Here is a 111,564-nt window from a genome sequence, read left to right as displayed (position 1 = left end):
CAAGTAAAAGGGAAATTACAACTTAAACAAGAACCTTTAGAGAGTGGCTAACTACTCGGACAACTCGGATCAAAGAGAGAGTATTCCCAGTTGCTCAGCCAGGAGTGAGAACGAGGGAGAGTTTTGTGAAGACAGTGATATTAACTGGACGTGGAAGCTGTTGGAGGGCTAACAGAATTTCCTTTTCTTTTTTCTTTTTCAATTTTTTTATGAGATATTTTCTTTATATACATTTCAAATGCTATCCCGAAAGTCCCCTATACCCTCCCCTGCCCTGCTCCCCTACCCACCCACTCCCACTTCTTGGCCCTGGCATTCCCCTGTACTGGGGCATATAAAGTTTGCAAGACCAAGGGTCCTCTCTTCCCAATGATGGCCGACTAGGCCATCTTCTGCTACATATGCAGCTATGCTGGTAATGTGGTGTAGTAGATTGGGTGTTGGTGACTACAGACACATTCTAAGGGCTGGGAAGATGGTTCCAGATAAAACCCCTTTTTGCAACTATGAGGGTGGGATCCTGAGCAAACATACAAAAGACACCCAAGGGTAACTTCTGGCCTTCACATGTTCGTGGTACTTGCACATACATCTGTATACATGTGTCAACAAGATAGGTGAGCATGCATACTCACATGTATAACACACACACACACAGAGTCACACTCAAATTCTGGATGACAGCAAATGTTAGATTATTTGAAAAATCTGCCCTAATTGTGTGCTTAACTTCAAGGAGAAGAGATGATTTGATTTTGAAATAATCAGTTGTATTCGTAAGTCCACTGATAAATGTTCATACAGGAGAAGACACAGAGGAGACAGCAAATGTGGGCACAGGGACATCCAGGACTGATATCACTCGAGCATATTGGCAACTGCGGGGACTGGAAAAGACAAGACATGGGCTCTTCCCAGACACTGTAGGAAGCGCGGCCCTGCATCTGCAAACACCTTGATTTTTTTTTTTTTTCTCTTCTTTTTGTTTTCTCTGTGTAGCTCTGGCTGCCCTGGAACTCACTCTGTAGACCAGGCTGGCCTCGAACTCAGAAATCTGCCTGCCTCTGACTCCTGATTAATACCCTGCTGGGATTAAAGGTGTGTGCCACCACTGCTAGGTTTAGCAAGATCTTATCTAAAAGAAAATGTGGGGTTAGTTCATTATTTATTTGTCTTTAGTTAATTAGCAGAACATTTTGACTCAGTATATTTAAAATACGGGAGATTTGGCTTTTGTTTTGTTTTGTTTTGTTTTGTTTTGCTTTGCTTTGCTTTGCTTTGCTTTGCTTTGCTTTGCTTTGCTTTGCTTTGCTTTGCTTTGCTTTGTTTTGTTTTGTTTTGTTTTGTTTTGTTTTGTAGTATTGGGGATTGGACCCAAGGTCTTTCACACACTAGTAAAGCACTCTGCCTCTGAGCTACAACCCCAGCTTGTGTGTGTTCACGTAAGCCTGTGTAAATATAGTCTCTCTGTATACATTAGATTAGTTGAAACTTTCTTAGATGGTGGTGTAGATTGCACCCAGGGTCTGGGGCATACTGGATTGGTATGCAACAACTGAGCTGCATCCCCCAAACTCTAAAGAATTCTTTTGCTGAAGGTCACCAATTAGGAGGTAAAAGCTGATCTACATTTCCCACTGCTAGCCTCTGTCAGCTTGCCGGCTTTCTTCTTCTTCTTTGGTTGCTCCAGTTCATTAGGAACTCCTGGCTCACGTCCATATGGCGAATTCTGTTCTAAATGGGCTGGCTGGTAGACAGGGCTCTTAGCACAGACAAACTGAAAATAATTGAGAATAATTGAGATGGTAGATAATTTACATAAATATAAAAGGATACTTGTCATAAACATGTCCTGTTTCCTTTTGGGGCAAGGAACAATTTCAGGGCATTAATGTCTTTTTCTTCTGAGCCAGACGTGTAGGTGTTTGTGCAAGTGGGAAACAGTCTAGCACAGATCTTCTCTTTGTCCAGTTTCTTTTGTTTGTTTGGTTTGGTTTTTCGAGACAGGGTTTCTCTGTATAGCCCTGGCTGTCCTGGAACTCACCTTGTAGACCAGGCTGGCCTCGAACTCAGAAATCTGCCTGCTTCTGCCTCCCGAGTGCTGGGATTAAAGGCGTGCACCACCACGCCCGACCTAGTTTCTTTTGTTGATGTTATCATTGGTTGTTCTGGTTTTTGGCTTGTTTGTTCTCAGGCAAGGTCTCACGTAGCACAGGCTGGCCTCCAACTTAATAGTTAAAGATTACTTCAAACTCCATATTCTCTGATTTCTACCTCCCATATGCTAGGATCATAGGCAAGGGCCATACTCAGGGTTATGCTAGAGGTCAAACCCAGGACGTGTTAGATTAGGACTGACCAACTGTGCTAAATTCTCAGCTCCAATTTTGTTTTTGTTTTTGACACAGGACATTGTTGGGAAATGGTTCTAACGCTTTTGTCTTAATTCGGCTCCCAAAATTCCTGCTTCCAGACAATGAGGGCTCCTGCCCCCCAGCTAGCTTTGATTGGTAATAAGGAATTGCCGTACAGCCAATGGTTGGGCAGGGAGACTATGGAGGCGGGACTTTTGGATTGCAGAGGCAAGGGACTTTGGGGAAGAGAGAAAAAGAATCCCTGACTCCTAGGCAGAGGGGTCAGATTTAAGAACTGCAGGAGAGAAATCATCCAGCAATGTAGGTGGAAAGGGGGAGCTGCCCAGAAAATAACAGGGCAGCAAAGATAAAATATAGATTTAGAAGGTGTTGAGTCAGGAATACCTGAGGGTAGTGTGTGCTAGCTGAGGGGAGGTTTAGAAGGGCCCAGTCATTCAGCCAGTCACTGCATATCAAAATTAGCGCGCGCGCGCGTGGTGTGTGTGTGTGTGTGTGTGTGTGTGTGTGTGTGTGTGTGTGTGTGTGTGTGTCTGTCTGTCTGTCTGTCTTTCATTCGTGAATCTTGGGCGGGTGCAGGGGGGGGCGACTTGCTGGGAGCCAAAGCAGACTAACTATTCACCAGTACAGGACATCACCTAGTTTCCTACCATGAAGTTGAGATGCCCATGTTTCAGCCTCCTGGGTGTAGGGTTGACAGGTGTACAGAACCAAGTACTTCCATTTACTTTTTAAAATATCCCTCTTCTGAGCTCTGCTCATAGTTCCCCTTTTCACAAAGGTCTTTCCTGATCATCCCATTTTAAATGAGCCTCCTACTGTTTTCCCTTCCTTTACTTAGCCTTCTGATAATGTATTCATTTATTTGATTATTGTCTGTTTCCTCTGCTTTATCGTCCTCAGCACTTTTAATATCTGGCACTAGGAACACAAATAATAAATGTCTTTCCAGTCAACACACGAACAGATGGAAGAATCATGGCTTTGGAGTTAGGAAATTCTATATTCAAACTAAAATTTTTTGCTTGCTTGTTTGACAGGGATGTGGAAGCCAGCTCTCTGTGGGTGGTAGGGAAAAGGCCCAGGGTGAAACCTGCAAGTTCCTCATGTGTTATAGTGAGAACAGAGGCTGGAGTTAAAGGAGGAATAAGGGTTAAACTGGCAAAGTCTAGACACTGAAGAGGATCTATAAGAGGGCTACTTAGTATGAGGTAAGTTAAACAAAGTGGCAGGACAGGGCTTTGGGCCAGTGACAGCAGGCACCTTTTTTTTTTTTTTAAGATTTATTCATTTATTGTATTTGTTTTTGTTTTGTTTTTTGTTTTTGGGTTTTTGAGGTTTTTTTCGAGACAAGGTTTCTCTGTGTAGCCCTGGCTGTCCTGGAACTCACTTTGTAGACCAGGTTGGCCTCGAACTCAGAAATCCTCCTGCCTCTGCCTCCCGAGTGCTGGGATTAAAGGCATGCGCCACCACGCCCGGCAGATTTATTTATTCATGGTATATGAGTACACATTGTAGCTGTACAGATGGTTGTGAGCCTTCATCTGGGATGTTGGGAATTGAATTTAAGACCTCCGCTTGCTCCGGTCAACCCTGCTGGCTCCAGTGATTTATTATAAATAAGTACACTGTAGCTGTCTTCAGATGTGCTAGAAGAGAGCATCTGATCTCATTACGGATGGTTGTGAGCCACCATGTGGTTGTGGGATTTGAACTCAGGACCTTCGGAAGAGCAGTCAGTGCTCTTATCTGCTGAGCCATCTCTCCAGCCTAACGACAGACACCTTTAAAGAGCACATTCGAGACACTATTACCCTTTCATATAGTTTCTTCTTCTAAGGCAGCTAATAACAATGAAGTAAGGCTAACTTCTAAAATAGTCCCACCTATTTCAGGAAAGGGACCCCACAGCATCCTGTAAATAAGGTGTTCGTTAACAACAGCCACCTTCTGCAGCCATGGGAAACAAAGAGAGTCTAATAACTAACAGCAAACCAGATACCTATTGAGTCAAAGTAGTAACACTGGCCAAGTGAGCAAACCAATCTTGTAGCCATGATCTCAGCCTTTACTCAGGTTCTGCTATAGCCCATGGAAACCCTAGACAAAGGAAGATCATGGCTTTTTCTTCTCTGGTACCCCTCTTCACACAATAATAATTTTAAAATGTTTAAAAGTTTTAAAAACCGTGCACTTATAGTTACTACAAAGGGGTTTGCAGATATTTTTACCTGTTAGCCTTTCATCATGAGAAAATATATGGTGAGAAAGACCCCTGAGTGTGAACACTGTTCTGGGACAGGAGGCTGTGCTGAGCTGGTCTAACCTCAGAAGGACGTTCTTAAAAGACATGGGGAGTGGGGCCGGGATGGGGTGGGGCTGAGAGGTCAAAGCAGGCACTCAGTACCTCAGGGCAGAAGCCTTATCTTATAGGGGGGTGGGAGGGGTGGGGTGAGAAAGTTGAGCATATAAACCCCCAGCAACAATCTGCCTTTAGGGTATCCTCATTTTAGTGTAAAAAATTCCGTAAGTTGATAAGTAGGTCCAGACAACCTGGAGTCTGACCCCTAGTGAGCTACACCGTTGTATACAGAAGTAGTTCACACGACAAAGTTTATTACTCAGCAAAAGATATCTGCCTAACCATCCAGACAAGTTCCATACAGATGTTTCCTGTGACCAAACTGAGCAATTTTCCTTTTAACTAGACCCCTTTCCCCAGGAGTAGGCCAGGTATATCTTTGTAGTATATTTTAGTAGATCTTCTCTTTGATTATTTCGTTCCTGATAAGTTCTTGATTCACCCTTGTCTTAGACCTTATCTAACGTCTTAGATAGCATTTTGGTGGCCCACCCAGGGAAGCCTCTCTTAGTCACTTTTTACTTTTGTGCCTGCTGTGGCTGGCTGAGCAGTTTGGAGGTAGCTGATGGCCTCTGCCTGGGTCTACATTGACTGAGTGTCCCAAAGACTCTTTGTGACCACAATCTACCAGTGCTCTATGGGTTATGGACTAAGGACTAAGAATTCCTGGTCAAAGTCTCTTTGGTGGAACCTTAAGGGGATAAGGAAGAAAGACAGCCCACTACTGTTAGTTCATAAGGGTGAGACACTGCCACATTGCTTTCTCCTGGGACCCTTTCCACTTTTGTCTTGTGGCATGCTTGTCACTGACACCTTGCTCAGGGCAAATCCATAACTGCTAGTGGTCAGATCTGGTTTGTGAGTCTTCATTTCAAGATCACCACGGTCGCACCAGCTACGCTGTTTTGAGTCTGGAGTGGAACAAGGTTTTTCATTCGTAAGTTTCTCTGTCCTTGGGGGATGCCTTGATTTTAGAGCATGCCTCAGCTGAGTCAGGACAGTGAGAACAGGTCTCACTCCTGATTGGGGAGGAAGGTCTGCTACCCACTGGGGAAGTCTTCTGAGCCAATGCTGCATCTCTGGTCGAGACAATAGAGAGGTTGAAGCTCTCTATTACTTCTGACTCATTTCTGGGATGTAGTCTCAAAAAAAAATATGTACTAAATTTGACGTTAAAATCCCCCAATATACGGGGCTGGTGAGATGGCTCAGTGGGTAAAAGCACCCAACTGCTCTTCCAAAGGTCCGGAGTTCAAATCCCAGCAACCACATGGTGGCTCACAACCATCCGTAATGAAATCCAACTCCCTTTTCTGGAGTGTCTGAAGACAGCTACAGTGTACTTACATATAATAAATAATAAATAAATCTTTTTTTAAAATCCCCCAATATGGGGGCTGGAGAGATGGTTCAAGTGGTTAAGAGCACTGACTGCTCTTCCTAGAGGTCCTGAGTTCAAATCCCAGCAACCACATGTTGGCTCACAACCATCTGGAATGGGATCTGATACCCTCTTCTGGTGTGCCTGAAGACAGTGATATTGTACTCACATAAAAACAAACAAACAAACAAACAAATCTCAAGCCTTCTGCCCCAGGAAGGAGTAAAGGAGTGGGTTCGGAGCGAGCAGTTCTGGAGCCAGATTGTACAGGACTCTTCACTTCAAAGAATTTACCACATATCCGTTCGTCCAGGGAACTGTACACACATGAAGAGCAGGGCTCACAGTGTGTGTCATCCTTGGTTATGATTCTGTTTATTTTAAGGCAAGATTACTTACTGAGTATGGAACTTACTGTTTTGTCTAGGCTAGCTGGACAGCCAGTTCCAGAGATCTACCATCTCTGCCTTAGCCTTGCTGTGGTTAGCCTGGCTGGCCAGTGAGCTCCCGTGAGGTATGAAGGCTCCCCCTCTCCCGCCCCCACACCTGGAAGTCCTGAGGTTACCGGCATGTACCACTCTGCCTGCCTGGCTTTTTACATGCTGGGGAGCTAAACTCAGTTCCTTATGTTTTTTCAACAAGCACTTTTGGCCATCTCCTCAGGCTAACGAATTAATTTTGAGACAGGTTCTCACAATGTAGACCAGACTGGCTTTGACCTCAGAGATCACCTACCTCTGTCTCTGAGTGCTGGGATTAAAAGTGTGCACAGCCATGCCTGGCCTTAGGAAGGACAATTCCTGGATTTGGGTTATCTCATCTTTACTCCGTCACCCCAGTGTTACTGCTGTCCTATGCTGGCTCTAGGGTTTCTTCTCATCCCAACAGCCACTGTACACTCCTTAGCTGTCTCCCTAAAAGCATTCGGTGATACCCTCTGTCCTTATGTCTCTACTTTAACATCCCTCAGTTTGCCCCACAGAAGTAACCGGGTGAAGGTGTTACACTGGAGGCCTGCTCGTTCTATTTTGCTCTCCTCCCTCTAAGGAACCCCTCCCTCCCTCAGGAAAGTTTCTCCTGTACCTTTGTTGAGCAAAACCTTAAAACCTGGGACTGGTGAGATGGCTCAGTGGGTAAGAGCACCCGACTGCTCTTCCGAAGGTCCAGAGTTCAAATCCCAGCAACCACATGGTGGCTCACAACCATCCGTAACAAGATCTGACTCCCTCTTCTGGAGTGTCTGAAGACAGCTACAGTGTACTTACATAAAATAATAAATAAATCTTAAAAAAAAAACCTTAAAACCTTAAGGGAGAGTGACCTTGCTACAATCCATGGAACCAGTCTTAGGATACCTTCTCTCCTAGTGGTCACAGCTTTCCTGGCTAAGATTTTAAGTATTTGAACAGTCCTGACTTCCCTCCTGTGTTGCCTCTTTCAACAGCTAGGATTTTTTTCACCCTCTTCCCCAGCCATAAACAGGCCTGACAAGCTGTCCCATCTGAGCAGCAAAATGACTTGATAACTGGAGAGGTGGCTAGCAGCTAGTCACAAAAGACTCTGGTCAATATTCAGGATTTCTCCATGCTACCTACCGATAGTCAAACACAATTGAACAGGATGAAACCTCAGCCCAGAGGGTAGCTACTGAGTCCAACAAAAAGCACGTGTAGGGCTCAGTCCTTGGTCTGAAAGGCTATCTTCTGCTCCCATTATATAGAGTGGGATGGGCTGTTATTGGCAATCCTTTTTTTTTCTTTAAGATTTATTTATTATATGTAAGTACACTGTAGCTGAGCCACCATGTGGTTGCTGGGGCTTGAACTCAGGACCTTAGGAAGAGCAGTCGGTGCTCTTAACCGTTGAGCCATCTCACCAGCCCTATTCAGACCTTTTAGGGCTGGGGGCATAGCTCAGTCAGTGGTAAAGTGCTTGCCTCTCATGCACAAAGTCTTGGGAAATGATTCGGGTTTTTAAGCCAGTTTTAACTAAACAAATGCCTTTTAATCGTTTAAAAGGACAGGGTAGTGGACTGGAGAGATGGCTCAGGGGTTAAGAGCACTGACTGCTCTTCCAGAGGTTTTGATCTTTTTTTTTTTCCCCTTGGGTATCCTCAAACACCAGCCTGCAAAATAAAAAGTTATGTCCTTCCCATCTGCCTCAGAAATTAGGGTACATACCAATCTTACCACTGTGTAGGGCATGAGTGGAGTCCTTTGTATGAGTTTCATAAGCATTGCTTTCCTTTATGCTTTACTGCTTGTAGTTGAGATTTCCTAGATACATACCCAGAGAATCCGTTTATCTTCCAGCAAGGCTGCCGGGGCTAGAACGCTTTATTTCCGTAGTGGTAGGTTTCCTAGGAGTGTTAGACCCTGGAGCCATGACTAGGGCCTTTAGTTGGCTTGCCTTCTGTTTGTTTGGCCATTATTTGTGTTCATTAATTGAACCTCTGTAGTGTTTTGATTGCCCACTGTGCTCACTGTGCAAGGACTGCAGATAATCAGCTTTAAGTCCTGTCCCCACCCAAGGAGCTCTCAGTCATAAATAGTGGATAATTACATTCCTTTGCCTCCGATATTTGGTTAATTGTTGCTTTTAATTTATTTAGAAAAATATGTGGTTTTCCCCCCTAAAATCATATCTGTTACCTTTCTTTCAAAGTAGAACTCATAAAATTCTTTTCAGATGTTTACATATGTGTGGTTGTATGTATGTTTAGAAGTCAGAGGGCAACTGTGTGGGGTTTCACCTTTATATGGGGTTCCAGAAATCAAACTTAGGTCCTCAGGCTGTTGTATCAAGCACTTTCACCACCAAGTGATCCAGCCGACCCCACAAAACTCCCTCCCCTTCTTTTGTTTTTGTTTTTTGTTTTGTTTTCAAGGCAGTTTTTTTCGCGGGGGGGGGGGGGGGCGGGGGGGGCAGGGGGATTGGCTGTCCTAGAATTCACACTGTAGACCAGGCTGGCCCTGAACTCAGACATCCACTTGCTCTGCCTCTGCCTCTGGGATTAAAGGCATGCACCACCACTGCCTGTCTAAACTCTTCATTTAAAAAAAAAAAAAAAGATTATTTTTACTTTAATTTCAGTATTTGTTAGTTTGCTTGTTTATTTTTGAGACAAGGTCTCACTACGTAGCTCTAGCTGTCCTGGAACTCACTATGTAGACCAGGCTGGCCTTGAATTTATAGAGCTCCTCCTGCCCCTGGCTCCCAAGTGCTGCCACCATCCATGCCTAGTATTTTCATTTTTAACTGTATGTCTGTATGTGCGTATGCATATGTACATGTGAGTGTGGTGCCTTTGGAGGCCAGAACAGGGTGTTGGGTCTCCTCCGAGCTGGAGTTCAGAGCTGCTGGGGTGCGATGGCGTGTGTCTGTAATCTCTGTACTTGAGAGGCAGAGGCAAGGAGATCAGGAGTTAGAGGGCTGTGTGAGATATAAGTGAGACCTGTGTCTAAATAAATAAGCTAAAATAGAAACTTTACTGGTCTCCAAAGAACTGCTTCTCCCCTTCTTGGTCTATTAAAAGTGTATCTGTATTTAAAAAAAAATAGTTTTGGTACCATTCTATACCCCAGTCTGGCCTACAGTTCACCGTGTAGCTCAGGCTAATCTCAGATTCACAGTGATGTTCCCCAGCCTCCCAAGTGCTAGGTTATAGGTCTAAGCCACAGCTCCTGGTTTACATGAACTTTTATAGTGACAGATCAAAAGAAAGACATGGATCGGTGCAGCTAACAAATGCATTGAGCTATCAGGCAGGGTATAGGCTGTGATGCTATCCTTAGCTTTTGGGTTGATGGAAGCTGGTGGTACTGATACACCCATCTCTGTCTCCTCCTATACCCATCTCTGTCTTCTCCTCTGTACCCCTTCTCTGTCTTTTCCTACACCCTATCTCTATCCCCTAATCCTAAACTCTTTCCACAAAGTCTATCCTTCGGCGCTTTGCTCTACATGCACATATGCCACAGTGAATATATAGTGGTCAGAGAACAGCTTGAGTGCCAATCTTTGCCTTTTACTGTGCTTGAGGCAGGGCCTTTTTAGTTGTTTGTCACTGTGTACTCCAGGCTAGCTTATGAGCTTCCTGGGATTCTCCTGACTTTGTCTTCCATCTCCCCATTAGGATTTGAACTCAGGTCCTCATGTTTGCACGGCAAGTACTTTATGCATAGAGCTGTTGCCCCAGCCCTGATTGTGTATTAAAAAAAAAAAAAGTTTATTTTGGTTGTTTGTTTTCTTGCAATACTGGACGTTGATTCTAGGACCTTGAACATGCTAGGCCTGTTCTCTACTGGTGATTCCATCCCTTGCCTTCTCCAACTTGTTTAAGCTGACAATTTACCCATCCTAGACTTCTTTTTTAAATCCTTTATCCACTCAGCATGTTCATCCTAATTTTGATCACTTCTTTCTGCTGCCGTCACCTACATTATTCTGTCACTCAGACTAATAGAATAGCCTCTTCACCACTCTCATTGTGTCTGAACTTGTCTCTACACAAGTCTTGCCACCCACTATAGCATCATCTTTTGAAATGTAAAGTTACTTCATCTCTTAATTACAAAAAGTTTTCAGTTGTGACATAGTCTCTACAATACCCAAGAAGACCCTATGGATTCTGTCCTGACTTTTTGTCTAGCTCTGATGATAGCACTCTTCTACCTGTGACATGAGGGATGGTTTTACTGAGATTTGAGCTGTAAAATTTGGAATGAATGGGGTAGACTTGAGGGTATACGGCATGGGATTAGCAAAGACTAAAAGAAGCAGGAGAACTCATAATATCATTAAGAGACAGTAAGATTTTTATCCCATATACTTTTCAGTGATGACATGACAAATGGATGGGTTTTTTGTTTGTTTGTTTTTGGGTTTTTTTTGCTTTTTTTTTGATTTTTGGTTTTTCGAGACAGGGTTTCTCTGTATAGCCCTGGCTGTCCTGGAACTCACTCTGTAGACCAGGCTGACTTCGAACTCAGAAATCCACCTGCCTCTGCCTCCCAAGTGCTGGGATTAAAGGTGTGCGCCACCACGCCTGGCATGGTTGTTTTTAGATGATTAATCTCCCTTGTTTTGAGAAACCCAGTTTGGAATTCAAGTAGACATCAAAATGATGCAAATAGAGGGTAGGGAACATATCCTAGTTAGTGGAGGGCTGCCTATCATGTATGAAGCCATGAGTTTGATTCCTGGTACTGGGGTGGGACAGGGTCAGGGATGGATAAACATGAGTGGAGCTAGCTGGACGCAGTGGCACACACCTGTTGTTCCAGCTGCTTTGATAGATGAGGCATGAGTTCAGGAATTGTAGGCTGGTGTGGGCTGTATAGACACTGACACACAAACACACAGAATTCTAAAAGGCTAGGATAAAGAGACTCATTAGATGATGTGTGAGAGGAGATCCTGCAGCCTATAATGACTGGTTAGGCATGGAGGGGTGGAGCCCAAGGTCTTAGAATTAATGACTGTAAGATAAGTGCTGTGTGAGGCTAGATTAGGAGGGACTGTCAGAGTAGAGAAGACTGGAGATTGAGCTGCAGACTGGAAGAAGGCCACCTAGGTGAGATGTTGGTCCTGCCTGGCAGGTAGCTGTTTTTCTTAAGGCATGCCAACAAGAGAACAGGTTAGTCAGGTACTGCGGCGGAGCACAGTGGCAGTCTTGTAGGCAACTGGCTTTTGCCTTCAGGAAGGTGGATGGCACGGGGCTTCTCAGGATAGAGGACAGGACTAAACAGTCCGTAATCACCTCGGAAGGGAAGTAAAATGGAGGTCCAATTCACACGTAGGTAGCAGGGGAAGGATTTAACTAAAAGGTCAAAGTTAGATTAGTAAGTGCTGAGCAACTGCCGAAGTTTCTTTAGTTCCCACTGCTTAAGGGTCAGATGACCTCTAATATAGGTGAAATAGATCCAGCTGTAAGATCCTTGTAATGTTGAGCATGAAGGTTTAGTGGTTAGTGTTTATTGAGGGCCTTTTATACATTATACATTTCCACATGTTATTTAGTTGCCCCAGGAGTTCTTTGGGGAAGTAGTGTTGTTAACCCTCCTTTTCTTTACGAAGAGGTTGATGCTCAAAGGGGTTAGATTGTTCAGTGATACATAATAAGTGGCTCAGCCAGATGTGAGTTCGGCTGGGCTCATTTAGTGCCTTAGGAATTAGCTGTTATTACATCACTTCCCTGAAGGTAGTAGCTCCACATCTTTGATAGAGATGGGGAAATCCGATCAGGGAGGTTGCTTGGGAAAGGATCTACATAGATGAGTCTGAAGCAATTGATAGTCAGGGGAATACTTGCTAGGACCATTGACCTTTGACTGGACTTTGGTAAACCTGTCTAAGCTGGTTTCTTAGATTGGGTATAGAGTTGAGAATATGGGTGTGCATGGTTGTACAGAAAATAATGGGTTGATGGAGAGGGTACATGACCTTGAGGAATGCTGTTGTTTAGAGATAAAGAGGAAATGAATTTGGAGAGCTTGGGAGTTCAGAGTACAGATGTAGGCTTAGATGTTTGCTTGTTTGATTTTCGAGACAGGGTTTTTCTGTATAGCTCTGCTGTCCTGGAGCTCACTTTGTAGACCAGCCTGGCCTCAAACTCAGAAATCCACCTGCCTCTGCCTCCCGAGTGCTGGGATTAAAGTCGTGCCCACCACGCCCAGCTAGATTTAAAAAAAAAACAAAAAACAAAACCCACTTTAATAAGGGTTCTTAAACCCTTCAACCTCCCTTCTAGTCCACCAACCAAAAGTAGGAGAGAAAGATGGCTAATAGAACAAAGGAGATGCGGACCTGTTAGAAGTAGTTCTTTAGGGACAACACCAGTCTTTATTGTCAGGATATCAGCAGTCCAGTCCAAAATTCTAAACATGAGTCAGCAGCAGCAGCTCTATTCAGAAGAAGCTGTGAGGCGCTACCACGTCAGCACGAGTCTGGAAGCAGCTGGAATGCCAGGAGAAGTTCTTTGGCTCGTTTCTCTTTTTCTCCATGAAGTCACGACAAGCTAAGATCAGTGAAGTGTTGCAAGGTGAACCAATGCAAGGATGTCGTTTGTTCACTGTCTGTTGGGTTCTACTTATAACTCTTTCAAGACATCGCGCACATCTTCTCACGTGTCTGCTTCAGCAAAACATCCTCTCATCCGACAGCATCGAGAAAAAATATCGCATAACACAACTGAGTCTCCAAAGCAGCCAGACAGAAGATGACAGCAGAAGTTGAATGGTAGATGTGCTCAGTCAGAGGGTTTGGGCGAGACATAGGATATTGAGAAAAGATAAAAGACCCTTCCGTTGGTCATCAGCAAACAGCAAAGGATAGAAAGCAAGTTTCATGGGATCTGACACAGTCATTCTGCAAAACAAAAAATGAGATTTATTAACTTTTGAAAAATCAGGTATCTGGGAAAGCGCAGGCTTGAGCATAAACAGGGAGGATAAGGGAAGAGGCTAGAGGAGACGACAAGCCTGGGGGAAAGAATGGGAGCCTTGGGGGAGTAGATAGGAGGCAAGAAGTAAAGCCCGCAGGATTCCATCCTTGGCTTGGTGACAGGAGCCTGGAATCCCAGCAGTTAGGAATTAGGAGGTCAGGAGTCTGAGGGTGGGCTAGCCTGGCCTACACGAGACTATTTCTGAAACAAACTAGAGGGAGGAAGAGGGAGACGTAGTGAGTGAGGCCTTTCTAAAAATTTCTGCATCCTGCCATTTTTCTCTCTGCTGTTGTATATTCCAGCTTCCAAGGTGCTAGAGTGCTACCAGGCTTCAATAATGAGCACTGGGCTTGATCTGCTCAGCTTATAGGATACCTGGCTTTAGGACATTTCTGTTTGGGGCAGGTGCTCAGAAGGAGCAAGGGTCACCTCTAGTCTATTCCTAGTACCTAGCCCAGTGCTTTAGCACGTGTGTGCATCCATTTGGTATCTAAATCTGTCTGTCTGGGGTCCTGACTTCAACCATATTGGGTTGTTCCTGAAGATTTTTGCTTGCTTCCTTCCTTCCTTTCTTTATTATTTTTTGCTTTATTTTTAGTGAGTCAGAATCTTCCTGTGTAGCCCAGGCTAACTTTCAAACCTGAAGTCTTCCTGACTCAGCCTTCCCAATGCTGGGGTTGTGGATGTAAGCCACGTGTATCTTGTATTGGGCGTTTCCCAGGGGTGCTCACTCACCAGGTCCAGGGTCATTGGAAGAGTGACAGTGCTGGCCCCTCAGTCACACAGTTGTCTCGTTGGTCAGCTGCTTTTCTGCTACCTCTGGGTTTTATCTGGGTTCCAGAACCACAGTCTGACTTGCTTGTGGCAAGACTTCAGGATGTTGAAAAGTTGCTGAGTCTGTGGGATGCCAAGATATTTTTGTGTCTGAAGTCACTGAACACACAGTTGGGTCAGGTGGATTGAGGTTTTGACCTTGGCTCTTAACCTGATCATTGGCTTCTTCAAGTTCTCCTATGCAGAGGCAGGTGGTTCTCCTTTGGGATTGGTAGGAGACTCCCATGGTGTTCTGAGTACGTGTATTCCACAGAGGAAGGAGAATGAGAGGCACCCGGTGACATTTACAAGGCTGTGCAATTTGTATAGGCCTGTAAACGTTGGGCTTGGTCGACAGTCAGTCCCTAGAATATGATGCTCCGGGCCACACAAGGCTTTGGGGGAAAAGCTGGACCGATAAATTTGTGTTGTTGAGTAGGAGGAAGGAAAAATAAGAGATGCACTGTAAGAAAGACCGAGGCCTTTGAGGACTTTTTTCACTGTGGCAAAAGAATGAGCCCAGGGTCAAGGACTGTGTCACTGAGCTGTGGCCCAGCCAAGAAGTAAGTTTTTGGAATGGTGACATATATTTCAAAATTGCTAAGAAAGTAAAATGCAAATGTTTTTGCCACAAAATAATAAAAATATGGGGTAATGGATGTGTTAATCCATTTAATTATTCCACGGTGTATGCAAATGTGAAAATAACACATTGTAGCTATTAGATATATAAATTACATCTCAACTTGAAAATAGCAGAACAACAAAAAGCAAAAGACAGGGAAGGAAGAAAAAGAAAATTAGCTTTGGTGTGCTTCTGCCACTCAAACCTCAAGTCTTCCTTAGATTCCCAGTTGCCACAGTTGTCTCATTTCTTAGAGCTCCTAAGTGAAGATGCTCAGCTCAGAATTCGTGTTGTCTTTTGTGGATCTTTTTAGTCTCAGACAAGAGTAGTCCCCACAGTCTTCGTTTACCTGTAAAACCTTGACTCGAGTTCATCCACCTTGTAGAATGTCCCTAGTTTGGGTTTTCATATTTCCCCTGGTGATTACATGTAGGTTTTCCAGCTTCTGAGAGTCTGCCACAGGGGTGATACCAGTGTTCTCACTGTGTGCCAGCAAATGGTATCTGGAGTTCACTGGTCTCTTTACTGACTTTGATCAATTTCACAGCTCATCCTAGCCTTCTTTCTTATTTTTTTCCCTTTGTTACGTTTTGGGAAAGTACTTTAAAACTATTTAATACATTTTTTAAAACTAAAAATGTGTTTTATCTATTTGTTTATTTTTTTAAAGACTTTTTTTTTTTTGTATATATGAGTACACTGTAGTTTTACAGATGGTTGTGAGCCATCATGTGGTTGCTGGGAATTGAACTCAGGACCTCTGATTGCTCCAGCCCCACTTGCTCCAGCCCAAAGATTTATTTATTATTATATGTAAGTACACTGTAGCTGTCTTCAGATCTGACAGAAGAGGGTATCAGATCTCGTTATGGTTGGTTGTGAGCCACTGTGTGGTTGCTGGGATTTGAACTCAGGACCTTTGAAAGAACAGTCAGTGCTCTTAACTACTGAGCCACCTCTCCAGTCTCCATTTGTTTATTTTTGAGACACAGTCTCAATATGTAGCCCAGGCTGGCTACATGCTCCTGTTTGTATGTCTGGTGTATACTTGCCTGAGTTCCTATGTGGAGGCCAAAGGTGATGTTGCTTAACTGCTTATCAGCTTATTACTCTTTTAAAAGACAGAGTCTCTCATTTAATGTGGAGCTGGCTGGCCAGAGAGCTCCAGGGATCCACCTGTGATCACCCATGCCCTGCTCCTGTGACCACCTGCACCTGTGATCACCTGAACCCTGCACCCAGCACTAGGGGTTAGATGAGTGCTGCATCTAAATGTTTGAACTCAGGTCTTTGTGCTTCCACAGCAGGCACTTGATCTACTAAACCTTTATAAATCAAGCCCCTGCTCTTGACTTATGATCATGTTTGTGTGCAGTGTTTATATGTGTGTGTGTGTGTGTGTGTGTGTGTGTGTGTATGTGTGTGTGTGTGTAGTGTGGAGACTGGAGGTGACCATGTCTACCTGTATTGCTCTTCATCTGACTATTTGAAAGGGGATCTCTCATTGACTTTGAAGATCACACACTCCCCAAGCTTAGCTGGGCAGCTCCAAGAGTCCTCCTCTCTGCTCTCCAGTACTAGGATTATAGGTGCTGCCATGTCCAGTGTTTTCAAGTGGCTGCTCGGGATCTGAACTCAGGCTCTTATGCTTGCATGGCGAACACTTTATCCACTGAGATGTCTCTCCAGACCCTCACCGCGGTTTCTGCCTAGGCTTGTGTCGCCCTGGCTAGTGCCAGACTGGCTGTGTGCTGAATGACCTTGAGCTCCGGGTCCTTCTGTCTGTGCCTCCCGAGGGCTTCAATTACAGCTTGTCCCTGTGCCCGGCGAGGTTTAATTCCTTACTATCATTGTTTAGTGAAGCACTCAAATTGTTCAAAATCTGGGCATTGGCAATCTGAATGCTAGCTTCTGTCGTTTGAAAGTCTGATCATTCTGTTAGCACTTTATCATCTTTTGGTCCCCAAGGTGTTCCAGGTTTATTTGTACTTATTCTAGTCGTGGAGTCAACCATTTCTTCAAGGAGCCATGGCTGCTTTTAGTGGAGAAACTAAAATTAGAAAGAAGTTCATGGTGCTGCAGAGACACTTGGCTCTTTAGGGAGGGGATAATCAGAGCCCAGATAAGAGATTTGTGTATACATATAAATAGGTATCGAATATGTGGATGAGGTAAATGTATATATTTATGTGCATATGTATACACATTCAAGAAACATACACATACAGACATGTTTACATCTGTATTTACTTCTGTATCTGTGTTATATATTGAAAGCTACAATTCATACAGACAGTGTCAGTGAATTACAAGGTTAATTTTGGCTTTTATTCTTTGCATATTTGTAACTCTTCCCTGATTGAGAGGGCCACAGTACTTGTTGTCCTACATGCCCCTCCCTCTTTGACTGTACCCCGCCTCACTGTGACCAACACCTGTCTCATCACTGCTGGCACATCCTGTGGAGCTGCTCCTCAGGCTCTTGTCACTCTGCACCGCTGGTGATTGGTTGGCCTATTTATTCATAACCTTTGAACTTGCAGACATTTCTCCTTAGTTACACCTCTGCACCTGACTCAGGCTTTGTCTCTCCTACTGGGATGCAAAGGTTGGGGGTGCTGTCCTCGTCCCACTGAGGGATACAGATGTTATAAGGCTCAAGTTCCTTATTTTAAACACTCTTAAAGTTGAAAATAGAGCTCGGGACAAGTCCTAACTCTGCATGCTAGCTCTGTAATCCAGGGAGCAGACTGAAGAAGAAAGGGATGGGAAGGCTGGAAACAGTTGTATCTTGCTTCTTTTCTCTGTTAATTAGCCTTGTTGTGACATGGACAGTCAAAGGGGGCAAAAATAAGTTCGGTTTGGAGCCTATGAATTTAGTGAGCAGACAATAGTGTCTTCAAATCCAGTGAACTCGACTTCGCAAAGAATATACACAAAGAGCAGAGGCGACTTGCTCTCCTGTTCCCTATAAGTAACCGCTCTTCTAGAATTGTGTAGTCTGTAGCTAAGTTCAGTTAGTCCCGTGGTTAAGAGCATGACTCTTGGTGTGAAGATGTGGATTTGGTTACTAATGCCTGTACTGCTCTAACCAAAAAACTTCTCTGAGGACTTATTTCCCGGGATCTATCTAATGGTTCGACTGTATACCCTTAAAAAGCTTGTGTGCTGTACCAGATCCTGAGTGGCATCTGGAAGGGTCAGTTGGTACATGCTTCTAAGGGGTCTGGGCACCGTTTTAAGGTCCACCCTGTACTCATGCCCTAGAGTGTGCATCTCAAGACGAGGTTCCTTCTTTTTCCTCTTTCCTTCATGGGCAGCTTTCTTCCTTTTCAGCTAAGCCTTTTCTGATTTAGGTGTAGGTAGTAGGTAGATTGGAGTTTATGATAGTTTATCCATTTTGATGAGACTGTCTTCTGGTCCTCAGCTTATAGACTAGGTTGTAATGGTTCTCCTTATTTTTGAGGACGATAAAGTGGAGCTGGAAAGGATAGTCTTTCATCCTCATAATTGCTGACATTTTGAGCCAAGATAATCCCTTACTGTGGGAGCTGTCACGTGCACTACAGGATGCTTAGCAGCCCCCCTGGCCTCAGCACTCTTCATTTGTGACAGTCAAAAATGTCTCCAAACATTGCCAGATACCCCTGGGAGGGGGTGAAATTGTCAACTGCTAAAAACTACCTATGATAAATTATTGCCTCACTGATAGCAATTACACAGGAATGATTAGTTACCTGTTTTGTCGATAGTCTGCCCAGTGTTTTTGACCTCTGGAGATGACAGGGTACAGTTGGAATTTGCACGAGCCTGCATAAGAATGCCAGTAATAACACAGTGGTTACTGAGCCAGACTGTGCCATCTCACCCGTATAGGACCACAATAACAAAGATGGCTCTAATAATAAGGCTGCCATTTGTACATGCCTTGTATGAGCCAGGCCTACTGATGGTTACTTAAATGTATTTTACTGGAGTAAACCTATAAAATCTGCCCAAGTCTAATGCAGGCTGCCCCTGCCGATTTTAATAATCCAGGTGAGCATTTCACTTGATTCTTGATGAGGTGAGAAAGTCCAATTCCCAAAGTGTCTGCAGTATTCCAGATAGGAGACAAAGAGATCATTTGATAACGATGAATAAGTACTAAAGCAGGCTAAAAGTGGTCAGTGGATTTTTTTTTTTAAGCATGCGTTACAGCAAGGGTGTATGTAGTATTCAGAGGAGCCCCGGAGACCCACCCTCTGTACAGAGCATGAGTTTATGATTTGCTATCCTTGGAGGCCTGGCCTAGAGAACCAGTTACAGGTCAATGCTGACTTGGACTTATCCTTAGAAACTGGGATATCAGCCTCTTACCTGCCTTTGCTCTTTGGGGTTCATAGAACATATGTAAGAAAGATAATCCATGCATACATGCTAGGTTACACGTGAAGAAACTCACTCTGTAGATCAGGCTGGCCTCGAAATCAGAGACCCACCTGCCTCTGCTTCTCGAGCGCTGGGCTTAAAGGCGTGCGCCACCACTGCCTGGCTGAATATTTATACTTCAAATCCTGATGGTTTGAACTAAAGATTTTACTTTATGTGTATGAGTATTTTGCTTGCTGAGTGTATGTTTGTGCACTGCATGAGCACCCGGTGCCTACAGAAGCCAGGAGAGGGTGTCACACACCTTGGAACTAGAATTACAGACAATTGTAAGCACCATGTGGGCTGTGGGAACTGAGCCCTGGTCCCCTGAAAGAGCAGCAAGCACTCTTAACAGCTGAACTATCCCTCTAGCATCTACAGGTTGAAAGATTTAAGGAGAGAATTTAATAAAAGTGTTATCATTTGGGAAGCTGGAAAGATGGCTTAGTCAGTAAAGTGATTGCTCTGTTGGCAGGCATGGGACCTGAACACTGATCCCTTGCACCCAAGGGTAGCACCTGTCTCTTATCCCAGCACTGACAGGGCTGTGGAGATAGGCCGATCCCTGGAGCTCACTGGCCATCCATCCAGCTGAATTGATGATCACCAGGTTCAGTAGAAGACCATCTCATTAAGTGATAATAACAACAACAACAACAATAATAATAATGATAATAATAGTTATAATGATTTGGCTTTTACTTTTTGTTGCATGTAGTGCTTGCCGCTTGTTTTTAGAGACTATCAAGGCCTTTTGTTGTTTGTTTTTTGTGGTATAGTAATTAAACCTAAGGCTTTGCACATTCTAGATGAATACTCTACAACTGAGCTATATCCCACCCTTATTTTTAAATCTTTGCATAGAGTTTAAGTAATTCCTAAAGGCTAGTTTTTGAAACAGAGTGACAATGAGTTCAAATATTTAGTTTTCCTTATTTGTCTTTGGTGTCCATGCTTTTCTTTCTAATTTTCTATCTATCTATCTATCTATCTATCTATCTATCTATCTATCTATCTATCTATCTATGTGAGTACACTGTAGCTGTAAAGATGGTTGTGAGCCACCATGTGGTTGCTGGGATTTGAACTCAGGACTTTTGGAAGAGCATTCAGTGCTCTTACCCGCTGAGCCATCTCACCAGACTATGCTGTTCTTATATAGGCCTCCTTGCCTTTTAACAATTGTTATTGTTGTTGGAATAGGGTCTCACTATGTTGATTCTGGCTGTCCTAGAACTTTCTATGTAGATGAGGCTGGCTTCAAACTCAGAGATCCACCTGCCTTTGCCTCTGGAGCAACTACTGGGATTAAAGGCTTGTGCCACCATGCCTAGCTGCCCGCCCCCATAAAGATCTTCCTGTGTACCCTGGGCTGGCCTTAAACTCATGATCCTTCTGTGTCAGCCTTGGTCTGGTGCAGTGGTTCCAGGCCTATGCCACCAGACCAAGCTCAGTTGGGTTTCTTCTTTCTTGTGTTCAAGATAGCATCAGCAGAAGTAGTTGTCACAGGACACGGCAGAAAGGGTTTGAGTAATTGTCAACGTCATTAGGCTGTTAATGTCTTAGCCTTCTTGATTAGACTATTGTTAAGGTTTGTAGAGTAACTCTTGATGATTAGTATTTATGTTAATAATTGATTTTTAAAAAGTTTTACTATGTTTTAGGATGTTTTCAAAAGGACTTTTGATTGAAATGTAATACGTGTATAACGTGATGTGGTGTTGTAAACTGAACATACCTGTATAACCAGTGCGTGAGCAGAAAGACTTCCTTGTGTTCCTTTTAATTACTGTGCCTCCCCAAGGTAATGGCCTTCCCACTGATTTGTTTTTGTGCTAGATACACATGAAGTCGTGCAGCACTTATTCCTGAATGCAGCCTCTTCCACTTGACCTCATAGCATGAGGCACGGCCTTACTGTTGTGCTTTGGTCTGTCCTTGGTATGTATTAGTCATTTGTGTGATTGAACCTCAGTATTTCTCTCTATAGTCACTAGGCATCATCAGCTGTAGTTTGGGCTATTATATATAGTGTTCCTATAATAATACTATGTTATCTTAACATTAAAATTGTTAGGTCACAGTGTCAACAGTATTATTTAGTGACAGTTTTTGGTTGTCCTCCTCTCCTCTTCCCTGCCCTCCCCTCCCCTCCCCTCTTCTCTCTTCCTCTCTCTTCTTTTTCAGCCAGGGTCTCACTCTGTAGTCCAGGCCAGTCGTGAACATGTGGCAGTCCTCTCCTCCCCCCATACTCTGGAGGGCTGAAATTATAGGAGTGAACCTCCATGCGTTTAGTAACCATTTTGAAGAAGACTGTATGAGTTTGTGTTCCTGTAGCGCTGTCTGAGTTCTGGTGCCCTGTGTGGCTTCTCAGATACTTGATATTTGCTGTCGTTTTCCATCCTGGTAGCTAGTTATGCAGTGGAATTTTAGAGAGTCTGTGGGAAGAATTAGCTTAAAATTTGGAGCTCCTTGGAATATTAACCTGCCACATCAACCTCTGCCATCACCAAAACCTTAATGATTACCCCTTGATGCAGTAGGGCTCCCCTGTGTGGGACAAGCAGAACCTGCACTCAGAATTGGCAAACACTTCTGGAGAAGATGTATGGAGATGGTCTCTAGTGCCTCCACACCCCTTCAACATATGTACAAGTGTGGTCTTGTGATTTATTGTGACCGTTTGTAGCTGAAGCTATGTCAGTTTGTCACGATCCACTGTATTCTCTTCAGGGTGGAAGTTATCATTAGATTCTTGGTATTTTCTTTTCTTTTTTCCCCGTGGGAGGTTTATTGGGTGAGAATACAGAGGGAGCGTCTGGGGCGGGAAGAGGAAGAGCTTGCTTGGTATTTTCTTCTTGGCCCAGTCCCGTTACTTGTTTTTTTTTTTTTTTTTTCTCTACTATGTTTTTTTGTTTGTTTGTTTCATTTTGTTTTGTTTCTTGCTTTAGTTGGACTGTTTAGAATTACAAGGACCGGGTTGATCAGAACTGGTGTCCTGCCGTGGGGCAGAGGGTACTGCACTATTTCTGTATCACATGAGATCGTTGCTCTTGTTTTTGTAAATGTTCTTTTTCAGATGAAGAAATGTCTTTTTTTTTAAAGATTTATTTATTTATTATATGTGAGTACACTGTAGCTGTCTTCAGACACTCCAGAAGAGGGCGTCAGATCTCTTTACAGATGGTTGTGAGCCACCATGTGGTTGCTGGGAATTGAACTCAGGACCTTTGGAAGAGCAGTTGGTGCTCTTACCGGCTAAGCCATCTCTCCAGCCTGAAATGTCTTTTTTCTAAAACTCTCATTATGTATCTGTGTGTATCTTGAGACTGGGTTTGTGTTTGTGAGTACTGAGTACTGTGTACTTGGAGGCCAGAAGAAGGTGTGTGATCCCTTGGGACTGGAGTTTCAGGTGGTTAGGAATGGCCCAGCATCAGTGTGGCAGAACATCAGGTCCTCTGCAAGGGCACTATGCCCTCTTAACCACCGAGCCAGCTCTCCAACCCCTACTGACTTCCTGGTAAAAATCACTGTTGGTTTCATATAGTTAAATATTTATTTACCAAAGTGGTTATGCTGCTGCTGCTGCTGCTGCTGCTGCTGCTGCTGCTTCTTCTTCTTCTTCTTCTTCTTCTTCTTCTTCTTCTTCTTCTTCTTCTTCTTCTTCTTCCTCCTCTTCCTCCTCCTCCTCCTCCTCCTCCTCCTCCTCTTCCTCCTCCTCCTCCTCCTCCTTCTTCTTCCTCCTTCTTCCTCCTTCTTCCTCCTTCTTCCTCCTTCTTCCTCCTTCCTCCTCCTCCTCCTCCTCCTCCTCCTTCTTCTTCCTCCTTCTTCCTCCTTCTTCCTCCTTCTTCCTCCTTCTTCCTCCTTCTTCCTCCTTCCTCCTCCTTCCTCCCTCCTCCTCCTCCTCCTCCTCCTCCTTCTTCTTCTTCTTCTTCTTCTTCTTCTTCTTCTTCTTCTTCTTCTTCTTCTTCTTCGGTATGGTTTCATGCATACTTTTAAGAATATAAGTCACATATACACCTATTATGTCTATTGCAGTAATTATTTTCATACAAGAGATGATGATTCTTTGTAATCTATCTGCTACACATTTCGTTTTTTTAAAAAAATGTACTTCGTGTATAGCAACACAACTTACATATTAAACAACTATAATAGAATGGATTTAAACAGAAGAAAAAGGAAAATTTTCAGGTTAAAAAAAAAACCTCCCCAAGTCAATTTTTTTTTTTTTTTTTTTTCTGAGACAGGGTTTCTCTGTGTAGCCCTGGCTGTCCTGGAACTCACTTTGTAGACCAGGCTGGCCTCGAACTCAGAAATCCGCCTGCCTCTGCCTCCCGAGTGCTGGGATGAAAGGCATGCGACACCACGCCCGGCAAATATTTTCTTTTTAGGTGGGTCATTGTCATCAATGTACCAGTGACTATTCATACCTAGTTCCTATTGCATTAATGGTCAATAGAGTTAGAAAGCTCAACTCTCACAATCACTGCCTCAAAAATAACTCAGGCTGGGTTCTTTTGGAATGTAAAAATGGTTCTTACTGCTTCAATATGCAGAAACTGAATTCACAGATCCACCACGGAAATAAAAGAAAACTATGTCAGAGTTGAAACTAAGGGAAAAAAATCTCTCTATACTCTTGCAACCCGTGTGCCTTTGCATTTTCTTTTTATGAGATAGGGTCTTACGTATCCCAGGCTTGCCTGGAATGTCTGTATATCAGAGGGTGACCTTGACCTTCTGATCCTCCATGGCCACTTCCTGGATGGTTTTAGTTGCTGGCCAGCACCACCATATGGGTTTATTTGGTGCTGGGGTTTGAACCTAGGGCTTTATCCAGGCACGCATCTGCCAACTGAACCACATCCCCAGCCCACATTCTCCTCTCATGGTGTGTTATTGTGAGAAAGCCTTTCCTTTCCCGCACTCCTTTGGCTGACTCCGCACATCCTTTGCACTGCTTGCCTTTGTTTCACCTAGAGAAGGAGTAAACTCCTGAAACCTGCCCGGAGAGCAGTTGTTTTGATTCACCTCGTTTTATTATTTGGGATCTTGAAAAGGGAATGAGGTCAAGGAAGAACTGAGGGTGGAAACTGGGAGCTGAGGAAAGCCATGTCTGTTTGCTTCAGGTCCACCTTCAGCTCCTCCCCTTCCCACGCTTCCTCTTTCTCTGTAATTCCTGCTTTGCCACAAGTCAGCTACCTGACTGGCTGCAGTTGGGCAAGTCACTTAATCACTGGGTTTTGTTTCTTCTTGGAGTTGGGGAGGGTGACCATCCCAGTAGCTGTGAACCACTGCATGAGGAGAATGGGAAGACTAAACGAGCTGTGTACAAATAAGGACGTTAATAGCAATGGGAGTGATGGTTGGGATTAGGTCTGTACACTGCTGTCCACCTCACATTTTGTAATAACCTGAAGACTGTGCAGAAGGTCCTTGTGAAGACACCCGCCCCACCTGTTGAAACCCCCATGGTTAGAGTAACTGCAAGAGGCATGAAGAGAAAGTTTAGTTCATTTGCCTGAACCCTTTTTTTTTTTAGAGATTTACTCACTCGTGTGTTTTATGTATATGACTGTTTTGTCTTCATGCACAGCAGAAGAGGGCATCGGGTCCCATTGCATGTGGTTATGGGCCACCATGTAATCTCTGAGAATTGAGCTCAGGACCTCAGAATAGTCAAGTGCTCTTAACCACTGAGCCCTGTCTCCAGCACCATCCTTGCTTAAGCTTTAAAAAGTCCCTGAAAAGTGAGTTAAATGTCTCGTGTTGGGACTTAGCAGTTATTGATGAGCAGGCACCGGAACTACAAACTTGGTAAAGAACTGACCTTTAAAGTACTCTTGCTAGAGGGTTCCTTTAAATCACAGCCACTCGAATTCATGTGAGGTTTCAGGTGTTGATCGTGAACTCTTTCCAGAGTGAGAACAGCTAAGCTTCTGCCTAGAACAAGGCAGACTTTCCAGTTGTGGTAAGATGTGACTTAGCCCACAGGATCTTAGTCTAGCCCTGCTTTTATGAGCTCCCGTCGTACAGAACAAAGGAGAACCTGCCCCTTAGACTGAAGAGCCGTGGGCAGATGGTCCCCTGAGACATGCTGCTATTTTTTTTTTGGAGGGGGGGGATCATGTAATTTATTTGATAATTATGGTCTTAAAGTAGTTAGTATGTTGAGGCATCTTAGGCTTCCCCGTACTTCTGGTGGGGAACAGGGAGTTTTGGGCTGTTTCTGATTCTAGGCGGTTAACTCTGCCCGCCCTCCACATGCAGGAGTGTTGTAAGGTACAGTTCTCAGTTACGGCTTTTCCGGTGGATGGGTGGACTCCACAGAGGGAGGCTTTGATTTATAGAAGTAACTATTAGCATGACCACGTACCTGTTCAAGTTTACAGGTCCATTGTCTCTAAACTGGTTTTAATTTAAATCTTGTGGAGTGCAGCTAGGGAGGGAAGAGAGCAAGAAGCAAAGGAGACGTTCACAGTCTGTTATTAAACAGACTGCGGGACACTTCACGATGCGCGAGAAAGACTGCAAAGGTCATCTGAATAAAGGATTATTTACATAGTAACATTTTAGAAGCAGTAAAGTCATATACAATTTAAGAGTTATGAGAAGCTTAATAAGTCATAAATCTGTTTCCAACATTATAAATCTCAATGATTACAAATCCTTCCGCGGAACACACCCACCCACTCCCCAAACCGCATATTCTTAGGGACCAGCAAAATGACTGGGTAGGTAAAGGGGCCATCAATCCTAAAGGCTAAAGGCCAGAACTGACTCTCTCAAGTTGTCTGTCTTCACACACACACACACACATACACACACACACATACACACACAAACACACACACACACAAAAATATTATAAAAATTTAAATTCTTAAAAACACTTGGTACAGGGGTTTGGAAGCGATTTTTATTATGCAGAGGTGTGGGAAACGTGGAACTCAGGCCTTCTCGTGCTTTACTTCATACTTGAGTTGTGTTTGGTTTTGGGGTGCAGCCTGGCCCATGCTGAGCTCCTAGTGGAAGACGAAGTTGCATCTGCAACCCAGGTGGAGGTTCCAGATGTGTTGCAGTTTGATGAACATCAGGCTTCTGGGGTTTCTGTTGTGGGCGCCTGCTTATTTCTAGTAAGAGGTCTGGCTTCCTTCTTTTTCATTCTACTCTGATTGTCTGCTTCCCTCTCTTCTCCTAAACTGGGCGAGGTACTGTTCTTCTCTTACTTTATTGTGTAAATGACTTTGTCACCAGCTTAAAAGGTGTATGGTTTTTCTATCTACCTGGGCTGTGTCCTCCAGAGCAAGGGCTCTGGGTCCTTATCTTTGCAGTGGATGGCTGGATGTACACCATTTGGTGCAAGACAGGGTCTGGGCCTTCATGGGTCTCCTGAAATGTTGGTTGGCTATGGGGGAGTGGGCCGAAGCCCAGCCCAGGAGGATGTAAGTTGTAACTTTTGGTGAAATGATGTTGGGTAATGATTTACCATCCCTGAGCTTCAGCTTCTAGGGTGAGGTAGGAGACTAGCTTACTTGGAGATCTTGTTACAATGTAGAAGAATGTGGTGAGTAGGTCTGTGGTGGATCCTGATAGTTTACTTCGAGACAGTCTCCAGGAGAAGCCAGCATCGCCAGTTTTCAAATTAAAAAGGACTGAGTAGTATGGTTGGCTCTTTTGTGAGTATACTTGTTTTAAATTCTGAAGAAAAGCACAAACTGTGTAATTTCTAAACATGCCTCAGTTTATTGGAATGCTGAGTGATGACAGGATGTTTCCAGTGTATTAATATCCCTAAAGTTGACAGCGATTTTATTGCTCCTACATTTTTGACTTTGACAAGTTAAAAATACTAATAAGTGTCTGAGAAAGAAAGTGAGGTAGCACTTGCTCTCCGTCTAAAACTCGGGGATGCTTCCTTGTTGAAGACTAGGCTTATGCTAATGAGGGAGCTGTGACAGAGAGGCATGTGACCTCGAGTATAAATATAAGTACAGGCAAGCTGTTGATGAATCCATCAGGAGGTGTTCTCAGTTGTCTCCCCAGTTCAGAAGGTAAGAGTCCTCTGTAGAGAGGGTTGATAATAAACTCTGTGAATGAGTCTTTTTGAAAACTAACTTTCTTTCTTCCTTTCTTTCTTTCTTCCTTCCTTCCTTCCTTCCTTCCTTCCTTCCTTTCTTCCTTTCTTTCTCTCTCTCTTTCTCTCTCTCTCTCTCCCTCCTTCCCTCCCTTCCTTCCTTCCTTCCTTCCTTCCTTCCTTTAACTTCTTTAGAAAACCGTTGTATTTGATATGCAGCATTGCTAGTTGGGACATTTTTAGCTACTCTTGGTTCTGTGTACATATGTCTAAAAGAAGCTGCACTGGTTTTAATGTGTAACTGGAGAGTAAGTTTGTCTCTTCTTTTCTCAGCCACACAAGGGATATGAATTAGGTACCACTTCAGTGTCCAAATGCTTACAGCCATGTCTGTAATGGACTCCAGTCACTTAGAAGTAGTGTCTGCTGGGCCTGAAACTGTCCGTCTCCTGGAGTTCTGCAGCCCTGCTTCCTGTGTCTCTGTTTTACTGTGTGTGGAGGTTGAAATAGCATCTTGCTACATTACCCAGGCTGCCCTCTGACTTGTTCATCCTGCTTTGGCCTCCTGGTTATTAGGATTACAAGTGCCTGGCACAATCTAAACATCTCTTTTCCTACAAAATTTAAATATGGATAAAGGAAATTGAAAACCTGCAAGAAGTCCCATTTGTGTTGCTCATAGTTGAATTGGTCATCTTTCTATAATGAGGTGGGGTTTTGTTTTAATTTTTGAGGTAGGACTCAATGCAGATTGGCCCCAGATTCCAAACAGAGCTCCTTATGTACTGAGAATGGCCTGTGTCCACATCCTGAAAGCTGGGCTTACAGCCTGAAATGCTTCCTCGCCTCTTCTAATGGTTTTTAACCCCCAGCGAGTTAGACAGTGTGTAATATCAAAGTGAGCTCGATCTCTGCTGTGTGTTAGAGGGAAGTCATCACCATCATTTTTCAAATCACTTGTAATCCTTGCGTCTCCTAAAGAGAACACCCTGGGCCATAGCAGAAGCTGCAATACATGATGGTCGTGGAAGTAGAAACCCTTGAGGTTTAGCTTCACCTAAAGAAAAGCTTCATTAGCTGCCTGCCCTCTCTCCCTGTGGTGAAACCTTGCTGGGCGCGCGCATACTGCACTGTTTATTACTACATTATTTGTTTGTTTTGTTTTGTGACAGTGTCTTTGTGTGGCCAGCTAGCCCAGAACTCCATATGTAGATCACACTAGCCTCAAAGTCCCAGAGATCTGCATGCTCGTGCTTCCAAGTGCTAGGATTAAAGGAATGCATGCCCATGCCCGTTTCCCTTCCGTTCTTCCCTCCGTCCCTTTCTTCCTTTCTCCCCCTCTCCCTTACTTTTCCTTTGGGGAAAGGTTATTTGGTAGCATATGATATTATTCTCTCTCCTATTATGTGTCTTCTCTCCTCTTTTTGATATACGGTCTTTCTGTCACTAGATTGGAATTCAGTTCCTCCCACCCGCCCCAGTGCTGGGTGAACACACCTATCTCATCCACTTGTAACAGCTGAGATCTTTTTGTTTGTTTAGGCTTTTTGAGATTGGGTGGTGAGTGGGGAGGGTCATGAGAGGTATAGAGGAGGAGGTCTTGGGACTTAGTTTGTGCGCTGTGAGGGGTGGGGAGCATTTTGGTATCTAACCACTGCAGATCTTTCGAACCTCCATTTTGACATTATAGGTGAATACCGACACTCTTGCCTCCTCTTTTTCCTCCTCTTCTTCCTCCTCTTCCTCCTCCTCTTTTTTTTGTTGTTTTGTTTTGTTTTTTGAGACAGGGTTTCTCTGTGACTGGAACTCACAGTTCCAGGCTGTCCTGGAACTCACTCTCTAGACCAGGCTGGCCTCGAACTCAGAAATTCACCTGCCTCTACCTCCCAAGTGCTGCCTCTTCCTCCCAAGTGCTTGGGATTAAAGGCATGCGCCACCACTGCCTGGTGGAAAGTAACATTTCTAAATTGTGATTCTATATTGAACTCAAAGTTTTTAAAACAAGGTACTGAAGGCATTTGCTACTTTTAAACAAATTTGTCTTTTGAGAATGAAGTACCCAGACTTGTTACCAAACACATCTGTGTGCCCTTATCTGGAGTCTTAAGCACACGTCTTTGCTATCCTGAGGCATGTGTTTTGTAACAAATACTGAGCTTTAGACTTTGATATTCATCTTCCTTATTAATTCTTGCATTATGGCTACAGATATAGGAAACAGTTGTTAGTAATGGCATGTCACTGGGGCATGGTGGAACATGTTGGTGATGCTTGGAATCCCAGCACTTGGGAGGTAGATCAGGAACTCAGTATCATCAGCAGTTACATATTCTAGTATAAGGCCTGTCTGGGTTACAACACATACAACATACAACCCCATTCCCTAAACAGGTGTCTCACTTCCAAATTCTCTCTCTCTCTCTCTCTCTCTCTGTGTGTGTGTGTTTGTGTGTATATGTGTGTAGAAGCTGAGGCTGATGTGATGTGCAGTATATTCCTTAGTCATTGCCCACCTTACTTTGTTTGTTTTATTTCTGCACATGTGAGTGGATACGTGTGAGCTGTGGTGCACAGGTAGAGTCAGAAGGCGGCATGCAGGGCTTGGTGTGCTCCTTGGGTTCCAGGGTGGAGCTTAGGTTGGTTTGGTGGCAAGCACCCTTATCTACTGAACCATCTCACCAGCCCCAGCTTATTCACTGAGGCAAGGTCTCCCAGTCAAACCCAGAGTTCCCAGTCTGATTAGGCTTGCTGGCTAGCTTGCTTTGGAGATCTGCTGACTCCACCTTAGAGCCTGGAATTAGAGCCAGAAGTACTTGGGCTCTGAGGACCCGAACTCAGGTCCTCAAGCTTATTTAGCCAGTGTTGAATCACAGCCATCCCCTAGACCCTTGTCTTGAGGTGTTAATACAGTGTTTTATCCAGAGTAATAGCTGCTGGTTGAGCTCTAGGTACCAGCTTGTCTCCCTACCCCGGTACTGGGGTTAGAGTGAGCTGAAGCACCCAGCTTTTACATTGACCTCAGAGACCTGAACTCAGTTCCACCTGCTTACATGGTAGGCATTCTGTAGACCAAGGCATCTCCCTGGTCCCAGTTTTGTATTTTACATTAAGAAATATTTATTTTTATTTTCTGAATGGGTGTTTTGTCTATATGCATGTCTGTGCAGCACATACATGCCTAGTTCCTGCAGAGGCCAGAAGAAGGCATTGGATTCCCTGGGACTAGAATTAGTCAGTTGTGAGCTACTGTGTGGGTGCTGGAAATTGAACCCCTGAACCTCTGGAAGAGTAAGCCAGTGCTCTTAAGGGCTGAGCCATCTCTCTAGCCTTTACTTTGTTTTTTAAAGAAAATATTTGCATTTTAGCATTGCCTGTATAAAAGCACGATATGAGTAAAACTTTTTGTTTTATATGTGTGCTTTGTCTGCATGTTGTATGTGCTCCACTTGTGTGCCTGGTGCTGTAGGGGCCAGAAGAGGACATAGCCTTTGAAACTGGAGTTACAGATGTTTGTGAGCCACTTGGTGGGTTCTGGGAACTAAACCTGAGTCCACACACTCTTAATCATGGAGCCATCTCCCTAGTCCTGCATTATGTGAGTTTTAAAATCAGTACAATACATTTAGTATTACTTACAGTATTGATCTTTAAAATACCAAATATCGGTCAAGAATGACGGTACATACTTGTAATCTTAGTTCTTAGGAGACCAAGGTGAGAGGACAGTGAATCTGAGGATAGCTTTGGCTATGTAAAGAGAACAACCTATCTTACAAAAACAAAACAAAACCCAGCCAAACAAAATCTAAGCATCATTTCTGAAAAGAAGATCTATGAGAATGTGGTAATAGCCAATGTCTTTGGCATATCAGCTTTTCTTCTGCTTACATACACAATTACATATAACTTCAAAGAGGAAAATATTCTGCTAGAAATTGTGTATGGAAGCCTAAGATTGATCCTTGATTGTTCTTCCATTGTAACTGATGGAGTGAGGTTTCTCTGGCAAGCCCATAGTTTCCCATGAGGCCAGCCCTGCTAGCCAGCTTGATCTGGGGATCTCCAGGCTTCACCTCTGGAGGCTGGAATGACAGGTGAGCCACCCCACCCACCTGACAGCTCTGTGGGTTGTGAGGATCTGAACTCTGGTTCTCATGCTTACGTGGCAAGGGCGTAGCCGCTGCGTCATCTAAAACCCATGTCTGGAGGTTTTCACACACTATTTTTATCTAAATAATTGCACACCTACTTATGTTTCCTGTGGTTTATCTTTAGGTCTGGCTACTGGTCCGATTACTTGTTTTTCATTGTTATAGTGTGGACTATCTATGCATACTAGGCCAGTGTTCTACCTCTGAGGTGTGTCAGAAGCCCTGGCTGTTAGTCTTTACTAAAGATCTACTTTTGTCTTCTAAGTAAGAAGCCAGGGTACTAGCATAGGTTCATTTCTTCTCCGTAGTTTCAGATGTGTTTTGACTTTACCTGTTTCGAATGTGAACTAGCCGATATTTGAGTTTTAATGTTTTGTCTCTTAATCAGTTCCTAGTTAGACAAAAATACTATCTATCCTACTTTAACGCAAGCAAGCAAACAAACAAAACCGAAACCAAACTATGCAAAACCTCCAATCTGGAGTCCCTTCATTGTACCAACCCCAATAAGAACCCTGTAAAGTCCCATTTGCTGGTGCTGCTTTTTTCTATCACTGTCTCCAGCCTCCCTGGAGAAGAAAGGGAAGACCTGCCTGAGGAAGTCCTTGGAAAGATGAGGTGTCCAGACACGTCCTGTCCCAGCAGCGCTTTAACACATTACAAAAATCACTTGAGGCTTCCCGGCTTTGCATTATTTCATTCCTGGCTTTGGCTGCTTTCATAATGCAGCTTGTTTATCTTGTTATGAAATACTTCCCAGCATTGTTCTTCGTGGAGGCTATTCCATGTGATCTGAGCATATGTGTGTTCCTGATCAGCCTTATCATAGAATCTACCAAATTGAGCAATTTGACTGATTCAGTATAGATTCTCACACAACTTCTCACCTTACTCTCTGTCTCAGTCAGGGTTTGTATTCCTGCACAAACATCATGACCAAGAAGCAAGTTGGGGAGGAAAGGGTTTTTTCGGCTTACATTTTCACATTGCTGTTCACCACCAAAGGAAGTCAGGACTGGAACTCAAACAGGTCAGGAAGCAGGAGCTGATGCAGAGGCCATGGAGGGATGGATGTTCCTTACTGGCTTGCTTCCCCTGGCTTGCTCAGCCTGCTCTCTTATAGAAACAAGACTACCAGCCCAGAGATGGTCCCACCCACAAGGGGCCTTTCCCCCTTGATCACTAATCTAGGAAATGCCTTACAGCTGGATCTCATGGAGGCATTTCCTCAACTGAAGCTCCTTTTCTGTGATAACTCCAGCTGTGTCAAGTTGACACACAAAACCAGCCAGTACAATTGACCCCTTGTCAATTTGACACACAAACACATCACTATTAAGCCTCAACCCTTACATTCTTATTCATCCCCAAGGTCTAAATAACTTTAAACGTCCCACAGTCTTTACATATTAAAAGTTCAATCCTTTTAAAATATCCAATATCTTTTAAAATCCAAAGTCTTTTTACAATTAAAAGTCTCTCTTAACTGTGGGATCCACTAAAATATTTTCCTTCAAGAGGGAAAAATATCAGGGCACAGTCACAATCAAAAGCAAAAATTTAAACTCTAAAATAGCAATGGCCTGAAAAGAGTCTTTAATTTTCCCTCCGAAATTTCACAAGTCAAGCCTCCATCTTCTGCGCTGTTCTCAACATTATCTTCCAAGCTCCTACACAACATCTGACAGAGCTCTTAACATCGAATGGATCTTCTAGCCCAAAGTTCCAAAGTCCTGCCACAGTCCTCCCAAAAACATGGTCAGGTTGTCACAGGAATACCCCACTCCTGGTACCAATTTGTCTTAGGGTTTCTGTTCCTGCACAAACATTATGACCAAGAAGCAAGTTGGGGAGGAAAGGGTTTATTCGGCTTACACTTCCATACTGCTGTTCATCACCAAGGAAGTCAGGACTGGAACTCAAGCAGGTCAAAAAACAGGAGCTGATGCAGAGGCCATGGAGGGATGTTCTTTACTGGCTTCCTTCCCCTGGCTTGCTCAGCCTGCTTTCTTATAGAACCAAGATTACCAGCCCAGAGATGGTCCCACCCATAAGGGGCCTTTCCCCCTTGATCACTAATTGAGAAAATGCCTTATAGTTTGATCTCATAGAGGCATTTCCTCAACTGAAGCTCCTTTCTCTGTGATAACGTCAGCTGTGTCAAGTTGACACACAAAACCAGCCAGTACACTCTCTAACAGACACCTTTGAATCTGTGTGAAAGTAGTTATTGGTAATTAAAACCCATTTGTAGAAGCACACTGACCAGATCATCCTGTGTCAAGTCCTCACTGAAGTGCTCGGCTAGATAAAAAAATGGCTCCACAGAACAGCACTGTTAATGCTCCTCTGAGAGGTGTGAGGGGGAAGAGGAGGGATTGCTGCACCCCATAGGTAGCCTATAAAACTTTTCCTTCAGGGCAGGGCACAGTGGGAAAGCAAGCTTAGCTCTTTGTGTGTGTGTGTGTGTGTGTGTGTGTGTGTGTGTGTGAGAGAGAGAGAGAGAGAGAGAGAGAGAGAGAGAGAGAGCCAGCTAGCCCCCAGGTCAGCCCCTCCGAGCAGAGGCTGCAGCAACATAAGTTGCAGCCAGGTAGGTGTTTGTTTTATTTTCTGTTTTGGATGATGTTATGTCAATTAGCTTGATGATCACTCTTGCTTCCCTTTCCTCCCCTCTCCTCCCCTTCCCTCTCCTCTCTCCTCTTCTCCTCTTCCTCCTCCTCCTCCTCCTCCTCCTCCTCCTCCTCCTTGGTTTGGTTTTTTGAAACATGGTTTCTCTATGTAGTCCTGCCTGTTCTGGAACTCTAGACTAGGCTGGCCTCAAACTCTGAGATCCTCCTGCTTCTGCCTCCCAAGGGCTGGGATGTGCCACCAACTCTTTGTTTCTTTTTTCCTTTATTCATTTCCCTCCCTCCCTCCCTCCCTCCCTCCCTCCCTCCCTCCTCTCTCTTTCTCTCTTTCTTCCCTCCCCCCCTTCTCCCTTTCTTGAGCAGTTACTGTATAACAACTATCCTTTTCTTTCCAGATTCCCAAAACAGACTTACAGCACAATGAGTAATCCGGCCATCCAGAGAATAGAAGACCAAATTGTCAAGTCTCCTGAAGACAAACGGGAATACCGTGGACTAGAGCTGGCCAATGGCATCAAAGTGCTTCTCATCAGCGATCCCACCACAGACAAGTCCTCAGCGGCCCTCGATGTGCACATAGGTACAGTCTGTGCACATAGGTGCACATAGGTGCAGTCTGTGGACGAGCCAGGGGCAGTAGTGTTGGATAGATGGTGCTGTGAGCATAAGAACCCGGTAGTTATCACAGTTTCCTTTTTTCTTCTCATTTTTATTATTTTTGCTGTTTGTTTTGGTTTTGGTTTTGAGACAACCTAAAATTCAATGTCTTTCCCATGTTGGCCTCAGATTTGACGTAATCCTCCTGCTTCTCAAATGCTGGGATTATAGACACAAGCCACCATGCCTGCTTGCGGTGTTTTGAGACAGGGCCTCATTGTTAACCCAGATTGACCTGGAACACATCTGATAGGGTCCTGTAAGGCTTCCAGCTTAGGTTATAGCAGCAAAGAAATCCATTTCACCCTCTATGCCAGTTACTTTCTTGGCATATTTAACTTGCTATTTTATAGACTCTTGAGTACACATTTTTTTCTGTATGTAATGTCACTTAAGCCCTATTATCTTCTACACACATATATATATGCTTAATGGGAAAATACTTGTTTTCAATACTTTTTTTTTAATAAAAGCTTTAATTTAGTGACATTTTAGTATTGGGGAAATAAGGTAATATTGAGCAAATCACTACTACTTACCTTAATGAAGTGTTTTGCAAATATCTACTTTGGTTTTTTCTTTGTTTTTGTTTTTTGTTTGACCCCCTCCCCTCCCCCCGCACAAGGTCTCTGTTGTGTAGCCCTGGCTGTCCTGGAACTCACTATGTAGATCTGGTTGCAAAAATCTAATCTGTATTCAAAGTAGAAAGGTAGGAATATATAAAAGACATAACCAAGCCAAAAGAAGTAAAGCATTCTGCTTAAAACATCACCGCTTTGCTGGGGGTAATGGGACGTAGCAATTGGGAGCTGGAGGCAGGAGGCTTACTGCAGGTTGAAGACCAACATGGGGTACATAGAAAGGCTGTGTCTCAGAACAGCAGCAAATGGAAAATTAGAAATAGGAGACCTTTGTAACTCCTCAAACCAGCCTCCCCAGGGACATCACACAATTGGCGCATGTTGCCCCTAAGTGATGTCCGGGCAGGAACTAGGGTCTAGGTCTGCTTGTTTACTTCCTAAATAATGGCATTTCAGAGCGCCCTCGCTAACTCCCTCTGTGCGTTGTCATGCTAAGAATTTCAACCCACTTACAATTCATCTTCATTTACTAGCCTTCAATACTGAGAAGTGATTAAGTCTTTGTGTGTTTTCTCTTTCAGGTTCACTGTCAGACCCTCCAAATATTCCTGGCTTAAGTCATTTTTGTGAACATATGCTGTTTTTGGGAACCAAGAAATATCCTAAAGAAAATGAATATAGCCAGTTTCTCAGTGAACATGCTGGAAGTTCAAATGCATTCACCAGTGGAGAACACACCAATTATTATTTCGATGTTTCCCATGAACACTTGGAAGGAGCCCTGGACAGGTAATACTGAATGCCTTGCAAATTACTGAACTTTGACCAGTGAGCATTAATAAAAATAGTAATTATTACTTTTATAAAGATGACATCACTGTTTTATAGTTTAGCAAAGATAGAGTTTTGCAAAGGTCTGGTGGTCACCTGAGTGCTGGCCCTTGCTACCAAGGTTGTTGACCTGAGTTTGTTCTAGGATCCACATGGTGGAAGGAGAAAACTGACCCCTGCAAGTCGTCCTCTGACCGCCATGTGCATCCCCTCTCCTCCACCCTGCCCAAGATAATCAAATAAAGTAGTGTTTTGTTTTGTTTTGTTTTGTTTTAAAGAAAAGATGTTTTGTAGGCAGGCATGGTGGTGAATGCCTTTAAACCCCATACTCTGTAAGCAAAGGTAGATGGAGCCCTGTGAGTTCCAGGCTAGCCAGGACTACACAATGAGACCCTGTCTTTAAATTATACATATTTACTAGGAGGTGATGGCACACACCTTTAATCACAGCACTTGGGAGGCAGAGGCAGGAGGATCTCTGTGAGTTTGAGGCCAGCCTGACAGAGCGAGTTCCAGGACAGTGAGGGCTATACAGAGAAACCCTGTCTTGAAAAACCAAAACAATATAACAATAACAACAACAACAATAACAGTAAATAAGAACACATACACACACACACACACAGTGCACTTCCCCACCCCCACTGTGTTTTATAGAGCAGAAAGGTAATGACAGCTGTCACATATTTACCTTGTGGTAGAAGGGAAATAATGATACAACTGTACGCTGGCCTCAGGCCTATAAAATATTATATTGCCTTATAAAATCCTCACTGGCTTTCTCGGTCTAACTGGACACGCATCTTTAACACACGGTAACAAACCTCTGACAGGGTCCAGAGAGATGATGGCTCAGCAGCAGGAACACGGTTGCTTCTGTAAAGATCTGGATTTGGTCCCCGCCACCCACTTGGTGGCTCATACCCATCTCTAACTTCAGTTCCGGTGATCTGATGCCCTCTTCTCCCTTCCTCGTGTATCAGACACACACATGGTACACATGCATACATGCAGGCAAAACACTCATAAACATTTTTAAAAAATTAGAAATTAACCATGCAGTGGTGGTGCACGCCTTTAATCCCAGCACTTGGGAGGTAGAGGCAGGCGGATTTCTGGGTTCGAGGCCAGCCTGGTCTACAGAGTGAGTTCCAGGACAACCAGGGCTATACAGAGAAACCCTGTCTTGAAAAACCAAAAAAAAAAAAAAAAAGAAGAAGAAGAAAAGAAAAGCACACTTTGTGTTCCAGAATGCTATATCTTAGATATTCTCTCTTTAATTTCATACTTCTCAATGATACTTACTTAGTGAATATAGAACTAAAAACAAAACAAAACAAAACAAAAAAAAGCAAGATTCTGTGCACTAGTGTGTGGGTGCCAAGAGTTTGTGTTATGTGTTCGTATGCAGGCAGGGGGATGCCACAGAGTACTTGTCGAGGTCAGATGACAGCCTTGCATGTCGCTTCTTGACTTCACCATTTGAAGTAGTCTCTTGTCATTTACTACCACAGAGCACACAGGGCTGGAGGTCTGCCAGCCATCTCCTGAGGAGTGCTGGGATTACAGATGCCTGGTGCTACTGTCTGGCTTTGTGTAGATTCTGGGGAAGCCCAGTTCACGACTTAACTTTTGCACAGGAAAGCGCTTAATTCACTGGGCCACCTCCCCTGCTTAGATACACACTATCTCCCACTGTTTCACTTGTAAGGGTGTCTTGAAAGTATTTTATGGACCAGGCTCGGTTAGGACAGCACAATTTCTTTTATTTAAACAAATTTAAATTTCTTGGATGTACTTTGTGCGTCCATGGGTGTCATGCACATGCAGCAGGACACACGTAGAAATCAGAGGACAGCTTGTGAGAGTCTCTGATCTCCTTCCTCTATCAGACTCGGTGGCAGGCACCTTTACTTCTAATTTATGTATGTACATCAGAAGAGGGCATCAGATCCCATGGGACCACAGTTACAGATGGTTGTGAGCCACCATGTGAACACAGGACTTCAGGAAGTCCTATGGAATAAAGAAAGGTATATTAGTTGCTTTTGTTAGAGCTACATACCATGTTATTTGTTGAATTGATGCTTATTAAAAATTCATAGACCATTTAGCATTTCATAAGAGCTCGTAATCCTGACTTAGTCAGACCGAGGTGACATGCTTGAGTTTTTTCATTGCACTGTTTTTTTTTTCTTACTAATTAAAGTTTTCCTAAAATTCAAGTCACTTAATTTGTCTGTCCTGAGGTGCCTGAGTTTTAATGAGATTCCACTGCAGGCTGTACATTTAAGTTATATGTATGTAAGTATGTGAGTGAGATATGTAGTGTGTGTGTAATCTGTGTTTAAGGGTGTGTGTTAGTATGTAACTGTGTGTGAGTGTCTCAGTGTATAAATGTGTGTGATGTGTATGTGATTATAATGTGTGTGTGACTGTATGTATGTATGTGTGTGAACATGTGTGAGTGTCTGTGTTGGGGATAGAGTGCGTGCATATGTCTTGATGCATATACGGAGGAGAGAGGACAACTTTTTTTTTTTTAAGATTTATTTTATGTATGAATACACTGTAGCTGTCTTCAGACACACCAGAAGAGGGCATCAGATCTCATTACAGATGGTTGTGAGCCATCATGTGGTTGCTGGGAATTGAACTCAGGACGACCTCTGGAAGAGCAGTCAGTGCTCTTAACCACTGAGCCATCTCTCCGAGGACAACTTTTAGGATTTGGTTTTCTCTTGTTACTAAGGGTTCCTGATATCACAGTTAGATAGTTAGGCTTACAAGGCAAGTACTTACTTGCTGAGCCATTTCACTGGCTACACACTTAAGACTCGACAAAGAATTATTATCAACTGCTTTTCTATCTTTTGAGGAAACTTAAGTTTCATAGACATGTTAAACTATAAATCTTGTTTTTTAAGATTTATTTATATTTATTTATATTTACTTATATGAATACACGGTTGCTGTCTTCAGACACACCTGAAGAGGGCATTGGATCTCATTACAGATGGTTGTGAGCCAACATATGGTTGCTGGAAATTGAACTCAAGACTTTTGGAAGAGCAGTTGGTTGTTCTTAACTGCCACCTGTCCAATCCCCCAAACTGCTAATCTTAGGTAGACTACGGCTGTCTCTTGAGGTCAGTTTTGACCTTTTGATGTTAAGATATTGCTATTTTCACTAATTTTAGCATCTCTGGAGAGATCAACACCTCTGGATTTACATTTGCCCAATACTGTACTTTTCTTTTATTGTTAGTACCTCTTTAATATTTTTTTTTCTTAGAACACTGGTACTCTCTCCCAATCCCCCATTAAAGTGAGACAAGGTCTCACTATGTCCTTGGGCTATCCTAGAATTCAATGTGTAGATCAGGCTGGTCTCTAACTCAGTGTCTGCCCACTGAATGCTGGGATTAGAGGTTTGTACTATCGCACCCTACCCTAATTATTCCCCCTTGGCCTTATGCATTCTAGCACGCATTGTATCCCTGAGCTATGTCCTCAACCCTACTTTCTTCAGATCTTATGTAATTCATATTAAAGTTTCATTATAAATGCTGTTGTTTTAAAGTCACAGTTTTCAAGTTAGCAATTCTGTTTTGTTTTTAGGTTTGCGCAGTTTTTCCTGTGCCCCTTGTTTGATGCAAGTTGTAAAGACAGAGAGGTGAACGCTGTCGATTCAGAACATGAGAAGAATGTGATGAACGATGCCTGGAGACTCTTCCAGCTGGAAAAGGCTACGGGGAACCCCAAACACCCCTTCAGCAAATTTGGGACAGGTTTGTCAGCTTCCTGCATCAGCTGCTGCTCCTTGATCTCCTTGACTCTCACTCCTGCACAGCATTTTCATAATTTCTTGTTCCAGCTTGAATCCTATTCAAATAGGATTCCACATATTTCAGGATTGGAACAGGTAGGAGCCGTGTGTGGTTACTACCGGGGCTTCAAACGTACTGTGCACACATTCTCAACTAAGCAACACCCTGACTCTTTGTCCTTGTTTTTTTGAAACTGGCTTTTTTTGCCCTGTAATCTGAGCTAGCCTCCAACTTCAAATCCTCCTGCTTTAGCTTCCCCACTGCTGGGATTACAAGCCGTTAACCAGAAAGGTTATTGTGCTTTTTAAAATACTTTAGTTACAAGCCGGGCGTGGTGGCGCACGTCTTTAATTCCAGCACTTGGGAGGCAGAGGCAGGCGGATTTCTGAGTTCGAGGCCAGCCTGGTATACAGAGTGAGTTCCAGGACAGACAGGGCTACACAGAGAAACCCTGTCTCGAAAAAAGCAAAAAAAAAAAAAAAACACCAAACTTTAGTTACTATAAAATATAAAACAATGATAGCATACTGTTCAGTATCCTTATATATTTGTTTATTTTCTAAATTAATGTTTTTGAGTTTAGACACTATTTTCTAGACATCAAATAGATCAGAGAAATTGACTTAACTGTAGAATTAGGTGACTGTTGAAGTTACAGTTAGAGAGGTAGGCATAGTGGTTTCCTAATTGTACTCTTACGGAAATCTCCCTCCCTCCCTCCCTTTTTTCTTTTCTTTTCTTTTCTTTTCTTTTCCTTTCCTTTCCTTTCCTTTCTTTTCTCTCTCTTTCTTTCTTTTCCTTCCTTCCTTTGCTTCCTTCCATCTCTCTCTTTCTCTCTCATTCATTCATTTATTCCTTCATTCAGAGGGGGTCTTTTGTAGCTCAGCTTGTTTTATCACATTGTGGAAGATGGGTGACCTTGAACTCTTGATCTGCCTGCTCTGACCTCCCAAGTGCTAGGATTACAGGCCTGACCTCCACATTATTTCTTTTTAAAACCAAATCCCTGGTAGGTATCCATATGGCTTTTCTTCTTTTTTCCATGCATACCTTTGGTTTTAGTTTAAATTGGAAGCCTTTGTTCTTCTGTGTTTGGTTTTGGTATTTGATTGTGGGTTCTTGTTTCCCCTGTCCACAGAAACGACAGTGGGAGCAGTTGAGTGTTTTCACAAGCAGTCTGGGAGCAGGAAAGGAGAAATTGTAGTTGTGGTTATTCTCAGGTGATTGATTTCTTCAACTCCAACCCCTTAGACACTGAGCAGCTTCGTAGTCTCCTGGGAAGGAGGTGAAACAGAGGTCAAAGAGTGGGTGACTTTGTTTGACACTTAGGTGGGCAGGAGCAGGTGGGAGGGCTGTGGGCAGGGCTGCGTTCTGCTGTGGGATGGCAATGTTCTTAATTGTTGTGTACTCTAAATTGTTATGTAACCTTACATAACAGCTTCCAAGATTATAAATGGGGCCACGTTTACTTTGTCAGTTGGCAAGTAATTTTTTTATTTCTCAGTATGTGAAGGGTATTGTCTGCACTACTAGCAGGGTTAAAGTTTAGGTGAGAAAGTCAGGCAAACCCAGGATTTCCTAGGCGTCAAATCAGGCACAATTTCCCAAGATATCTCTCTCTCTCTCTCTCTCTCTCTCTCTCTCTCATTTATTTATTTATTTATTTATTTATTTTTGCTTTTTGTTTTTTTTTATTAGATATTTTCTTTATTTACATTTCTAATGTTATCCCCTTTCCTAGTTTCCCCTCTGAAAATCCCCTATCCTTTCTCCCTTCCCCCTGCTCCCCAACCCACCTACTCCTGCTTCCTGGCCCTGGCATTCTCCTATACTGGGGCATAGAACCTTCACAGGATCAAGGGCCTCTCCTCCCATTGATGACTGACTAGGCCATCCTCTGCTACATATGCAGCTAGAGCCATGTATTTTCTTTGATTGGTGGTTTAGTCCCAGGGAGCTCTGGGGATACTGGTTAGTTCATATTGTTGTTCCTCCTATGGTGCTGCAAACCCCTTCAGCTCCTTGGGTCCTTTCTCTGGCTCCTTCATTGGGGACCCTGTGCTCCGTCCAATGGATGGCTGAGAGCATCCACCTCTATTTGTCAGGCTCTGGCAGAGCCTCTCAGGAGACAGCTATATCAGGCTCTTGTCGGCAAGCTCTTGTTGTCATCTGCAGTAGTGTCTGGGTTTGGTGGTTGTTTATGGGATGGATCTCGTTTTTTCTTCTTCCACCCACCTTGCTGGCTTTTATTGAATGCTTTCCTAGAGTGTTTTGTGTATTTATTGGCTTGTTTTTGTTTAGTGTTTTCAGATAGCCTTAAAGTCACAATGTTTTCCCTCAGCCTCCTGAGTGCTGTGTGTTGTTCATGTAGCCCATGCTGGCCTGAGACGCACAGTCCAGGCTGGCCTTTTGAGTGCCGGGGTTGCAGGCGTACCCCATATCTTTGTTCTCTGCCTGGGAACTGTGAGAGTTCTGTGCAGATGTTGGGCGCTCACTCACTGTCCTGTGTGCGCTGTGCACGTCTTTTATGAGGCATGGGTCGCCTTTTCATTCTGTTGGTCTCTCTTTTGTTCTTCTATGTAAAGGTTTGTTAGTTTCGTGTAGTTCACTTATTTTGCTTGTGTAGCTTGACTCTGCGACGTGGTATCAAAGTCATTGCTGTGGCCAATAGTTTCCTCTGCACTGTTTCTAGCCGTCTTCTGTGGGATATGTGTTCATTTTGATTCTAATTTTTCTCTTTGGTGTTCACACAAAATGGCAGGTATTAGATCAGATTATATTTTTTTAAAGATTTATTTATTTATTATATGTAAGTACGCTGTAGCTGTCTTTAGACACTCCAGAAGAGGGAGTCAGGTCTTGTTATGGATGGTTGTGAGCCACCATGTGGTTGCTGGGATTTGAACTCCGGACCTTCGGAAGAGCAGTCGGTTGCTCTTACCCACTGAGCCATCTCACCAGCCCCAGATTAATTTTTTTAATTTAGCAATTTGTAGATATTTAGTGCTATTACTGGATGTTGAGTATAGAGTTTAGAATATAAAGAAATAAGTACTTTCAAAGGAATCATTAATTTTTTTTTAACATTTTTAATTTTTGTTTTGACATAGTGTTTCCCTACACAGTCCTGGCTGTCCTGGAACTCACTATGTACACCAGGCTGGCCTGGAACTCACAGAGATCCACTGGCCTCTGCCTCCCAAGTGCTCGGATTAAAGGTGTGCGCCACCATGTCTGGTGGAATAATTAATTTTAAATATAACATGTATGTAGATTGATCATCTTGATCATCATTTACATGCTCATTTGTGTGTTCTATGTATGCCCTGTATGTGAGTGCTTATGGAAGCCTGAAGAGGGTATCAGGGCCTCTGAAACTGGCATTATTGGCAGTTACGAGTCACCCGATGTGGATGCTAAGATCAGAACTTAGGTTCTTAATTCCTGAGTCATTTCTTCTGCCCCCAAATCTGATTAGATTTACAAAAACATCAAACTAGTTCCAAAGCTTCCATCCTGGATATCGTTTGAACCGGAGTTCTAGCGTATTCCATCGTAAAACCGCTTATTGGGCCATCGAGATAAGGAAACACCGAATTCGTGCCACAGCTGGCAGATGTCCACGTCCCCTCAGGCTGCTGGAGCTGAAAGTCTGTCCCACACCCCTGCCCCACCCCTCACCACAGATATTTGGGTCAAAGCCACTTTTCAAAAGCCACTTAGAATACCGTGTCCTATCAACACAGGCTGTGGCAAGGGAACATTCTGAGAATCAGTTCTAACAACGTGTGGTTGTGTATGATGGTCTACTCTGTTAATTGCTGCATTTGGGACGTGGAGGCCAAAGGATCAGGAATTCAAACAAGGTCATCCTTAGCTGCATAGCTATAGAGAGAGTTTAATGTAGCCCGGGCCACATGCTATGCTATCACAGACAAAGGTAGGGTACAGCTATGATGTGGGTGAAGTATGTGCAATCTATAGGATGAGAGCTCTCCTTCACTGGCCACTCCCTGCTCTATCTGAATTTTTTACAAAGTTCAGTGGAAATATTCAATGACGTGATCTGTAGCCTAAAACAGTGACTACAGCAGCATCAGCTCCTGCCAACTGGGCCAGTCACAGAGCTCCTGCTGGGCCACTGCCAGCTTCTTGCCCTTGACCTTTAACATGACAGCTTTATGCTAGTGATGTTCTACTGGGCGTGTGGCGTTTATTTGTCTCTCTGTGAAATAGTATGTATTGATCCTCAGGGTCTTCCCTCCCTACTTATGATTTTTTTAGTTCTGTCATTCTCTATTGATTAGCTTGTAGATGCAATGAATAGAAAATCTCCTTTTCTATTTGGTGAGCCAGTGGCACGATCATTGCACGAAAAGCAGGACAAATGCTCCATTCATTCTATTCATTTACCAATTTTTAAAGTGGTGTGTTGATTTCCTGTCACCCTTCAGAGATAACCAATTTGTTTTTTGAGTATCACAATATACTTGTGGCTATAGAAATACTCAACATACATTTTTAACTGACTTACTTGTTACTATTTTCTAAGCTATTCCATTTATATATATTTTTATGTAACAAGACAAAAATACATATTATACACACACACACACACACACACACACACACACACACACACACATACATATGTTTGCTTCGATTTGTTTTTCAAAACAAGATTTCTCTGTGTAGTCCTGGCTATCTTCGGATTCTCTCTGTAGACAAGACTGGCCTCAAATCCAGAGATCCTCCTGCCTCTGCCTCCCAAGTGCTGTGATTAAAGGTGTGCACCACTACTGTCCTGCCAAAATTTTTTGTCTGTCTGTCTGTCTTTCTCCTGTTCCTTTGTTTTCATGATGCTGGGTATAGAACTCAGAGCCACCATTGAGCTACTCTCTTCACTTCTGCTTTTCTTTTGGGGATGGGTAGCTATGGAAAGCCAGAAATTTTACTAAAAAACAAAAACTGAATCAATCAAAGTGTTCTTGATGGTGGCACTTGGAAGATTTCTCCCGAAGTCCTCTTTTTATAACAACACACCTTATACTTGCATATATTCAGCCATTTAGAATGGAATTCCCCTTTTAAGTTTTCCAGGAAATTTTATATGCATAAAAACCTGTAGGCTTATTATCTTTTAGTCTTATTAGAATACCAAGATGAAAGAACTAAATTTTTTTGGTTTATTTTATTTTATGTGTATATTTATCTCCCTGTATGTACAGCACATGTGTGCCTAGTGCCCAAGGAGATCAGAAAAAGGTATCAGGCCCCCTGAGACTGGAGCCACCATGTGGGTCTGGGAACTGAACCCAGGTCTGACATCCTCTCCAGACCCAAGAAGGGGCTTTTAAAAAATCTATAATCTTCCAAGTAATTGTAGCTAATATTCATTCGCATTAGCACAGTGTTCTGAGCCCGGGTCTTCAAGGTCCTGAGGACTGTGATGCTATGCTTGTGTTTGGCCTTTGCCTGGGCACCCATATTCTTACACAGGTAGCTAGAGATCCCTATAGTCTCCTTCGTTTTGATTACTGGTTTTTATTTATGGGTATAGGTTTTAATTACATGCATGTCTGTGCACCACATGTGTGCCTGGTGCCCACAGTGGCCAGAAGAGTGTGACAGAGTTCCTAGGACTGGAGTTACAGACAGCTGTGAGTTGCCCTGTGGAGGCTGGGAATTGAGCCCAAATCCTGGAAGAGAGGCCAGTGTTCATAACCCCTGAGCCATCTGTCCAGCCCCAAGATACCTATAGTTCCTAAGACAGATTTCTAAAACATTGCGCTGATTCCTCTCACAGTAAAAGGCACACATTGCTGGCCTCAAAATATATGGAGAAGTCAGTTTTGTTTTTTTGAAAATTAGCGTTTGGATTACTAGTACTGTTCATTTGTTTTTGTTTTGTAGTTATTTTCTCAACTCTATTCACATTGCTCTCTAGGTGTGGATTTGGGGGTAGGAAAAGGTCGTCAGGACCATTTATTTAGCTTTTTTTCCGCTGCTTTTCTAGCTATAGTGTTTATTTTTCACCATTTGGAATACATGTACCTTTCTGTGTGATATATGCATTCCTTCCTGCCCCTCACTGCAGCAGGGGTCCCTGATTTACAAGGTCTTTACCTCAGAACGTCGCTGATTTTGACGTGTAGTTTTACCTGAACTCTCATAAGAAAGCTTACACTGGCATACCACGTACATCACTTCAGAGTAATAAAAATAGTACCGCATCCTATTTTTCCCAATTTAGGTGAAACCCATGAGAATTCACATCACAAATTTAATGTTTCTTCTCAGAATAGTAAATTTGTTCTTTCCTTTCTACAAGTAACTTGCTAAATTTCCCAAAGATCCTCCAGTGAGTCTGTTCAGTTAATTATAGGATGCGCAGGGAATTGCAAACCAAAGTGACTGTGAGTGGAAGCCAGTGGATCTCATTTTATCTAAAAATGGTCCTAATATCTGTGCCCTGCAGATTCTTTTCCCCGTTTGCTGTTTTTTAATTGTTTGCTGTTGTTTGAGGCAGTCTTACTGTTTAACTCAGGTGGACCTCAAACTCACTATGTAAACCAAGTCTGAAATTCCTCTCCCTCTGACTTCTAACTGGTAGGATTATAAGCATATGCTACCGTGTCTGGCCCAAGAAGCATAGCTTTCATATAGCATTTTTAGTTCTTTATGGAAAACTCTATTTGGAAGTAGTCAGTGGTGTGCTTTTAACCTCAGCACTCAGAGGCAAAGGTAGGCAGACCTCTGCGTTCAAGGTCAGCTTGGTCTACGTGTTGAATTCCAGGGCAGCCAGAGCTACATACAGACCCTACCTCAAACAAACAAATAAAATTAATAATCTATTTTTATTGTATTGCTCTGCCCTGTTTATTCGTTTCATGTCTGGACATAGTTGGTTTACTTTCTTAAGTTCATCTTACAGCAATCTCAGTAATAATGAAGCTATAAAGGTCACAAATTTTGCCTTTTCTAAGAAATCCTTTTTATTCATTTCTAGGAAACAAATATACTCTAGAGACTCGGCCCAACCAAGAAGGCATCGACGTAAGGGAAGAGCTCTTGAAATTTCACTCTACGTATTATTCGTCCAATCTGATGGCGATTTGTGTTTTAGGTCGAGGTAAGAACTGCTAAAAAAACTTGAGACCATCAGTGGAGTGGTTTGGCTCTGTCCATTTTGACTGTTTACAAAGCATTAGAAGGACAGAGGTAGAGGTGTTTATCTGCTCATAGTTTGGAAAATGATCAACACATGGGGATGTTACTTAAACTGTCTTCCAAAAAGAAGCTTAGACGGCTTTAAGTGGAGACCTCAAGAACATGTGAATTACTAGTGTATTTTCTAAATATATGAAAGCAAGGGAAGGTTCCGTGGTGAAGAGTGCCAGACGGACCTTATAGCAGTCAAGAACCTGCAGAGGGGCTGCAAACAGCCTGACTACAGGAGAAGGGAGGGAGTTCTGTGGCTTGGTGGGGTGTGGCTTGGTGGGGTGTGGCTTGGTGTTTCCCTGTCAAACTGTTGGCTTTTGTCTTCACCTCACTTGGAGCAGTGGAGCCTCTGGATGTGGCTCTGTTCCACATTGCTGGTGGTAAGTGGGACTTTCAGTTGCCCTAGTCCTTCTGAAGGCAAATGACTTTTATTGTTATTTGAGCCAGGGTCACACTGCAAAGTGCAGCCTGGCCTCAAACTTGCGGTAGTCCTCCTGCTCCTGCCTCCAGCCGTTGAGATTATGTACAAATGGGAGCCTGGCCTAAAATTAAATTTGGGTTGGATGCAAGACAGCATGGGAAACAGATACTAAAAGTGCATGGATGAGGTTTAGCAGTTAGAACTCACACTTTATAGAGCCCAACAGCCTGGTGTGGAAGGCCAAATTGTCTGCCTGCTTAGCCCTGTGGTTGTGAACCAGTGAATTTTTGCACTTTTCTAAACATCTGACTTCGAATTTGTGAAGTAGTGATGGGGGTTGGAGAGGCTTTCTTCTAGCCACCGCATGCAGGCACACTCACATACATGGAAATAAATGTAACTTAAAAAAACATATATAAACAGATATATAGGCCTAGACTATTCAGTATTACTGGATATATAGAACTCAGTCCTGGAAACTAGGTACATAAAAGCTGTGTCTTAGATAAAAACCACACGATTTCTGTCTATTTTTTGGTTAAACACTAATGTTATTAGCAAAGTTAAGTTTGAGCTCTGCCCTCAGTGTTCTTGATTTAGTGGAGGTGATAGAGTAAGGCCTGGAAACATCCGACGGTTCATTTTCCTCATCAGGACGCATCACTTCCAACCCAGCCACTTCTGCACTAAGCTCAGTAGAGTTGAGGGACCTGGGAGAGATGTGAGAAGGAGCTACCACGATCCTAGGATCAATAGATGGCTTCATTTCTTCTCTAGGGCCAAGAGGAGGACTAGCCACGTGGAAGGGTCTCTGTTACAAAGGGACAAAGACAATTGTTTTCTGGCTTTGCTGTAGCCGTTCCTCTGGTTTTAGCAGCAAATACTGTCCAAACATTGGGCAAATATAATGACCAAATGTAGACACTGAAGTCGCCAAGGCGTAGTGTCCCATACTTAGAGAGACTCAGTTCCCTGGGCTCTGGTGCTCTCGGCTTAGTGGGAAAGTCAGACGGGGCAGTCCTATTCAGATGCCTTGCCTTTAAAAAGTTACACTGGGGGCTGGAGAGATGGCTCGGTGCTCAGAGCACTTGTTTCTCTTGCAGGGAGCCTGAGTTGGGTTCCCAGCACCTGCACAGTGACTCACAGGTGTCTATTACTCTAGTTCCAGGGGCTCTTGACATAAAAGCAGCCAGGCATGCATGTGGTACATATATATACATGCAGGCAAATGTTAAAAGAAAGAAGAAGCCCCATTGTGGGGCTTTAATGGCAGAAATACTGGAGCGTTCCAACCCACCTGGTAGAAAGACTTTACTGTCATTGATACTTGATGTTAACCAAGCAGTTGCCAGCCCACTGTGCCTCAAGTTTTATGTTCCATCAGTGCACAAAGATGTCCTCTGAATTTCTTTTTTCTTGTAACACTTAGAATAAATAACTCAGACCAGCTTAGAACTCACAAACCTCCAAAGTTGGCTGCCAGCTGGAGTTATAGGTATATGCCTCCATGCCCGGCCACCTGACATCTGCTGCATCAAATATATTTTATTATTCTTGAGTCCACTTGTCCTATAACAATTAACCCTGGTCTGCCTTTTGTCTGGCTGTGCAAACTTTCCTAAATACAGCTAAGTAGTTGCTGGTGGTGGTGCATGCCTTTTGTCCCAGCATTGGGAGGCAGGGCAGGTGGATCTTTGAATTCCAGACCAGCCTGGTCCACAAAGTGAGTTCCTAGCCAGCCAGGAACATGGAGTGTTGTGTTGTTTTTGATATTTATTACAAGAAGGTCTATGTGGATAATGTATGTATGAGGTAATACATTATGAAGACTGTCTATACAGCAGCAGTTTTAAACCATAAGATATTTCAGAAGGTCCTGAGGCCTTAATTTCTGTCGGGGCTTCAGCTCTGCTTGGTTAAGTTTTGTTTTCTGTCTTCGTTCCTTGTAGAATCCTTAGACGACCTCACTAACCTGGTGGTGAAGCTGTTCTCCGAGGTGGAGAACAAGAACGTTCCTCTGCCTGAGTTCCCTGAGCACCCTTTCCAGGAAGAGCATCTCAGGGTAAGCGCACGCACTCCTGCTGCTCTGTCACGGCCGTCCGATCAACTTTATATATGCTAGGAATGTGTATCAATGAAAATACACCAATATGTTTTGGTCTTGGCACGCTAAGAATAGTTTGGTAGCTGTGACCTTGGCAGGCTATTAAAAGCATTATCAGCGAGTGCCCTAGGCAAGTATCCAAAGCAGCCTTAGGATCTGGGGCACCAAGCCCAGATCACTTAGCCCATATAAAAACTGCACTGGAAAGAAAGGAACCCAATTCCTGTATTTGTGTGTGGTCATTTCTTTGCAGTGTGGCAGCTGATTAGCCAAAGTCAGTATTCTTCATTATTAGTAATTATTTCATTCTGTATAAGTTGTATATAACGAATATTTTGTGATTTGTCTTTTTTTTTTCCTCCCCAGCAACTTTATAAAATAGTACCCATTAAGGATATTAGAAATCTTTATGTGACATTTCCCATACCAGACCTTCAGCAGTACTACAAATCCAATCCTGGTCATTATCTTGGTCATCTAATTGGGCACGAAGGTCCTGGAAGCCTGTTGTCAGAACTCAAATCAAAGGGTAAGTGTCTTTGGGCAGCATCTTCTGCGTGTCATACACTCACACCCCTGTCTCACTCGGTTCCTTAGGTCATCTAGGGATGACACTGCTGGGGTTGGAGTAAGGTGGTCATTGTTAGTGTGTGTCTGCTTTTTGGTTTTGGCTCTTTTTCACAAATCTGTTTTACCCTAGAGTATTTATTGATCAGTGATAGTGAGCTATTTCAAAAGTTATCGTCATACATGTTGGAATTGAACCCAGACCTTTGTACATGCTAGGCAAGTGCTCTACTTTTGAGCCATATAGTCAGCCATGATATGAATGATGAAGAGGTTAAAAAGGCAAAAAGCCAGCTGGAGAGATGACTCCTGCTCTTCCAGAGGTCCCGAGTTCAGTTCCTAGCAGCCACATGGTGGCTCACAACCATCTGTAATGGGATCCGATGCTTTCTTGTGGAGTGTCTGAAGAGAGTGACAGTGTATACAGATACATTAAACAAACAAACAAATCTATCTGGAAGGGAGGGAGGGACGGAAGAAGGGAGGGCTGGCATAATGTCCCATCAGAGCTGAACAACCTAGGCTTGATCTCTGTACCTCATGTAAAGCTAGAAGCATGGAACTGACTCTACAAAGTTGTCCTTTGATCTCTACCTTATATTCTGATGTGTGTGTACCACACACATACTCCATGCACACATAGTAATAAATACTTGAAAAAAAGAAAAAAGAAAAGAAAAGCCACACATTTAATTATATTGTCCTTTTCTTTGAATATTGCAGGCTGGGTGAATACCCTGGTTGGTGGACAGAAGGAAGGAGCCCGAGGTTTTATGTTTTTTATCATTAATGTGGACTTAACTGAAGAAGGGTTATGTAAGTATTAATTGCATTTATTTTTTAATTTCTCATGCTGGAGGAAGAAGCTGTAACACGTTATTTAATTCACATGCTTGATCCAGTGTATTTTTCACATGTAACCTGGCCTTTGTTTGTCATAACCCTTGCCCCTTAACAGTTGGTTTTATGTAAAATGTATATGTGGCTTTTCATTTACTGCCCCAATGTCTGTTCTGTCACATGTCCCCGAGTCCAGAGGGCTGTGTGTGGGACATCTCAAGCCAGGCTCACGGAGATGAGGACTCCTTGTTCTAGAAGGGACTGTCTCCGTTTAACCCAACTAGGCTTAGGAGTGAGCCCGTGCTTGAAGGCTGCAAGGACTGAATGGTTTTTAAGTGTGCCCCTTTTTTCCAGTGCACGTTGAAGATATAATTTTGCACATGTTTCAATACATTCAGAAGCTACGTGCAGAAGGACCTCAAGAATGGGTTTTCCAAGAGTGCAAGGTACTTTTGTTTCACCAAAATTTTTCTTAAGAAATCTATTTTCCAAAAGCAGACATACGTAAACTAATTTAAGGCCCAGTTAAACTTCGGGCTTTTCCCTAATTAAAGTCTAAAATGTTGCAATGCATAGTTGTATTAACTCAGGCTTCGTTGCTGTCTGATTTGTTAGTTAGGGCACGAGTTAGGGGCTGAGGTGTCGTGTTGCTCTTGAGGAGGAAAGCTAGCACCTTACAGGGCTTTTGTCCCCTCCTGCCCAAAGCTGCATAAGATCTGTTCATCTTAGATCCGGTGATCAAAGTCTAAAAGAAGCAAATTGTTTCATGTATGATAATTGTGTTCTTCAAAGTGATTTTACTGTATGCATAGAAAACCCCACCCCTACCCCTTTTCTGTGACAGCTTATATCTTACTATATAATCCACAGAGCTCTCTCTACCTGCCTCTTCCTCCCTAGTGCTGGTATTAAAGGCTTAAACCATCATAGCTGGCTTCTTTAAAAAATATATATAAAACACAAAGTGTTTGTCTTTCAAACTTTTATTTATTCTTATTTATTACTTGTTTTTATTTTTTGAGACAGGGTTTCTCTGTGCAGCCCTTGCTGTCCTGGAACTAGCTTTGTAGACCAGGCAGGCCTTGAACCCAGAGATCCACCTGTCTCTGCCTCCAGAGTGTTGAGACTAAAGGGCACGAGACACCAGCCTGGCTGTCTTAAATTTTAAAATTCTGACATGTCTTTGGATTGGGTAGCTTTTGCCCACTGGTGCTGAGGATCCAGCGCTAGACTTGCTGTGTGTAAGGCAAGTACCCTAGCACAGAGCTATATTCCCACCCAGCCCAAGCAGTAGCCTTTACATTCTGCAGATATTTAAAGTGTAATTATACCTTGTGGAAATCTTCCTGGAAGTTTCAGATTTCACAAGGATCTTTCACAGCTTTCTGATTCCCTGACTAGTTGTTTCAGTAATTTAGGCAGTAGAACCTTTTTTTAAAAAACATACAAAACATAGTCTTTTGCTGTGCCGTCCAGGCCAGCCTAACTTCTGACCCTCCTGCTCCACCCTCCAACGTGCTGGAATTCCAAACATGTGCCTCATGCCCAGGCATGGCACCTTTCACATTACCTGTTTATTTTTTTTTAGGATTGTTTACTTATTTTAAGCCTCTGTTGATAAGTTTTAATTTATGTTTTTCCATGTCTTATGCATTCTTAAATCAGCTACTGCCAGTTTTCATAAGTGTAATGTTGATAAAATTGGAGTACGCAGCCTATAGTTCAAACAAAGCACTAAAAATATATTTCTCAATAATTGACTTATGTCTACTTGGTTACCGTTCTGTCCTAGGACTTGAATGCTGTTGCTTTCAGATTTAAAGATAAAGAGAGACCACGAGGCTATACGTCCAAGATTGCAGGAAAGTTGCACGTAAGTTGATTTTCTTGTCCACAGTGGGGTGTGGAATCTTTTAGCTCCTCCATGTTACTTTCAGTGCTACACTAATGATACAAATTGGGACTCACAAAACTTGAGACATTTTAGCACTGGGCAACTTTTGATGATGAGACACATTTGGAATGTTACTGCTCCTTATCCTAAAAATGACTTTCTGTAGTATTTTTATCACGTGGGCTGTGTTAGTTACAGTTGTATAGCTGTGAAGCCACAGTTTTATCGCTGTATTTATTACCGCAACTCTTATGAAAGAAACAATTTAATTGGGGCTGGCTTACAGTTCAGAGGCTTGTTTAGTCCATTATTGATATCCTGGGCCTAGCTTGAGCATTTGAAACCTCAAAGCCCACCGCCATTTACACACTTCCTCACCAGGCCACACCTCTCAATAGTGCTACTTCCTATGGGCCTGTGTGGGCGGCCATTTTCATTCACACCACCACAGTGGGTGTTTGGCTTATCGGCTGTGTTTTTCAGTTCTCCAGCATCTGTCAAGTGCTCCCTCTGTGAACATTTTATATCATCTATTTTCCCCGTATCCCTTGTTACTGCGTTACTTTGAGCTACTCTTAACTGGTGGCTCTGTCACAGTCTCCTACCTCTGTTTTCAATTTTGTTCTCCATGATAGCTTGCTTTTCTAGCTTAAACGATTTTTTTAAAGGCATATACCTTAAAATTATTTATTTTCTGGTGTTGGGATCAAACTCAAGGCCTTATGAATACTAGGTAGCAGTCTAAAATTAAGCTATACTTCCAGCCCCTCAGTGGTTTTTGAAAACTAAACCCAGGTTGTTTTATTCATCTGCTCAAAATTCTCTGATGGTTTTCCCTTAGTGTTGTAAAATCCAGAGCATCCTTGGCCTACGAGGAAGTCTGAGATGTGCTGTGCTCCCTGGCCACATTCCTAGCCACTCCACAGGCCCCCCTTTCCAGTTCCATGTTGCTCTAGCTGTAACAGCTTTCTGTCTAATTTCCACACATTAATCATACCATCCTCCCTTCAATAGCAGTAGTGACTGACCCCGTGCCTCTCACAGGGTTGGTGGGCTGTACTGCTGAGCTACATCCCCAGGCCTCGTTCTCTGTTTCTGTTGTTGGGAAACACTCTCACTGAGTTGCTCAAGTCTTGAGCTCATTTTGTAGCTCTGGAAGGCCTTGAACTGCAGTCCCCCTGCCTCAGTCTCCTCATTGGCTGTTGGACAGGCCTGCACCATCAGACCTGGCTGTGCCTTTTGCACTTGCTGTTGACTGTAAGTGGACTACGTCTCTGGTGTTTGCATCTCCTTATCCTAGATGGCTTTCAGGAAGACCTTCCCTGGCCTTCCAAACTGAAGCAATGCCCCTGCCTCTGCTCCCCTTATTTCCTTCACGGTACCTATTGTATTTATTGTATATATTGATCCAGCTGCTTATTGTGCCAGTTAACAATCCATGTTCCTGGAGGTCAGGACTTCATGTGTCTCTCTACCCTTTGCCCTCGGTACCTGAAGCAATATCTAGAAAAGCCGCGTACTAACGTTTTCATGAAGAGTCAGTCCAACGCACAAGTTTAGAAATTACTTTTACTAAAGCAATGACAAAAACTTATACAGTAGTTTTATACAGGAGCCAGATATAATCCACTTCTTTCTACGCCTTTGTAAGTGTTTGATTTCATTTCTCGAAATTTGAGAGAATACAGTTTATAAAAGCTCGTGCACTGTATATTACAAAAGCCTCTAGGTGTCAGTATTTCATTGTCAGTTTCTCATTTGCAAGTGTCAGTATTTAATCAGGTAAATTGTAGGTTTTCTTCAAAGGAAATGTGAGAGGGAGCTGTGGTGATAGCTCAGGCTTGTAGGGGCTGAGGCAGGATTGTGAGTTCCAGGATAGCCTGGGCTACAGAATCAGAGCCTACTTCCCCTTCCCAGTCTCAGTAATGTGAATAGATGCCAAGATTGGCTATGTACTCAGCAGAACCATCGTGTGTGAGACTTAATGATGGAGCGTGTCCACCTAGGATGCACAGGGCCCTGCTGAAGAGAAAGGTGTGAGAGAACAGAACCTTGCTAAAACGGGGTATATAAAATAATAAACGTGTTATATTACTATAGTCTATATCTGCTTATGTTAATACACTGATAGCCTTCAAGTGTTAATTGTTTATACTTTACTTTTTCAAAGTATTATCCCCTAAATGGAGTGCTCACAGCTGAATATCTATTGGAGGAATTTAGACCCGACTTGATAGACATGGTTCTTGATAAACTCAGACCAGAAAATGTGCGGTAAGTCATCGGCAGCTTTTACTGTCACTGAATTTTTCTCACGGTTAGAATCTAAAAATTTACAATTGTGAATAAAACACTTTTATGTCTATGTACTTATTTATTTTTGAGGCAGGATCTCACTATGTAGCCTTGGGTGACCTGGCGGTCACTATGTATTTCAAGCTGGCCTAAATCTCACAAAAATGTGCCTGCTTCTGTTTTCAGAGTGCCGGGACTAAAGGTGTGCGCCACCAAGCTAGGCCCGTGAAGTTTTTAGGTCAGGTATGATGACAAGCCTCTTATGATGGTGCTCACCCATCACTCCAGCACTTGGCAAGCAAACATTCAAGGCTAGCCTCAGTTACATAGGGAGTTTGAGGCTAACCTGGGTTACATAATAAAACCTTCTCTCAGAATATCACAAACAAAAAAGTTGATTGCACAAGTAGAGAGGAGCATAATGACAACAGCAAGCTTCAGCCGCCCGCCCTCAGTCCACGATCAGTCTCAGCTGCAGCCCAGCTCCCTCCTCCACCCTCTATAAAGTCCAGGGGTAGAAATACATAAGAGAAAAAAAAAACAAACCAGTTCAAACTCAGATTTCCTATAGTCTTGGCCTCTCATAGCAGATAAATTACCAGGCGAGAGTAATACAGCCATGGACACAGGCCAGGTGTCCTCTCACCCAGCACAGCTGACACTGTCCATCTGGAGCGAGGATTTAGAGCATTTTATTTAGTGACGAAATGGGGAAAACGTTCAGATTAGTATGGATTATTATCAGACTATGTTAAGTGCTAAGTATTAAATGCCTTATCAATATAAAAGTATTAAATGCCTTACTTTTTGTTTAAAAAAATACATTAAGGGTCAAAGTTTAGAAATCTTTCCCAGTGAAAATAAGTTATGAGATCGTACAGAAATTAAATCTGTTTTATGTATCCAATCACAACAAATTATAGTCTATCTTGTGTTCAATTTCTTTGTTTGTTTGTAAGATCTATTTTGATTCAATTAATTGTGTCTTTGAGTGCTGTGTGCCCCATGTGTGGGATGCCCTTAGAAATCAGAGGGAATTAGGTTTCTTGGAGCTGGCATTACAGGTGGTTGTTAGTCACCCAGTGTGGGTGCTGGGAGCTGAGTTTAAGTCTCCTGGAAGAATTCCAAGTGCCCTTAGCCACTGGGCCATCTCTCCAGCCCAAGTTCTGTATTTTGAAGGGGGGGTGTGTCCTCATTTTATAGCCTCACTGGCCTATAAATTGCTACGTAAATCAGACTGGCTTCAAAGCTTCATGGCTCCTCCCATCTCTCCCTCCTAAGACTCAGAATTACAGTCTTTTAAGACTCTCATGGTCCAGGCTGGCCATGAGGATAAGCCTGGACTCCTGTGTCTCCTGCCTTCATCTTCAGGCACTGAGATCACAGGTGTGCCCGCCACGCCTGCCTCTGTCTTGTACCAGTATTGTAAGTCCATGGTTGTTGTCTAATCCTCAGTTACTCAATGCTGATTGTAATCCGGAAAATCTTACTCAAAAACTAGTTGTTAAAGAAGCTAAGATATATGGCCTAGTTACTTATATGCCTACAGCTGCAGATAATTCACTTAAATACTAAAGAATAAAAAAGTCAGGAACTTTGCTTTTTTGAATAATAAAGTTGACAATTAAATACTAATATAGCTGAAGCTGCTCATTCCTAGATGGAGAAGAGGTAGAGTTTGCGTGAATCAGATGCTGTAACTGATATAGCAGGAGGTGTGGGCTATGAGGCCAAACTCCCGAACTCCACTGCAGTTCTGTATATTGCAACACAGAAAATGGGGAAGTTAAAATATTTATTAAAAACAACAAAACCATAAAATACTTAGGCATTTAACTAAAAGTGAACAAGACCTCCACACAGAAACTACAAGACATCTGGGTATGGTGGCAAGTTTGAGATCAGCCTGGGATATATAGTGAATTTGAGGTCTATTTGAGCATGGGCTATATATATAGCAGGACCCCACAGTGTATCAGCAAGTAAGCATGCCTGCCGTGCACGCCTGGCGACCTGATTTGAACCCTAGAACCCACATTGCGGTGACTCTCCAAAGTTTCTCTCAGACCTTCCATACATGCACAATGTAACATGTACCCACATACATGACATGTTTCAAACACACGCACACCCTTGAGAAATCATGATTTAAATAGTAATCTTTGCTGCTTAAAGTCAGTCATTTTGGGGAGTGCGTGTGCCGGAGCCCATGCTTACGTGTGATTAAATTGCTGTTTCTAAATTTGCTATCTTGTGCAATTAGACTTTAAGACTCTCTTTTTCTGCTTACTGTCACTTTAAAGAAAAGTGTTTTTCCTATAGAGGCTTAGATCTGTGATTGCTGTCACTGTAACTGGGGCCGCTCACTAAGGAAGTGCAGAACAGCCTGTGGTAATCTTGCCAGCTGCCAGGCAAGAACTGTGTTGCTTAAAGGTACATGTAGTTTTTTTGTTTTTGTTTTTGTTTTTGTTTTTTAAGACAAGGTGTCTGTATGTAGCCCTGGCTGTCCTGGAACTCACTCTGTAGACCAGACTGGCCTCGAACTCAGAAATCCACCTGCCTCCGACTCCCAAGTGCCGGGATTAAAGGCGTGCGCCACCACTGCCCTGCTCACATTTTACTTTTTAAATCCCACTGAGACAAGTTTAATATTGCAACCAGGGAAGGAAAGGCTCAGAGTGAAAAGACCGGGAGAGGTTATTTAACTCGGCCCATCAGTGTGCTACTGTTATGCTGTACAACCTAAGGAGTTTCCATCCAAGGAGGGAGCTCTTTAACTCTAAGGTAGAGATGTTTCTTTTCAGTGCTGATACTGTTTGCTGGTCTGTGGGTGCGCCTGTTCTAGTTTATCCTCAGAACTCACTTTCTTATGCCCGACCAGTCAGTGTCTTTATCAAACTCTGTCAAGGTGCAGCAAGAGTGTCTTTGCTGGGTCCCTAGTATAAGTCATAAATAATTATATTAATTTGCGACTTGTTATTCATGATGAATCCACTCAGAGCCTGTTTTCTGGCTTAGTGGTTAAAGTGCTTGCTAGAACCATGTAAGTGACAGATGGCCTTGGAGGCCCACTTGCAATTCCAGTCTTGGAAGGAAGAGATGGAATCTCTAGGCAATCTCACTAGGGAGACTAACAGTATTGGCGAGCTCTGGGTTTGCTTGAGAGAGCCTGCCTTAGTGAGTAGAGTGGAAAAGTATTGAGGACAATTTACAGCATCACCTAGGACTACCACATGCACACATCACCACCTCCCCCTACACACACATACACTTGACACATGAAAATGGAAAGAGAATTGGAGATTCTGACAGTGGGTGGGATTGAGCAGATGAGTGTGTTGATGGCAGCACTAGGCATTCGACTGTGAGGGCAGCATTCAGAGGCTCCAGTCAGCCTGGGGGAACCAATAGAGCGAGCCAATGCTGATGCAGACCTAGTTATTGATGTGGACTGTGAGACAGAAACAGAACCAACTGACTATGCTAACTCAGCCAAGCTAATTGTCTAGAATTCCTCAACCTAAAAGGTTCAAATGGGCTTTGTCCCAGTGCGGGGTTGGGTGTGCTGGTGGAAATGTAATGATTTCAGTTTGAATGGGTAAGAGGCAGGTAAGACAAGCTTACAGAAGTTTGCTGATACAAGGTTCTTGCTCTTCTCTCCTTATCCCCCATGGTGCCTGAGATGAAACCCACAGCATCTCTCATGGTGGGCCAGTGCTCTACTATTGACCTGTCTCTTCAGCCCAGTGATTCTTAAATAGTCTATGTCTTTGGACATTCTGCGTCCGCTTTCCCTCCTTGCATTAGTTAACTTCTATTGCTGTGTTAAAACGCCACAGCCAAGGAAACTTAGAGAGGGGAGAGTTTATTTGGCTTATGCTTTTAGAATAGGCCATCCTAGCAGGCAAGTGTGGCAGCAAGCATGGACGTGGGAGCGAGAAGCAGTGAGCTCGCAGCATGGTCCACAAGTGTGGAGGAGAGAGAGCAAGCTAGAAATGGCATCATCCTTGTAATGTTTCTAAACCCACCCCTAGTGAAATACTTCCTCCAGCAAGGCCACACTTCTACAACTCCCCAAAAAGGGCTTCCAACCAGGGACTGCAGACAAATGCCCAAGACTTTGGAGGAGGTGTCTCTCTCTGTCTCGGTCTCTGTCTCTCTGTCTCTCTCTTTTTGTTTTTTTGTTTGTTTGTTTGTTTTGTTTTGTTTTTTGATTTTTTGAGACATGGAGGATGTTTCTCATTCAAAACATCACATTTCGTTTGCCAGGCAGTGGTGGCCTACACCTTTAATCCCAGCATTTTGGAGACAGGCAGGTCGATTTCTGAGTTTGAGGCTAGCCTGGTCTAAAGAGTGAGTTCCAGGATAGCCAGGGCTATACAGACAAACCCTGTCTTGAAATCCCCTCACCCCCACGCGCGCGCGCGTGCACACACACACACACAAAACCCTATCACATTTCTTGACCACCACAATTTGAGTTCTCTTCTAGGTAATTTCTGGTGTTTCATCAAAGATAGCGCTTAATAGGCCAGCGGATGGGAGTTTCTCAGCAGGAAGACCAGTGTGCATAGAGTAGTTAAATTTGCTGTTAGTTTCTGGTAGTACACAGACCAGAGCCAGGCAGTGGTGGCGCAAGCCTTTAGTCCCAGTACTCAGGAGACAGAGGCAGGTTCATCTCTGAGTTTGAGGCCAGTGTGGTCTACATGGTGAGTCCTAGGACGGACAGAGCTACACAGAGAAACCCTGTCTTGGGAGTGGGAGTTAGGGCAGGTGCGGGGGTGGGGGAGTGTAGTACATAGAACAGAAACAAGTTAGTAAAGTTTGCTTTGGGTTTGTTGGGGAAGGAACAGCCCTGATGTTTTAGTTCTGTGATAAGGACTGAATCTATAGCTGCACATATGCTAGGCATGTATTCTACACTGCGCTGGGCCTTCAGCCCACAGCTGAAGTCTGTGTGATCACTAGATGGACCTGCATTCTTAGCTATTACTGTTAACTCTAAGCCTGAGCTACCCTGGGAAGTAATACACTTCTGTAAGGACCATTTCTTAATACCTTTGATTTTGTTGCAGTTAGCGTCTAGCTATGTAGCTAAGGCTGGCTTCCAACTCAGGATACTCCCACCTCAGCTGGCATCACAAACAGGAGCCATATCTCCATCTTTATTCAGTTTTTTCCCTTCTTTTAAATTGGGCCATAGCATCCCTAGACGAGAGCTCTCCTATAGCAGCCCCCTTTTGCACTAGAATCAGTGGGCTGTGAACAGAGGACAATGGGGCCATGCTCAGAAGCCAGTGCACGTGCTGCCTGTTGATAGGGTTTTAAGAGGGCCAATGTTTTGCCAACTTGACACAAGCTAGAGTCATCTGAAAAAGGGGACCATCAATTGAGGAAAATACCTTTATCAGATGGGCTTATGGTTTCTTGACTAATGTGGGTGTAGGGTGTCTAGCCCAGTAAGCAGTGGTTAGTTGTGATTAAAAAGCAAGCTGAGCCAGCCCCGAGGAGCAGGCATGTAAGCAGCATTTCTCCCTGGTTCTGCTTCTGTCCCTGCCCCGACATCCCCTCAGAGAAGGGCTGAGCTGTAAGAGGGGTCACACCCTTTCTTCTCCATCATGCTCTTGGTCCTGATGTGTATCCTAGCAACAGAAAGCAAGTTAGGACATGGCTCGGCGGATTCTTGGACACTGTTTGCATTTTCATGGATCAAAGTCTGTGCATATGACCTATGTATCATATCTGTTTTGTGTTTTCCATCTGTCTCTAGGGTGGCAATAGTTTCCAAATCATTTGAAGGGAAAACTGACCGCACAGAGCAGTGGTATGGAACACAGTATAAGCAAGAAGCTATCCCAGAGGACATCATTCAGGTAGGATCAAGTCACCTGTGATTCAACCTGAGGTGGGAACAATGAGAACAGGGCTCCCTCCATCCTTAGGCTGGGTCCCAGGAGCAGAGAGTGCTGCCCCGCTGTTATCCTTATTGTCCTGGGAAGAGTGAAAGAGGAGCTAGAGAGCTGGAAGGTGGAACTTTTCATGAAGTGGTGCCCTCTGGCACTTTCTTGTATGTTTATCAAACCACCAGGGCTGCAAAATAAATAGACTCTGAACTTCAACATCCAAGCACTGCAGTGTTGTAAACAGAGTTGCACAGCGCCAGGAAGGCAAGAGCTGAGGAAGTCGGGCCGTGGAAGACAAGCTGCAGTCCTGGCTAGGATGCACACTGGTTTTACTTTTGGGTAGCATTATATTTTGCCCTCATTGTCTGGTTACTTGTGTTGTCAACACAAGAGAACCGTGATTTATTTCCAAGCAGTTGTGTTTAGTCTGCATTTTACCACACTTGTCAGTGGCTTAGGCTTTGTTTAGCTTCATAGAATCTTTTTCTGTTTTGCCTTGTTGGCTATAGATTACTCAAAAGTACTAGATAACATTACAAGTAGTGAACCTTTTTTTTTTAATTTATTTTTATTTCATATGCATTGGTGTTTTGTCTGCATGTATGTCTATATGAGGGCATCAGATCCCCTGGAAATAGAGTTACAGACAGTTGTGAGCTGCTATGTAGTTGCTGGGATTTGAACCTGAGTTCTCTGGAAGACCAGCCAGTGCTCTGAGACATCTCTCTAGCCCAAACTTTTTTTTTTCAATGACAACATAGTAAAATAAGTTTTTGGTTTTTTAAAGATTTATTTATTTATTTATTTTATGTATATGAGTACACTGCAGCTGTCTTCAGAAGTCTTCAGACATGCCAGAAAAAGAGCATCAGATCCCATTACAGGTGGTTGTGAACCACCATATGATTGCTGGAAATTGAACTCAGGACCTCAAGAAGAGCAGCCAGTGCTCTTAACCACTGAGCCATCTCTCCAGCCCAGTAAAATACATTTTTAATTCCGTGTGCATATGTTTGTGGATATCATAGGACAACTTTGTGTAGTCCTTTCTTTTTTATCTCCACATGGGTTCCGGGGACGGAGCGCAGGTATCCAGGCTGGTGTAGCCAGTGCCTGAGGAGCCATCTCTCTGGTCTAAAAAAGAAATAATTTAAGAAAATAAATTATCACTGATACTTCAGGGATCTCCAACATTGTGATGCCCTCCAGAGTGTAACTAAATCCATATTCTTAAACTAAAAAAAATCCTCCATTTTCTTCAGTCAATGCTGGGGCTGAAATAATCTAAAAAGGAAGAGACTCCTCCACCCCCCATTTATCAAATCATGACCATAAAACCTCCTGTTTACCAAATTGTGACCGTAACAGCCTTGCCCCGTAGAATTCTTTTTAAGTTTATCTGGAAGTACAGCAGTGAGACAGCTTGCTATGTATTTCTTAGCCCCAGCTCAGCTTTTCTGGAGACTTAAGATGCAGGGTAAAAACTGTTCAACTCTCTACTCTCCCCATGCCAAAGGAATGCAAGTGTTGACACCAAAATCGAGTTTCAGCATCTACATAGCTGTGACGGGATGGCTAGGTGACTGACGGAATCCAGAGTTAATGGCACTTGCTTGTCTTTTGGGCTTTTAATAATAAAATGTCTTTTATTTGTGAACCTGAGCCTTTAACAGCCAGTGAACAGTGTATAAATTAGGGTTCAACAATCACAGGCCTGAGTTCTGTCCTTAGCTTCTGGAACCATTTCATGTGTCAGTGTTGATGTAAGTCCTGTCTTTGTTTTGCCCGTGTCTTGAGTTATTATTGGCTTACGTAACAGTTTGCATCTCTTCTGGAAGAAACACCTGACTTGATGGGTTGGTGAGAGTGCCTGGTGGTTAGAGGCACCTGCTGCCAACACTGATAACGCAGGTTCCCTGGAACCCACATGGCAGGTGGAAGGAGAGACCTGATCCCTACATCTTGTCCTCTGACTGCCACACAAGCATCATGGGTGTGTGCAACTGCATACAAAATAAATAAGTGGAAAATTAGAAGTTCTGAAGTGAAAGAAGTCCCTTCCCTCTAGCCTGGACTTCAGGCCATAAATGGAGACATAACTGAAAGTGTGGTTTAAATACACCTGTGTGCATGACTAGTTTTTAAATACACCTGTGTACATGACTAGTTTTTAAATACACCTGTGTACATGACTGGTTTTTAAATACACCTGTGTACATGACTGGTTTTTAAATACACCTGTGTACATGACTGGTTTTTAAATACACCTGTGTACATGACTGGTTTTTAAATACACCTGTGTACATGACTGGTTTTTAAATACACCTGTGTACATGACTGGTTTTTAAATACACCTGTGTACATGACTGGTTTTTAAATACACCTGTGTACATGACTGGTTTTTAAATACACCTGTGTACATGACTGGTTTTTAAATACACCTGTGTACATGACTGGTTTTTAAATACACCTGTGTACATGACTGGTTTTTAAATACACCTGTGTACATGACTGGTTTTTAAATACACCTGTGTACATGACTGGTTTCTAAATACACCTGTGTACATGACTGGTTTCTAAATACACCTGTGTACATGACTGGTTTTTAAATACACCTGTGTACATGACTGGTTTTTAAATACACCTGTGTACATGACTGGTTTCTAAATACACCTGTGTACATGACTGGTTTTTAAATACACCTGTGTACATGACTGGTTTTTAAATACACCTGTGTACATGACTGGTTTTTAAATACACCTGTGTACATGACTGGTTTTTAAATACACCTGTGTACATGACTGGTTTTTAAATACACCTGTGTACATGACTGGTTTTTAAATACACCTGTGTACATGACTGGTTTCTAAATACACCTGTGTACATGACTGGTTTCTAAATACACCTGTGTACATGACTGGTTTTTAAATACACCTGTGTACATGACTGGTTTTTAAATACACCTGTGTACATGACTGGTTTCTAAATACACCTGTGTACATGACTGGTTTTTAAATACACCTGTGTACATGACTGGTTTTTAAATACACCTGTGTACATGACTGGTTTTTAAATACACCTGTGTACATGACTGGTTTTTAAATACACCTGTGTACATGACTGGTTTTTAAATACACCTGTGTACATGACTGGTTTTTAAATACACCTGTGTACATGACTGGTTTTTAAATACACCTGTGTACATGACTGGTTTTTAAATACACCTGTGTACATGACTGGTTTTTAAATACACCTGTGTACATGACTGGTTTTTAAATACACCTGTGTACATGACTGGTTTTTAAATACACCTGTGTACATGACTGGTTTTTAAATACACCTGTGTACATGACTGGTTTTTAAATACACCTGTGTACATGACTGGTTTCTAAATACACCTGTGTACATGACTGGTTTTTAAATACACCTGTGTACATGACTGGTTTTTAAATACACCTGTGTACATGACTGGTTTTTAAATACACCTGTGTACATGACTGGTTTTTAAATACACCTGTGTACATGACTGGTTTTTAAATACACCTGTGTACATGACTGGTTTTTAAATACACCTGTGTACATGACTGGTTTTTAAATACACCTGTGTACATGACTGGTTTTTAAATACACCTGTGTACATGACTGGTTTTTAAATACACCTGTGTACATGACTGGTTTTTAAATACACCTGTGTACATGACTGGTTTTTAAATACACCTGTGTACATGACTGGTTTTTAAATACACCTGTGTACATGACTGGTTTTTAAATACACCTGTGTACATGACTGGTTTTTAAATACACCTGTGTACATGACTGGTTTTTAAATACACCTGTGTACATGACTGGTTTTTAAATACACCTGTGTACATGACTGGTTTTTAAATACACCTGTGTACATGACTGGTTTTTAAATACACCTGTGTACATGACTGGTTTTTAAATACACCTGTGTACATGACTGGTTTTTAAATACACCTGTGTACATGACTGGTTTTTAAATACACCTGTGTACATGACTGGTTTTTAAATACACCTGTGTACATGACTGGTTTTTAAATACACCTGTGTACATGACTGGTTTTTAAATACACCTGTGTACATGACTGGTTTTTAAATACACCTGTGTACATGACTGGTTTTTAAATACACCTGTGTACATGACTGGTTTTTAAATACACCTGTGTACATGACTGGTTTTTAAATACACCTGTGTACATGACTGGTTTTTAAATACACCTGTGTACATGACTGGTTTTTAAATACACCTGTGTACATGACTGGTTTTTAAATACACCTGTGTACATGACTGGTTTTTAAATACACCTGTGTACATGACTGGTTTTTAAATACACCTGTGTACATGACTGGTTTTTAAATACACCTGTGTACATGACTGGTTTTTAAATACACCTGTGTACATGACTGGTTTCTAAATACACCTGTGTACATGACTGGTTTTTAAATACACCTGTGTACATGACTGGTTTCTAAATACACCTGTGTACATGACTGGTTTCTAAATACACCTGTGTACATGACTGGTTTCTAAATACACCTGTGTACATGACTGGTTTTTAAATACACCTGTGTACATGACTGGTTTTTAAATACACCTGTGTACATGACTGGTTTCTAAATACACCTGTGTACATGACTGGTTTTTAAATACACCTGTGTACATGACTGGTTTTTAAATACACCTGTGTACATGACTGGTTTTTAAATACACCTGTGTACATGACTGGTTTTTAAATACACCTGTGTACATGACTGGTTTTTAAATACACCTGTGTACATGACTGGTTTTTAAATACACCTGTGTACATGACTGGTTTTTAAATACACCTGTGTGCATGACTGGTTTTTAAATACACCTGTGTGCATGACTGGTTTTTAAATACACCTGTGTACATGACTGGTTTTTAAATACACCTGTGTACATGACTGGTTTTTAAATACACCTGTGTACATGACTGGTTTTTAAATACACCTGTGTACATGACTGGTTTTTAAATACACCTGTGTACATGACTGGTTTTTAAATACACCTGTGTACATGACTGGTTTTTAAATACACCTGTGTACATGACTGACCTACCAGATTCTCTTTGTTCCATTAATCCAGCTTTTTCTATTTTAAATTATTTTATTCATTTACATTCTAAATGTGCCCCCCCCCAGATTTTTGTTTAAGCAGCTGATTAGAAGCTGCAGAAAGGAAAAAAGAATGTATAGATGAATGTAAAATCTTTTAGTACCAGAAAACTCAAGTGGCATGAAAATCCATCAGTAGGTTCTGGTTGTAGCCCCTTTACATATGATGGGATAATGTTCCTTCAGACTTGCTTACACGGTGGGCAAAGGCACCAGCTGGTTTGTTTGTTCCTTTGTTTTGGTTTGTCTTTTTTATTTTTTATTTTTCATTTGTTTGTAGTTTTGAGAGGGGTTCTCATTATGTAGCCATGGCTAGCCAAGAAGTCAGCCAGGCGGGTGTCTAACTGGGCATCCTCCTGCCTCAGCTTCCCGAGCACTAGGATTGCAGGTGTGAGCCACCTTGTTCAATTAACATTTGTCATTGCTTTGCTGTAGATCAAACCAGGGTATAGCCTCAGCCCAAAGACAGTATTTGTAACTCTTGAGTTATATTAGTAATTACTTTCATGTGTGTGTTTTATTATTCATCCAGAAATGGCAAAATGCTGACCTTAATGGAAAATTTAAGCTTCCAACAAAGAATGAATTTATTCCCACAAATTTTGAGATTTTGTCATTAGAAAAAGATGCAACACCATACCCTGCTCTTATTAAGGTAATGTGTTAAATTTGCCGGTTGGTTGGTTGGTTGGTTTATACATGTGGGGGTGGCAGTGGTGGGCATCTTATGTTCCCCAACTCTTCAAGGTCAAATGATCCTCTTGATTCAGCTCCTGAATCTCTTGTTCTGTAGGGACACGCTTCCATTCCACAGAATCAGTGATTTTAAATGTAAAGGCCAGGCCTATTACATGGAGAAATAAAGAGAATTCCTTATATTTGGAACTTTGTTAATTTAGGATTTGTCACATCCTAAGAGATGATAGAAATGCTGTAAAAGAATGCAAGAAATAATATGAAGTTAAAAATGCAACAGCAAAAAACAAAACAAACCTGGACAACAAACATAGGATCTAGATGATTGCTTTGCTGCAGAAAAAGAAAGTCAGGGCTCTAATCAAGTCAGTTGAAAGGTCCCAGGCTCCTCTCCATATCCACTGAAGACCTGATAAAGAAGTGGGTTTGCGCCACCTGGAGCAAGGTGGTGAGTGGGGGGAGCCAGTGGAGGGAGGCAGACGCTAACAGTGTCTGCTCAGAGCTCCTGAGTTACAGGGGTGGGAGGGGTGAGAGGGCTCCCCCTTTGTTTTCAGAAAGTTCATTTCACACCTTGGATAAAGTTGTAGAAAAGTTGCAACATAGTCTTTGTTCTAAACTTACAAACTGAATCTCAAGCCTATAGATGCTCCTTTCCGTTGTTTTTGTCTTCAGATGACCTAATACGTATCCTTGTTAAGGAACACAGAATTTCATTTATCTTAAGCAACTAGGTTATTAGTGAGACATGTTTTTCTTTTGAGATGACTTTAATGAGTTACTACTATGTTAAGCCTGCCTCTCTCTGGGTAAGAGCTCTACCACTAAGCTATGTGCTAGTCCTTGTAGTTTTGGACAGGTCTTGCTATGGAGCTCAGGCTAGCTCAGTGTAGCTGAGTCTAGCCTCATTGGTCCTCCCCAGCTTTCCAAATGCTGGCTTTGCAGTTGTGCCTCCATGCCTGGTTGGGCTGTTGTTAAATGTTTTGTCAGAGTAAAGCGGTGAGCTCATTGTATCAATTACATCTCCTAACAGAATTTCAAAGTTTAAAATGAGCATTTGAGAGCATTCTTAGTATAGAATGAATGAAATAAGTTAAGGCGGTATTAGATTGTTCATCTTTGTATGTTTTCTACTGCAGCATAACAAATTATTCTAAAACCGATCAGCTTTGAAACCACAGACATCATTTTAAAAGTCAGTTAAAACCACAAAGATATACTTTCTGAGGTTTGGGGTTCTGGTTCAAGTTCTGTAATGAGGTGCTGTCTGTGGCTTTGCTCTTTGGAAGGCTGAACTTAGGCTGGAGAATTCTTTCCCAGGTACAATTTTTGTGGTTAACAGACCTTGGTCTTCAACATGTAGACTCCATAGGGTTGTTTGACATGGCACCTGGCTTTCCCCAGTTGAAAGCAGCAGAAGGTGAAGTGACCAAGGCAGTAGCCAGCACCTTAGAATTAAATCTCTGGGACAGAGTGCTGTTGAGTCTGTCTGTCATTTTTGCTAGTTAGGCACACTAACCCTGATGAGAGCCAGACTACAAGGGTGTGACTCCCAGCCGGCAAGGGTTGGGGATCATCATAGAAGGTTCTGACCCTTCTGATGCTGCAACCCTTTATTATAACTGGTTACCCCAACCATAAATTATTTCATTGCTACTTCATAACTTTAATGTTGCTGCTGTTATGAATCATGATATAAACCCATAGGCTGAGCATGGAGGACTGCTGCCCTGGAGACTGGCTGACACACTGACCCGAAAGGGCTCCCCGTGTCCAGAAGGATGGTGACAGAGCAGGTGGTGCTGATGTCTCCCATCTGTCTCCCCCACCGTGCTCTCATCTCCCTATTCACGGGGAGTAGCGGGCTGACTGTTCCCTGACACAGGGCTGGCAGTCTTCTCTCTGGTCTGCTCGCTAGCCTGGTGCTTCAAGGCTGTGGAGCAGCAACCTTCAGAGCCATGTGCTTTGCCCCTCAACTTGAAGAGCTCTTTGGGTGTACACTTTTATGGAATGCATCTGTTTCTAACCAAGCTGTTTCTCTGTCCCAGGATACAGCCATGAGTAAGCTGTGGTTCAAACAAGATGATAAATTTTTCTTGCCGAAAGCTTGTCTCAACTTTGAATTTTTCAGGTATGTAATTGAATCTAGCCAAACAACTTAAAAAATCAAGTTATGCTCTTTTCCTCTGGCGCGCCACCGACGATCCTATTGTCATCATGGGCCGCCGCCCCGCCCGGTGTTACCGGTATTGTAAGAACAAGCCATACCCAAAGTCTCGTTTCTGCCGTGGTGTCCCTGATGCTAAGATCCGAATCTTTGATTTGGGACGGAAGAAAGCAAAAGTTGATGAATTCCCACTTTGTGGCCATATGGTGTCAGATGAATATGAGCAACTCTCTTCTGAAGCACTGGAGGCTGCCCGTATTTGTGCCAACAAATACATGGTAAAGAGTTGTGGCAAGGATGGCTTTCATATCCGAGTGAGGCTCCACCCTTTCCATGTCATCCGTATCAACAAGATGTTGTCCTGTGCTGGGGCTGACAGGCTCCAGACAGGGATGCGTGGTGCCTTTGGGAAGCCCCAGGGCACAGTGGCCAGGGTTCACATTGGCCAGGTCATCATGTCCATCCGAACCAAGTTGCAGAACAAGGAACATGTGATTGAGGCTCTGTGAAGAGCCAAGTTCAAGTTCCCTGGCCGCCAGAAGATCCACATCTCAAAGAAGTGGGGCTTCACCAAGTTTAATGCAGATGAATTTGAAGACATGGTTGCTGAGAAGCGGCTCATTCCTGATGGCTGTGGTGTCAAATATATCCCCAATCGTGGTCCTCTGGACAAGTGGAGAGCCCTGCATTCCTGAAGGCTTCAATAGTTCTCCTATACCCTACCAAATCGTTCAATAATAAAATCTCGCATCAAAAAAAAAAAAAAAAAATCAAGTTATGCTGGGCGGTGGTGGTGCATGCCTTTAATCCCAGCACTCGGGAGGCAGAGGCAGACGGATTTCTGAGTTCGAGGCCAGCCTGGTCTACAGAGTGAGTTCCAGGACAGCCAGGGCTACACAGAGAAACCTTGTCTCGAAAAAAACAAAACAAAACAAAAAAAAATATCGTTACATTTTGTTGAGTTTTCTGTTCCTAAGCATCCATATTTTAAAATACTGAGAATTAAATTTCTCCTAGCCAAGGAAAGGCTGTGAGGAATTGCTGAGAGCCAAGGTTCATTCTTTCTTGCATTAAGGAGTATAATACCCTTTGGCTCACGTGATTCATGCTAGCTCTTAGTAGGAGGGGCTGCTTAGCTGTCAGGCCATGGGAATCTGAAGGAGTTAATAGATTTATCCAGAAGCTTCATTAAGAAAAGAAGGAACAATGGGAACGTTTTTCTTGTTGATTTTTATTCAATTCCTGAAACTTGCCCAGGGATGTAGCTGTGTGCATGTGTGTGTTTGTATGTGTGCCTAGGGATACGTACAAGTGTGAATAAATAAACACATGTGTATATGTTTCTAAAGGTACACATGAATGTGTTTATACATAGAGAAGAGAGCAATAGGGTTTCCTCTTGTAATGACATTTGCCTGGAGCCTTCTAACAATTATGACATTGAACTTAGGGAAGAATCTTCCAGCTGTAGTTAAACCTGCAGAGGAGCAAAGCCCAGAGATCACCTTGACCGTCACCTCACTGACGACCTTGAACCTGCAGTGCTCACATTCTCAGTCCTCTGACATGTTCAAGTTTCATGGTCAAATGTTAGTGCTTTTAAACTGCTAAATTTTAGAATACTTTCAAATAATATCAGTGAACACACAGGTAGGCGGTTATCCTGCCTTACCCCAGTGTTGGGATTGCAGACGTACACTACCATACCTGGCTCATACTATAATGTGATATTTCTAAATTTCAACGTACTTTTAAAAATTCATTTATCATGTAACAGTGTTCAAAATGATAAAAGCGTCTTTGAGTTTTACATTATTCAAATGGCAAGACATAAATTAAAGAGATAACTTTAAATGTTTTGAGAAGGAAAATATCTAAATATAAAGTTAATAATTTTCACAAGTAAATTTGTTAAGATTTTAGGGATATGCATAGTGTTCCATACTATTAGATGTACATATTTTCTAATCTATTTTTAATTTCTTGGGTAATGGGAGTGAATTCTTTGCTTGTTTGTCTCGTTGGTTTGGTGTTTATAAAATTTTCCTAATTTATTTCTATGTATGTATATGTCTGCACATGCGCATATATACATGTATGTAGGTACCCTGGAGGCCAGAGAGGTGTTGCATCCTCTGGACCTGCATTTATATGTGATTGTGAGCCATCTGGCGTGGATACTGGGAACTGAGCTTGGGTCATCTGGAAGAGCAGCAGGCATTCCTAACCTCTGAACTATTCCTTGCGTTTGGCTTTTTGAGGCTAAGTCTCACCCTAGCCAGACTGACCTAGACCTCAACATGAAGTCCCCACACTGGTCTCATATTCATGATCCTCCTGCCTTAGCCTCCTGAGTGCTGAAGGGGGTGAGCCACCAATCACAAGGCATCGTTTAATATTCTAAGCTGCTTGCCCCATTGGTTGCTGTGACTGTAAGAGTTAATTTCTTCACAGTGCCTGTTGAGAAACTCTTTTACATCTCACCTCTGATGTGCTCAGCACAGTTTCTGAAACTGAAATTGAAAATGTCTGCTTCCCACAGATTCATCTCCCTCCTCTGATCTATTTTTCCCTAGAGAATCACTGTTGACCTTGTCATACATACATTTGAATAGAGATTGTAAGCAATGGGTGGCTGATGCACGCCGCTAATGCCAGCACTCAGGAGGCAGTGGCAGGTGGAGTTGGAGGCCAACCTGGTCTACAAAGTGAGTTCCAGGACAGCCAGGGCTACACAGGAAAACCCTGTCTCCAAAAACTAATAAAGGAAGAAAGAAAAAGGAGATAAATCATACATGTGTGTTGTATATGCCCTTTTCAGAAATAGAATTAAATTCTGTATACTGGGTCACAGTTTTTAAGACGCTCTCTCTTTAAGACCAGATATATCTGTATAGTATCTGATTACAATGTATTTGAGCTAGAATTTACATATTTCAGTGGAATCCTGGTGTCTCTTAAAAGTTAAGTTTTAGGCCACTCCAGTGCCTTAGCACATGTTTGTATGACCTGGTGTTTTGGGACACTTATAATTCTCTTCTCAGCTTGAGTCATGTGACACTGAACCTCTAATCTCGGTCCTCCTGACTCTTAGCCGTGGCAGCTCTAGTTGCCAAAGAGATGACTTTGTCATGGTCTTACTATTTTTCTTTTTCTTTTTAAAGATTTATTTATTTATTTTATGTACATAAGTACACTGTAGCTGTCTTCAGACACACCAGAAAGGGCATGAGATCACATTGCAGATGGTTGTGACCACCATTTTTTTGCTGGGATTTGAACTCAGGTCCTTTGGAAGAGTAGTCAGTGCTCTTAATCACTGAGCCATCTCTCCAGCCCATGGTCTTCCTTTTTTTTTTGATAGGCACTAGCGTTCTCTCCCACACACACACCCTTTCTCTGTCTCTGTGTGTGTGTGTGTGTGTGTGTGTGTGTGTGTGTGTGTGTGTGTGTGTGTGTGTGTGAGTGACTGAGTGAACAACAGCTTAAGTTGAAAGCTGCTCAATGCCTAAAGAGGATTTGTCATTTCATACAATACAATAAGAAAATTAAACCAAGATAAGAGAGATGGCTTTGCAGGTAACAGTGTTGCCCCAAGACTGACAAACTAAGTTCAGTCCCTGGGACTCATATGGGAGTAGAAAACCAACTACCACAAGCTGACCTATGGATTATATATGCATGCCATATAATAGATAATAGGTGTGTGCATGCACACATGCACACATAAACCCATATACATTTTTAAAAGAATTAATGGCAACATCCATTTAGATTTTTCTCTTTTGTTTTAACTTTGCAAGTAACTAAGCATTTTTCTGCATTTTTGCTTTATTATTAGCGTGGATAAAAGAGTTAGCATTTCTTTCAGCACATAAATGTGTAGTGTAGTGTGTAACTGTGCTACAAATAGAATAAAGCACATTCCTTCGGTCTGGAGCAGTCGTCAGGAAAGGTCTGTCTCCATGCCAGATCTCTCCAAGGCTTGCTCTCTGCTTGCTTTAGGGACAGGCTCAGCTGGCCCTGTTATCACTGTGGCCGGATTAACTATCTTATCTAATGGAGTAAATTTTGTGTCCTGCCTCCCCCATCCATAGTTGTTCATAACCCTGTCACCACCTGGTATAGCAGATTTAAGCCTGGTGCTTGTGTCTCCCAGTTAACTCAAGTCCCGAGCACACAGGGCTTTTGCTTGAGTTGCTCCTTCTCTGCTCTCAGGGTCTAGAGAGGAGCTCTACAGACAGTGTGTTATAACATATGTTGTTGAATTCATGGCTCTTTCCTTGATGCTGACAAAGGTAAGTAGTGTTATATAGTCTCAACTAAAAAGATTGTTTCAACTTTCATTTGAATCCCAAACTCCACTGCTGCCAACCCAGGTACCCAGGGAGAGGTAGTTTCCTGTCTGAGAGATGGGAAGTTAATATCTGCTTCTATTTAGCTGTTATGTGCTATTATATGTCTTTTTTCATACACTCTCACATAAATGTTTTCCTATTGTAATTTTTTTTCTAATTCTAGCTGCAGTTCTATGATGAACTTTATAAATATTCCAGTTGAGTTGTAGCTTGATTAGGGGTAAGCTAATACCTCCACAGTTCTCTGCAGTCTTTCTCTTTTAAGGCCATGCAGTTAGCGTGCACAGGCTTCCCAGTCTCACATTTCTGTACTCCGAGAGGACATGCTGATGCTGGGTCACCTTAGCGTCATCAAGCCTCCTCGCGGCAGCTGAAGGACAGCCCTGCGGTTTTCCGTTCCACACTCCCTGCCTCTCCTTTCTGATTTGTCAGTCCTACACCAGTTGAGATCATCAGCTCCTACTTCCCTGCCTCCAGTGCGCACACACACAGATTCCTGACACCCTCTCTCTTAGGCCTTTTTCTCCTCATGACAGAAAGAAACAGATTCAAGAATTCAGCCTTGTTCTTGGGAAATTATATAAACTATTATTGAGTTTCTGCACCCACCCCAAAGGCCACACAGCACACTGGGAAGTAATAAATCAGCTCTTTATGTCAACGTTTTCTTGCAGCCCGTTTGCTTATGTGGACCCCTTGCACTGTAACATGGCCTATTTGTACCTTGAGCTCCTCAAAGACTCACTCAACGAGTATGCATATGCAGCAGAGCTAGCAGGCCTGAGCTATGACCTCCAAAATACCATCTATGGGATGTATGTAAGTACCCATGTCTTAGAGCCTTCCACTCATCAACATTTTTATATTGATTTGATGGAAGCATTTTAAATTGTGGGTATGAGTTTGATTTCTTAAAAAAAAAAATGTTTATCGCTTACCGTATTTTCTCTTCATTTAATTTTTAAGTTAGCTTTTACTCTAACATTCCACTGTGTACCATTCATAGTATGCAGAGTTTCCTTGATTCTTTTTTTTTAACATCTTTCATCAGAATGTCATATTTTTCCCCTCAATCAAAACTGTGCCCGATTTAGGTTTAGCTCTTACCCATTCTGTATCTGAAATCTTGAGCTTCAGAATAGCAGAATGGAGTCCTCTCTCGGTAAACCGCGAGGCTGGCCTACCCTCTTCCTTAGAAGTCAGATCACGAGGCTGCATATCCATACTCTTCGGTCATGTTTCTCATTGTCATGCCACACCTGAGGTATCAAAGCATCTCTTCTGTTTTTCTTTTTGTTAGTCGCTACCTTTATGCTGATCCTCTCCATTGCAACATGACATACCTGTTTATCAGGTTATTGAAGGATGATTTAAAAGAGTATACATATGCAGCACGCCTGTCAGGTTTGAGCTATGCCATTGCATCAGGGATGAATGCAATACTTGTAAGTAAAATGCACACCAAAGAAGAGACAACACACTGTTGAAGCTTTCTGTAGAGCTTGGAAAATTATTAACTTGTGCATCTTTAAACAGGAAGGTTGATGGTTTTCTTCCTTGCACCTTGTAGATGACTGAAGGATTCAAAATGGTATTAGCCTACTAATAAATGATTGGGAAAATTCAGTGCATCTTATGCACATGTGTGCGCGCTCCACATGTATGGGCATGTTTTGTTTGAGATGTTTAACATACTAATCTTAAAAGCATGTTTTTCCCTCCATGTATTTGAGTCCTTTCCTACCTATAAGTAAAAGCTATTTGTTATTATTGGGTGCTTGAATTTTACTAATACATAAGCATCTCTTATGTCTATGGATAGTAGCAGAAAGTTTGTGTGTTCAGATCCGCCTGGCATGTTTCATTGACTGTTTTACATGCGTTATATGTACATCCTACCTTTGATGATATCTCAGTTCCAAAATAGCATTTGTTTAATGAATGGCACACATTATTCCCATGGGACTGCAGAGCTCATGCTTAGTAACGACTGAGATGAGAGCATGTCCCGGATCTCACACAAAAGACTTGAAATTGCATTTGTTTTCCACTTGTGTCTCCTTTTTACCAAAAAATTTTTTTCAGGTAGATGTTGTTTTATGTGTAAGAATAGATTCTACAGGTTGAGACTCAAAAGTCAACGTGAACCACAAGTAATTGTCTAGTTTGTTTATCCCTAGTGCCTCTCACAGCGTACTAGCATATACTTGTGATAAGTGGCTTCCTGACAGTTGTAGTTCATGCGGTCCACAGCATGCTTTCTGTGGTCAGGGATCTTTGCTCCAGCTGCGGCTCCTGCCTCTCAGGGACCTCACGGGGCAGTTCTTCTTGCAGTGTATCCTGTGTTGTTCCACGTGCTACACACACAGATGTAATTATGGCCTTTCCTCTTCCGTGCTCTCCGGATCTGAGGCTTTCTGAGGCTGATAAAGTAATCGATTCTCAGGAGAAATCCTCACAGTATATACAGATATCTTCCCTACAAATTTATTTGCCGTTGGCTTTTAGAACATCAGCAGAACTCCTAAAAAAGCAGGTAGTTAGGATTGCGATTCCTTGTTGGATAACACAGAATGACAGCAGCATTAGGCTATGGAATACAACTAGGGCTGCCTGACTTTTCCAAAGAGGACATGTTTTTTTTTTCCTCCCCTTTGAGGCAGGAAGTTGAGATGGGGTCTTGCTGTGTGACAAGCCTGGGACTGGCTGAGTAAACCAGATTGGCCCCCAACCGGGAGCCGCCTCGCTTCTGGATCTTCCAGTCCGAGCTGCTTATTTAAAGATTTTAAGTAGTTTCGGGATGTGTCCAGTAGCCAGCTAGGTAACAGTCTCTGGGGGTTTTGTCTCTTCACTACCTCCATTAAAAAGTATTAGTTAAGCTGTTCACTAGAGAGTCTTTCTTAAGACCAACTTCAGGGCTTTGAGTGTTGCTCTGTGGCGAAGCATATACTTAGCATGGCCCTGGAGTTCAGTCTCCAATACCAGAAAGAAAAAGACAAAACTTAAGACTGTAATTAAGTTCCACAAATGTGAGAACATGAATGTTGTGATATGGTAGGTGCCATTATAGTTAGGCCTCAGGGGAGTTTACCTACTATTGACTTTATTTGGGAAAAGCTGTTGTTTAATACGAAGATGACTAGTGTTAAATTAAGTTTATTGAGTTCCTTGTCTCATTTTCTACTTAATATACCTAGTATTGGCATTTTCAAAGTGTTTTTAAAATCAAGCTTAAGATGAAGCTATTGAAATGTTTTAATACCTTCACCTCTTTTCATAGCTCTCAGTGAAAGGTTACAATGACAAACAGCCAATTTTGCTGAAGAAGATCACCGAGAAAATGGCTACTTTTGAGATTGATAAGAAGAGATTTGAAATTATCAAAGAGGCCGTAAGTCTTGTAACTTGCTTTTATAATTTTTCTTAATTCAGTTATCTTGCCGTATTTTTAAAAAGTAATTTATTTATTTTTATTTCATGTACATTTGTGTTTTGCCGTCATATATGTCCGTGTGAGGTTTCAGATCCCTTGAACTGGAGTTTCAGACAGTTGTGGGCTTCCATGTGGGTGCTGGGGATTGAACCCTGGTCATCTGGAAAAGCAGGCAATACTCTTAACTACTGAGCCAGCTCTCCAGACCCTATATTCTCATATTATAAAAATTGCTAATAATGAAGAGAGGATAAAAATTTTTTAAAACTTCATGATCCTGATGCAGTTATCTTATGCCATCTTTGATAAATCTTGTTTTCTACTCAGAAAGCTGAACCCACTAGTTATACACCTGACTGTCAGCTTCAAATCTACCATGGCTGCAGTTCTGGATCTGGGGGAAACTCCAGTGAGAGACTCCTTACAGTTTTCCTCCCAGCCTTCATCTCAGACAGAGGGCTGCCTGCTGGAAGAATTTTAGTTGGACATTCAGTAGCTACTACCCCTGTTACTTGCTAATGGAGACTTTTTGATGCTGTGCAGTATCTGAGGATCCCTGCAGACTGGGGCTTACTTTCTAAGGCACGCAAGGTGTCCCTTAGTGGAGGCATGCAGATGTATGTTAGAGGGGAAGATGTGGCCTGGGCGATGAAAATGCATGGCCTTTAGTTTAAGAACCAGAGAAGGGTAGAAACTCTATAGAAGAGAAAAACGCAGATATCGTTGCGTTCCAGTGATATAGCTTATGTAAAAGAAATTGGATTGTAGCTGATTTTCCCAGTCGACTTTGAAAATTAATGAACCTGTGTTCTCCCTCCCTAGTATATGCGATCTCTTAATAACTTCCGGGCTGAGCAGCCTCACCAGCATGCCATGTACTACCTCCGCTTGCTGATGACTGAAGTGGCCTGGACTAAAGATGAGCTAAAAGAAGCCCTTGACGGTGAGCCTCTTCTACTTCATTTTCTACCGTAGTCATTTCATTGTCTGAGGTGGGTGGTAAGAGCCTCACAGCTCAGTATGGTCCATTTACCAACTGTACACACACCCAGCCCTGCCTATAGATAAAGCAGTGGTCAGTTAGAGGATTTCTGGGTCAGGGCCATGGTTGAGAAGCACAAGTCAAAAGTTCATTTCGATGGAGACAGAGCAGGTGAGGGTTAGAGAAGAGATCCCCAAGGCAACACAGTGGGAGTGGACCATGTTCCAGTTCTGCAGTGACTTGCAGCTCAGTGGCTTTAAGTAAGACTTTAGACTTAGATAAGACTCCAAGGGTGCGGGTGCGTGCGTGCATGCATGTGTGTGTAACCTTTAAAATTAAGATAGTTGCACATACTTTTGGATTGAAAAACAGTATCTATAAAATGCCTGACCTATTAGGTTTTTAATTAATTAACTTAATAAGTTCCTAAAGAAGGACCAATATGTGAAAAAGGAATGGGAGTGGTAGAGAACTTACTGTTGGGATACTGTAATAACAATTGCCACAGCAGTGCCACCTACAGATGCTAAAATTAGTAAAAATTCGAGGGAAATCCAGTCAGTGATATTACTCGAAGAGTAAATGTGCTGGCCACCAAGCCTGATGCCTTGAGTTGGATTCCCGTGTGGTAGGAGGACTGAACTGACGCTGTATGTTGTCCTTCCCACACCCCCACGCTCCCACCCGTACATTTGTCACTACCACATGCATGAGCTTCTCTCTCCACCCTGGACCACCACACACTGGATCGATGGATGGATGGATGGATGGATGGGTGGGTGGGTGGATGGATGGATGGATGGATGGATGGATGAATAGTGTAAAAATTTTTAATTTAAAAATTTGAGGGAAATCTGTATATTTATATAGTCTCAACTTTTTTCTTCCAACAGGTATTTATTAATTATAATGGTAAAATTTGACTTTGATAGTTTTTGGTGGTGGGCACTTCCAAGTTGCATGTGGAACATGTACACCCTACTCCGTTACTACCCAGAGTAGAGCAGTATGCTTACAATGAAAGCACCTGGCAGACACCACCGTAGCCAAGCAGTTTGTTGTAACATATCCAGTGCCGTGACACATGCCTGTGCAGATGTTTGATGGGCATTGCCTCCCTAGTGCACCTCCCTACTGTTACATACATGACCTTGAGATGACCCTAGATAAGTAAAGGAGTTCTGAGGAACTCTCCAGTGAGAGACAGGAAGGGTGTGTGACAGGTAATTACAATATAGGAGTAGAGATAAGTCCTGGATGAAAAAAGGGTATTAGTGTAGTAATGAAGTCCAAGGCCAGGATTGGTGGAACATACCTTAATCCCAGTACTATGGTGCAGAGACTGGTAGATCCTGTGGTGTTCAAGGACAGCCTGGTCTAACTAGCAAGTTCTAGGACAGCCAGAGCAACACAGTGAGACACTGTTTCAAAACAACAAACAACAAAAACCTTTAAAAATCCTAATAAAGCCTCATCTCTGGTTAGCAATGTGTAGCAGCTGGGAGTGCAGCTGAGTGAGAGAGTGCTTGCCCAGCACGTACAAGGCCTCGGGTTTGAGCTAAAGAACCTTGAAAAAAGTGTCTGTCAGTATTGCTTGCTTAGGCTTTGATAATCCTATTAAAGTTATTGAAAGATGATAATATTAGACAAAACTGGGTGAATGATATAAAGGAACACTAGTATTTTTACAAGTCTTCTATAAATCTGAAACTCTTTCCGATACAAAGCTTTGTTTTTATATTTATACACAGATCATCCTATTTCTTACTCTTTCAGATGTTACCCTCCCCCGACTTAAGGCCTTCATACCTCAGCTGCTGTCACGGCTGCATATTGAAGCACTTCTCCATGGAAACATAACCAAGCAGGTACGAGGTGAAGTTCTAGCAGGCTTTTGTAGACCACTGTAAGATTATTTCCTCTATTCTCTCTCAAGACCTAACCAGCACAATGCTAAACACATTAGAATTAACTCAGCTTTCTCAGGAAGCAGGTCGGAAGGACATGTGAGAAATAGAATTATGATAGTTAACTTAGGCTCGTGGCTGGCCTGGCCTATACAGCCAGAGAAGAAGTGAAACTGATTACCCCTACCCGGTGCAGTCTCTCAGAATGCAGAAATCAGGACCTGCAAACCCCGACACTGCTGTATACTAGACATGCAATCTTATGAAAATGTATTTCGTCTGTTCTGCAGATCACAGGCCTGGACTCGCGACCACTCCATATGTCCCCCAGAACAACATGCTAGGCTCAGATGCTTGCTCGTTGTGGTTTAATTCACAATGCATACTCACGAGTATCTTTTCTGTTCCGGCTTCTGTGGTCAAGGTCACTGACATGGAGCTAATGTCTCCTTCCCAGTACCTCTCCATCTTTAGAAAGGCCTTTAGTCCCTGTGTCAGCACTATGTGGATAGTTGCTTAGATGTCTCTCTCTCTTTTCACTACTACTGTACTGATTGACAAACTCAGTTTTTATCCATTTGGAAAGGATTAAATGAATTTAATGTTTAAAATCTGTTGGGGTTTTTTAAGACTGGCTTTTTAAAAAAGATTTATTTATTAATTTTATGTATATGAGTACACTGTATTTGTCTTCTCTTCAAATACATCAGAAGAGGGCGTCAGATCACATTGCAGATGGTTGTGAGCGACCATGTGGTTGCTGGGAATTGAACTCAGGACCTATGGAAGAGCAGTCTCTCTAGCCCTAAAGTCCGTTTTTAGGAACATATATTTTTGTTTATTGTAATGGGCAATCCAGTAGGCTGTATTGATTTTCACAAGACAGGATGTACTGTGGTTTTTATAATACACTATGGCATTTCCTTTCCTCCAGGCTGCCTTAGGAGTTATGCAGATGGTAGAAGACACTCTTATCGAGCATGCTCACACCAAACCTCTCCTTCCAAGTCAGCTAGTCCGGTACAGAGAAGTCCAGCTCCCTGACAGTAAGTTGAAATGTGCTGTATTACAATGTGGCATAATTACAATGAGTTGAGTGTGCTTGGAAATAATATATGGTTTCATGTCAGAGATCTACAGGAAGCCTCGTTTATAGAAATATGGTTACAAGTAGGTGATTTTGCCAGAATTTCCCTGATTGGTGAGCCATATACGTGAAGGCAGGCAGTAATTTAGAGGAGATTGACATTGGAATTGTCTAGTACTTGCGTATAGAGGAGTCAGAGAATAAAACTCTCATACAGCTAATGAGATATGAATTGTGAGGGCTGGAGAGATGGCTAAGCGGGTGAGGTCATGCATGCGCTGTTCCTGGAAAGGACCTGACTTCTGTTCCCAGCATCCATTTTGGGGACTTAAAACCACCTATAACTCACTCCAGTTTGAGGGCATCTTGATACCCTCTGTCCTCCATAGGTGCCTACATTCATGAGCACAGCTACACACGTGCGTGCGCGTGCACACACACACACACACACACACACACACACACACACATACACATATCACACACAAAAATAAATCTTGTGGGGCTTGGTGATGTGCTCCACTAGTCCCAGCACTTGGGATGCAGAGTCAGTTGTATCTCTCTGAGTTCAAGGGCAAGCTGGGCTACAAGGTAACTTGCAGGCTAAAAAAAGAAATCTGGGCTAGAGATGTGGTCTAACTGGTAGAGTACTTGCCTAGCACAGAACGAAGGTGGGCGTGGTACGTGCTTGTATCTCAGCACTTGGAGGTGGAGGCAGGAGAATGATAAACCAAGATAATGAGTTAGAAGCCAGCTGGAATATGCGACTCTGTCGCCAAAAGTAAAAATTGAGGAAAACTAAGCTGCACTGAGATCATAGCACTCACTTGGAATCGTTGGCAGGAGTACTTTTAGAACAGTCACAAATGCAGATAAGAACATATTCCTTATGTTTTTATAAGGAGACAGCATAAGGAAATGCTTTATATGTTGAGATTTATAATGTTAGGTCATAGTTATATTAACAGTGGCTTCTTTGAATACAGAAATTCAGTGAACATGGTTTCAGTGTGGAACGGTAGTGGGGACATAGTAAACAAGAATAAGAACTTTGACACTTCAGGACATTCGTCACTGTTGGTGTTCCCCGTGTCTGCACTGTCCATGTTCCTTGACCCACGTCACAGGGCCTGTGTCTATACTCTGTTCTCTCCCCTGGCCTGTCATACAGCTATGACAAAATACCCAGTATAGGATGTGGGGAACAGCTAATTTTGACTCACGGTTTTGGAAGTTTCAGGTCATGGGTATTTGGCCATTTGCTCTTGTACTTATAACAAAGTAATAGATAAGAGCAATGGTGAAGGAGTCCCTCACCTCTATACAGCCAGGCAGTAAAGAGAAGGGGCGTGGCCAGGGTCCCAGGGTCCCTTTCAAGCACATGTCCCCAAAGACTTTACTTAACTTCTACCAGGTCCCAGCTCTGTGGGGATAGGGATGTAGCTCAATGATAGAGCATTTGTCCAGAATGTACAAGGCCCCACGTTTAATACCCAAGACTTGGGCCAGGCTGTAACTTCCACTAAACGTTTTCTGATAGCCTCAGCTGGAATAACTACTTCTGAGTTTTTCTGAAACGTCGGAGCTCACAGCACTTTGGCTCTCATTTGGACTAAAGGGCATCACTGTTTATGAGATTATGCATTCCTTTAAAGCCAGGGGTTTTGCTACTAAAGCAACTCAGATACGTTATTACTCCACGCCACTTCTGTGGAACACAGCTAGTTCTGCTGTTGTGCGTAGTCATCACAAAGCAGGTAATGGTTATTATGTACTGCTTCTAACGAGTGCCTCAGCCACTGCAAACCTGGCAGAGAGGAAGAGTTAGGATCTGCTGACCAAAAACCATCCCTTTGCGCTGAACATGCAGCTCTGAGGTTGGGCCTGTGATTAATGGCAGGTGATGGTCTGTGTGTGAGTGTGTTTGGTCCTGGGTTCAAGCTTCAAACCAAAAGAAGAAAGCAGCTGTGGAATTTCCCTTTATGCAGAGTGAGCCAGTCTGGAAAGAGAATGTCACAGTGAATTTTTCATGCCTCTTCCTTTTCCTCTCTTAGGACCCTGTTTTTTTGCTTCCTGATTGCTCTGTCAAATTGTCACAAGCTCAGAAATAGCATACTTACATCCCAGTCTCAAAATGAAGGTGTTAGAAAATTACTCTGATGTAGCCAGCTGATCAGATGTGGATGGATGCCTTAAGTAACCCTTTGCTTGATTCTCCCTTGGGAGGCATTTACAGCTGGAAAGTGAAGCCTCATGCTCTGTGAAGGAGAAAATATTTTGGGATATGTGTGAAAAACTGGAAGAGGAAAAGATGGAACTTACAGCCCACAAACCTTTCCTCTTCTCATGAGAAACAACGCTGCCAGTGTACACCAGGAAAGGGCTTCTAAAGCCAAGCCTTCTGGCATGTGTCTGTCATCCTAGCACTGGGTGGGTCTGGACAGGAGGAGCAGGACTCCACAGCCAGCATCAACTGGATAGCAAATTCAAGACAGGCTGGGCTACAGGAGACCCTGTCTCAAAAGTAAAAACTTTTTTTAAGGAAAGAAAACTTGCTGTGGAGCAGGCAGGCCTCGTGTGGTTGAGCTCACGTGTAGTCTCAGCACTCATGAAACAGGAGGATTCCACGGGAGGCCTAGCTGTGTTGATTGTTTTCTGTTGCTATGATAAAACACTTACCAAAACCATCCTGGGGAGGAAAGGATTTAACATCTCACAGGCTACAGTCCACCATCAAGGGGAGCCAAGCCAGGAACTCAGGGCAGGAGCCTGAAGCAGAAACCCTGCGGGAGAGCACTGCATACTGGCTTACTTCTCGTGGCTCTCCCAGCTACTCTCCTGGGAGGTTTTGGTTAAGATGAGGTCTCACAATGTGACCTTGTCCTCCAACTCATAGAGATGAGCTGTGCTGTGCTGGGAGGAAAGGCATGTACCACAATGCCAGGCTCGCTGCTCTTCTTACCCAGCCCAGGCTTACCTACCCGGGCGTGGCACTGCCCACAGTGGGCTCCAGTGGACTCTACTCTTCCCCTATACATTACTTGTTAAGAAAATGCCCCATAGACATGTCCACAATCAATCTGATGGAGGCAGTTCCCGAACCGAAATTTCTTCTTCCTAAGTATATCTAGACTTGCGTCAAATTGATGAATACTAACCAGCACAATAAGTTATGTAATAGCAAGTTCAAGGCCAGCCTCAGCTACATGGTGAGACTTTGTCTCAAAAAAACCACTAAGACAAAAAAATAAAGTAAGCAAATATGTCACTGACTTTATTAAAACTGCAGATAATTTTTGAGCCTGTTTTCTTTTTGAAACTTCTTAGGAGGATGGTTTGTTTATCAGCAGAGGAATGAAGTTCACAATAACTGCGGCATCGAGATCTACTACCAGACAGACATGCAGAGCACCTCGGAGAACATGTTCCTGGAGCTGTTTTGCCAGATTATCTCGGAGCCTTGCTTCAATACCCTGCGCACCAAGGAGCAGCTTGGTGAGAGGAACATGGGGATCGCAGGCTACCGGAGACGAATGAACAGCTTTTAGGCTCGAAGACATTTCCCACTTGTAGAGCCGCATGGCGCGGTGTCTCAAGCCTGATATATTTAGATGTGAAAACCGTGTTTGTAGGGAAACCGTGCGCAAACCTTGTCTATGTGGAGGGGCTTCTAAGAGATGATCAGTTAGCATCTTGCAGAAACAGGAGCTGCTGTTCTTCTTCCTCTTCTCCCTTTCCTCTCATGGTGAGGAGACTGGACTCAGCCTCCTCTTAGGATGCGAGGCAGGCAAGTCCCCTGCCACTGCAGTGTATCCTTAGCCCTGCTGTTAAAGCGGTTCTCAACGAGATGATAGTGAATCTCTATCTCATGCCATAAAAAGGACGCCTTACATTCTCCATAGGGAAGGAAGGATGCTAAGGGCCGGCCTGTAGGTAGTGCCGCGGGAAGCACATCCTATGGTCCTATGGGGCAGCTTAGTTTTACAAGCTCTGAGCATCTCAAGTGCTTCCTCTCACTTGCCCCTGAGTCCCAAGTGCAGGAAGGAGAACGAAGTGTTTGCATTTTAGACTTGGTTAAAAGTCCTGCAGAGCCTAGCAGGTTTGGTGGATGAGGACAGGAGTTCTCACTTACAGGGTGGAAGTCTCATTCTCAGCTACTTAGACAGTTCTGGGCAGCACGAGGCCCATCTCACAAAGCCAAGTTCAAAGAAATCACACACACATACCCCCAGTGGCTTGGAAGAAACATTTTGAAAAGATATGGGGTGTGTCTCTCCACATACTGTCATTTTAAAGCAGTCCCCATGCTGGGTGCTGAGCTTGGAGAATGGACACATCACGGATACTTTTTCTTTCTAAAGAGCTCAAGTCAAAGTGGCTGACCTGTTAAGGAATACTGGTTTTTCAGTGTTCCTGTAAAACAGCAAAGCTCCTGAAGGTTGCAGCTTGCCCAGAGACCCCCAGGGGCCCAGATCTGGGCAGCTCTTGGAAAAGCCAAGAGCTAAATGGAGAAAAGGGTTGGGAATGTCCTGCCTCAAACGTGATTGGTAATTAAAGTGGAGCCTTCACATCTCTGCACACTCTCAGGCCTGCATCTAGAGCCTGACCTAGTGCTATGCCCACATGACTGACAGATGAGAATGCCCTGGACCTGCACATGCTCTTGAGGCCCTGGCTCACTTAGCACATTCTCCTGGTCTGTGCTGCTCCCAGGCCACAATGGGTTCCAAGTGGCACAGGCTGAGCCTGCTACCAGTTATACATTGGAATTCCATCCTGGGGAGGTGGCTTTCTATGACTGCAAACACTGCTACCTGGCATCATGGAGGCCTAGTGATAAACAGGAGACAGGAAAGGCCACCAAGGTGGACAAGGACAAGATTCTTATCCAGAAACTGCTGTACCCAGGTTTGCTGCAGGTTCCCAACTAGAGGAGTGTGTCTGTATGCCAGTAAATGGGTCTGTTGGCTAATGAAGAGACTAAGACACTTTCAGTGATGCTGAGAGCCATCAGGGCCATGCAATTTACTATGCACCAAGAAGGCCTGATGCTACTCTGACATCATGTGGTAATGAGTGATGCAACATACTGCAAGCATCCTCTAGCCCTCATACCTGACCAGCAGTCCTGTCTTTGTGGTCCATAGCAAATATGCCTCTGTTGGCTGCCATGAGTTTGAGATACCTCAGACAGCAGCTACTGTAACTGAAGGCCTGTGCCCAGATTGTGAACCCTTCCCTGCTCTGAGAGTGAGTGCTAGCAATGTTGGCTTCATGTGGGCAGCTCCTCGACACTCTATCCACCACAGGCCTTCAGGACCCCAGTGTGGTTCTCCCTGAGGAAGCACCTATCCACCCACTTCTGGTAGTCTCAGAGCTCAAAGGAAAAAATCCACATGCACTTCTCTCCTCTGGCTTCTAGAGTCTCTGTCTTCATCTAGAACTTGCCCATAGTGATTTTGATGTTGTAGGTATCACTACTGAACTTGAGCAGGAAGATGCAGCTAGAGTGGCCTTGAACTAGAAAGAATAAAATAATGTGAGTCTGCAAAAGATGGAGATGGGAGGGAGAAAATGTGTTGGGAGGGCCACTGTCTAAGCACATAAGGTGTTGGTATATCTGTGACCTTCAGTTAGCTGGACCTAGAGAGTGAGGTTGCCCAGAGCTGGTCCAGGAATAGATTACCCCGCCAATCAGTGCTTTGTAGAGATGGGCTGTGTGGGGACTTAGATGGGAAAGCGAAGGACCGAGGACTTGGCTAGGGATGGAAGCGAGCTCCGTGGTTTGGAGGAGTGGGGATACCTTGAGCTCAGGCCTCAGAATCCGGGAAGTCACAGGGTTTGAAGGATGAAGAGGATTAGGAAAAACAAAACAAAACAAAACCTCAGCCTCAGTTCTCTTCAGGGAAACTTTCTGGTCCGTAGGAAGAGGACATTGCATTAAATGGTCATCTTTCTTCAGCTGTGACTGAGCCGAGGATGTACATGTATTTGCTCTGAAAGACTAGAGTGTTCTGAGACTGTGCTGAGACCCTAATGGGCTATGTGCGCGTGTGTGCTCTCCAGGCTATATTGTCTTCAGTGGACCCCGTCGGGCCAACGGTATCCAAGGCTTGCGCTTCATCATCCAGTCAGAAAAACCACCCCACTACCTGGAGAGCAGAGTAGAAGCCTTCTTGATTACCATGGAAAAGGCCATAGAGGACATGACAGAGGAGGCGTTCCAAAAACACATTCAAGCACTAGCGATTCGGCGACTCGACAAACCAAAGAAACTCTCTGCGGAGTGTGCTAAATACTGGGGGGAAATCATCTCGCAGCAGTACAATTACGACAGAGGTAATGTAAAAAGATCTCTTGTAAAATCAGTGTAAAGTCTGAGGGCATCAAAGCCGTTCCAAGTGGTAATTCATTTTGTGAGGGACACTTTTAAAAAAATGTTGTTTTTTAAAAATTATTCTTTAATGTAACAACAGTTTCCTGCTAGAAACATAGCTGCTGTATGTGTTTCACTGCTTCTGTGATAGCCTGAGACTCTGAGCTCTGATAAGGCAAGTGCCATCCCTGAACCATTCAGGATCTCCAAAGCTCTCCACTGCTTTCAGATGTAGAAGAGCTCTGTGTCCTGAAGTCTCCTGTGTATGATTCCTTTCCCATTTCATTCCAGAGACGACTAAGCAACAAAGCCAAAGCACAGTAGAAATCAGGAGACAGGTTTAATTCCTTTCCTGACACCACCAAACTGAAGATCTTCACCAGTCGCTGCCGTGTGGACTTACTTTTCTTGCCTGTGGCTTTTTGTTTTTGTTTTGTCTTATGAAGCCAGGGTCTCACTACATATCCTTGGCTGGTCCTGAGCTCTGAGTTTAGCCCGCCTTGGCATCCCACATGCTGGGGTTAGTGTGTGTACCACCATGCTCCACCTTTCCCCGTGGTTTTCTAGCAGCCAGGTCTACTGTAATGACATTGGTGGCTCCCATGTGCCTCTCGTCACCTGTCAATTGTCCTCTTCGTGGTTGTCATTATAATCTTACTCATTGGTTATTTTCCTTCAACCTCCAGAAAAGGAAACTAAGATTTAGAAAACTCAAAGTTAACTGGTCCCTGATCCAACACCTCACTGTGTATGAACCAAACCTGGTTCCCAGGCCAAGTCTTCGCTGCTGTAGCATGGACAATTACTTTCCTTGGAATCTGCCTATTTAGATAACAGTGGTGGGTTTAAAACATGTATAACTGGGCTGGAGAGAAGAGCATCAGGTAAAGACACCTGCTGCTCAGCCCGAAAGCCTAAGTTTGATCCCTGGAACCGGCAGGTGCAAGGAGAAACCTGACCAAAAGCTGCACTGTGACGTTCACACAGACACACAAATACATGTGAAAATCCTTAAACCTGTAGGCGCTCAACAGGCTTAGACTGAAATGCATTGCCTTTCAGTGCAGTATTTTGAGCCGTTTAAGGTATAAAAATATTTATAAATTACTGCTTGGTTACCTCTCCAGATAACATAGAAGTTGCATATTTAAAGACACTTACCAAGGACGATATCATCAGATTCTACCAGGTCAGTGGATTTGCTATATAACTTTGTTTTACTGTCTGATTAATATTTATGTGTTTAACGTGTGTGGGTGCATGCATGTCAAGGTCAGGCAGCGTGCAGAAGGAGTTTCTCTTCCACCATGTGGGTCCCTACTTGTCAGACTTGGGAGTGGGAGCATTTTCCCACTTTAACAGTCTCATTGGCTCCTAAATTTTGCTTGATGGTGGACTTGCCACACTGTGAATTGCTGCTTTGAGCTGTTCAGACTGCCTTTCTGAACGTGTTCTTTGTAGCATTAAGGATTTGGCCTGCTAGTGTGAGATACAGCCCCCTCTGTACTTCAGGGACTGCAGCAGCTCTTCTGGTTTCCATACCTCCCTTTGCAAGCTCCCTTTCTTCCTTCTGCCACGCCGTATGAAATCATTGCTGAGCTTTTCAGTGGAGGCAGGGGAGCAAAGGACGCAGTACACAGTCGGTGTCAGTGTGTGCTGTGTCTGTGCTTCCTGGGAAGTGGCATAGAGAGGCACTGCCTGGGGGCCGCCAGCACAGCTTTAAGAGAATCCTGTTCCATCCGAGTCTCTCCCTCCGTAATAATGTGAGTAGTGTATAAAACGGATGCATGCCCCAGTCAGGGATGTCACTGCTGCAGTGAGACACCATGACCGAAGCAAGTCGGGGAGGAGAGGGCTTCTTATGCTTCTGCTTCCAAATCACTGTTCATCGCGTAAGGAAGCCAGTGCAGGAACACACACAGAGCAGGTACCTTGAGGCAGGAGCTGACGCAGAGGCCACTGGGGGAAGCTGCTTGCTGCCTTGCTCCTCTTGGCTGTCTCATGATTGTGTAAGCGTGGGTGCCCACAATGGGGTGGGCCTTCTGCCATCAAGCACTAATTAAGAAAATGCCTTACAGGTTTGCCCACAGCCTGATCTTTTAGAGGCATCTTCTCGGTTGAGGTTTCTTCCTCTCAAATGACTCTAGCTTGTGTCAAGTTGACATAGAACCTAGCTAGCACAACATGTCAAATGAAGAATTTCAAAGTTTATGCCACAGAGGAATTGTGCTTATTTAAAGTGTTACATAATCTTTGAAACTTTTGGGGACCTCTAATTTACATAAAATATTTTTGTGCTTGATTGTAAGATGAAAAAGTTTAGTCTGTGATTAACTTAGCACCGTAGAACGGCTCCCTGTTTTCTAGCCTGGGTTGTTTGTGATTATGAGCTGTCTGATGTGGGGAGAGAACTATCCTCTCCCCCCACATGCTTGTGTCTTTTGGGGAACAGATGTCTACAGTGCCGTTCTCTGGGGCTCTGTTGTGGATGTCCGCACAGGGGTCAGCACTGGCTGGTCGCTTTAGGATGGTCAAGTGACTGGTGAGGACTGCCTAGTCACGAGTCTGCTGCACTAGGATTTTTCACTCCCATTTGCTTCATCACCAGGATGCTGTGGCAAGAGAGGAGTCAGGAAAATAGAACAGCCCTGACTTGGCTGTTTCATAGAGGAAACTGATTATCCTGTACATAGCTACTATGCTACAGTCCCCTCATCTGTAAATCCACAGGGCTGCTGTTTCCTGTGTCTGCAGAAAAGAGTTAGTGAAGTTCACATCATCTTAACCATAGAAAAGGGAGACTGCAGGACTGGATAGGAAGCTTATGGTAGTGATTACAGGGACTCAGTTTGTAGCACAGGTTGGCCTTGAACTCATAGCAATTCCTCTGCCTCTGTCTCTTAAGTGCTGAGGAAATACAGCTGTGTGTACCATGCCTGGTTTGAATGTGTGTTTTTGAGGAATGATGTTTGAGCCACTTTTGGGGTAGAGATGGCTGGCTGGGCCGGCTACTTTGGTTGCCTTGGTGGAGGAAAGCCTTTTTCAATCATTGCATCTAAACTGTTCTTGTTTATATGCATATATAAACAAAATTTGGACCTGACATTTAACCCCAGGTGCACTTACTTTGTCTACCTGAAGAACCACAACAAGGTGGCGAGCTCAGAGTCGGGTGTAGGAGGTGCGTTGTCTAAAGTGCTGTCTTAGGTCAGCCTCCATCCATCGTTTTTCTCTGTAGGGCAGCAGCAGGAGCATGCAGGGTGTCTGACTTCAGTCCGAGAACTCAGATGAGCCCTCTGCAAACTGGTAGATCTGTGACTACCAAGTCACCCAAGCTCTGAAGCCTCAGTTCCCTGATGTATAAAATATGGGGTTTATTGAAGGAGTTATGTGATTGCCACTTTGTGACATAGTCTCAGGATTTGACACTTTAATTCAGAATGTGTTTTCCTTCCAGATGTTATGAAATACATTTTAGCTGTGTTATTTACCTGCAGGGCTGTTTCACTTTGTGTCGACAAGTGTTTGTTCTCAGTTGCTTACAGATGAGAGTGATCTGTCTGGGTTCTGAGATTATCATCCTCAAGTATTATTAGTCACATCTGTTCACAAAAGATGACATCCCAATGTAACCTCCAATAATGCCTCCAGAAGGAATGAAACATTGCTTTTCTCTCTATATGTTGTTTATTTAAATTTACAAGAAATGCCTACGTACTGAGTTTGTGAAAATAGTGGTTATGGAAATGACTCGCTCTTGCATTTAAAAATGGGTGTATTTCCACCATCAAGGATAAATTTAGACAAATCACTGCTCTGACTGCATTCCGGCTGGTGTTCTGCAAGGCTTTGACAGACACATCTGGAAGAAAAGGCTTCATGACTGTGTAAGCTTAACGCAGTCAGAGAGTATATTAGCATTTTAAGTTCTGTAGCCTGCATTTGCTTTATCTCATTAACAAAACATTCTTAGATTTCTCATTCTGGAGCCTTTTTTGCAAAGAATTTGTAAAAAAAAGTATTTCTGAGTTCTGGTTTACCAAAAAATGCAGTAGTTTGTTTCTATAAACAAACAAGGTTGATAAGGAAATAGAAAACTGAGACGGAAGAGTGTTCTTTCTATTGCCTCAGGTTGACAAGAGGGAGTGAAGAGGGGTCAAGAAGATTTTTGATGCTAGGTGTATGGCACGTACCTTTAGTAAAAAAGGCTTCCCTAGTCTACATAGTGAGTTCTGGGCTACATAGTGAATCTCTGGTTACCCTGGAACTTGAAGTCACAGAGATCTGCCTGCCTCCTGAGTGTGGAAATCAAAGGCTTGCAGCGCTAAACAGGGCCAAGACCCAGTCTTTTTATTTGCTTGTTTTGTTGGAAGATTTTCCAAAGCAAACTTTGGAAGCAAACTTGCTAGAGTAAGAAAGACGTTCTCAGGTGAGCTATTACATGGTGCTTGATGCAGGCGGGCTCGAAGCTTCTGAAAGAACTAGAGATGCTAAGAGCGCTTGCATGCTGTTGACTAGGGTACAGCATTCCTCTCCTTGAGTCCACATCATTAAAATAAGCACCATGACAGCTTACTTAGAATGATGTGAGCTCGTGCAGAAGATTGCTGTATTCAAGGCAAGACTCACTAAGTATTAGTTTCCAATCCCGTGATAGGTGAGAAAGCCATAGCTTACCAGCTGTCCTCTTGTACAGATTTAGAGGAACAAGGGTCATGATTGTCCTGAGTAAAGATCACTAGAGGAGCCAGGCACTGTAGCACAGGCATATGATCTAAGCACTGGGTAGGCTGAGGAGGGAGGATTTCAAGTTCAAGGCCTACCTGAGCTGCATAGCAATACTCTGTCTGAGAAGGAAAGAAGAAAGAATGGAAGGAATGCAGGGAGGGAAGGAAGCAATGAGGGGGTAGGAAAAAAAGAATGGTTTATGATCACTAGGTGGTCTAGTCATGAGGTGGCTCAACAGGTAAAGGTGCCTACCATACAGTAGACAGAGAGGATATCATACAGTTGTCTCTCACTTCTACATGTGTGTCCGTCTACCACAAAAAAGAAATGTAAGGAAAAGCCCAGCCAGGCATGTAGCACATACCTTTAGTCCCAGAATTTGGGAGTCAGAAGCAGGCAGATGTCAAGGCCTATCTGGTGTATATATCAAGTTCCCACTATGGGTTTAAGCAGATCACTTAATTCCCTTGGGCTTCAATTTCCTCACCTATAAAATAGGAGTCATGTTTGGTAGTGCTGGGGGTAGGTATAACCCAGTGGTAGAATGTTTGCCTGGCACGGGTCAGGTTCTGGGTTTGATTCCAAGCCCCACAATTAAGTCTTGCTTGCCCTCTGGAATCTTTTAGAGAAAAATCATGTGAGAGGAAAGGAAAGAAAGCTTCTATGGTGGCTGATTCTTCAGAGAGGCAGAGAGAACTTTAAGGTTTTTAGTGGTTCAAGAGCCTGACCTTGGCTTTGTTGTGCTTAGGAAATGTTGGCTGTCGACGCACCGAGGAGACATAAAGTGTCTGTCCATGTTCTTGCCAGGGAAATGGATTCTTGTAAGTACTGGAGGTTGACTTTTTAAAAAAATTCTTTTTTAATCTCATATTGAGCCATATGATGGCTGTCCCTTACCGTAGTCATTCACCTTACAGACCATCAGAAAGTGAAGATCTAAACAAAAGGACCTGGGGCAGGGTCTGTTCTGTTGAAGCAGAGGTTTGGGGGAAGGGGAGTGGAGTGGAGGAGAAGGCCAGCCCAGGGTGGCTGTGCCAATCCGGGCACCATCTCCAAAAGCAGCTGCAGGGACCCACCTGCAGACGGCAGGCACAGCAGGGCAGGGGTGTCACCTGCACAGTCCTCTCTTGCTTTGCAGGAGGGCAGAGCCTCAGATCTAACCCAGTCAGACCAGTGAAGTCAAGCTGTCCAGACCAAGGGTGGGTGGCCTCACAACAACACCCTTGAGCAGTACTTGGGACCAGCCTTCAGGTCTTGTAGCAAGCATGGTGAGAGTAACTAAGAAGTACGTTAAGAGCCTGGTACAACTGGTTTTTTTTTTTTTTTTAAAGGACTAAGTCTAGCTCAGATTTTTTTTTGAAAATTGTTGTTGTGTGAATAGTGAAGACTCTGTTTTCTTACAGGTCCTGTTGTTGGAGAGTTCCCCTCTCAGAATGATATAAACTTGTCCGAAGCGCCACCCTTGCCACAAGTAAGAAACCTGAGGCTTGCCCGAGGCCTTCATACTTAAAGGAGTTTGTTCATCAGAGTAAATGAGAACCTGGAGGTTCAGGTCACCGGTGTTGAGACTATTTGAGGTCTCTTCCAGTGTCTGTCACTCAGCCTCTGCCTGTGTCTGCCTTTCCTCTGTTCTTTGTTTCGCTGTCATGTGGCTCAGGCTGGCCCCAAACTCCCTGTGTAGCTGAGGCTGCCCTCAAACTCCTAATCCTACTGCCTCGACCTCACAGTGCTAGGCATGCAGGGGTGTTCCTCTGCTCCTGGCTTTGTCTCTGGCATGAACTGTATCACTGTGGGCAAAGTCACCTCCAGCCATATCTTTCCCAGATTCAAATACTAGAGTGGCAGTGTGTGGCCCTTTCCACGGTACCTCTGTATATACTAATCTTGAAAGATTATCATTTCCCCGAAGGGTGAAAAAATGGGCAGTGTCATCAGGCTTTTGCTGGGTGTCCTAGCCAGCCCACGTGTGCCAGCGAAAGCCAGGAGTCCCATGGGTCTCTACAGAACAGACTCATGGGACTCCAGGACCCTTACTGTATTACATGCCACCCCCCATCCTTCCTACCCCAAAAAGTCAATACCCTGCTTAGCCTAATTTTTAAGTATAGCACACTAAAGAACTTTTTTTTCCTTTTCAGCCTGAAGTGATTCACAACATGACTGAGTTCAAGCGTGGCCTGCCACTGTTTCCCCTCGTGAAACCACATATTAACTTCATGGCTGCAAAACTCTGAAGAAAGTAGACATGTTCCTGTGTCTTCCAGGGCCTGGGAAAACAGTCTCAGCTTTGAGTAGTTTCTGGCTTGCTATTAGAGAGACAAACAGAAAAGAGTTAATCAGGCATTATTATGTAGAAATGTTAAAAACCCAAAGTAATAAACTTATAAAATCTTATAGATGTAGAATATTTTTAAAATCTCTTAAATCTCTTAATTTTTTTCCTTTTTATTCCTAAGAGAAATTCCCTTATATTAACTGCTTAATCTGAAGAAAGATATCCCAATACAGTCTTTCTTCCTTATTCTGTAAAATAGTCACTTGTCTTGAAAAAAAAAAAAAAGAGCTTTTTTTCTTAAAGGCTTCAAAACATTTAGAGAGGATTACATTTACCTTTTTAAAAACCGATCTTCACATCTGCTTTCTATTTGATGGTTTCCTGTAAACCAACAGAAAACATTACATTTGACAGATGATGCACAAAGCAATGCCATGTTCCTTTATTAGTGAACTTGCTGATTTTATAAAATTTGGGTATGTTTTTTAATCTTCTTAGTCAAATGCTGGAAGCCCCAGAATTCCCAGTGCTAGAAACGCAGACTGACCTTACACCCAGTTCAGAATTTCTCAGGATTCCTGTGGGCTCTCGCTCATCAGATTCTGTTGACATTTCTGTTTCTCGTAGTTGGTTTGCTGTGTTCTGTCAGCAGACGTGCTGTGCTAAGATCAGCTGTTGTAACTCCCCACAACTCCTAGGGTGAAATTGTGATCCGTGTGTGAACTAAAACATTTGCCCCTCTAGGGACTTAAAAGGAAGCAAATACAGAGCCACCTCCTTGGAGATACAAAACGGTTGCGTTCTGAAATAGCCAGTCTCCGTAAGACTCTAAACTCCCCGCTGCTTCCGGTCTCATCTTGCCTTAAGTGTTATTTTTTTGAATATATGAATATAAACATACAGATGATGACTGGAGTGGACTTTTAAAAAACTATTTTTTTCACAAGATACTATTTTAGGTGAAAATGTTCCTGTAGATTTAACAGCTGTTTTAAAGTATTTGCTATTAAAACTTGCTTCAAGAACAAGCGTGGCTATGTTTCCACACACAGGCAATAGCAACAGAAAGCAAAGCGCTCCTGTTCGTCCACCAGCTGAGGCCGAGAGTGGCGTTTCCAGGTGACATCTTCCTGCCCCATGTTACTTGATTGGCCAGGATTTTCTGCTGTAGAATCTCTCGGCTTTTCACAGGTTAAGTTTCACATTTTCCAAATACGGTGAACTTGGGCGGCTGTGGAGGCCGCTCTCCCTGTGGTGCTGCGCCCGTCTTCTATCCACATGTTCTAAGAGTCTCCCGGTGAGAAGCCTGTCTCTGTCCATCCCTTCAGAAGACACGAGTCAACACTGCCTTCTCCTCTGCGCAACTGGCCCAGTAGCCAAGGTCGACTTTGAACTCCTTGATCCTCCTGCCTCCACCTCTCAAGTGCCGGGATTAGGCTTGCGCCACCCCGCCCAGTGTGACTATGCAGCTTTTCATCGAACTGCAAAATCTATACAAAGATGAATCTAAACTTAGTCCTGAGTGTTCGAATCCATCGTTGTAAACACAAACAACAGTCTGCTACCTTTTCTGTAAATGCTCACCTGCCGTTGAGTAACTTAGCTCTTAAAAAAAAAATGGGTACAGTTAAAAGTTTGTCATTTGTATGAGAAAAGACACCTGAAGAGATTGGAAACAATCCCATGTCGTCTTCCATGAACCTGCATGTGGTGTTCAGTGTGTTCCCAAGCTCCTGTGTGTCACTTGGCATCCCAACCGGTTCATCTCAGTGGGTCCAGGTTGTGGTCCATGAACAAGAACATACTGTCCAGAGACCGCATGTACGTACTCAGGCTTCCGCAAGTGAGATGTGTGAAAAAGTCACGAGTTGCCAGAGACTTAAAAAGTCTTTTTAGTCAGTCAGTGTGGCGGGGTCCTGAGGTTATCCTGTTTACAATAAATCTGACCTGGAACTCGGTCTGCGCTTTGTGTTGTGTGACTTTGTAGTTTCGATGAAATACTTGAGCTTCCCTGTCAACATTCACACTTGACAGGATTTCATTCTTCTGTTAGTCTGTTGAAGGAAGCAGTGGGCATGGGTGTGCTTGTGTGCACACACATAGGTGCATTTGTTGGTACTCAGTAACAGTTCGGAAACAGCTCCATCTTCTAGTCTTCTAAATAACGTGTAAAATAGGAGCCTCCATGTTGGAGGCCAGACTCTTGCTAAGCAGTGTCTCCCACACTCAGATAAAGAAATTAACACTGGGGCTGGAGAGGTGGCTCAGTGGTTAAAAGCACTGATTGCTCTTTCAGAGATCAATTCCCAGCAGCCACATGGTGGCTCACAACCATCTGTAATGGGATCCGATGCCCTCTCCTGGTGTGTCTGAAGACAGCAACAGTGTACTCATATAAATAAAATAAACCTTAAGAAAAAAACCACCAATTTAACATGAATATTTTAGTAGATACGGAGGGAGCCCTTTTCAACTCAGTATTATTATAGTAGGGGTGTAACAGCATATGATATGACAGTAGGCTTATGAGAGTATTTGATGAGGAAAGCTTCAACAAGTGCAGAGCCCGCCTCTGCCCTGCTAGGGGACCCTGTGTGGCAGACAGCTGCTGCTTAATGATGGGGCGCTGACACTTCTCCTAAGGCCCTCACGAGGCCACCTTCTCTGTTCAGACTTGTGTCTGAGGTCCTAGACAGCGCAGCAAGGTTATGAGCACTGGGAAAAATGGGAGAGCGTGGCGCTTACGGAATGCCTTCAAACAAGGGGAGCAAAGCAAGACTCTGGTTTGTTTAAAAGCAGATGGAGTTGGTGTGGTGATTTAGGCCCAACATAGGTAGAGACAGGGAGACCTCTGAGTTTGAGGCCAACCTGTCTACATAGGAAATTCCTAACTAGCCAGGACTATTCAGTGAGGCTAGACCCTTTCTCTAAAAGGGTGGGGACAAGATGAGATATAGACTTGCTTATGAGGGCTGACCTGGAATTCAGGCTGCCCTCCTGACCCTCTCCCCTCCACCTTTCTGGTACTCAGATTATAGTCCTGTGCTACCATGTGGCCAAGAAGTATGTTCCAAAAAAAAGTTTGCGTTCACTTATTTGGGGTCCTCAGTGGTTAGCATACACTTAAAGTTCTCATGGATGTGTCTTTGAGAAGTCTGTATGCGTTTGAGATGAGAAATACAAGTCTTAAGAGTTTGTCCCTGGGCTGGAGAGATGGCTCAGTGGTTAAGAGCACTGACTGCTCTTCCAGAGGTCCTGAGAGTTCAATTCCCAGCAACCACGTGGTGACTTCATAACCATCTGTAATGGGATTCGGTGCCCTCTTCTGGTGTGTCTGAGGACAGCGACAGTGTACTTACATAAACTTAAAAAAAAAATTGTCCCCAACTAGGTCTGGCCGTGCATGCCTATGATCCCAACACTGGGGAATCAGAAACATGAGCTCCAAGGGTATGGATATGTAGCACACTGCTTCATGGAGGCTGGGGGGAGGCGCTGGCATCTATTCCAACTGTGAGACCATCATCTCGGCATCTCTGCTGTAGAACACTGATCAATTGGGAAGTTATTTTTTTTTTACTTTAATATTTTAAAATGATGTGTGTGTTCATGGGAGTGTCAGAGTCTTCTGGTGTCACTCCTCAGGTGCTTTGCACCTTGTGTTATAAAACAGCATCCTTCATTGCCCTGGGGTCCGCTGGCCAGCTAAGCCGTACCACTCCTGGCTTTAAAAAAATAAAAATAAAAAGTGTGTGAGTGTTTTGAGGTGGAGGGGGGCGGGTGAGAGGTGCCCGTGCCACACCACCAATGTGGAGGGCAGGATAATAAGCGGGTGGTTCTCTTTCTACCAAGTGGACCTCAGGGAATGAGCACAGGTCCTTGGACTTGGCAGCAAGTGAGTTACTAGCTGTACCATCTTCCATCTTGCCAGCCTTTTTTAAAAGACAGGGTCACACTGTTTATTCTAGGCTAGCCTTGAACTCACACAGATTTGCTTTGTCTCTGCCTCCGAAGTGCTGGGATTAAAGGAGTCTGCCACCATGCCCACCTTTTTCTTTGAGGGTTTTTTGTTGTTGTTTGGGTTTTTTTTTTTTTTTAGATTATTTTCTTTATTCACATTTCAAATGTTATCCCCTTTCATTGTTTCCCCTCCGAAAATCCCCTATCCCCTTCCTCCACCCCCTGCTCCCCAACCCACAGACTCCTGCTTCCTGGCTCTGGCATTCCCCTATACTGGGGCATAGAACCTTCACAGGACCAAGGGCCTCTCCTCCCATTGATGACTGACTAGGCCATCCTCTGTTACATATGCAGCTGGAGCCATGAGTCCCACCGTGTGTTTTCTTTGGTTGGTGGTTTAGTCCCAGGGATAGCTGTGAGCATCCACTTCTGTATATGTCAGGCGCTGGCAGAGCCTCTCAGGAGACAGCTATATCAGGCTCCTGTCAGCAAGCTCGTGTTGGCATCCACAATAGTGTCTGAGTTTGGTGGTTGTATATGGGATGGATCCCCAGGTGGGACAGTCTCTGGATGGCCTATCCTTCAGTCTCTGTAACTCCTTCCACGGGTTTTTTGTTCCACCTTCTAAGAAGAATCGAAGTATCCACACTTTGATCTGTATGATAAGAACTTCGTTGAGTTTTATTTAGATCATATTCTGATGCTATTCTAGCCATTCTGATTGAACTAGCCTGCGGAAGGGTGCTGCTGACAGTGCAAAGCCAGTCCTGACCACGAGGCGGAGACAAAGCACTTCTCAGTGAGACTGTTCCACACAAAACCTGATGTCACCGCCAACTCCCATTTATGTAATATAGAAATCAGCAAAAAATGTGACAAGAGCCAGGCGTGCACACCTGTAATCCCAGAACTTAGGAGGTTGAGACAGGAGGATGGCAAGTTTTAGGCTTAGCTGGGGCTACACAGCTAGACCCTGTCCAAAAAGAAGGTAGGTGAGATTATTCTTGGTCCTGTTGTTTCCCCTCCAAAGAATTCTTGTCATCATTGGAGAAAACGCCAGGAACTGATTTTAAAACTAATTTGGAAAAATTAGTACTACAAATGTATCTTATTCACCTAATTACATCGCTTGTATCTACAGATATTTTTCATCATTTTTCTTCCTAAGTGCCAAGGCTGCAGGCACCTACACTGGCCACTGTTTTCTTACATGTGCTATTCAGTGTTGCAGATCTGCCCCACCCCAACTCTGTTTTTGTTGTATCACACACACATTTGAATACATTATATTTTCATTCAGTTTAAAATATTCAGGTTTCGGGCTGGTGAGATGGCTCAGTGGGTAAGAGCACCCAACTGTTCTTCCGAAGGTCCAGAGTTCAAATCCCAGCAACCACATGGTGGCTCACAGCCATCTGTAACAAGATCTGACGCCCTCTTCTGGAGTGTCTGAAGACAGCTACAGTGTACTTACATATAATAAATAAATAAATCTTAAAAAAAAAATATTCAGGTTTCTCTTGAGACATCTTTGACCTATGTGACATTTAGAAATAAATTCATTTTGGTTTGTTTTGGGTGGTGATGTGCCTTTTGTTTTTTGCAATTCTAAGATGGTAAGCCTAGTCTAGTATGACCTTGGACTTTGTGGACTCAAAAAAAAAAAAAATCCTCCTACCTCTGCTGGCAAGTATTTGGGTCTAACAGCATGTGTCACCAGTTTAGAAATATAGCGTGCATTTGTCAAATATTTAGAGGTTTCCCGGCAATGTTTCCACTATTCTTAGTTTAATTTCACTCAACTCCAAGATCATGCATTTGTTTGCTTCCAGATAGTGGCTTGCTAGAGGCCAAGCTTCTAGCTCACAGTCCTGAGTGCTGGGATGAGAGGTGAGTGTTATCATGCCAGATGCCGACGCCTATTTTCTAGGGCTTTTGTTTTTAAGCTTGTTTAAGTGTGGTTTTCAGTCTGGAATGTAACCTCAGCGAATATTTTATCTGAATTTGAGAGTGATGTTCACCCATACTTGTCGGATGAGTGTTCTTCAAATGTCAACAGATCCAGATGACTAACGGCACCGGCTAGGACTGGCTAGGTTCCACTTGGCTTTGTGCATTTTCTCTCTGATAGGTCGATTACTGTCTGGTGCGTTGCTGGAGTATTGAGCGCTAATGGATTGAGCCTTTTTTGTGTTTTTGTTAAATGGTTTTCTGTTCCCTTGGCTATTTTGACTCCCTGCTGTTCAGCTTGATCATATTAATGACTGTAGGTCTTTTTGGACAATAGACTGCGTTTGTTTTGTGTGGTGCTCCTTTTTGCCCCTGGTCGTTTTCCTTGCACCAGCTGGCTCTGTGCCTGGAAGCTCGGAGCTTGCTCTCTTTGAGTCCTATCCCTGAAGTCGCCCATCCTCTGGGAGGCAGACAGACATCTTCAGCCTCTGAGGCTGATTTACAAACAAGAGTTGGATCCACAGAACAGCAGCCCGGAACTAGGGGCAAGGGTCACATGTCCAGTCAGAAAGAACGCCCTCCTTCACCCAAATTGCTCAAAACTGTTGTTGGCTCTTCTTCAAAACTCTTGATGTTTGGCAATACCGTGTGCACTTTGACCATAGCGTCCAGTGCCTTGTTGAGCAGTTTTCAGTAGACTTTCGCTTTGCACAAACATCTTCTCTGAGTGATCCAACACCTCCTGCAGCTCTGGCAAACTCTGGGTCAGCCCGGAGTCCCTCGAAGCTGGAGCTGAGGTCAGAGAAGCCCAGGACAGCCACGAAGCTGTGGGTCCTCGCGCCTAACAACCACGGTTAAGGATTCTGATACGTTACCAAACCGCCACCCAGAAAGGAATTGCAATGTGGACTTCTACAAGAAATCAGAAACAGTAAAGGTAGCCTGAAAGCCACACCGAAATTACCTGCTACCATCCAGGATGCTGAGCAGACAAGGGTTTGTGGGAATGGGGCGTGGCTAGGCGCCTAGGCACTTATGGATTCTCTTCTTTTCAGAACAGCCTTGCTGCCTGCAGGGGTGACTGAGGCCCTGAAGTCCAGAGCTTTGCTGAGTCGTCACTTGGGAGAGTAAATCTCCAATGGTCTGCCCGTGCAGTGAGCATTGTAACCTGTATCACTGTAAATCTTATTTGCAGTGAGTCCTTGTTCATCCCTTCAGTGTGTGTGTGGGGGGGGGGGGCTGGGGGGGGGCGAGGGAGGGCGGCAGAAGTCGTCCTTGGATATTATTTTCCAGGAGCTATCTATCTTGCTCTTGAAACGGTGCTCACAAAGAAGGATAGGCTGGCTGGCCACCAAAGCCTAGGGACTGTCCTGCCTTTGCCTTGCCCGCACTGGGGTTACAAGTGTGTGCTACCAGGCCTGATTTGTGTGTGTGCTAGGGATCAGACATGAATTCTCAATTGACTGACTGACTCCCTCCCCATTCTGCTGTTCAGAGCTTTTAAGTACTCAGCAGGGGAAAAAATTGCAGGTACACCTTGCTGACTTAACCTCTCTCTTTCAATTTCATAAATATATTTATTATTTAAATTGTGTATATGAGTGTGTATTGTGTATGTGTGTATAAAAAAAGAGTATGTGTATATGAGTGAGTATATGAGTAAATGCTTGTGTATGAGTGTGTATATATGTATGAGTATGAATGTATACTGTGTTATGAATATGTGAGAGTATGCATATGTAACTATACATATACACATATGAGTTAGTGTGTATGAATGTGTTATGTGTATTGTGAGTGTGTATATTTAACTATGTGCGTGTATATATATATATATATATATATATATATATATATATATATATATGAATGAGTATATTGTATGAATGAATGTGTATGTGTATGTGTGTACATGTGTATGTGAGAGAGTGTGTGTTTTCTTAAGCCTAAGTCATGTCTCTAACCTTTCTCTGCAGTAGCTTGCTATGTAGTCCAGACTGGTTTTGAATTCAAGGTGATCCTCCTGCCTCAGCTTCCCCAGTGATAGGATTACAGGATGAGGCACAAGGCCTGCCTACTCATTTGGGTTTTCTCGTGTTTGCTGAAAAGCTAACATATATCAGGTTTCGTGCTTCTGTTTCTCCTTGCAGGGCCTGTTTATTCTGAGGTTGACCTTTAAACTTAAATCTCTGCTGTTATGCTAGTGAGGTTTGCGTTGGCAAGTGGAGGTAAATGTCCACATTCATTCTTTGATGACTAATGGGAAACATCTCCAACCTCTTACGCACATTTAATTCACTGTTTAATCTGGTGTCTGGTGCCCTCAGGTCAACACTCAGTTCTGTTGAATTGAAGTAAGAGGGCATCAGCCCTGGGCTCACATACTCAGCTGGTCTTTAATTTTATGCTGTTTGCTGTTGCTATGTTTATCACAAATTCAACATCTCTTTCACATTTTATAAATAGGTGAGGTCATAAAACCTGATCTTTCACACAATCACACTAAATCTGTGTCAAATAGAGTAGGATCGCTCTCTCTCTTTCATGTTTTTGTTAAATATATTTGTGTATTATACACATTAGGAGGGAAAAAACCCAAACCTTTTAAAAGTTTAAAAGAGGGGCTGGAGGGATGGCTCAGCGATTAAGAGCACTGACTGCTCTTTCAAAGGTCCTGAGTTCAATTCCCAGCAACCACATGGTGGCTCACAACCATCTGCAATGTGATCTGATGCTCTCTTCTGATTTGTCTAAAGACAACTACAGTGTACTCATAGACATCAAATAAATAAATAAATAAATAAATAAATAAATCTTTTTTTTTAAAGTTAAAAAAGAAAGCACAAAAATTTATTGGAGCACTCACTGATGGGAGGTTTATGACAATAGATCTTGCATATGGCCTTTGTTCTGCATATCATTCTCATATGGTTTATATTTCCAGCCCAAACAAGTACAGTTAACAAAAGTTAAAGCCAGCCAGGAAGTGGTGGCCCACGCCTTTAATCCCAGCACTCAGGAGGCAGAGGCAGACAGATCTCTTTGGGCCAGTTTGGTCTACAAAGATTGTTCTAGGACAGCCAGGGCTGCACAGAGAAACTCTGTCTCAAAACAAACAAACAAAGGCCAGTATTCCACCCCTGTTTGTGTGTGTTTCCATATGGGCATGTACATATATGTAACCACATAGGCATGTGCATATATGTAACCACATGGGCATGGGCATATATGTAACCACATGTGCATATATGTAACCACATGTGCATGTGCATATATGTAACCACATGGGCATGGGCATATATGTAACTATATGGGCATGGGCATATATGTAACCACATGGGCATGGGCATATATGTTACCACATGGGCATGGGCATATATGTAACCACATGGGCATATATGTAACCACATGGGCATGGGCATATATGCAACCACATGTGCATATATGTAACCACATGGGCATGGGCATATATGTTACCACATGGCATGGGTGCTGCTCAGAGCGCGGTAGAAGGGCCCTCCAGCAGGTTTTCATGTTCCCCTGCCCACCTCAGTCCCTGACAGGCAAGTGGCATAGTGACTGGCTCCTGCCCGGGGCGGGGGACCCAAACTCTGAATTCTTTGTGGCTTACTCATGTCTTGCTCTCTCCTGCTGGGTTACTTTACAGAATCTCCTCTTTTCCAACAGAGGCTGATGGATCAATCAATTGAAAGCTGAGCCCAGCAGGTGAGGGAAAACTCCCGTCTTTGTCATGGCGCGTGTCCACTCCTCAAGGCCATGGAGATTCGGACCGAAGGGTTCCAGAGATCGCGTGGTGAGGCCGTGTGGAGTTTGCCATGCAGGGGAGCTCCCAGCACCAAGCATCTGCCAGCAAAGAGCCCAACTTGAACCTTGGAAAACTGTGTCCTCTCTTCCCAAGTGTTCCACTGAGCCACTGACTTCTCCAGGAGTCATTCAGATTCTAATCGTAACCCTTGAAGCAGCCATTTCTTTCTGTGCTGTGGAAGCTGAACTTGCTAAAGCAGCTAGGATTGGTCCCCTGGTGGTCTTGGCCAGTTCTTGGACAACGAGGCTATAGCCAGGTCCTTAGGCAGAGTCTTGAGCCAGTACAGGTCCATGCTTCCCAGCGGGGATGGATTTCTTTTCGGACATACCTCGTAGAAACTGGTTTGTCTGGAGCTCCATCACTTGTGCTATACTGCCTGGGCAGAGGGAAAGACCACAGGGGAGGCGGTGGCTGTGCCGGGCAGGGAGACCTCACAGCTATTGTGCTCCATGGAACAGCCCAGGCCCTGCCATCCTGCATGGATGTTTTGTTTAGTCAAGGCTGGCTGACCCCAAAGCGGGGAATTATTATTGTAACATGTGTTTGGTGGAAGGGCGATGTTGGGAGACGGTGGGAGGGGAGAGGCGTCTTATTGCTGTCTGGGTGGGTTGGAGCTGGTAGGAGCTTCTACCACTCTCCTCCGCTCTATCTCCTTGTCCCGGGATCCATGCTGTTCCTCTAAGAGAAGCAATGAAAGGTCAACCTCGGGCTGCTGAAAACACGCCCCCTTGAGGTTATCCGACGGCCTAAGCTGTATCCTATGGGATGGGAAAGGTGTGCTGTTGTCGGTGGGATCATCTGAAGGCTGACCCTTCAAGCGCCAGGGTAGCTAGCTGTGCAGCTAGCTCAGAGTTAAAACGAGCTCGGGAGAAGACATAGGAAGCCATTGTCTTGCTGGATTTTCTGGCCCATTAAGAAGTCTGGACTGTAACCTTGAAGACAGGATGTGACCCCCACATAAGTTCCTCACCTTGATGACCCACATGAATCCATCACAGTGCTCTCCAGCGCTCATCTCTCACTGGGACTGAGAATGAAAGAGTTGGTCTTTGAATGTGTTCTCACCATAGCCACATAGGAAGAATGTCGCATCTGTTTGCCACCTCTCTGGCAGGTCCCCTGAATCTGTAGGTCAGAGGGCAGGAATCCACTTGCCAATGCATGTTAAGTACCAGGCTTTGTGCGTCTACACGCGGAGAATGCCAGGCTGCCCCACAAGGTACCCTGCTGGTTGTAAAAGATGGAATTTGCTGTTGAAGTCACAGTTTGCAATCTTGATGTTCACGCCAGCCTCTGAGGGTTTGTCTGCCTTGAAGGCTGTCAGGACAGTGCACTTCTGGTGGCACATTAGACACTACTGTTGGAATTTGCTTCAGGCCTCTGTTTTCTCTCCCACTGCCACGAGGCACCGGGTACCCAAATACCTCTCTTCCACTAGCAGGTTTCATAACAAGGCTGATTTCCCAGTGTCGATCATTTGGATCACTCTTGTTGGGATTGTTGGGGTCTTCATGCATCCTTAGCTCACAGGATGTTCTCTGGATGGTAGAGGCGTGCTTTGCATTGAGGATGCAATGGGTGGACATTGAGAATGCTGGGTTATCTTGGCTGAGGATCTTCAGCAGCTGCCCGTGTGGGGTCTCTCTTTCTCTCAAGCAGATATGGCTGAGGGGCCCTGCAGCTTGTCCAGACCTGCCGGTGGGCCTCAGAGTCAAGGGCACAGGGTGGGGCGGGGAGGTGGGGAGAGTGAGCTTAAGTTTGAGAAAGGTGTGCACTTGTTTCAAGTCACCTCAGGTGAGAGCCGAAGGTTCACCTGGTGAAGTTATCTTTATAGTAGAAATAAACGCACTGCTGGACCAAAAAAAATTTTTTTAAATAATTTTCAAAGGAAAAAGTGATTAAAAGAAAAGAAGTGAAAAGTATAAAAGATTAAAACTAGGGAGAGCTAAGAGGAGCAACAAACCAGACCCAGCCAGGACTCCCAGGGGATTGTAAAATGTTTGCGATTGTAAAACGACAGTTTCATATAAAGTCACTTGCATGGCAAGGCTGGGGTAGTCAGTAATAGAATTCTCAACTGGCCCCTTTGCTTAAAGGAAACTATACAAGGTCCCAAAGGGCTTTTGTTTTTATGTGGGTCCTGATTACCAATACTTACCTTATTAGAAATGACAACCTATAAGATTCTTCAATGGCCTTCTCATCTCTAGTTTGCACAGGGCTCGCAGTGTTTGGCTTTTTTTCCAGAGCTTTATCAGAGCAACTTCGCTTAAGACTCTAAACTCGGGTTTCAGAGTGATGCCGCCATTTAACGGGCATTGGGACAAAACGCCAGAGTAAGCCGTCACTTTAGTGTCAGCCTAAGCACGGAGAGGGTGGTCTCAGCCTGCTCAGTTGCTCTGGAGTAGATTCTTGCTTCTGGAGAACTCTAGAACCTCCTGAGTCAGTCTCAGCATCTTCAATTAAAGCTAAGTGCAAAGGATGGAAATCTTGTTCCCTCAGCCGCCCAGGAGGCTACAAGACCTTGTGTCATTAAAAAAAAAAAAAAAAAAAAAAAAAAAAAAAAAAGTCAGTAGAAATGGTATCTGTAAATTGAGAAAAAAACAAAATTTTTTTTGACTCAACAATGTGTTTTGTTCCTATCTCTCACTCAAGGTGGGACAGTGCATCCAAGTGCTGACTCCTCACCAGGGCCCTTGGCTACTCTCGCAATCATTTTTATTGACGTTTAATATTGATGCTGGTTAGTACCAAGTGTCAGCACATAGTCTGGTGACTATTCACAAGTTGAGCTCACCTAATTTAACTGGCAGGTGCGTCAAGTGTGACACCCACCATGTGGCGTCCCAAGGTCCTTCTTCCTCATCTCCTTCTCTGCAGTGGGTTCTCTTGCCTTGAGAAACGGCACTTGGTTGGTTTAGCTTATTTTTAACATTAGGCACGTAGAGTCACAAATCGAGTAGTTTGTATCTTGTATTTGCTCAATTTTGTCTTTCTTGGGGGGTGGGGGGGTGTTGGTGGCTTGAGGCCTGTATGCCATTTATTATTCTAAATGTTAATTGTGTGCCCCTTAAGTCTGACTATTGGCCATTTAAGTCATTCTCACTTTCTGAATGTTAATCATAGCCCTAAACATTCTTATACATAAAAAGGCATCCTTGTTGAATATATACATTTAGAAGAGAAAATGACAGCGTGTGAGGAGTGAATATTCTAGTTTCAGTACAAATGGTGGCGATTTGTGCCGATTGGCATGGCTATCTGTGTCCTGGGTCTGCTCCAAAGCTTCGTGTCGCCCCAGTTTAAGGCCTTCGCCTTTCTGTAGGGCTAAAGCAGTGCTTAACCTTGCAGCTTTCGTTGCTTTGGTGCCCAGTGGCCTTGAAGAGCAGCTTTCCAGGGGCCTGTTGTCCACTGTCTCTCCTGAGAAGCACCAGTTCATATCAGGCACTTAAATCTCATCTCAGTCAAGGCTTCCATTTTCCATGTGCATTTTTACTTGGTCCTCTTCACTTGTTGGATCAGGAGCAGGAGACACAGCACAGTGTGGCCACCCGCAGAGTGAGCAGTTGTCTTTAGATGATGTGTAGCCATGTCCCTCTGGGGTAGAAGGAAGGTCCCTTAGAGCCCAGTCAGCTCTGGAATTTGCAGCTCTCCTGCTTCAGCCTCCCAAGCAGCCGAGACCCACCATTCCTGTGAGGTGAAGTCAGATTGTTGACTGACTCCCTGAAAAGAATTTCAGCATAGGTCAATATGAATCAAAGCTGGAAATCAAAGCTGGAGCTTATTAAGAAAAAGATGTTAATATAGATGTCAGTATAGACATTAAGAAAGAGGGGAAGAGAAATGTGGAAGAAAAGGACAGTAGCCACGCCCCAAATGGGTGGAGACTTCTAAAGAAAGAGTCATTGGAACTGTCTTAACAGTGCTCTCTCTCTCTCTCTCTCTCTCTCTCTCTCTCTCTCTCTCTCTCTCTCTCTCACACACACACACACACACACACACACACACACACACACGAATGACCTTGGTGGCCTCCAAAGTTGCACTGTTAAAAGAATTTAAAAGAATCAGTAGGAATGTTTTGGTATATTATCTAAGGAGCTATCTTTGAAACTGGGTTCTCAAGGTGGTTTATAATGCAGTCAACACAGAATATAACCTCAACTCAAATGGAACAAGAGATAGCTTATTCTGAGCCAGATGTGAGTGGCTATGTTTCAGAAACAGGGATCCGTGTTGCTTAAAACAACACACTCTGATGTGAAAATGGTTGTGTTAAGGTTTACAGTCCTGAAAGTCAAGTCACAACGACGACGATGAAGCAAGGCATTTTTTTTTCAGATCCACTGGTGGGAATGCCCAGGAGGTGGGTATAGAAAGGCAGGGTGACCTCTGCTCTAGGCTCTAGGCTTCGGGTGCTATCATGGACATTTTCAGCCTTGAGATCAGTGTCTGCTAAGGTCACACAGCCCAGAGGTTTTGCCTGACAGTCACAAGGTTATGGCATAGATGCCAACGCATGGCTGTTGAGGGAACCAGAGAAAGTCCAAGACAGTTTGGCTCTGGATCTTCCATATTTAACTTTGCATAGCCACAAAACTCTAACCAGCCAGCCAGCTTTGAGAAATCTCTAGCCTAGGGGTGGGCTTTGTTTTGTTTTCTTCTGGGGACTTTACATCACAGAACACCACACAGTTTTGCAAGCTGGGCAAGGCAGCACACTTGCCTGTAATATCAGGTGGAGGCAGAAGTGTCAGGCGTTCAAGGTTTTCCTGGCTGCATATCATGTTGGAGGCTATCCTACTCTGTGTGAAACTCTGTCTCAACAAACCTAAACCAGAAATTGTCAAAGGAAGCCTTACTATACATGGGTGACAAGGAGGTCAGGTGTTAAGTGACTGGGAACACGGTTCCTCAAATTGTTTGTGAAATTGGAAGACAATAGGGATGAGGGGCTCCCTTCCCTCCTTAAGGCATCAATTAATTTCCCTGTTGACATTTCTAGCTTGCTTCTGTTGACTGGGAATTCTTCACTGGATATGGGCCTGCATGCATTCCCTGTGTTCTCTGAATTCTGCTGTTAATCCTCTACCTGCTAGCTCACCCCTAGATCATCCCTTTCCCACAGTGAACTAACTTCTTGTCACTTGAATATGGCAGGCCCTTTCCCATCTTGAATTCTGTACTGGCTCCTATTACTGCCGGGGACAGCCCTTCTCAGATATCCACACAGTTCTTCCCCTAACTCTTGGCTCCCAGATCTACCTATGTTTCCTCGCAAGACTCCTAGCATACCTTATGTACCGTCTCTGTCCATCAAGTCCTTTTGTGATTAAAAAAAAAATTTGGAGACAGGCTCTTACTCTGTAACTAAGGCTGGCCTCAGACTTACGTAATCCTCCTACAAGCTGCGCAGTGCAGGATGAGTCACCGTGCCCAACTCTAACACTTTATTTTAAGACAGGGACTCATGTAGCACAGGCTGGCCCTGAAATCCTCATCCTTCTGTCGCTACAGCCCCAACATAGTGTAGGTACATGTCGCTGTGTCTCACTTCCGTTTCTAAAAAAACACAACTCTGTACTAAGAAATATTCAACATTGCATGATTGTTGTTAAAAATTAGAACGTGTGTCTGTTTTTACTCTTTCTCCATACTCAGTTCAGCTGCTATTTTTTATCTCACTGTCTTTGTAAGGCACAAGAAGATAAAAGGTATGGAGTAAGGAATTTGCACCTTAGACTTTCTTTCCTTCTTTTTTTGATAGTAGTGGATCTCCTCCTCCTTTTCCTCTTCCTCCCTTAACATGTGGCCAAGGGCAGCTTTAAAACTTGCTACAAAGACCAAACCATCCTTAAATTCCCAATCTTTCTGCCTCTACCTTTCTCAGATGCTGAGATTATGGGCATGTTCTACCTCATCCAGCCTTAGTGACTTTATTCTTTATTCCCTCAGCCGTGGTGTTTATGCTGATGGTGATTCATGGTAGACCGGGTGACATCAGCCAACCCTCGTGAGGTGCTGTTGGCTGAGTCTAACTATATGGACTCAGACTATCATTCAGATACTAAGTCTTAAAAAGAAACGAACTCTCCAAAGGCTGATGCCCAAGTAACACTCTCCACTTGACAATACTTACTGCCGTTCTCTCTGTTGGGAGGGCATGTTGTTCTGAGCGCAAGAAAAGCACACCACATCTGAACCCTCACACAGTCTTATGATTCTTGCTTTGGTTAATTTTGATCTGTATACTTTCCCTGAAATAAAAGGCTACTGTGCATAACGGCTTCCAAAAAGCTCTGGGATTACTTACAGTGAATTATGGACCCCTAAGGCGTTTCTGGAAGTCCCTTTAAATTGGTAATTGGGTCAGAAGTGAGGGCAGTCCAGAACTGGAGATATATAGCTTAGGGGTAGAGCGCTAACGTAGAGGCCCCGAGTTCAGTCCTCAGGGCTCAGAAACAAAGCAAAACTGGCTTTAACATAATGAAAGCAGTCATGTGGCTAAGCTCCCTAGCTTTATATAATTATAACCATTCTCCCCTTAACCATCTTATAAATGATGGACCGACTTAGCAGTCTGGAAGACTATATTCTCTAAACCAGGTAGTATAGAAATAAGCAAGACTCGTGCCTCTGACACTGGGGATGTGACTCCATGGTCCAGCACTTGCCTAGCAAATACACGGCTGGGTTTAATCTTCTGTCCTGGAAAAGTGAAAAGCCCCAGGCTCCCCAAATCTCCAACTTCCACCATGTTCCTTATAGGAGAGTCAAAGGGAAACACGGACAAGTCTTTGATCCCTGAACAGCCATGATCAATCACCAGAGGTAAAAGCTGTCAGGTAGAACTTAGAAACGATGAACCCAACTTCCCAAGGCCCATTCAATACATAAACACCAGAGAGCAAAAAAGCAAACTCCCATCCCCTGTTACCAGCTAAACAAAGATGGGGGAGTGTGGGGCAAGCTTGGCTCTCAGGGTCACAAACCAGTGACCTCAGAGCCACGGTCACGAGGAAAGATTGGGAAAAGAAGCAAAGAAAAGGTAACATCAAGGGGCCCATCCCTGCAGGATGGAAATCTGTAAACGGTTAAGAAGTGAGAGAAGTAAGGAGGTAGGGAGACAGCTCGGTGAGAAATGTGCTTGCCACGCTGTGAGCGCCCGACTTGCCAGCAAAGCAGATGCCACAACAGGATCCTTCTGCACACATTTATTAGGAGAGCTTGATTGCAGAGGTGAAAAGACCCCC

The 111,564-nt window shown here is 43.5% G+C and overlaps 1 protein-coding gene, 1 long non-coding RNA gene and 1 pseudogene across 3 annotated transcripts; all 3 read left to right on the top strand.

Moving 5' to 3' along the window:
* Positions 1-30,731: 30,731 nt before the first annotated feature.
* On the top strand, positions 30,732-96,533 carry Ide (insulin degrading enzyme; the record flags this gene model as incomplete). The annotated part of the gene is given in 25 exon segments (NM_031156.4): positions 30,732-30,744; positions 34,664-34,848; positions 36,088-36,295; positions 39,959-40,128; positions 47,177-47,299; positions 49,759-49,871; positions 50,280-50,442; positions 51,204-51,296; positions 51,675-51,766; positions 53,113-53,193; positions 55,385-55,488; positions 61,280-61,382; positions 67,102-67,224; positions 69,311-69,393; positions 74,462-74,606; positions 77,068-77,178; positions 78,043-78,163; positions 79,979-80,070; positions 81,044-81,155; positions 84,524-84,691; positions 87,263-87,535; positions 88,700-88,761; positions 93,049-93,121; positions 93,704-93,771; positions 94,439-96,533. Coding segments are annotated over 25 exon segments (2,975 nt in total), but the record flags the coding sequence as incomplete, so codon positions are not given.
* Rpl10-ps6 (ribosomal protein L10, pseudogene 6) lies at positions 69,439-70,183 on the top strand (annotated as a pseudogene).
* Positions 96,534-101,180: 4,647 nt separating the features above from the next.
* Positions 101,181-106,853, top strand: 4931408D14Rik (RIKEN cDNA 4931408D14 gene). Of its 2 annotated transcripts, NR_040298.1 has the most exons (4): positions 101,181-101,422; positions 101,541-101,679; positions 103,430-103,610; positions 104,173-106,853. It is a non-coding gene; the product is annotated as an RIKEN cDNA 4931408D14 gene (long non-coding RNA). The 2 variants fall into 2 exon arrangements; NR_040299.1 differs by lacking the exon at positions 103,430-103,610.
* The last annotated feature ends 4,711 nt before the right edge of the window (positions 106,854-111,564 follow it).

The sequence above is a fragment of the Mus musculus genome, chromosome 19 (genome assembly GCF_000001635.26).
Source record: "Mus musculus strain C57BL/6J chromosome 19, GRCm38.p6 C57BL/6J".
NCBI classification, from domain to species: Eukaryota; Metazoa; Chordata; class Mammalia; order Rodentia; family Muridae; genus Mus; species Mus musculus.
This window is presented reverse-complemented; position numbering and strand designations above follow the sequence as displayed.